The 144,179-nt window shown below is 42.1% G+C and overlaps 1 protein-coding gene across 1 annotated transcript; it reads right to left on the bottom strand.

Annotated features, from left to right (window-relative positions):
• Positions 1–44,722: 44,722 nt before the first annotated feature.
• On the bottom strand, positions 44,723–119,689 carry CHSY1 (chondroitin sulfate synthase 1). The gene is made up of 3 exons (XM_082842374.1): positions 119,330–119,689; positions 105,066–105,561; positions 44,723–47,716 (listed from the first exon to the last, which is right to left on the bottom strand). Exons 1-3 carry the CDS (start codon positions 119,650–119,652, stop codon positions 46,124–46,126), a joined length of 2,412 nt encoding a protein of 803 aa, XP_082698500.1. The 5' UTR covers positions 119,653–119,689; the 3' UTR covers positions 44,723–46,123.
• Positions 119,690–144,179: the final 24,490 nt, after the last annotated feature.

Below are 144,179 nucleotides of genomic sequence, written 5' to 3'. Positions count from 1 at the left end.
TTCACCACCTATACTTTCTGTTCCCCTAATGCTTTGTAGTTTTTATTTTAGTCAGTTCTCAGGAGAATCTTATGAAGTTAGAGACTATAATGCTTATTTTACAAATGAGGAAAGCAGCCCAGAGAGGTGAGTGGCTTGTCAAAGGGCTAGTCAGAGGGGACAGAGCCTAAAAGCCAGGTCTGCTAGACCCCAGTTCTCAGCTACTTTGGTTCAGGGCCCAGCTCCCCACCCATGGGACTTCATCCACACTGGCCTCTCTTAATAGTGCCATGGGTCGACCCCCTACCATCTTCCTGCTGACAGGTTCACCCCAGCCATGCTCCCAGGAAACTGTCCTCAGCCCAGTGTCTACTGTCAGCCTAGAAAAAACCTGGAAATTCATGTACACTAAGGTGCCCAGAGCTGACACAGGTCCCTTTCTCAAGAGGTATTTGCATCAGGGCTCCTCATTAGGCTGCCAGGATCATCTGTACATACCTCCCTCTTTCTCCACATCACCTCAGGAGTAGTTTGCTCCCCAAAGATGAATTCTGCCTAAGGGTGAATCAAGAGAGAGACCCCAAAGTCAGATCAGCCTCAAAGTGCATTTAGAGTAACAATTAAATTACTCATTCTCTTGACTTGTGTCTGGTTATAAGAAGCTAAGAAAATCTAGCTTGTCCCCAAGTGGTACTGCATCCAACAGCTTAGCCTCTGCCTCAGGAGTGCAGACAGCCTCAGCAGGGCTTGGGAGAAGATGCTGTGAGAGGGCAGAATCTCACAAACTCTAGAAGTGGGTCTTGTCCTTCTCAGTGTATTCAGATGCTTCCCTCCAGAGTTATTGGATTTACCAAGCTTAATAAGGGTCAATGTAATCATTTTTGCCCTCCAGGACCTCACAACTCATTAAAATCCTTCTGCACAGACAGATTAGGGAACAGGCCTGAGAAAAATGTATATCTGCTTTAAGAAAAAAATGGTTTGGATTCCAATTTATATCAGCCAGGATTTAGTTACAGGAAACAGAAACCACTCTAACAATTTTAAGCAAAAAGGGGTTTAGACAGGAAATTAGGAGCGTTCAATTTTACTGAGAGGACTAGAGGAGAAGACATGGACAAGGCCTATTGGACTGATGCCCAGGACAATTTCTGGGGATCAGCTGCCTCAGCCCCACCAGCCAGGTGGAGGTCAGGGGATCACTGCTGCTGCCGCTACACCTGTCTCTCAACTACACAAAGAAACTGAACGGACACTGGAATGCCACTGCAAGAGAAACAATTACCACAACTTTGCTTGCCTGCAGGAACAGCCAAATGCAGCAGAAGGATGCTCTTGACCTCAAATCATAGTGGCATGCAACTAACTGGCAGAACTGGGCATGTGCTGGAGCCAGCTCACCCCAGCTCCACATTCAGTGACATCATGTAAATAGCCTGAAATTGACCATGGTGTGAGTACTTATACCAGGGAAATCAGTAGACACTACAAGCCAGGGTGCACAGTTTTTTTCAGTTGTAGAGCTGGTTGTTAAATATTTACCAGCACAACACTGGGCAGAACCCAGTTCACATCTAGAACTCTAGCTGCAAGGGAAGCAGGAAATTTATTTGTTCACTTTCCAGTCTTTGAAGGAACACTAAAAGGAAGGTGAAAAGGATGCTAGATGCCAAACCACCAACAATTACACACACTTCTGGGAATGTATCCTACAGTAAATTTACATTTGTGTGAAATGATGTATGATTGATGATGTTGTAGGGTTATTAGTAATTGTGTTGAAGCAAAATTTCTTAACACAAGTTTCTCTTGAGCTTATGTTGAAGTTTATTAACTCTCCAGCAAGAGAACTGGCAAGGTGACAAAATAGTTTATTGGTTCAAAGAGGGTTTGGAAGTTGTTGATGTGTATCTACAGCAGGGAAAGAATGCTTGCATAAGCAGCTCATTAAAAAAAGAGGCTGATAATAAGGTCAAGATTACGGTTTCATTTACCATGATCATTAAAACATCATTTCTGTTTCCGTCGCAACAAATGAGTTTTTAGGCACAAAAGTCTTGGAGGACAACTGTTCCACAGAAATAACAAGAAACACATCCAAGACACGCTAAATCTGTGGCTATTAATTAGACATACAAAATTACACTGTTTGATGTCCCAGCAGAGCTGGACAAGGGCCAGTGAGCCCCAAGGCAGCAAGTGTGTCAAGTGAAGTTCAGATCAGAGAGCCAAGCAACCAGGTCCTGCTTTGTCTCCATAGCCAGAATGAACTTCTGGTTGAAAGGTGTTAAATCCTTGATCACCAAATCCTTCACTTTGTTTTTTATTTAACAATAGGCAAAAATGGAAATGAGGTGTTACATAATGAATTGTGTTCCCCCCAAAATTCGTATGTTAAAATTCTAACCCCCATTGTGACTGTATGAGGAGATGGGGCCTTTAAGGGAGTAATTATGGTTAAACGAGGTCATAAGGGTGAGACCCTCATCATAGGACTAGTGTCCTTTTAAGAAGAGAAAGACAAACTCATTCTATGAGGCCACAATCACTCTGATACCAAAACCAAACAAAATGTCACAGAGAAATAAAACTACAGGCCAATATCACTGATGAACATAGATGCAAAAATCCTCAATAAAATACTAGCAAACAGAATCCAACAGCACAATTAAAAGGATCATACATTATGATCAGGTGAGGTTTATCTCAGGAATGCAAGGATTTTCAATATATGCAAATCAATCAACGTGATACACCATATTAACAAACTGAAGGAGAAAAACCATATGATCATCTCAGTAGATGCAGAGAAACTTGCGACAAAATTCAACACCCATTTACGATAAAAACCCTGCAGAAAGTAGGCATAGAGGGAACTTTCCTCAACATAATAAAGGCCATATATGACAAAACCACAGCCAACATTGTCCTCAATGGTGAAAAACTGAAAGCATTTCCACTAAGATCAGGAACAAGACAAGGTTGCCCACTCTCACCACTATTATTCAACATAATTTTGGAAGTTTTAGCCACAGCAATCAGAGAAGAAAAAGAAATAAAAGGAATCCAAATTGGAAAAGAAGAAGTAAAGTTGTCACTGTTTGCAGATGACATGATACTATACATAGAGAATCCTAAAGATGCTACCAGAAAACTACTAGAGTTAATCAATGAATTTGGTAAAGTAGCAGGATACAAAATTAATGCACAGAAATCTCTTGCATTCCTATAGAGTAATGATGAAAAATCTGATAGTGAAATTAAGAAAACACTCCCATTTACCATCGCAACAGGAAGAATAAAATATCTAGGAATAAACCTACCTAAGGAGACAAAAGACCTGTATGCAGAAAATTATAAGACACTGATGAAAGAAATTAAAGATGATACAAATAGATGGAGAGATATATCATGTTCTTGGATTGGAAAATGTTGGAAATCAACATTGTGAAAATGATTCTACTAGCCAAAGAAATCTACAGATTCAATGCAATCCCTATCAAACTTCCACTGGCATTTTTCACAGAACAAAACAAAAAATTTCACAATTTGTATGGAAACACAAAAGACCCTGAATAGCCAAAGCAATCTTGAGAAAGAAAAACGGAGCTGGAGGATTCAGGCTCCCTGACTTCAGACTATACTACAAAGCTACAGTAATCAAGACATTATGGTACTGGCACATTAACAGAAAGATAGATCAATGGAACAGGATAGAAAGCCCAGAGATAAACCCACGCACACATGGTCACATTATCTTTGATAAAGGAGGCAAGAATATACAGTGGAGAAAGACACTCTCTTCAAAAAGTGGTGCTGGGTTCTTCATGACATTTTTTTTCTTAAATTCCATATATATGTGTTAGCATACGGTATTTGTCTTTTTCTTTCTGACTTACTTCACTCTGTATGACAGACTCTAGGTCTATCCACCTCATTACAAATAGCTCAATTTCGTTTCTTTTTATGGCTGAGTAATATTCCATTGTATATATGTGCCACATCGTCTTTATCCATTCATCCGATGACGGGCACTTAGGTTGTTTCCATCTCCGGGCTATTGTAAATAGAGCTGCAATGAACATTTTGGTACATGACTCTTTTTGAATTTTGGTTTTCTCAGGGTATATGCCCAGTAGTGGGATTGCTGGGTCATATGGTAGTTCTATTTGTAGTTTTTTAAGGAACCTCCATACTGTTCTCCATAGTGGCTGTACCAATTCACATTCCCACCAGCAGTGCAAGAGTGTTCCCTTTTCTCCACACCCTCTCCAGCATTTATTGTTTCTAGATTTTTTGATGCTGGCCATTCTGACTGGTGTGAGATGATATCTCATTGTAGTTTTGATTTGCATTTCTCTAATGATTAATGACATGAAGAACCTAGGGGTAAAGCAGGAATAAAGACGCAGACCTCCTAGAGAACGGACTTGAGGTTATGGGGAGGGGGAAGGGTGAGCTGTGACAGGGCGAGAGAGAGTCATGGGCATATACACACTAACAAACGTAGTAAGGTTGATAGCTAGTGGGAAGCAGCCACATGGCACAGAGATATTGGCTCGGTGCTTTGTGACAGCCTGGAGGGGTGGGATAGGGAGGGTGGGAGGGAGGGAGACGCAACAGGGAAGACATATGGGAACATATGTTTATGTATGACTGATTCACTTTGTTATAAAGCAGAAACTAACACACCATTGTAAAGCAATTATACCCCAATAAAGATGTTAAAAAAAAAAAAAGTGGTGCTGGGAAAACTGGAGAGCTACATGTAAAAGAACGAAATTAGAACACTCCCTAACATCACGCACAAGAATAAACTCAAAATGGATTAAAGACCTCAATGTAAGGCCAGACACCATCAAACTCTTCGAGGAAAACATAGGCAGAACACTCGATGACATAAATGACAGCAAGATCATTTTTGACCCACCTCCTAGAGAAATAGCAATAAAAACAAAAATAAACAAATGGGACCTAATGGAACTTAAAAGCTTTTGCACAGCAAAGGAAACCATAAACAAGACAAAAGACAATGCTCAGAATGGGAGAAAATATTTGCAAATGAAGCAACTGACAAAGGATTAATGTCCAAAATTTACAAGCAACTTATGCAGCTCAATATCAGAAAAACATACAACCCAATCCAAAAATGGGCAGAAGACCTAAATAGACATTTCTCCAAAGAAGATATACATATCGCCAACAAACACATGAAAGAATGCTCAACATCATTAATCATTAGAGAAATGCAAATCAAAACTACAATGAGATATCATCTCATACCGGTCAGAATGGCCAACATCAAAAAATCTACAAACAATAAATGCTGGAGGGGGTGTGGAGGAAAGGGAACCCTCTTGCACTGTTGGTGGGAATGTAAATTGATACAGCCACTATGGAGAACAGTATGGAGGTTCCTTACAACTAAAAATAGAACTACCATACGACCCAGCAATCCCACTACTGGGCATATGCCCTGAGAAAACCATAATTCAAAAAGAGTCATGTACCACAATGTTCATTGCAGCTCTATTTACAATAGCCAGGACATGGAAGCAAACTAAGTGTCCATCGACAGATGAAAGGATAAAGAAGATGTGACACATATATACAATGGATTATTACTCAGCCATAAAAAGGAATGAAACTGAGTTATTTGTAGTGAGGTGGATGGACCTAGAGACTGTCATACAGAGTGAAGTAAGTCAGAAAGAGAAAAACAAATACCGTATGCTAACACAGATATATGGAATCTAAAAAAAAAGAAAGAAAGAAAATGGTCAGAAGAACCTAGTGGCAAGACGGGAATAAAGATGCAGACCTACTAGAGAATGGACTTGAGGATACGGGGAGGGAGAAGGGTAAACTGGGACAAAGTGAGAGAGTGGCATGAACATATATACACTATCAAACATAAAATAGATAGTGGGAAGGAGCCGCATAGCACAGGGAGATCAACTCGGTGTTTTGTGACCACGTAGAGGGGTGGGATAGGGAGGGTGGGAGGGAGGGAGATGCAAGAGGGAAGAGATGTGGGGACATATGTATATGTATAACTGATTCACTTTGTTATAAAGCAGAAACTGACACACCATTGTAAAACAATTATACTCTAATAAAGATGTTAAAAAAAAAAAAGAGAAAGAGATTTAGAGCTTGCTTACTCTTTCTGCCATGTGAAGAAGACCCAGCAAGAAGGCAGCTGTCTGTAAGCCAGGAAGATAGCTCTCATAAGAAACCAACCCTGAGGGCACCTTGATCTCAGGCTTTTAGCCTCCAGAACTGTGAGAAAATAAGTGTCTGTTGTTTAAGCCACCCAGTCTGTGGCATTTTGTTACGGCAGCCTGAGCTGACTGCACAAGCTACATGTCCCTTAATAGTGTTAACTGGTTAAATAAATTATAGTGTAACTATTCAGGGCCACATCAAATACCACATGAGAGGTACCCCGGAGTTATGTAAACAGCAATGCGGACTCCTACCACGAAATGCAGTGCAACCATTAAAACGAAAGAGGTAGCTCAAATAAGCACAAGGAATAACCTCCATAGTATGTTAAATGAAAAAAAAGAAGGTACAAATCTCTATATATAGTATGCTGCTCTTCAGGCTAAAAATGATCAAAGGAATCTTTATAGATGTATTTGCTCAACTAAATAAAGCTATCTCTAGAAAGATAGTAGTCTTCAGAGAAGAGTAGCTGGAAGCAGGGGTGGGAAAGATTTTTACCATATGCCTTTTTGCACATTCTGAATTTTGTACCAGTGTGTGACTAGTGGCAATTTTAAAATGTTTAATTTAAAAAAATGTTTGCAGGAATAATACTACACTGTTCATGGGAATGTGGTGCTTGGCCCTGGAAAAGTAAGGATTGGGCTGGAGGAATCAGAACACCGCCTTAAGTGCCTGCTTTCCGGCAGGAGCTAACCCTGGACTTCAGGGCACACAGGGGGTTGGGGCCCTGGTCTGACCTTGGGCATGTCACTCACCCCTGTGGCCTCAGTGTCTTCTTAAAAGACCGCCCTTCCTGGGAGACAGACATCACCTATGCTTGTCTACACAAACCAGGTGTGAGGTGAGTTCTTTTCCTATGTGGGGCAGGGGTTCATTCAGGGATTCATTGCTATCTAGCCCAGATCAGACCCCAAACCAGACACATCTGTTAAACCCTGACCCCAGGCATCCACAAGAAGGCCACTTCCATGCTCAATGTGAAGGAGGACAATCGGGCCAGTGGTACCAGTGGTCAATAAGAATGGTGGCAAATGTGGGCTCTGGAACCACTGCCTGGCCTGCGTCCTGGCCCATCCCTCATTACCCTGCCCACATCTAACCTTGACCTGAGAGACAGGCCTGGTCCACTCTGAGTGGTGCTGTGGGGACTGGAGGGGACATGGCCTGTGGTGTGAGTGGCATGGGCTACACAGAGAGACTTGTAAATGCTGCCCAGGGCTATTTCCTCAGGTCGAGCTCTGGCCGGGAGAGGCTATCACAGCTGCTTCCTGTGATTAAAACATGCAAACCTGAAGATTTGTTCAAAGAAATAGGTGGCTTAACAACGAGGGGTGGGCAGGTTCTCTTTGAAGTGTGTATGTACATGCCCTTGGCTGGCCCTCCTGGGCCCAATTATGGAAGCAGGCCAGGCCAGCCCACCCCTGCCTGTCCCTCCCCAGCACCAGGGCAAGCCGTGGTTGGCCAGCAGCAATTCTTCATTTATTCATGAAACGGTCTCCATTTACTCTTGAAAAAGTCTCTGTGCTCATTGACATTTCTCTCCCTGACCTCTGACCCTCCTCTTCCCCAGTCCCAAGCTCCTGCATTAGGGTTCAGAGCTTGGCAGGACCCCAGCATCCCAGGGCCTGTATCTGACCCAGCCACAGCTGCTGGCCACCTCTGACACCCCCGCTTTCTGCCAGGGCCCCTCAGCTGTGTGTTTCTAATTCCCTGATGCTCAGGCTGAGAGGTGGGAGAGGGCAGCTCATGCTGGGCAAACTAGGATCCCAGGCAGCCTTGATGGGCATGGGGAGGGGCTGCCCACTCAGGCCTGGCCTTCCCTGGGACCTCCAGATGCCAAGGTGTCAGAGACGCACAGAGAGCAGGGAGTTGCCAGGGGGGCCAGGCTGAAAGGGGATGCTCTAGCCTGGATGTTTCTGGAATCTGGCCTTGAAGGTCCCGACAGAATTTTTCCTCAGAGATGGACTTTCTTGGGGTTCCTTTAAGCAAATCAAGATGACAAGGTAATTTCCCAGGAGCCTGGGAGGTAGAACCAGGCCCAGGGGCTCAGCATTTAACCTGGGCTCCTTGGTGAGTGTAATTCTTTCCTTCCTTGCTCTCACCTGTGGCCTCCTCAATCCGCGGTATCTGTACAAAAGATGGTTATCGACTGGCACAGCCTGACAGGTGATCAAATGGCAAGCTGTGCCCTTCAGGTTGAATTATTTCTTAATCGATTTATTGAGGTAAAGTCACCTGTTCACCTCTTCCAGGAAGAGCTCACTCTCACTCTCATTCCTCTGAACCCCTAGGGCCAACATCTCCTGAACAGTGACTGTGGGCAATGATTGTGAGGGCAGAGACCAAGGCCTGGGCATCTGGAGAGCAGGGAGCAGCTGTCTTGGCTGGCAGCAGGCAGAGAGAATAGGAATGCTCTCAGGAGAAAGGAGATGGAGTGGGAAGGGCTGCGCTGCCCGGACGACCTGAGTTCACACTGGGCCAGTGGAGAGGCGTTGAAGTTCAAGAGCGAGAGGTGATGTGATCAGGGATCTGGGCAGCAGTGCAGGGGCTGGGCAAAGGGATCAAGGTGTGGAAGGAATGTGGGTTCAGGAGAAGTGGCTCTCGGCCATTGTACCTTAGACCAGTGCCCAGGGCTCTCTGAGCCTCATTTTTCTCCTCTGTGAGTTGAGCTGATAATAAGAAGCCTGCCTGCGACTGAGGAGAGCTGGGGGTCAAGTGGCCCAGGGGTATGAGGGGCTGTGTAAACCACATCATCACAATTGCACTAGTGGGTGTGGTAGGGGACACAGCAGCACCGAGCCAGCTCCATGGCTTCCTGAATGGGAATGTGATGGGGCCTGATCAGGACAGACATCTGACATCCTGGTGTCTTCATATGCCTCCCCACCTGCCACACCAGACGGCCAGACCTCCCTTTTTATGTTTCTAATTTGACAAGTAACATAGGAGCACAGACCAAAACAGGCAAGCACACACACACACAACCACCACCACCACCACCACCACACCACCAACCCCTGCTCCCTCCCCACCAGCAGTAGCTGAGTAGGCTTCATCCTTCCGGTTCTTCTATGCTTAGCATACAAATGCTTAGCACCCAGAGTGGGGTGTGTGTTTGTGTGTGTGTGTGAATAGTTTCTTAGCACATGTGCTTATCCAACTTGTTTTTGTCACTTAGCACCAGGACTTGGGGGGACCTCAGTCCCACCGGCCATCATAAAGTCTTCCGTGGGCAGTGCTGAATGTCACAGAGCCACCAGCTGCTAAGCGGTGTTTGGGTTGTCTTGGACCTCACTCAAGACAAAGAAATGCTGGGGAACAATAGAGACAGATTTCTGAAGTGTGTTTCCTTCATAACCTCTCCAGAGTTGACAGGGATGTTGTTCCAGGTGAGGAGACCGAGAGGCCCAGAGGCTGCCCCAAGGCCACCCCCCAACCCGACCCCAAGGACAGAGTCAGACTGCCAGGGACCTGCCCGGTGCCCTCAAGAGAAGCGTCTCTGCTCAGAGGAAGGTGTCTCTCAGGGATCCGGTCCCAATGACCTGGATTGTTCCTGTCCCCCACCCACCCCCAGCCACATGAGTGACCAGACTCACTGCCCTCCACTCCTGAGACCAAGAGAGGGGCCTGGAAGGCTGGGGCAGAAAGAGTGCTAGATCTCTCCCCAAAGGGCTTTTGTAACTCTTGCAATTGCCAAGTTATCCGAAGGGTGATGCTTCATGCCCTGTGAATATCCCAGTCCCCAGCAACCTGGGGTTTTATCCTCCATGATGGTCCTGGCCTGAATCAGTCCCTCACTGAGGGCTGCAGATCAGTGGCTTCTGATTCTCTCCTTCTTTCCACATTGACATTCTTCTGTGAAGAAGAACTTCCCTCACCCCCTGGGATGAACAAGTACTTCTAAAAAGGTGTCATGCTTACCTACAATGGTGGGAAATGGGCTTCTCTCTCTCTCCTTCTCTTTCTTTCTTCCTTTCTTTCCTTTTTTTCATTCTTTGTCTTTTTGTTTTCTTTTTTTGATGATCACAATGAGCCATGGATTTGTATGTATTGTTCTTTGCACTCAATTATAGTCATTATACTCTTTCTTTTTTTTTTTTTTTTTTTTTTGCAATACGCAGGCCCCTCACTGTTGTGGCCTCTCCCGTTGTGGAGCACAGGCTCCGGACACGCAGGCTTAGTGGCCATGGCTCACGGGCCCAGCCGCTCCGCAGTATGTGGGGTCTTCCTGGACCGGGGCACGAACCCGTGTCTCCTGCACTGGCAAGCAGACTCTCAACCACTGCGCCACCAGGGAAGCCCATCATTACGCTCTTTAATGCTCCAGTTGTCCCAGAAATCTTTGAGCACTTCTTTCTTTCTGGCACAAGATGTCCCAGGCCCACCTTATTCTGTTCCTGCCCCAGACCTAGGACCAGTCAGTCTCCCAGAAAACCATGGGTCCTTGGCATGGGAATGGGATTTAGAACTCAGGATCTGGCTCTCAGGGTGTTTACTGCCACAGAGGTGATCCACTACATTGTGGAGAAGAAAGATCTGACCAGAGAGTGGCTGGGGATCAGTCAGGTCCCCTAGGCACCTGTGGCAGAATGGAGACTGAACTCCAAGACTCCCAGCTCTCTGCTTAGGCTCTTTGGAGTGGGGGAGGTTTCCACGTAGGTCATTTCTAGGTGTATGTCCTGAAGCCCATGGTTTGTCCAAGGGAGGCCTTGTCAGCGTCCTTAGCTGCCCACCCACTAGTGATGCCTAAAATTCCACCATTCATTCCAATATGTCAAGATTTAGATCTCTTAGATAGCTAAGAACTATTTCCCTGAGGAGTTCACTTAAAGGGTTCAGGTGTTCCCAAGACAGATTCCACTAACAGACATAGCCCTGAAGTGCCTGGACCCTGAGGTTGGAGGGAGGGGCCACTCTGAATGAGGAAGGATCTACACAGACTTTGGGGACTGTCTAGGTCTGGGCACTACCTCACAAATGTGTGTCACAGTCTGGCAACCCCAGCCCCCTGCATATCCACTGCTCTAGGGAAAAAATACATCACTCCCTGCACCCTCCAAGACCTCCAGGGGGCTCCTGCAGCTACATACAGAACCCCAGCTTTTATGGCCACAATACATTGAACTCATGATGGTCAATTAAGAAATCTATGTGTTCCCCTTTCTCTTGTAACTCCCATAGCCTCCAGGGCCCAACAAGGGACAAATGGAAATGTTATTCTTTGACAGAGTTGAAAGGGAGTGAGTGAAAACATCAAGCCAACCAAGAATGGCAGTAGGTGGAGAGTGCATGGGGGTGGGAGTGGGGGCCTGGCTCAAGCTGGCTTCTGTTTTGAGGAGTAGACCCTAAAAGACATCAAAGGGACTACCACCTTTGAGTTGTGTTCACCTCACTGCTCCCTCTGCCCTTCCCACCTGTGCCCCATGGGATCCAAATATCTTTTGACCAAGAAGTTTCTACCTCATTAACAAAATAAGGAAAAGGGTTGTTTTCAATACACAGGGAGCTATTTCTGTTTGTAGCAGAATAGTACTTCAACATATTGAGGTATTTCTGTCTGGGTTTTTTTTTTTGTACTTTTTGCAGTCCCATCACGTAGTCCATTCAGACAGGGGGTTATTTTAGAATGGCTGACCTCAGGGTGGGGTCACCCAGCAGGGAACAGAGCACACACATGCAGGATTTTGACTTCCAATGCAGGCTGCTGAGACTCAGGGAAGAGAAGGATGGTAGGAACAAAGGCTTCACATTGCAAGAGCCAGGTTCTTCAAAAGAGAAAGTTTTGGTTTTGTGTTTTGGTTTTGGTCCTCAAAGGCCCAGAGGACAATAGACAGCAGGGTAAAAAAAACGATGTGTGTAGAACCAGTGCTCCACTCGAGGAAATGGAGGGTGTTCCGGACGGTGAGCGGTGGGGAGAGGGAGTGGGGCGTGGCCTCAGCCCTGACCAAGACCGTGCAAGCATGGAAGAACACCAGAGCCTGATGGAGTCCAGGAGAGGACAGAGTTATGTAAGCCTCTTTCACCAGGGTTTCTCACCATGGCAGGTGAGATAGTTATGCTTAAACGTGGTGCCCAGGCCACCTCCAGCTTTCCCCTCCACTGTCCCTGGGGTGTTCTTGGTCCTCAGGACTAGAGATGAAGCTTTAGCCATCATATCCATGCTTCATGCAGCAGGATGGAGGAAGGGGGAAGGAGGGCAAAGGCCGTCCCGCAGACCTGTCTTCAAGTTATTTCCCATTTGCTGCATTTCTGCCCTTTGGTCAGAACAAATAACAGCTGGCCCAGCCTGCCAGAGCAGTGCTGCTCCAAACAGTCATCCAATACTCATCTGTGGCTGTTGAAATATAAATTTAAATTAATAAAATTATTATTTGGTGCTTAACATCACTAATCATCAGGGAAATGCAAGTCAAAACCTCAATGAGATATCATCTCATGGTTCTGTTTTGGCTATCATCAAAAAAGAAAGAGATAGGGCTTCCCTGGTGGCGCAGTGGTTGAGAGTCCGCCTGCCGAAGCAGGGGACATGGGTTTGTGCCCCAGTCCGGGAAGATCCCACATGCCACGGAGCGGCTGGGCCCGTGAGCCATGGCCTCTGAGCCTGCGCATCCAGAGCCTGTGCTCTGCAACAGGGGAGGCTGTGACAGTGAGAGGCCCGTGTACCGCAAAAAAAGAATTAAAAAATAGAACTACCATATGTTCCAACAATTCCACTTCTGAGTATATATCTGTGTGTGTGTGTGTGTGTGTGTGTGTGTATACTGACTTGAAAAGTTATCTGCACACCCCGCCATGTTCACTTCAGGATTATTTACAATGGCCAAGACATGGAAGCAACCTAAGTGTCCACTGATGAATGAATGTATTTTTTAAAAATGTGGTGTATATATACAATGGATATTAAGGAAATCTTGTCATTTGCAACAATATTGATGGAACATAAGGGCATTATGCTAAGTGAAATAAGTCAGAGAAAGAAAGACAAATATTATATGATCTTATATGTGGAATCTAAAAAACAAAACAAAATATTAAACTCATAGAACAGAACAGATTGGTGCTTGCCAGAGGGGAGGGGATTGGGTGTGGGCAAAAAGGATGAAGGCGGTCAAAAGGTACAAACCCACAGCTATAAAATAAATAAGTCCTGGGGCTGTAATGTACAGCATGGTGACTATAGTTCATAATACTGTGCTGTATATACTTGAAAGTCGCTAGGAGAATAGATCTTAGAAGTTCTCATCGCAAGAAAACAAAATGTGTAACTATATGTAGTAAAGGATGTTAACTACACTTATTGTGGTGATCGTTTCACAATATATACAAATATCGAATCATTACTTTGTACACCCAAAGTTAACAGTTATGTGTCAATTATATCTCAATAAAAATAAATAACAACAAAAAGGTAAAAGTCAGCTCCTCTGTCACACTAGCATTTTAACATTTTAAGTGTTTGATAGCCACATTGGAGCTAGTGCCTACCATACTGGACAGCACAGACATAGAACAGTCATGGAAGAAAGTTCTCTTGGCAACACTGCCCAGAGGGGTGAAGGACTAGAGTCTACAAACTTCCACTTGTGGGTCCCTTTCAGTGCTCCTGCTTCTTCCCTCACCACAATCCCTACCTCTGGTGACCAGTGCCACATACTGGCCCCATCACACCAACCAATGCCTGATGCCAGGGCCCAAAGTCTAGCCAAGTCAAGTGGCCTCAGTATGGGAGGAGAGACCAAAAGGGACGAAAAGGAAGATGAGGAACTTAGGGCGAGGAGGACTGGGGTGCTGTCAGCCCATGTGGCAGCTGACTGGGCAAATGGAGGCAAAACTCCTCCCTCAACTTTCTCATCCATCCACTCATCCATCTACCCATCCACCATCTATCCACCCACCCACCCACTCATCCACCTATCCATCCATCCATCCATCTACCCATCTATCCATCTATTCTGCACTCCTGCTTTCCAGGAATTGTGGGTACAAAACAAATGAGCCACAATCTCCCACCTCAATAGGAAAACAACTAGCATAGTAATAATAATAATATCAGCAACAGCAGCAGCAATACCAATCAGCATAGCGGTGTGATAGATGCACTGACATATGTGGAGGGATGCCTGCTGGAGACACAGTTAACGGTAAATACTGACTAAATGCTGAGGAGCTGTCCAAGCCTCCTCCCCCTCTAAGGAGCCTGTGCTTTCCAAGGTGGGCTAAGGCTGTCAGTCCACATGCCGGGACCTACCCAACCTCCTTGAGGGAGGATTATGGGGTGTTGAGTGACCCCCCCCAGGACTTGTTATGGCCAGACCACTCAGCCAAAGTGGGGTCCAGGCCAGCCCCCCACCTGCCTGCCCTGTGACCCCACATTCCTAGGCTGCCAAGTCTCTGCTCGTACAAGATGAACAAACCCAGGAACCCCCAAAGTGTGACCTTGCCTGCAGAGGATCCTGGCTGAAGCTGCCTTTGCGACTTTGGCTTCCTTTCAGAAGAGTTGGAAAATGTGCTCTCAGAGCCTGGCCATGGTCTCAGCTCTTCTGTCCTGGAGCTGTGTGGCTGCTCAGAGCTTTGGAGGCCCTGTCTGTAACACGCAGACCCATTCATCTTGCAGAGTTGTATGAGGATTGGAGACAATGTGAATAAAGGCTTAGCTGGGGGCTGGCATACAGCTGGTGCCTAATAAATGTTACACATGGTTACAAGGTGAGGAGGGTTCCCTTCCCACTCTCACAAACTCTAATGCTATAAACTAGAGATTTCAGGCACACAGCATTATTCCTATAAGTTCACAAGCCTGAACAAAACCATCCTGTGCATGGGCTCTGGTTTGTACTCAAAGGGCAAGGGCAACAGGCCATAAATCAAAACACTTTGACCTGTCTGGGGAATCTGCTCCCCCGCACACTTCACCTGAGTCTTTGGAGAATTTTCACCACATATGTCAACATGCCGGTCAGCCAGGAGGTCTGAGGCCTCCAGGGAACTACATTTTACAAGCATGCACAGGGCCACAGAGCCTGGATTCATGGCAGGTGGTCAACAGGGCGTTGCATACCTGAAAGTGAGCTGGTTGGCTGCATTTCACTGCTGGTTATGAAAAAGTTCAAGACCAGATCAATTAGTTATAAACGCAGCTTTAGAACTGAGTGGGCCATGGGTTTACAAAACTATTTCTCCCCCACAGGAACATATCCTACAGGCAATATTTGCCTGAGTGTTCAAGAGAGATGAAGCAACAAAGATTTCTGGAACACGAGGTGTTGGGGTATGTTTGAGGGAGAGACAGATAAGTCATTCAAACAACATTTATTTATTTAGTGCCTATTCTTCAGGTACTCTGCTAGTCAGTGAATAAGACAAGGTGGTCCCTGCCTTCATGGGCCCGGTATTCAAGGTGAGGAGCAGATAAGGAAATAGTCAAACAAAATGATTACAAGTGTTCAAGTGATGTGAAGAAAATAAAGGACTGAGATAATAATAACAATGGATGATCAGAGGCCTCCTTGATAGCATGACATTTAAACTGAGATCAGAAGGATGGAGAATGAGCCAGTCATGGGGAGAGTGCAAGGAAAAACATTACAGACAGGGAGTAGTATGTGCAAATGCCCTGGGGCAGGAAAGACGTTGCCATGCTCAACCCCCTGAAAGACTGAAGCAAAATCAGAGAGTTAGGAACAGAATGACATGGACCACATAAGCCATAATAGAGAGCATGAATTTTATTTTTTTAGTTAAATGAAGAGCTATTGGAAATTGCCCCAGAGGAGCTATGTGCTTAAGAAATACCACTCTTCTGTTGCTGCATGGAGAGCAGACTAGAAGAAACTAAAAGTGGAGGCAGAGAGATCTATTAGCAGGCCTTGGAGCAATCCAGGTGAAAACTGATGATTACTTGAATGAGAGTAATGGTAGTAGGATAGGGAAAAGTGGGGAGAATTCAAAATATATTTTGGATATCGAACCTGTTGCAACTTGCTGCTAGGTTGGATTTCAGGTTGGAAGGAAAGAAGCAGAATCAAGGGTATCTCATGTATTCCTGGCTTTAAAATGCTGGTACCAGATGCTGATATTAGTACACTGATTGAGGGTGGGTGGATATATTAAAAAGGGAAATCAGGAGTTCTGTGTTGGACCTATGATGTTTGAGATGCCTGTGGAACAACCAAATACAAGTGATCTAAGGGCATTAGGAACTCAGAGGAGAGATCTGACCTAGAGATAGAAATGCGAGGCCATCAATTCACAGATGAAATCACCTAGGTGGAGCAGGACCCCTCAGACTTAGAAGCTTGGAGAAGGAGGAAGAGTAAGCTGAGAAGACACAGAAGGGGCACAGGAGGAGGAGGAGGAAACCTAGGAGAAAGTGGGGCTGTGGAAAGCAAGAGAGAAGTGTTTTAAGAAGAAGGAGGTCAACATGTCATCTGCTGAAAAGTTAGATGAGCACCAAGACCTGCCTGGGGATGGCTGGGGAAGCCACTGGGGACTGACCAGAGCAGATCCATTGTGGCTGTAGGACAGGAGGCAGTGGGTGTGGAATGAAAAATGAAGGAGAGATGAGAAAGTGGAAATAGCAGGTGGGGTTACACATGTCATGTTTGCTGGCTTCCCCACAGCTTGAGAACACTCTGGCTCTGTTTGGGGGCCCTTCCCACCTTGAGAGTCCTGTGTCCCTGAATATAATGGAGAAAACTCTCTTCCTGGTCTCCTTTGAAACCAGGGCTCAGGCATGTGACCTGGGATCCTCCAATCAGATTCAACCTCATGAGACATCAAAATCCCTTCCCAGACTCCTTTGCAGCCAAGGCACAAGCATGTGATCTGGCTCCACCAATCAGATTCAATCTCATGAGATGTCAACTTCTTTTTTTTTTTCCCCAACTTCTTTTGCAGCCAGGGCTTAGGCATATGACCTGACCCCACCAATCAGATTTGCCTCATAAGGCATCTATCCAGGGGGAAGCTTCAGAGGGTAGGAGTGGTCGAGCTCCAAGCACTAGAGGGATACTGGTGGTGGCAGCAGTGCAATGGCAGTGAGGTCAAGCTCCAGGCAACAGACCCACTGTAGCATCTGGTGCTCCATGGGGCAATGGCAGTGGTTTCCACTCTGGCTAGTCCTGTGATGTTATAGTGCGGGAAGTTGATCCTTGGGACTTAGTTTCCAGCTTGCTACTTCAGCCTTCCCCAAAATTCCTTTTAATAAATTCGTCTTTTGTTTACTCTTCTTGACACAACTTCTGTTGCACAAATGAAGAACTGTGCCTGATTTAGTACGACAGAAAAAACAGAAAGAGCAGAACAGGAAACAAGGAAGAGCCTGAGTGCCCTGAAACCCCTGGATGCTGGACCAGCCCAGGACTACCTCAGACTTCCTGTTGTATGAGACCAATAACTCCCTCCCCATTATTCAGATTTTCTTGCAGCCAAGTGCACTCCTAACTGAGCCAAAATCTAGTGGCTGGCAGGGGAGCACTGCAGGAATGGGCTGAGGGAGGAGGAAGGGGCAGATAATGAGAACCTCAACTTTGCAGGACAGCCATGCAGTGGCAAAACATTTGGCCAAATGGTCCCCTGCTGCATGGTGGGATATAGATCATACACTAACTGAGGCTGTAGAGTTGGGGAAATGTTAGGAAAAATCCAGAGCAGAGCTGTTATTGGCTACTTTGGGCAATGTTCTACAAGAGAGGAATGGATTGAGACCAGAGACAACCAGATGTCAGGCAGTGACAGGAGGGAATGTGATGGTTCTGAGCGAAGCTCCCTCTCTCAGTGGCCTGCAAGCTGAATGGAGTGAAATTTCCAGAAAGTTCCAGAAAAGTCTTGCAGGATTTTGCACACACACACACACACACACACACACACGGTTTCTTTACCCCAGACTGAAATTCTTGCTTGCAAATGACAGCCATAGTAGGAGATAAAATTGGGACACAAGGTCTTTCTCCAGAATCTTCTCTTAAGAATTCCATCTAACAGAGATGCCTCCAGGAAAGAGTGTATGAAGGGGCATCTCCCGCGAGGCCATTGTTTTGAATACAGTAACAAATCCGTTAGGATGAGGGCAAATAGGTAAATCACTGGAACTGTTGTGTAAGACAGGCTAGGGGAGATCTCTGGCTACAGTTCCTTTCAAACGGAACGAGCCCCCCACACACACACACAAAAGACCAAAAGCCTACCAAGTTTTTGAGTAAAATTATTACCTGAAATAATTCAATGGGTGACTGCCAATCCCCGGCCCTTAGGACCCCAAATTCACTCCAACCGGAAGTTGTGTGGCCCCAGGGATGGCATGCCCCCTACAGCCTGCTTCATGTGTGGCCATGGAGAGTAATGGACAGGGAGGACCCCTGCAGAGGGCAGAACCAAGTCCACAGGGGACAATGGCTACCGCAGTTGCTCCCAGAACCGAGCAGGGAGCCAGATGGCCACCCAATGAACAGGGTGTCCTCATAGGGCAGGACCTTTGCTGCATGTACCAGTGACTGCTGCCTATGTTGGAGCAGATAACTTGTCTTATAGTTTAAAGGTCTTAGGACCACAAGGAGCGTTATGGAGAAGACTGGCCTAGATGTAGAGATATGAGACTTCTGCTGTCTGCTGTGGGAGACAGTGACATTTCCTGCGTGTGGGGGAAGGGTGGGATGAGTGCTGAACAGCAGAGAGACAGACTGTGCACAGTTACTGCCTGCTGCCTCTTCAGTATCCACCCCTCCTTTCTTCTTTACTAACAGAGGCCTGGTTTGGGAGGGGGTATATAAGTGCCCTTCTAAAATGCTCATTTTCTCAGTCACGTGGGAACAGTGCCATCAGTGATATTCATTCTCCCAATCTATTTAAGTGGAGTCAAAAAATAAAACTGAAATCTAAATCAGCATTAAATTTTTATGGTATTAATAAATATTTCAGTCTTGCTTTGGCCAGTTGGCTGACTTTCCAATAGAATAGGGAGGTCAAGAAGAGTATGCTCTCAGACGGGCCTTGTTGGGATTCAGAGGTGAATATGGAAGGAGAATCTGATGACTGAATGGGGGCATGTGCCCCAGGCTTACAGACTGGCTAGTCCCCATGGGCCATCCGGTGGAAGGATGGAACAGAGAGCAGGACATCAGGCAGCTAAACCACAGATCCTTCTGGTTGTCAGGAAAGTGTTGGGAAAGCGTGATTTTCTCCCATAGTTTCACAACTTCTTAGAGGCCATCCACAGAGCGTAGCCTTGTGTGGTGAAGTCTTACATTGCATACATTTGTCTCTTCCTTGAGCTCCGTGTGGCAGGATGCATAGACTCATTACCGAGTATAGATGCTGCCCCTGCGCCCAGGACATTTAGGGGACCTTTGGAGACCATATAAAAAGGAAGAGAGGGCTTCCCTGGTGGCGCAGTGGTTGAGAATCTGCCTGCCAATGCAGGGGACATGGGTTCGAGCCCTGGTCTGGGAAGATCCCACATGCCGCGGAGCAACTGGGCCCGTGAGCCACAACGACTGAGCCTGCACATCTGGAGCCTGTGCTCCACAACAAGAGAGGCCACCATAGTGAGAGGCCCGCACACCGCGATGAAGAGTGGCCCCCGCTCACCGCAACTAGAGAAAGCCCTCTCACAGAAACGAAGACCCAACACAGCCAAAACTAAATAAATAAATAAATAAATTTATAAAAAAAAAAAAAAGGAAGAGAACTTGGCCAGGAGCCCACATTTCCTAGGTATCTACCAAGGCTATGGTGCTGTACACATACAGAGATGTGATCTCATTTTAATCCTCACAGCCCCCCTGTGAAGTAGGGATTATACCCTCATTTTACAGATAAAGTAACTGAGGATAAGAGAAATTGAGTAATTAGCCAAAGTTACCTAGTTGGAAGCCACGGTGCTGGAGTGCAGCCCAGGTCAGTGCTTGGAGTTGTAGCTCTGCCCCCAGATCCAGCTGCTGGCAGTTTCCTTAGGTGTGTGAGCATTTGTTATCTTGCAACACTGAAGAGCCATACAGTGCAGTGAGTAAACTCACAGGCTCCACAGCCAGACAGCCTTGATTTGATTCCCAATTCCCCTACTCACTAGCTGTGTGACCCGGGGCAAGTTTCCTAAACATTCTGTGCTTCAGTTTCTGCATCTGTAAAATGGGAATAATGAGAGCAGCATCTACCACATAGTTAGACCGTGTAAAACCCTTAGAATAGTAGCTGGCACATGAGAAGCCCCGAGTAAGTATCAGCTATCATTATTTTATTGTTACTGATGATGACACTGGCATGGGTGAAGGAGCCTGTGAAACTATATGGCTGAAGTAGTAGTGGGGGAAGGAGTCCCGAACTCCACCGATGCTGAAAGCCCCAAAAGTCCACTTCAGCAGTGGCAGGCGTGGAGGATGGGCTCCAACTCCCTGGCACTGCCCCCACCAAGAAGTGGTTTTGGTTTTGTCTGTTTGGTCTGAGTGTTCAGACTCAGGTCTCCTTGGATTTCTGTCCCCACAGAGCCTCCCACCCTACTGTCCGAATAAACATGCCCATGGTCATGTCCTGGGCAGGCCCCTTCCAAGGACTTGGCCTCCCTCAGGGGTAGTCAGAAGAGCGGGCTTGCATTCCCAACAGGCACCTGTGGAAAGGTCAGACACTTCTGCTGGAGGATGCATGCAAGTCTGTGGCCCAGCCAGTGTGGGGACACTTGCCCATCATTTCTGAGCCATGGGTCCTTGTCTGCCCCTGGGAAGGCCCAGCGACCAGAGAGAAAAGCTTTGGCTGGAGGGCAGGGGCATCCCTGCACCACTTATCTGCTCTCTGGGCATTAATGCTGCCTGGACCCTTCTACTGGATCCCAGGGAGCCCTACTCTGCCTGAACTGAGCCCAGCACAGCTCTAACCCTCAGGGCCCAGCCACCCTACCTGAGCCACTGGCCTGAGGACCCAGACTCTCTCAGGGTACTCTGGGTCTGGCCAAAATCACCCAGGCCTTTACCTTCTTGAGAGGGCAACGCAAGAGCACTGGGTAAGCAAGTCTGCCTGACCCTGTTTGGCAATCCCCTCAGATGTGTCACTCCCCACCTAAAGTGCGAGCTTTGAAAGGGTGAGAATGGAGTCTCTACAAACAGAGCCTGTCACCCCTCACCAGGTTCCCCAGACTGGAACCCTACACAGCAGGCACTTAAACTGGCAGCAAACAGTCCCCAAATACCCTTATCAGTCCAGATAGCCATAAAGCTTCCTGAGTGCTGCAACCTGATCTCACAAAAATAGAGCTGCTGATTGGAACCTTACGGAAACACTAAAGCCAGAGTCCTTCAAGGTACTGGAGGAACATTCTGGTGAGCTTTTCCTGCCCCATTTTACCTTTGAAAAATTGCAAGAAATTTATTTTCGGTTTTACAACATCTTTGAAAAGAAACCTACCACTATCTTTAAAAAGCAATAAAAATATCCATCCCCTTTTACCCAGAAATCTCATTTCTGAGAACGTAGCTTAAGGAAATAATTGAAAGGAAGAAAAGAGAAATAATGGTCAAAGCTTCCCACTACAGGTTTGACTAAAACATCTAAGCTGACTCTGGAAATGGCCTCATGTCTGTCCAACACCAGAAGGATGGCTATGTTCGTGCACGTCTATCAACTCAATGGTGTCCTGTACGGCTGTTTAAAATTATGTCTGTTTCACAAGGACAAACATATAAGTGACAAAGGAATAGTAAGTTCACCAACTGACATGTGCCTGCATGTGACCCAGAAGGAAGTGTGTGGGGGGCATTGAGATTGTGGATGACCCTCCCTTCCTCCTTCCTTCCTTCCTTTCTTCTTTTCTTTCACACTTTCTTTCTTCCTTTAACTGAGGCCATGGGGTTTACTCTTCAAGACACAAGGATGAGAGCCCCCAGGAGAGAGGAAGAAGTGCCCTCAGACTGCTTCCCAGCTTTCCCTGTTGAATACAAATATTTGTTCTTCCTCTCAGGCCCTGTGGAATCCAAATAGCAACAAAATAGCATCATTATCACCATTGCCATTGTCATCAAAGGGAGAGTCACGCCAAACACCCTCCCTGATGAATCCACATTTCCCCCAAAGTCCCTGCCTTGACACTCCAGCTCCAGAGAGATCTGCCCTGGAAGGCACCAGGTGGCAGTCACTTCATAGATGCGTCCTGGAGCCCTAATGTCCTGAGGACAAGTCATACGCAAGCATTCCAGCCAGTCCTGTTATGGGGAAGCACGTTAGGTAGAATAATAAAATTCCAGGCCTGAAGGAGGAGCTGATGGCAGTGTGTGAGGGTGGTTAGCAGGCTGGACCTGAGGGATCCTGGGCAACATCAGAGCCCAGGTGTCTTTGGGCTCACTCTGGCCTTGGGAGGCCAAACTTGTGTGGGCAAATCCTTAAGAGGAGCAGACTAGGCTGGAACCTGGGCATCAGGTTACCAAAGCATCTGAAGCACTGTCTGCTCCCATGTAGAGCAGGGATGGAGACCTCAGCCTAAGAAGGCTTCTCAAGCAAGAAACAAAAAAGTACCAACCATATGGGAAAAATTGATTCATTAGACCTTTATGTTGCATTATGAATCATTATCAAAAGACATAATGAGGAAAGTAAAGACAAGTCACACACGGACAGTATTCGCAACATTTGTAACCAACAAAGAGTTATTATTCAAAGTATGAAAGAACGCTTCCAATCTGACATGGGAAAGATAAGCAGTCCAATGGAAAAATGAGCGAAAGACACACAGAGGCATTTGTAAACAAGGAATCTCAAATTATAAAGAAAGGAAATGTTGCTTAACCTCAAAGGCACAAGAAAGCCAAGGTAAAAATGTGTAGCCATGGGAACCCTTTGCTTATGCGAGTGTGATTCAGCACAACCGCTCTGGGAGCATCTAATGAGGGATCTGGCAGCACTTAATGAGGGGATATGTACCTGCCCTATAACAGAGCAAATCCACTGTTTGTTAGGTGTAAGTCAGAGAGGAAACTCGTGCACAGGCAGTCTAGGGGCCAGGCAATAGTCACACCCCATCCTCCAAAACACAGAACCCTGACAACAGTGCAAATAACCCTCAAAAGTAGACTACTTACTATTTAAATATGGTCTATTCATTTATTAACCACATAAATCTCAAAATCATTGTTTTGAGCAAAAATTGGGAGAGTCACAGAATTTAAAAATATCTTTGATCTTATTTCTAGAAAGTACAAAAATAAGGAAAACTATCAAATACATTAATTTGAGATGCACACATACAAAGGTGCTAATGTTACTGAACCAAGCTCAGGTCTGCTCACCTGTGTGCGGTAAAGATAATCTATTGACACCTGGCTGTAGCGAAGGAAAAGCACAGTGTTTATTGCAGGCACCAAGGAAGGAGTCCAGGCAGCTAGTGCTCAAAAGGCCTGAACCCTTCAAAGGCTTTCAGGGAAAGGTTTCTAAAGACAGGCTGAGGGAGGGGGGTTGTGGGGTGTGTGATCAGCTCATGGACTTTCTCTTGATTGGTTGGTGGTGAGGTAATTGGGAGTCAACATCATCAACCTTCTGGTTCCAACCAGTCTGGGGTCTTCATGCTGTGGACAGCATACAGTTAAGTTCTTCCACCAGGTGGGGGTTTCAGTATCTGCAAAACAGCTCAAAGGACCTGGCTCCGAATATTCTCTATAGCCCTTGAGGAGGAACTAAAGTTTCTTGACTTTGTTTAATGGCTAAACTATCAAATATTATTACTTTGTCTTGTTTGACTGTTTTCATTTCTTCTGTATTTTCTCACTACTCTGATTAAATTTATTCTTTGACTAAAGTTTTTCTACAGACAAAAGGCAGGTGGAGGACACTGTTGGGGGCGGTTCTGTTCTGGGAAGGCCCCATAAGGTCCTGCTTGGTTACACTAAGAGCCTAAGACTTCATTTAACTACTGCTATCTATTTAAGATGTACCTAAAATGACATTTGTACAATATGATTCATTGCTCTGTTGTTTGTAACAGCAAAAGATTGAAACAACTCGTGTCCATCAGTAGGGACTAGTTCAATAGATTAAGGTTCACCAATTGTCACTGTGCAAAAAAACACCTAAAGCAGGCTGTCTGTATAACCAGATCACTGTGATATATTGCTAAGTGGGAGAAATAAAGCCAAGGTGTAGAACAGGCTGTGGGCATGCTTTCCTTTTGTGTAGAAAATGAAAAAAAAATAAGAAAACATTTTTGTTTGTTTGTCTTTGCCTGCTCTTGCTCACAAAAACCAGGTGACCAACTGTCCCCATCCTAGTTTGTGCCTGCTGTCCTGGCATAATTTAATCACACCTTTCCCTCTTGGTAACGCCCTGGTTGGACCAAGAAGTTACCTGTGTCACCCTAATCCAAATTCGTTGCTTCTTTTTCCTGAGAACAAAGCTAGACTACATTTCTCAGTCTCTCCCACCATTAGGTTTGGCCATGAGAGTGAGTTCTAGGAAGTGGAATTTAAGTGGAATTGTCATGACTTTCAGGCCTGGCCTGTAAAACTGCCATGTGAGATCCTTTCCCTTCCAGCTAGCTGGGTGTCAATGTCAAGGGCAACCTCAGAACCCTGAGTTGAAGCTAGAGCAGCCCCTGGCAGCCTGGATCCCTGAGTGACCATGTGGAGAACAGCTGCCCACCCTCCTCTCCCTGCCTCTTTTGCCTTGCTTTGGTGAGTAGAAAGAAACTTCCATGGGTTTTAGTCATTAGGCATTTGAGGGTTTATTTGTTACAGCAGTCACCCTAACTCAGGCAATTAATTTCTTATTAAAAAATAAAATAAGTGTACAAATATACATTACATGCTTCTTTATTTGTAGGATATATTTTACAGGGAAACGTATTTAAAATAGAGTTCCTTAACCTACAGGATTACTATGAAGATTAAAAAAATAATGTATATAAAGCCTTCCTCAGTGACTAAACCAGAGTTGGTGCTCTAAAATGTGTAACATCCATTAATTATCTATTTACCAATTGTTAAATTGAGGCCTTTGTCAGGGCTGAACACTGTCCCATCACCAAGGCTGTTCCCTCTCTCTTTTCTGGATGAAGAGGCCCCACCCTGCTGGTGGCACCTCCAGCAGGTACCTGAGCTTACTTAGCTCTGCAGGAAGCGTTGGCAAACCCTTCTGGGTCAGGACTGGAAGGTCAGTGAGAGCCTTCCCTGTTCCTGGGAGAACAACTGCCCCTCACCTCCATCCACCCAGGCCCTGGGTGGGAAGAGGAGGACTCTGGGCAATTAACTCCATACTCCCTCACTTTTTATCTTCTTTTAAATTCTTAAAGTTCCCTTCTCTCCCATTCCAATCATTAAAGTAATAAGTGTTCTTTGTAGAGAATTGGGAAAACATATTAAGGCTCAAGGAAGAACATTAAGATGTCCATAGTCCCACTCACCAGAAATAATCTGGGGGCTTCCTGGTGAGGTGAAGCACTGAGGAGCAGGGCCAAGCTCAAAGTGTGTGTGTGTGTCTGTGTGTGTGTGTGTGTGTGTGTGTATGAAACTATACTTAAACAAAACTTATCATCATTTTCAAGTGCACAGTTCAGTGGAATAAATACATTCACATTATTGTACAACCATTACCACCCTTCATCTCCAGAACTTTGAAACTCTATACCTATTAAACAATAACTCCCCATTCTCCCCGCCCCCAAGCCCCTGGCAACCACCATTCTAATTTCTGTCTCTATGAATTTGACTTCACTCATGTAAGTGGGATCATACAAGATTTGTCCTTTTTGTGACTGGCTTATTTCACTCAGCGTAATGTCCTCAATGTTCATCCCTGTTGTACCATGTGTCAGAATATCCTTCCTTTTTAAGGCTGAATAATATTACATTGTATGGATAGACCACATTTGTTTATCCATTTGCCCAAATGCCGAGGTCTCGTCTGAGTGTTCTGTGAACTCTCCTCCCCTCTAATACTTACTGGGACCCGGAGGGCCGTTTTTCCCTCTCGTTCACAACAAAGTCTCAAAGAAGGTGCAAGAGCAGATTCAGGTTATGGGCCTGGAGGGCCAGGAAGGCAGAGACTCTGAGACCAGGAGAAGGGAGAGGCGAAGGTCAGCTAGAATCATTGGGGGACAGGATAGTGGTGGACAGGACACTCTCCTGTGACCTGGGCCTGCTGCCCAACAGTCCTGGACACTTAGGGGCCTGGGGCTAAGGAAAAGACCTTGTCCCTAACAAGGGGACAGGAGCTGAACCAGGGAATGTCTCAGGAATCTTCCTAAGAAAGACAGTGGTGGACACGTGACCTCTCTTCAATTTGCACAGATCTACAGCCAAAAACCCTCCTACCAGCTGTGGGTGGGTTAATTGAAAAAGACAGTTAATGTGGGCAGTCATGAAGTAAAACCACTCACAATTTAAAGCTTCTAACCGAAAACATACTTAATAACTACACTTTTTTTTTTTTTTTTTTTTTTTTTGCTGTATGCGGGCCTCTCACTGTTGTGGCCTCTCCCGTTGCGGAGCACTGGCTCCGGACTCACAGGCTCAGCAGCCATGGCGCACGGGCCCAGCCGCTCCGCGGCATGTGGGATCCTCCCGGACCGGGGCACGAACCCGTGTCCCCTGCATTGGCAGGCGGACTCTCAACCACTGCACCACCAGGGAAGCCCTACACTTTTTTTTTTAATATAAATTTATTTATTTATTTATGGCTGCATTGGGTTTTCTTTGCTGTGCACAGGCTTTCTCTATTTGCAGCGAGCGGGAGCTACTCTTTGTTGCGGTGCATGGGCTTCTCACTGCAGTGGCTTCTCTTGTTGCGGAGCACAGGCTCTAGGCTCGCGGGCTTCAGTAGTTGCAGCAGCAGGCTCAGTAGTTGTGGCTCGTGGTCTCTAGAGCTCAGGCTCAGTAGTTGTGGTGCCCGGGCTTGGTTGCTCGGCGGCATGTGGGATCTTTCCAGACCAGGGCTCAAACCTGTGTCCCCTGCCCTAGCAGGTGGATTCTTAACCACTGCGCCACCAGGGGAGTCCGGCTTCACCACTTTTGAGTATTTCTCACCAGCTGTGAGCAACTCACGCAGCAGAAGCAGGACTCTAAGAGTACAACTGGGGAAATGAACTTGGTGTGAGCATAAAACAAGCCTTCCAAACAGCACTAGCAAAAATAATGCAAGGCACACGTGATCCATGGACATAATAATGTATAGCACAGAATTTGCTCCACAATACCTGGGTTCAAGAAACATTTCTTTATTTTTCAAATAAAAATTTCAAAACAAACAAAAAAAAGTTGTCTTTGAGCAAGTCGCCCCAGAACACATTCCAGAGGTGCAAGCCCAGCACCAGGCACCAGCTTCTACCCCAGTCCCTCCAAGGTCCAGCTCTGGGCCCCAGGACTGAACCATAAGACCAGAGGCTCCTTGTGGAGACGGCCCAGCCATTTCCAACACCTGGGGGCAATTTCCGCTTCCTGGTCTGGTGGGTGGGAAACCCTCTAGGGAGAACACAGCTGCAAAAAGAAAAAGCCACATGCTCAAAACCCACAACAAGGAGACACATGGTCATGTTTTCAGCAATTACTCACCTTTCACACACTCCCTCCCTAAGTCCCTGCAGACCCTGTGTTCCTCTGTTCCTAGGCTGGGGCTGAACTTCTGCCCAAGGCTGCCCCAAGGTGTGGGTGGGTGAGGTGGGGATGCTGGATGTTTCCCTCGCAAGTCCACACCAGCCACCACAAGGATTATTTTTCTCATAAAGACTCACCCTGTTACACAAGGTACAGACAGTGATTGTATAATGAGAAGGTCTTAAGGCACAGGGCAGGCAGAGGGTTGGAAATCAGAACACTTGGAAAGCTGTCTCCCCACTCACTGACTACTGGAGATCCCTAGAGGGAACAGCCCTTCCGGCCAGGCATAAAGGGCAGAAGAGTGGGTAGATGGATGCATGGAGGGACAGATAAAAGAACTGGGAAGTGGGGGGGCGGGGTTACATTAGTTAGAACTTCTTCTGTTATGAGTGACAGAAACTGAATTCAGGCCAGCTTAGGCAAAAGCAAATCTATTGGCTTATGTACCTGAAATATCCAGTGGGGGATCTACTTTTAGATATGGATGGATCTAGGGACTCAAACAATAATATTAGTCTCTCTTCACTTTCCTTGTCTTGACTCATTTTACATTTGTGTGTTGACATTTTCTTTCTCCCTGCAGATGGGCTATGCTGTCAAGGAAGAAGCCAGTAGCCCAGGCTTATATCATCCCAGCTTGGCAAGCCAACCAGAAAGAGACATTCTCTAATAGCCACATAGATTGGCTTGGATCGCATGTCCACCCCTGAGCCAATCCCTGATACCATGGTGATGGGAGCACTAGGATTGGGCAGGCCTGGGTCATGTGCAGTCAATGTGTCCAGGACAGGGTGGGGACACTATGACCCATAGTCTCACCAGAACTATTTTGATAGAAGATGGAGGAGGGTAGTCCTTGTATAGATAAGAAAAAGCCTTTCTGCTACAGCTGTGTATGTTGTTGGAAGTGTATAAATAAAGGCCTGAACATGGGAACATAGAGCTAGAAAAAATCATTGTGAGAGAAGCAGAAAATGAGATGGAAGGTGGGTCAGGGCCCCCTCACAGAGGACCCTTGAAACCCCATGAAGGGCTCGTCTTCTCAATCCATTTTGCCATCTATCAAAACCACCTGTGGATACAACTCAACAAAAAAAACCCACAATTTAAAAATGAGCAAAGGACTTGAACAGACATTCGAAGAAGTTATATGAATGGCCAATAAGCACATGAAAAGTTGTTCAGCATCACTCATTAGAGAAATACAAATCAAAACCATAATCACCTCACACCCATTAGGATGGCTATTACTGGGGAAAAAAAAAATACCAATTGTTGGTGAGGATATGGAGAAACTGGAACCCTTGTGCACTGTTGGTAGGAATGTAAAATGGCACAGTCACTGTGGAAAACAATATGGCAGCTCCTGAAAAAACTAAAAATAGAATTACCAAATGATCCAGCAATTCCATTTCTGGGTATATACCCAAAAGAATTGCAAGCAAGGTCTCAAAGAGATCTCTGTAAGTTCATAGTAGCATGATTCATAATAGACAAAATGTGTCCACTGACAGATGAATGGATAAATAAAATGTGGCCTATATATATATATATATATACAATGGAATATTATTCCATTAAAAAGGAAAGAGATTCTGACACATGCTACAACACAGATGAATCTTGAAGACATTATGTTGAATGAAATAAGCCAAACACAAAAGGACAAATAGTATATGATTGCCCTTACATGACATACCTAGAATAGTCAAGTTCAGAGAGACAGAAAGTAGAATGGCAGTTTCCAGGGGCTGGGGAAGGGGGGATGGGGAGTTAGTGTTTAATGGATGCATAGTTTGACTTTAGGAAGATGAAGAGCTCTGTGGATGGATGGTGGTGATGCCTGCAAAATAATGTGAGTGTACCTGTCTTAGTTGGCTCAGGCTACTATAACAGAATACCACAGGCTTGGTGGTTTAAACAACAGACATTTATTTTCTCACAGTTCTGGAGGCTGGAAGCCCAAGATCATGGTGTCAGCCTGGTCACGTTCTAATGAGAGCCCTCTTCCTTGCTGCGTACTCATATATCCTTTACTCAGAGGGTGGTCATGGGGAGAGAGAGGGATCTCTCTTCCTCTTCTTATAAGGGCACAAATTCCATCATGAGATTCCCCACCCTTATGACCTTATCTAAACCTGATCACCTCTCAAAGACCCACCTCTATATATCATCAAAATAGAGATTGGGGCTTCAACATATGGACTTGGGTGGGGGGACACAAAAATTCAGTCCATAATAGTACTTAGTGCCACTGAACTGTATACTTAAAAATGGTTAAAATGGTAAATTTTATGTTATATGTATTTTACTACAATATATTTTTAAAGTTATACAAGTAAAAAATCTTGTGTAGTAAGTTAAAGACTCTGGTCCTTGGGCACCACCACGGATGATCTGATTGCTGGAGCTGCGATGGGACCCGGGAAGCACTGATCCTTTATGAGCTACAGGCACATCTGAAGCACACCACAGTTTGAGGAGCACCAATCTAGGTGATAGGGAGCCATGAAAAATTTCAGAGCAGGGTTGGGCAGAATGCAAGTGGAAGGTTAGGTCGCAGTGTGCAGAAAGAAGTTCCAGAGCCATCCTGCACTTATGGCTAAGGGGGGAAGTGGGAAGGGAGGGAGAGGAGCAAAGCTGTGAGGAGACAAGATGAATAATCTCCAGAACAGGGTGAATGATCTCCAAAGTACTGAACATACTGAACAGAAAACACTGACCACATGGCCATTTCCAGCCTGGCCAGTAGCCCCTCTCAAAGGAAGGGTAAATTCCACTCCCTGCAGCTCCCTCTCCCAGAGCCGCCTGACCGAGGTGGCTTGCAATGGGACCGTCGGCAGACACAGAAAGAGCAGCTTCTTCCACTGGAAGAAACCAGCCAGCATCTCTGGGGCCTCGCCAAGGGACAGAATCCAAGCTTCGGAGCAACCAGCAGGGACAAAGGCATCTGTGCTGTCCTGGCCAACACCTGCCAGGAGAGAAATGCAAAACCCTCACTGGGAGCCCAGAGGCTCAGCTTCGACTTGATGCTTTGGCCACAGATGACCGCTTATCGTTCAAGGAGACAATCCCGGCATGGAGACAGTCCTGAGGCCAACCTTGCACTGGCCATTTCCGCTGCCACTGGAGCAGAGAGGCCCTTCTTGTTTGGAGACACTGCAGCAGCTGGAGGAGGATGGCTGAGATGGGGTCTTTGCCAGGAAAGATCAGAAATGCACTGCTCACAGTGCCTCTTTCTGCTCTCCCAGGGCTTTTCAAGGCTCAAACAGCTCTACCCAGAATAACAGAGAGGTGTGGGAACCCCGAGCCCCAGGCATTGGTTCCTTCCTTTCCCTCCAAGGGCAGTCCAGCCACGTGGCCATGGGATTTCACCAGAGAAAGGTCAAGCAGGAAGGGGACAAGGTGGGGGTCTTCCTCTGTCCCACAAAAGAAGACCCCTTGGTAGTGCAAGGAGCAAATGGGTTTTTTATGTTAGTTCTTAGATCCTGCTGCTAACAAAGTGATCCCTTGGAAGAATATTTTCAGAAGGTCACCGTCCCTGCACTTGGTGCTGATTTTTGGCCTCAGACGTGCTCCCCTGGGTCACAGCCTCCAGAAGGCCTTTCCCAGCACAGCACATTGTCAAAGTCGCTATGACTTATCTGCAGAGAATCTCAGATTTCCTTCCACCCCATACCGCCCACCCCCACCAATTATACATGGTTTTTGTGTGTGAAAACTTGAACAATAATGTATGGGTTGAATGATATCCCCTCCCCTAAAATTCATTTGATGGGAGTCCTAACCCCCAGTACCTCAGAAAGTGACCATATTTGGAAATGGGTCACTGCAGGTTTAAGTTAGAATGAGCTTATACTGGAGTAGGGTGGCCACTAATCCAGTATGACTAATGTCCTTTATAAAAGGGGAAATTTGGACACAGAGATACATACACAGAGGGAAGCCCACATGAAGACCACAGAGAGAAAGCTACCTACAAGCCAAGGAGAGAGGCCTGGAACAGATCTTTCCCGCCTAGCCCTCAGAAGGAACTGACCCTTCTGTTGCCTTGATCTTGCCTCCAGAGTTACGAAACAATGTATTTCTGTTGTTTAAACCACCCAGCCTATAGTATTTTGCTACCGCAGCCCGAGAATTAAATACAGAAGGGTGTAAAGTACAAAGGGAAAGCTGACTCTCACAGGCACCTCCCTTCCAATCCCCCTCCAGAGTAACCCCCATGGGTGGTGTGCTGCGGCCACAACGTTCTTAATTCCATTCACCAGATTTTGTACACCTGGGTTCTGCACATGAATTAGTTTCACCAGTGAGAGACATTCATGTGTAATTTGGAAAGTGGGATTGAGGGAGAAGCCAGCCTGTGGCTGCTCCTCCAGCTGGCATGGGGCTGTGGCTGTCTGTGGCCCACGTCAACATATCACAGCATCTCAAGATGTTTCACAGGTGTGAGAGGTGTGTATGGCAGTGGCAGCTGGGGCAGCAATGACCTCTGAATCAAAGCTACATGGTATGCCCTCCCACAAATCAGCCTCTGGCTCCCCTAGCCTTCCAACAGCACAGCAGGCACCTATTCCCCTCTCTTAAATGCCTTTCCTGGAAATGCCTTGAGAGGCTCCCATTTCCCACAATGGATCCTGATAGACAGAAATGATTTGATAAGTCTTATTCCAGACTTTTCTGCAGAGAATTTTATAACATTTATTGATGTCCTAATTAAAACTAGAAAATTAACATCTATTCATTAAAACTTTGGAATTACTTGAGTATACAAAAGAATCACTTTTAACATTTTTGAAGTTTTTCCATTCAATCTTTTCACTGTGAATATGTCCGTTCCCCTCTAACCTGGGCGTATAATGTGCATACAGTTTTGTAACTTGCTTTTTCTTTTTTTTTTTTAAATTTTAGCTATTGCATAAAAATGCTTTTAATACAGAAGACATTAGCTCATTAGATGGGGCCAAAAAATGAAACATGGATAAAGTTAAATATCATACAATTCACATAATATCTTACGTTTTAATTAAAAAAACAAAAACAAAAAAACCCGGTCGCTAAACAGCCAGTGAGGGCCATCTCCTCCAGGAAGCTGATTAAGTGAACTACAATTGTTTATTCTCCATGCAATGAACAAAACAATAAAAACAACTTTAAAAACTGAGTCCAATAAAACTCTTAAATACCACAGAATGGGGAGGGTGGAGGAGGACTTCTTATCTCTAATTTCACACTACTAGAGAGGGGGCATCTTAAGGTTTTCAGGACCATACCTGGCATAGAGAAGAAATTAACTAAAAGTCACAAAGATAATAATCTCGGATTTTTATCAGATCGAAGGACCTAGTGAATATCATGGGACCTTCTTCTTTTCACATTCTTCTATCTCCTAAGTCATCTGAAAGTGAACATGCCTTCTCAGAGTCAGAGGGAATAATAATTTTAAACACCAGATTTTATCACTGTATTCCTCCTTCCTCAGTGATATAACCTGCTTTTTATTCTTATTAATATGTGGACAATTTCCCATGTTGCACAGTTGTCATCAGGAAGATGAGTTTTAATGGAAATATAGGGCCATTTTTTGTTTTAACTCACTTCTCTTGTGAGATAACTACTAAATATAACAGAGTCCATTAACATATACAGTTTAAATTAATTATAACATGAACACTCAGGTAAGGAAACAGAACATTTACTGTACTCCAGAAACCCTTCCCCTACCACTATCCTGACTTTATGATAATTTTTTCCCTGCTTTCTTTTTTTTTTTTTTTTTTTTTTTTTGCAGTACACAGGCCTCTCACTGTTGTGGCCTCTGATTTTGAGGAGCACAGGCTCTGGACACGCAGGCTCAGCGGCCATGGCTCACGGGCCCAGCCGCTCCGCAGCATGTGGGATCTTTCCGGACCTAGGCACGAACCCGTCCCCTGCATCGGCAGGCGGACTCTCAACCACTGCGCCACCAGGGAAGCCCCTTCCCTGCTTTCTTAGTAGTAGTTTTCTGTTTTTGGATTCCTCTCTGGACAACATTGTTTAGTTTGGCTGTTTTTTAATGGAAACTTACAATGTCTTCTGCTGGCTTCTTTGTCTGTAGATTCATCTATTGTTGCATGTAACAATAATTTGTTATTTTTCATTGCTATATAGTATTTCTTGTATAAATATATGCTTACCTTTATTCATCCACTTATGTTGTTGTGGACCTTTGGGTTGTTTCCAATGTTTTATTATGAACAATGTTATTATGAACATACTTTTATATGAATCCTAGTGCTCATGCCATGCATTTCTGCTGGGTAAACACTTATGAGTGGAATTGCTCCTAAGACAAACTATACGTGGCATCAACCTGATTAGGTAATGATGAACTTGTTTCCAACGTGTCTACACCAGTACACACTTCCATCAACAGTGGATGAGTTCTCATTTCTCTACAACCTCAGCAACACAAGGGACCATCAGACTTTAACATTTTTACTGGTCAAGTGGTATGTGAGCGTATTTCATTGTGGTTTTTCCCTCTATTCCTAGTTTGCTGAGTTGATATCATGGATGAGTGTTGAATTTTATCAAGTACTTTTTCTGCATATATGAGATGATTATATGATTTTCTACTTTATTCTATAATATGATCAATTCTAGTGACTGATCTTTGAATGCTGTAACAGCCCTACATTCCCTACACAACCACCACACATTGCTAGACTCAGTTTGCTAATAAATATTTTGTAAAGGATCTTTGTGTTGATAAGAGATATTGGTCTTTTCCTGTGATATCTTTGTCAGGTTTTGTACTGGGGTTATGCTGGCCTTAAAAATGAAATTGAGATGTGTTCCCTCCTCCTCCATTTCATAACAGAGTTTCTATGAAATTGATATCATTTATTCATTAAATATTGATATAATTAACCAGTGAAGCCATCTGGGCGTGGAGTTTTTTTCTCTGGCCATGTTTCTCTTTACAAATTTAATTTTTTATTATATGTAGGGCTATTCAGATTACCTGTTTCACCTTGCATCAATTTTAAGTTGTGTTTTTAAATGTGCCCATTTCATCTTTGTTATTGAAGTCATTGGCTTAAAGTTATCTTATTACTCTTTTAATAGCTTCAAGATCTATAGTGATATCCTCTTTTTAAATTCTGATATTCATAATTTGTGTTTTGTCTTTTATTCCCCTTGATCAATCTTTGCAGGGTTTTGCTAATTTCTTTCATCTTTAAGGAAAAAAAAAAGACTTTTTGAACTTTTCAATATGCCATTAAGTCCATCTAGTGAATTCTTCATTTCAGATATTGTATTTTTCAGAATACAAATGAAGTCCTTTTTATTATTTTCAATTTCTCCTAAAGATTCCCCATATAGTCACTTCTTGGCTATTTTATAATAGCTATTTCAAATACCTTGCCTGAAAATTTGAACTCCTGACTCATCTAAAGATCTGTTTCTATTGCCTGAATTTTCTCTTGACTATAGGTCAATTTCCCTGTATCTTCACATGTCTACTAATCAAAAATTACTAGTCTGGTGTGGCAGCCAATCACAGTTCTTGACAAGAAGCCCCCATCTAAGCACTAGAATTTAACAGGGCATAGTGCAAAGAGGGTCCAGGATCAGAATGGGGAGTCAGGAGTAAAACTGCTCAAAGCACTAAGAAAGGCTTGGCTAAGGAGGAAATGCTGGATATCTGTTTTACAAACTCTGGATTCTATCATCTTCCTCTGAAAGGTGTTGATTTTTGTGAAATTCCTGACTTAAATTCCTGGCTGAACATCTCAATTTTGTGAAGACTTATTTTTCACACTTATTAGGGGAAGTCTGTTTGGATTTTGCCATTGGTTTTAGGATAAATTTGAGACATAGTCTTTTCTCCTAATATGTAGCCCATTTGGAGTTTCAATGGACATCCCAAGGTGTTTGGGAAGCTCCTCTAACCTAGTAGTATTCTAAACTCCAAACTCTGGCTTCCCTGCAATGGGAAGCAGCTGAAATTTTGGACTAGCTTTTTCAGTTATTTCTTTCCACTATGTTGCTTTGAGTCTCCCCCATGCAACCACAGTTCAGGAGTAACTGAAGTAGGAAGGGAGTTGATATGCAGATTTTGAAGTTCCCCCCTCCATGTCTCCCTGCTTCCTAGGATTTCCCTTTTTCATTTCCAGCTCAGCTCTAAACTCCATCCTCAGATGCCTCAAGCCAATAATAATGGGACTTTCTTAGTCCTAATCCCCCAGTGCTCTGTGGCCTGGAGAGTGGCCTCCAGGAAAGAGCTAGGTAACTAATATGCATGATTATAATAATATGCAGTTCTCTTTTTCAAGGGTCAAATCTCCCCCAGCATCTGCCTGATTTTGGTCACTCTCCAGTGTTTCAAATAATTTTTTTCTTTTGGTGTTTTTTTTTTGGCTACTTTGTCCATTAAAGTTTATTGTCGCTATTTGTGGGAGGGTTAGTCTGATACAAGATACTCCACTGTTACAGGAACTAAAACTCTGCTCAATACTGTATGTTTTACTACATCTACATTGAATTGCATGTTTTGGAATCTTAAAAAAATATTCCACCTTTAAAAAGGCAGAAAAAATTTTAATGATAAAGTATTTATGTGTTCTGCCATTCTCCTATGGTTATGAAAACATCCCGTTCAGTGGGCTCCCATTTCCTGGTAATCTGTGAGCGCTTTAAAATTGAGCACCTAAATCTCCCTGACAAGTAGATGTACCGTTTCCCCCCACCACCCTGCCCCAACATGAGTTTTGGAAAAAGGCTGATCTGGTGTGAATTTTGGATTTGCCATTTATTAGCTCTGTGACCTTAGCCATGTCACCTAAGCTCTCTGAGTTTCCATTCCTCCCCTGTAAACTGAGGTCAAGCATACTGATCCCACAGGGATTAAGTAAATGAAGTAACTTATATAAAGTGTCTGGCACTTAATAACTGTTCCATAAATGTTAGTTTCATGTTTCTAGAGAGAAAGCATTTCATGTCTCTGAAGTAAGATTCTTGTTCTTACACAGAAAACAATTTGATTGTTTTCAACTAAAAACTGGATGTCCCAGGCTATGTGTATAGAAATATTTTATCTTAGTTGTTATTTTCCCCTGGCACATAACCCACCAAGACCCTAGAATAGAAGTAAAGAGAAACTAACATTGGCTGCACACCATGACCTGCCAGGTCTCTAGTGGCTGACAAAGGTGAGTGAGCCTTAGTCAGGGCCAGTCTGGTATAGTGGCCAGGGACCCAGCAAATAAAGGCAAGAAACCCCCAGTGAGGAGCTGAAACTTACAAGGGCGAGTGGAAAGGGGCCTGGTTGGGGTGAGAAGGCTTGACAAAACTCCATCTAAGTGCCCAGGAAGGCCAGAGCGAAGGGGTAATATGCCATAGAATCTGCATGTTTGCTCAGGGAGAGAGGAGGTGGGCATTCCAGGGCCAGGATGCTATGTGGACCAAAGCTTGGAGTTTTAAGAGAGATTTCCTGTCTCTTAGTGGGGAGGTGTGGTGATGGGGGCAGGGGTTAGAGCTCAGAGTCTGGAAAAGGCAGGTGGAGGTGGGGCCAAGCAGAGCCTTAGGGCAGTCAGGCCATGATTTCTGGGCTTGAAAGGTGTCCTGTCCAAGCAGAAGAGTCCAGATAATGTTTGCTTCTTTAGGAAGAAGAGTGTGAAGACCCAGAAGAGGCTGACCTGGAGGAGCAGGAAATGGGCAGGATATGTCCTGTACATCAGCTTTGTGGGGAGACGCTGGGGTGAGAGGAGGGGCCATCCTGGTGACTGTATCCAGGAGGGGTTTGAGAGATTTGATGACTCAATGGATATGAGTCTGGAAGGAGTCTTGAGCAACTGAGATGTCTAGGTGGGGAGGTGGTGTGGGGGTGACACATTAACTGAAACAGTGACAGGAGGCACACCAGGTCCTATGAATTCTCTCATCAGTCTTGGGAGGTAATCATAACTGTGCCCACTTCAGTGGAGGAAGTCGAGCTCTGCTGCAGGTAACTCATCCGAGGTCACACAGCTGGACTGGCACAGGGCCTGTCCCATCGTCTGTGGAGTTGATCCAAACCAGTGCAAACCAGTGCTGTGCTGGTAAATCCAATCCCCTCTCCCCCAAAAAAAGCCTGATTTGAAGCATTTGCCATTTCCTGTGGTGTAAATATTCCTCCCACCTCGGCCAATTTCAGGCCACCAGCATGATGTCACTGAACATGGAGTTTGGAAGGGCTGTGCACAAGCCATCATGAGTGGGTACTAGCCAGTACTAACCGGTACTAGCCAGCTCACCACTGACACAACCCAGGTCTGCCTGGTACTTGAGGCCCCTTCTCCCTCCACAGTGACAAACCAAACACCTCACAGCTAACTCAGATCTTTGTATTTTCAGTCACTGTCCTTCACCCTGAACTCTCCTGGGTTTATCTCCCCACAGCTTGGTGTAGCGAATGGGTTATAGGGAAATACCTATCACTGAGGTAGGTCACTCTCCCCCATTCTGTGCCCAGCCCCTTGGCCCTGCAGTTTCAGAATGTCCAGTGTAGTGAATTCTCCTGGAGTTGTATTCCAGCGGCAAATCTCACGCAGGGCCTTTCTGCTGAGTGAGCACAGGAAGCATTCCAGCTGGCACACGGCTTGTATCTGGAAGACATGGAGGAACCAGGCAGCACTCCTGGACCAGCAGGATCAGATATCTGATCACCATTCAGAACTCAACAGAGCGGTTTCCTGTCCCAAGTAGGAATGGTGTTTCTGGTGTCACAATCTGAAAGTGGATACAATTTGCACAGCAACTGTCTTCAGAGTTGACAATGCTACATCCTCATGGACAATTCACTTTAAAAGAATCTGCAGCATTTTAGTACCAAACCTATGAAGATCCTCTTGTGTCACATTTTCTCTCCAATCTTGTGGTTTGTGGATATTTTCCTTCTAACTTGGGACTGACTGCTATGCAGGCCGAAGAAAGGAAAACACGCCAAGCAAGGAATTAGGGCAAGTGGAACCCCACTGACTGTGCACCTCTGTGGGTGAAGAAGGCATGGGGATTTAGGTGAAACAACGTGATTCTGTGACGGACTCATCTCCCAAAGCAACTTGGGGGCAGCAGGCTGTTGGAGTAGCCACTCTGAGAGAAAGGGCAGTGTTAAGCCCTCAGCCGGGAGGCGAAGGTAATGACACTGCAAGGCCTGAGCTAACTGGAGGTCCCCAGGGGACGAAGTGGAGTCACGTGTCCTCCCAGCTTGGGGGACACCTGGCAGCCAAGCCCCAGGCCCTGGGTAGGCACAGTGGCCAGGCTGCCCCCTGACTCCCTGCAGAGCCGCGGGCCCCTGGCTGGGGCTGGACAGGGCTTCCTATCCCTCTGAGCTGGCCAGCTCAAGCATCACATCCTCCCGGGTACACAGCTCATGGGGGACTGCACTGACAATCCGCCTCAGAGAGACTGGGCCTGGTGAGCTTTTGCTGGAAGACACGTCCTTTCAGAAGAAGGAAAGGCCCTTGCCCAAATCTAATTTTAAAGGTCTGTGAATCATAACCCAAACTGCTCATTACCCAGGGACTGCATGGTGACTGACTTGGACCTTCAGCTCCAGCACAGAAGTTGGGAAGGCACACGTTAACCATGGTTCTCCTGATCCCAAGACTCTCTCAGAGACCTCCAGCTCATCAAGGCCCAAAAAGGGTCTCTAGACGCCCTTTTCTAGCACAAGACGCCCTGTATCTTCCTGTCACAGCTGCTCCTATTGAAAAAGGATCATTCCCAGAGGCCCCAAAGCCCCAGGCTCCAAACACTGCCTTGAAATCTAGTCATGGGCTTTAGCTCCCAGGTAGTGCAGAAGCCAAGTAACAGTAAATTGTTTATTAATATATATTTTATATGATGTTATCTAAGATATAGAATGAAACCTCAAAACCTGCCTACAATATAGGTAAGGGGTCAGTGGTTTCATCTTTGAAGACTGAAACTAATTCCCATTTGTGTTCAAATGTACACTTTTCTCTCTGGAAAATGCACTCGCTTCTGGTTGCATGGAGCCTGGTGTCTCTGGGCATGTCCACACCCTCCCAGACATCCACCGCCTCTCAAAGTCTGGAAACGCCCCTCTTATCTTGAGCTGCCACTTCCGTACGTCGCCTGTGCTTTGATCTCCTGGGACAAATATCTGTGACCTGGGAGTGGAGAAATGTACCTCGTTCCCAAACAGGCCATCTGTCTGCAACTTGCCTCTCCTCAACCCTCGAGTCATCAGTAAATCTTTCTGCCTTTTTTCTCACTTTGCAGTGACTCAAGTTTTGCAGCAACAGAGTTGGCTTTGTGGTTTCCGTTTCCACATGATGATGTAACCAAGACACTGGGTGCAATATTCCCATAGTATTTCTTGAAGGTCATTTAGTTGTTCAGGTTTATTTTTAAAAGGTTTTATTAGAGTGGCTAGTAGGTACAAAATGCCAGCGTTGACCGAGTAAAATACCAAATGACTTAACGTTAGGTCAGAAACGGCCAAACACTAAGGTCCCTAGAAGTGAATGACCTACTTCTGGAAATCTATCCAATGATCCAAAGTATGAAGAGGGCTTTGTACAAAAGACTTCATCTGTGCTGTTATCCAAGATGGAACAGGACACTCAAGGTGGCCAACCAAGAGCAGGGAAATTCTCAATTCTAAGAGAGACGAGGGCCTTTAAAGATAAGTTTAGAGAATTAATGTATTTTAAGTGGGGGAGGGGGAGCAAGATGCCAAATTGTATGTACGCGTACATCAAACTATAAAGACGTTACAAAAACCCCAGAGGAAGTTACCAAAGTGGGAACAGGGTGGTGCAAGAGGAAGGTATTGTAGGTCATTCCTTTTCGTTCTCTACTTCCCAATAAATCTATGTTTGCATTGTGATGACAATGTTATTTACAATGGAAGAGACAGGCTTCATCTAAAAATCCGAAGTGTTTCCTTCACAACACGAATGTGATCACTTGAATGTGCAGTTTTAGAAACAGTACATTTCTAGTTTGCAGAGGGCATTTTGAGCACATGAATGAGATCTCTCCTTTAGTTATGTAACAGAAGTGTTTGCCCAAAGAAAAACCTAAACTTAATTCAGAATTAATCAATTTGAAGGTCATTCTGAGTTTGACTAGAAGTGTTTTCTTTTCTGCAGTGGGAATGTGTACTGAGCTAGGCATGCGGGGGGCTGGGGCCTGACATGGGGTAATGGGTTGAGGCAAATGAGTAAAAGGAAAGAGGAGGTGGCAGCCCAGAGGCATCACTGACTTAATTAACTGTGGTAGACTGCTTAATGGAGAGAAATTCAATACAGATGCATCAGCTTTAGGCAGATTCCAGATATGGCCTAATTTGCACTATTAAAAGATTTAATCAATTTATTATATTTTCTCATTAGAAATCAGGCACGTATAATGGATAACTCTTACCATTTTAAAGGAAATGTAGTTAGAATATTCATAAAGAAAAAAAATTTGTTTTTGTCTACAATAATAAAAAAAGAAGACCCTCATAACTGGAATATAATGAATAGTAAATGGAATGCATTAAAAAAATATCTGACAACAGGGCCTTAAGTGGTTTAACTGCACTGATGACAAGCCAGCCCCAAATCTGGTTGGTCCTGTGGTTTCCTGTGAACATCTTACACCCATCCCCTCTTCCACACATACATCCCTGTAGAAAAAACAAACAAAACCCTGAAGCATAGCAACACTAACATAAGTTTTTGTTTTTTTCCTACTGAAAGTCACACAAAATGAGTTGCTATTATTTGATCCATTGCGTTGTAACATTTACATCTTCATTGTATTTATAACAAGACTAAGCAGATTTGGTGTGAGCTGCCTTTTCCTTCAAGCAGAACAGGGACATCCTTCGAGGGCTGGGAAAGCACAGTGGGACCCATCGAGGCATGTACAGCCACGTACAGCCACTTCAACAGACAGATCCCTCGCTGGCCCCCAGTCACTGTGGCAAGAAGCTCCTTTGCAGCTGAGATTACATGCAGTAATGTAGCCTAACCCCCTCAGGGAGGGCCGGCACCTGCTTCCTTCCATGACAAGGAAGCACCAGGGGAGACCTTGGAGGTCTGGAGCCAGGGCGTAGCCCCTCAGCCACCGGCAAGCCGTCCAGTGGGTAGGCAGCCCCAAAGGTGTGTCATCTTCCTGAAGAAGAGGAAGTTTCTATAAGGCAAGAAAAGCTTCTGTAAATCCACTGTTCTCTTAACCTGACCACTATCCTTGGGAGGTAGTGTGGAGACTGTGGCTCAACTGGCACCCCACGGCACATATCCTACCCCATGGACACACTGAGTAGTGAACGGAGATGACTGCAGATAACACCTGAACCTCCAGGTGACCCTTCAAAGCCCAAGAATTGAGGCAAAACATGACTGTCACTTAGCCTGGTCACACATCATGATAAATGGTGTGAGCATTAGGGGGTGAAGGTGTGTGTTAGCCATGCCCCTGAGTCTGCTGTCTGCACAGCAAGTTCCTCTTTGCTCCAGCTGTATCAGGCTGAGGCTGGGCTTTGTGAAATAGGTGTGGTCAGAGAGCTGGGCAGCAAGGAGGCAAGGACAGACTCACCTGTGGAGATCAAGAATTTGACTGTCTGAACTGATGGTGTTTGGGGCAGTGGGACAATGACCAGCTGGGAGGGTCAGAGCTTCTTCTGTGTCTGGGCTCAGGAAGGGCCCCGCCGAGAGTTCACCAGCACCACCCAGCCTTTCTGCTCTCAAGACTCTGAAACGGATGGCACCACCCTCACACCAAGAGGACCATCACATGACCTACATTGTGTGACACGTGGCCTGTCTCCAACCATCAAAGTCCCACACGCTCGGGTCTGTGTGTCTGTTCTCATCCTGGCCCAGAGTAAGTGTTGGGAAAGCGATGCCACCTTCCAGAAGTGAGGTGCCTGCGCTGTCTGCCCTGCGATACAAGGCTCTCCAGCCTCCACTTGGGCAGGGCTCCCACACATGCAACCACAATGCCTAGGAAGCCCACCCAGCCTGCTCTCAGAACCCAAGTCCGTAAGTCCGTCCTGTGGCAACAAAGGCTGGCACAGATCCATGTGCCCAAGCAAGCATGTACCCCCTCATCTGTGTAAATGAATTTTTAAAATGCTACTTATGCTAGCCTATATACAATTCATCCCACCCTCCACACCAGAACCCCACAAACCTGGTGGTTCTTTGCGGGAAGGGCCTGAGGGCTGGATGGTTGGAGGAGGGAGAGGCCATTCACACCTTTGTGCATTGTGATTCCCACCCCCCTTCACCACCTTCACATATTATCCTTAATTTTTAATTATTAACAGGAGTTATCTGGCTTGGGGGTTATGGGCCATTTCATTTTCTTAATACTTTTCTGTAAAGTAATGAAAGCTAAGAGAAAGTCTAAAGTAACAAACGAAGCAAAGAGGTCTAACTAGAAAGTGTTCCAAGTTTAAGGGAAGAAGGAATCATCTTAGGTCAGGAGCGTGGGGCCCACAGGGTCACAGGCCATGCAGTTCCAGGTGGGAGCAGTGGGCAGGCAGGACGGAGGGCATTCTGCTGGGAGGAGTGCACGGCGGGGAATGGAGCACTGATGGAGGGGCTGGGGTAGCGTGGGGCACTGCTGGCCGTTCCAGACACGAGGGCCCAGCATGCTGGATCACCACCTAGAAAAGAGACTCAGGTCTGCAGTCCAATGAGACTGTCCACTTGTGTCACATCCACACTGGAAGGGTCTGAAATGACACCAGAGTGGACCATGGGGGAGTTTCAACGGGCTCCTGGAAGATGAGCCCAGGTGGCCAGTGGAGTAAGGTGGTGAGAGAGCTCCAGACAGAGGGAAAGCACAGGCAGGAGAGAGACTGATGTCCTCACAAACGAAGAGCCCAGTTCGGCTGGTAGCAGTACCCTGAAGGGTGTCCTACAGAATCCACTCTCTGGGCAGTGGAGGAGGGCACCAGAGCTGCTGATTTGGAGGGGTGCTTTAGGAAGAGGGAGTGGCCAGGTGGAGAATGAGCCCACAGGCCAGTGGGCACAGAATCCAGGCACGGCACTACGAGGGAAGAGGACCAGAGTGAAGGGGTCCAACGGCATTTCTGGAGATGGAGTCTTGATGAAGGGAGGTCAGCACCTCCATCGACATTAACGGTGATGTCAGGGAAAAGGAACAGACGTGGGCAAGAGTGGGATTAGGGAAGGAAACAGCCAGTGTTAACAAAGTGTCACCAGGACATCTGATGGACATTGAAGCTCAATAAAGTAATTGCTCACACCCTGTCCTACAGTTCCTTATTATGGTAAAGAGAGACAATTTAAGTGACTTTGTCATCAAGATGTATATTATGTTCTTCCTTACTGAGGAATAAATATGTCTTTGCTTTTTTCCAAGGAAAAACTAAACACTCCCACAAAGCAAATGGCAATTAGGATGAATGACAGCAATTCGTACTGTGAGCACAGTGTCATTATACTGGATCTTCACTGTCATTACATGGTAAATACCTGTCCTGGGAGTGTAATTTGCATCCACAAAGCTTGCTACCTTGGCATCAAAGATCTTACTGTTTTGATTCTTGGATTATATGCCAACTGCAGGTAATTTATCCTGTAGCTAGATCCATCCTAAAACCCTGAGCACATTCATGCACACAGGATCACGTGGGCACTTGTTAAAATGCAGATTTTAACTGTCCTGGCAGGTGCACTAAGGAGGCCTGGAAGGTACATTTGTACCAAGAAGCCAGATGGGGCTTGGACCTGGTTTGAAGAACTTTGTTCTATAAAACACAAGATTCAGCAAGTTCTTTAAGAGGAACAAACAAAAGGTGACAAGTACATTCTAAGGAAAAAATAAAGGAAGAGGCACTTGAAAGTTTCATTTCATTCCTGAACTGCAGTGCATACAAATATTCCCCTCAAATAACTTGAAAAACCTTATGAATCAGTGTTTAAGTTTTTTACTCTCCAAATGTAATACAATTCTTCAGCTAAAACAAGAGTAATGAGACAAAATGGTTCTGAAAAGTACAATAGAAAAATATTGTCCACTGGTTTATTTTTCCAAATGAGCAACAGGCTATTTACAAATAAGCAGATCTCCAATGATGTATATTAAAATGGCAAATCTATTACTGTTTGAAATCTAAATGAAAAACAAATTTAAGGCACATTTGTTCTGTGAATTTAAAACAAACTTTCTGGTTTAATGACAGATTCATTTCACTTTTGTCCCCAAAACACGTGAGCACCAAGATTATCAAAGAACACTTAATATTTAGTAAAACAGTAAGGAATGTAAAAATTAAGGAGGGGGAGAAGAGTTTTCAAAAGGAAATCTTTGGAGATCAGTTTACTGCAAATAAAATATACTAAACATTCCTAATACACATAAATACTAATAACTAACAGGTACTTGGGAAATGGCAGAGTTCTAAACGATGGATATTAAATAAATTAAAGGTATTTCAGATATAAAGGATAAAACAAAACAGTAATTAAAGAATGAGACACCCATCTCCATCAACATAACACGGACAGGATGAAGTGATCAAAATCTGATACATTTCCCCCCAATGCTTTCATTAGGGTTGGGTCTTTTTTTTTGTCTTTGTTTTAGCTTGCATACATTAGATTTATGACAATAATTCTTATTTGCCATTCTAAATATTAATATTTTACCCTTTAAAAAGAAGGGTCTGGAGAAGAGAAAATGCCAGACCCTTCTTGAAATGTAATGCCAGGTCCATTAGGCCACACTAATTACAACAAGAACAGCCATCTATCTTTTACTGTGCTTTCCCTTCTCCCTTTGCTTTGAAAAACCTTCAAAAATGAGACAAGATTGGGGGAAACAATCACCTTTGGAAAGCTTTCTTGAAGATGATGATACAGCTACTATCACATTTCTTTATTTGACAACTGCAACATAAAATGGCTTAAAAAAATTGCTGTAAAAAAAGACAAAAGGTAGAATCTGTGCAAAGTTAACAGTTACAACAAAACGTTTACCAGAGTTACAGTGTTTTGTTACAATAATACTTTGCAGGAACGTTCATGTTTTCTGCCATAGGACTATAGCAAAGAGGTCTGAAAAAGAAATATTAAAAAAAAAGTTTTGTTCATCAGGTACATTTCAAGTCATAATTAAGCAGGTCTGCTACATAATGTTCAGCAAGAAAATGTGTTCAAAAGGCAAACATGATCACATTTTTGTTCAAAAAACTCAATCTTCAAGGAGTCCTCTGTAAGAAAATCATGTGTAAAATATATCCTTGTATGGACTTCAAAAACTGATCATACAAAAAAATTTTGAAAAATAAATTAGGTAATTAAAAATGTCTTTTCCAGCAAAGCTGGACATTAGGCTGTCCTCACTGAGCCATTATTATTGCTGCTTTTACTGTAATTTGGGTCATTTTTTTCTAGCCACATTTCAGCCAACTGCTGTGTGGACCCATATGTTGATGCTTTGGACCCCAAGCACATTTTGTACTGTTTGGGATCAAGGTTGGGATCACAAAAGACAGGATGGTGGACGTGGACTACTCCTACTTCTTGGCTCCTAAATGTCTTCAAACCTGCCTGGACAACCTTGTTGAAAAGGTCGACATCCTCGAGCCCCCAGCCTTGGATAGAAACATCAAAGCCACCTACTTGGACGAGATCTCCCTTATAAATACAAGTAATGCCAAACCCATAGTTTCTCCAGAAGCCAGTTTTTTGAGTAAAGGCAAAATGGTTGTCACTGGGAACCTTCCCACTATAAACAATCTTAGGATCGTACTGGCTAAAGATGATTGGAAAATATATTTGTTGGCCCAGAACTGTATTTGCTCGACACCGCTGAAGAAATTCTGTAGTAAATACAAGGTCAACGTCACAGAAGAAGAGCAAAGATTCATTATTAAATTGGGAAGATCCCACTTCTAGGGCCAGAGCTCTTGAAAATTCTCCAGACACAGGCAAAATCTGCATGTCGGCTTTCGGGTACTTAATGCGGTAATCTCTCATGAGTTCAACTTGCTTGGCCTTGTCGGGGTTGGAGTCAGAATTAAAGAGTAGAACAACGAGCCTGACATTCTGATTCGGAATGAGACATGTCTTCTCAAAGTTCCCCATGAATCTCACAAACATGTCAAAACGTCCAGACAAAGGAATCAATATATTGATCTTTTTCTCTTTGGGTTCTTTGTGCTCATCCTTGGACCCAGGGAGCTGAAAGGGAACAAGCTTCTTCAGGGAATTCGAGAGAAAGGACAAGGATCCGGATTCTTGATTGATTTTGTTGGCCAGTTCCTTTGCATCCAGCTCCTCGTGTTCCACAAACTGGATCTTGCTGAAGGTCTGCTGTAAATACGCATGCCTCCGCACAGGCACCGTCATTTTCTTTCCTTTGTGTTTTTTGTACAGAAGCAGCAGGTCCAGAATGTACTCGGCCCCGTACATGGGATTCACTCGGCGATAGCCGTACTGTATCTCCTTAAAATCAATAACGCGCCCTCTGGTCTTGGCGTTGGCATTGATCATCTCCATGACCTGCATGACAATGTCATCCAAGGCCTCCCTCTGCGCGGAGTCCATCCCTCTTCGAGGGGGTTGGCTGTCAGCAGCCGAATACAAATATTTCCCAGTCAGAAACTCCCACTCCAGAATCTCCTCTCGCTGGCGGGGCTGAAACCTCATGAAGGAAGGAGGAATTCCCAGCTGGAGGTCTTCTTTATGAATCTCGGTGTTGCTATATTTGCTCATCAGGACAATCTCTCGGTGCAGCTGGATGGTGCGGTGTCGAAGCTCAGCAATCTTGCGGCTGAGCATGTAGCTGTGGAGCCTGTACTGGTAGGGTGGGTTTTTGTTAGGGTGCAGTGTGATGGCTCGGTGAATTTTACTGTTATGGAGATCTCTAATGTACCCCTTCTTGTTCTGTTCATAATTCTCATAAAAAAGCTGCTGCATCTGTTAAGAAACAAAAAAAAGATTGCTATTAGTATTACATGACTGAGTGTCCCTCTATTCTTATATTTCCTTATAGACCTGCATACTCTAAAAAAAAAATATATAAATATTAGAAATCTTTCTAAATGAGTCAGAGCATATCTAAGATCCCAGGTAAAGCCCGATCTACAGCAGTCCAATGAGAGCAGAAGAATTATAAACCACTTAAAGAAACAAGACTTCATCAATAACCAGAGTTAGCCAATACAATTCTGTAGGCAAACAGAATTATGAAAAGGTTTTCCCATGAAGTAAAAGTGTAATCCTGAGCTCACAGCACACCAACTCAACATACCTGGAAGAGAATGCCACTGCTGGTCCCCACCAAGCCCGTGAAGGGGACCTAGGAGCCAAGGTCCCCTCCCTGAAGACTGGCACCCAAAAGGAGCTGCCATCTGAACAGGAATAAACTGCATCGGTGGAGTGAAAAGGAGAACTCCAGGAGGATGACCCGAGCGCAGGATTAATGCTGCTTCCAGGGAGCTGAGCAGAAGGAAAGCCATCCAGCCACATGCAGGAAGAGGCCTGCAACTGGGAAGGGCATGCTGTAGGTAAAACCAAGGGTCTGCGAGGTTACTGGGAGCACACTTGGAGAATCCTTTAAACATCTCTGTGTTCCTGTGCAGGCAGGAAAGGGCCTGCTTGCTAAGCGCCACGTCTCGAGCACCAGCAGAGACAGCACATGGGGGCTCAGAGTGTGGAGTTGAAGGACAGGAAAGGCAAGGGGACTCATTATCCCACCCCACTCTCCCTCTGTTCTAGGACACTGACTGGGAGAAACAAAAGTTTGAGATCCATCAGCCAAAACTGGGTCTGTTCCCTCAAGCTAGATAGGGAATATACTTAATTCTCCAGTACATTCAAGCAACAGGATGGTGAGCTCTACAAAGCCTTCTAGAGTAAAGAACAAAAATTTCCAAAAAATTTTAGTAAAAATAACACTTGTGGGACTTCCCTGGCAGTCCAGTGGTTGGGACTTTGCCTTCCAATGCAGGGGGTGCAGGTTCGATCCCTGGTAGGGGAGCTGGGATCCCACATGCCTAGCTGCCAAAAACCCAAAACATAAAACAGAAGCAATATTGTAACAAATTCAATAAAGACTTTAAAAATGGTCCAAGTCAAAAAAAATCTCAAAAAACAAAAACATTTGTGGTCGGTATCTGATAAACTAGTCCTATTTTATTTGTGGCTCAACTTTGTTTTTCTTGATCATATTATTAAATACTAACTCTTGATAAGCGTGCATGGATTTGGATCAAGTAGGCCTTTGGACAGTCGTATTTTTGATTTTTTTTCCTTGAGCCACTAAAGTTATAATAAAAGAAAAATACAGATTAGCATTTTTACACCCCATTTTCTTTTTCTATACAATTACTACAAGCTACCAATAAATGAAGCCAATAAGAGCAAAAAGAAGGGAAAGGCTTCTGAAGAATGGCTTAAAAGAAAAAAAAAGAGCACACAAGTAACGCTGCCGGTGCTGAGCAGGGGCTGCACACGCACCCACTCACTCACTCAATTCCCTGGAGCCATGAGTCTGCTGAACGCTGACCACCTGTGTCTTGTCCTCAGCGGAGCAACTAGCCTGGAACTGCAACACCTCCTCGCAAGTGCCCTTACCATTTCTGACTTTGCTTTCCAACATCATCTACAATCAACAAACGAGGTATGTGCATACACGGAATTACCCGCTGAAATGATTTCCAAACGTTACATTACTTAGATAAGACAGTCAAGTAAAAAAAAAAGGAAAGAAAAAAAAGAAAAGGAAAGGAAAGGAAGCAGAGTGTCTCTCACCTCTGAGAGAGAGCACCACCTTTCTCAAGTGTGCAGCGGGCACCCCCACAAGCGTGCAAGTGTCCACTCACTGTTTCTCTCAGCACATGCAGCACTTAGCTACTCAAATTCTTGACTTAATACATGGACCAAAATAAAGCAGTTTGGGATTTGCTGAAAGAGGGCTTGAAGAAACTGATGTCCGAACTCCTCCAACCCTGGATAGACAGGCCACAGAATGATGACCAAGAAAAATGACAAGGTAATCAAATCATAAGGACCATAAGAATTTATCTTTCTTTTAATTTCACTCCTCAGATGGGTCACAACAAAAGAGGTTTAATGAAAATCCTGTCGAAAGTGTTTTCACTGTTCATTTTCTAGCTGGGCTGATTCCTGGGTACAAACTGCATGGCTGCAAGGTGACAAGTGAGTGTCATCTGAGGATTCAAAACCATGAAGAAACACTGAGGAAAATTCTTTGCAGGTGCTAAAACAAATGCTGTCGTTTCCTTCCTCTGACCCTCACCCCTGTATGCCCCAACAACTTGAGGCCATTTTTCCAGTTTTAACAAAGTTAGCCTTTACAACATGCATCAAATAGCTGGGCAAGCCACCTGACTCCATGACTCCACCTGAGGACACCACTGTGTGAGGAGAGGCACTCAAAGGTTGGCAACATGCCCACCACAGCAAAGAACTCAGCAACAACCCAATGCTCCATGGTCGGGGACTACTACAGTCACTACCGTAAGCTATATGGTGGAAGGCTTCCTAACAATTTTGGCAGAGATTTTAAATATTTGTTATAATTATATATTACTTCCATTTTATCTGCTTATAATTTCAAAATTTTTAACAATGAGCATGAAGAACCACGTCTTTTTTTGAAAGGTCCCTTTATGTTTCCAAGAATGCAGGCACACTGAGCCATCAGTCTGGCCTTATAAGCTGCTTTCCAAAACTAAGAATACTCTGAAGCAGGTGGTGCTCCTTCCTCTCCCCGTGCTGCCAATCCCATCTCCCCGGGTATTTCAGACCCTGCTCTGCTCCTGCCCTGCTGGGTGATGTCTCAGTCTCCCAATGGGTCTTCTTGCAGAACTGTTCCTTCCTCAATTCTGCATGGTAGCAAAACCAATCTTCTTAAGAATATGAGTGGTAGAACCCACATGATTCTCTCTTCCCAAATACTCTTAAAAGAGAATAAAGAATGCAAAAGGAATAAACCCATAAGGACCAAGAGAATGGGGTAGGAGACACAGACACAGTAGAGAAGAGATGTCCCAAAATTCTAAGAAAATGGAGAGTGAAAGGAAGATGAAACCCAACAGACTGCTCTGAAGAGTAAGCCAATTTATTTAATCCTGAGAACCCTGCGGAAAGATACCAGTGTTGCAAGGCGGGTGGAGGCTGGGGCTGAACACAGGGAGATTGGAGGAACTGGATATATGGAGCAGTGAGAGCCCCACAGTTCCTCCCCACATACCACCATGGCGGGTGGTGGGAGATGCCCAGCAACTTCAAAAACACGCTCCCAGTTATTCCGGCATTTAGATGATGGGTCTGTTGCCAGAATTCATGCAGGGTTGCATATCAATTGTTGCAACTAAACTAGGACTGGTGAGTAGTAAATATTGGCGGTTTCTTGACACATTCATCTTTTTTAAAAAATAATTAATTAATTTGGGGCTGTGTTGAGTCTTCACTGCTGTGTGTGGGGCCTCTCTAGCTGCGGCGAGCGGGGGCCACTCCTTGCTGCGGTGCGCGGGCTTCCCATTGCGGTGGCTTCTCCCGTTGCAAAGCACAGGCTCTAGGCGCACGGGCTTCAGCAGTTGCAGCATGCAGGCTCAGTAGTTGTGGCTCACAGGCTCCAGAGCACAGGCTCAGTAGTTGTGGCATGCAGGCTCACTTGCTCTGTAGCATGTGGGATCTTCCCGGACCAGGGCTAGAACCCATGTCCCCTGCATTGGCAGGCAGATTCTTAACCACTGTGCCACCAAGGAAGCCCTAACACATTCATCATTTACAGTAGTTATTCCTGAATGTCACTGTCTATAGGTTATTTTCCCTTACTCCTCTGGGTTTACTTCATTGATAAGCACATAAGCCTGAAGTTCAATCTGTCCGCAAATGAAATCTGAACACCTAGAGAGGGATGCGTTCAAGGCTGACAGTAGAGGGGAAATGAAAGTCTAAACAGTAGGACCCCCCAGTCCTCTTCTCCCAAATGGCTCTCAGAACACTGGTCCCCCACTTCTCATTCCAAGTAGGAGGCTGGAAGCATTTTTTCTGTATCAACTAAATAGCCCCATAGATATCTACAGTCCTCCAACAAAAAACATCACCCAAAAGTTGATCACTACAGCCAGGATACTAGTTTAAAAAAATCTTGCCTATAGAGCTTCTAGTTAGTTTTTCAATGCTTCAGCCTCAAATGACAATTGACAGCCAAGGACCATCAGGCAGTTGAATGAGGGTTCCAATGGGAAAGATGGAGACAAAACAAGGAAACAAAAAGCTTGGTGGAAATAGAAACAATGCAGTGACTAGAAGAAAAACTCAACAACAAAAAAAACAAAAATTATAAGGTATTCAAAGAGAAGCTACTGTATCTGCACAACAAAAATGGAATACTATAAAAAAGATAATCAGAAAACAAAAAAGCTCTTGAAATTAAACATAAAATAGCAAAACAAAAAGAGTAGAGATTGAAGATAAAGTTGAAGAATATTCCAGAAAATAGAAAAACAAAACAAAAAAAAAACAGGAGGGAAAAGTATTCACTCTAGAAAGAGAAAGCACATGGGGAAGAAAACACAAAACATGGGTCCAAAATTACTCAGGTGCCTGGATTGAACCCTAAGTGCCCAGAACAAAGAGTACAAATTGGGAACACTACAGATAAAACTATTAAAAACTTGCATAGAGGAGAAAAAAGGCCATATACAAATAATTCAGAAACTGGAGTGGCACTAAACACAGACAAAACTAAAGAACAATACCTTCAAAAGTGGGAGGAGTGAAAATTATTCTCCACATAGAATTCTCTTCCCAACCAAACTATCCATCAAGTAAAAGGGGAGAACAAACAGCTTCAGAAATTGAAGGACTCAAATTCTACCTTGCATTCATTCTTTCCCAGGAAGCTATTAGAGGATGTGCCCATCTAGAATGAGGGGTTAAATCTGGAAAGATGACATAGGATCCCAGAAACAAGGAGTACAACACAGAAGGAAGAAAAGAGAGACCCAGAATGACAGTGCAAGGAAATCCTACAAGAACAGTACTATGGACTGCATGTTTGTGTCTCCCCAAATTCATGTGTTGAAACTCTAATCCCCAATGTGGCACTATTAGGAGGTGGGGCCTTTGGGAGGTGACTGAGTTTAGATAAGGCGTGAGTGTGGGGCCCCCATGATGAGATCGGGGCCCTTATAAGGGGATGAAGCACCAGAGCACTGTCTCCCCACTATGAGGACACAGCAGGAAAGCAACCATCTGTAAACCAGGCAGAGCCCTACCCGAACCCAACCATGCTGACACTTTGATCTTGGACTTCCAGCCTCCTGAGTGTTTAAGCCACTCAGTCTACAGTATTTTTGTTCTAGCAGCTGGAACAGACTACGACAAAGAGCTTTGCAGCAGGGAACCAGTGCACACGGTAAAAGGCACAGATGTTCACTGCTTGCATCTCCAGAATCCAGATCAGTGCCTGACACGCTGCAAGATACTCAACAGAGAGCTGATGAATTAATGATTAACAGCAGTCTTAATGCATACGAAGTATCAAGAAACTGGAAGATCTCAGTGCAGAAGAACACAGCTGATGTGGATAGACACAATACAATATACTTGTGTTCCTGTGACCAGGATACATGTTAAAATGTAAAAATCAGCAGCACATTTTGAAAAAGAATACACACCCTTCCACCAAAGGATATAGCTGTCATTTGTTTTTTACTCCCCAGAACACCAGTATATAAGTGTACATTTTATTCTTAGCTATCAAAACCCTGCACAAGGGGAGCGAGGTCCATCGGGAGTCCTCTATGAAAGCAGGTCTTCCGTGCATGACTGATTATTTCTTACAGACTCGATAGGACAACATGTCCCCAAACATTTTCAGGAAAACATTTCTCAAAACATTTTAGAAGCTGTCTGTGGTCATTACTTTCATAGTGACTGAAGTCTAGGTAAGCTTTATCTGAAATACAGAGTGTGTGTGCTAAAGGCATAAATACAGAGAAGAGAAAAATATTGACTGGCAGGCTTCTGAAAGGCTTAAAATCCCCTGGAACCACTGTAGACTGAAAATTTTAAGCTACAGTAAAGTTGTTGTAGGAACCTTCTGGCTGAAGTCTGGCTGAAAGGAATGTTGTGTTACATTCTTTTTCTCTTTTTATGAAGAAGAAATCTGTTGCAAGACAAAAGTGTGTGTGCGTGTGTGTGTGTGTGTTTGGGGGAGGCAGCACTTATTTTATTAAAAATAAGGTCAACTCTATGCCCAGATTAGCTGGTGCCCCCCCATGTCACCCCAAAAGATTTAGTCTACTAATATTGCTATAAAATAAATGTTTTAGACAAAGAAGCCACTCACTTGGCAGACTAGATGGAGTACATACCTGCAATGATCTTTAGAAAATCTAAATAAATGCCAGTGAAATAGCTCCCTTTCTAAAAGGACAAATAAGAGTATAAGTACTTCACAGATGATTAGATAGAATGTAACAGGTGAGGACATGCACTTCCACATAAGGATATTAATGGTAATACTCAGACCCTGCCCAAATCGGCTTCCAGTGGCACCTTTTGGTCCTTTAGCACATTTAGCAATCTCCCTCAACTTCTATACAAAGTCTTATTACAAATGACTTTGGTGTAGAGGTAAGGAACCATTTTCGTTTCACCCTCAATGTGGTGCAACAGGAGAGGAAGAGGAAAAATTCAGATTTCAGGGAAACTTTTTTGGAGAAGAGAAATACATGTCACAAATCAACTTCAAAATTAAGAACAGGAATATAAAGTATAATTCAAAGTAAAAATTTCAATGAGATATTAAGGCTAAGTTAAGGAAGAACGATCCAGAAATCATCTGTGATCCTGAAAAGGAGCCGGGCGGCTGGAGGGAAGTACTGGAGAAGCAACCCAGTGCTTAGACTCTGCCCTCTCCCAACCCCACCTGACCAGACCTCCAGGGCCAGCCCCCGGCTGAGTGCATAGCGCCCTACCTACTGTCATCTACCCCCTTAGCACTTTTATCCCAGGTCACACTATCCACAGTTCACATGAAGCCATCTTAGTACTCTCGGGTCTCATTTTTGCCTTTGTAGTATTTCTGGCATTTGCATTTGATTTTGGAATCCCTGGCAAAGTTCTCAAGTTATCTTTGTTTTCACCTTGACTAGTTTCTCTGCTGTTATTTGGGTTTTTCCTACCTTTTGTTTTTCTTTGAAGGTGCCTGGTTGCATTTAAGAAGGCATGCTGTGGGTGGGATGAAATTGAACCACTTCGTTCTTAGGCACTTGAATGAGAAATAGTTGGATCGTTAAGCTGAACATCTATACCTTCTATCCATTGTCCCTCTTTCCCTCATGTTATAGCTAATTCCACTGCTTACTACAATATTCCCCATTAAGCAGTCTCTAAGAGGAATAATCATATGACTAAGGGAAGTGGTTAGCAATTTTCTAGTAACAGAAATGAAACTATTATTTATCTGGAAGAAAGTTTAGAATATAACAATTTAAAGAATAAAGGTTAAGAAATAAGGCTACATAGAGACATTTACTGCTTTTATACTACCAATAAGTTGTAAGACTTGGACAAGTCATTTGAATTTGTTGGGTTTCAAGTTTTCTCATTTATAAAATGACGGTATAGAGGTTCCTTCAAGGTGAAGAATTCTAAGATCTTATGTGCTAATTTTAGAACCAGTCTCATATAATTCTAAAGTCATGTCCTGATGTTCTTCAACCCATCCATCCTGATATGGTTGAAGGTGTAACATCAGAATGTTACAGGATTCTAGGTTCACCGAATCAAACTGTATTAAACGGTTAAAAACACATCCCAATGAACTGTTTCCATCCCATAAAAACAAACCTCCAATTCTGTTACAAATGAAAATAGTTAAGAATATGAGATTCATAACAGTTCATTTTAGTAACTCTAGGGGTAACAAATATGTAATTTTTTGGTAATAAAGAACATGTATTTTGAATAGTACCAAATTTAGAACAAGGACTTTGTTATTAAAAAGTACTTCAATAATCTATTACTTGGCACAGTCTTTGGAAGAATATTATAAAATGGAAAGTTAAAAAGTACTGCAGAAGACAAATCAATGCACATAGGTTATTTAATAATCACAAGGAATACCTTATTTAAAACACACTAAAGAAGCCTTTTTAAGATGCATGGAATACCACTGATGGTTTAAAGTTAATTTCCAGTGTCCATAAAACAGCCCTTAATCTTTGTTCTAAAAAGTACCCTCATAGGGCTTCCCTGGTGGCGCAGTGGTTGAGAGTCCGCCTGCCGATGCAGGGGATACGGGTTCGTGCCCTGGTCCGGGAAGATCCCACATGCCACGGAGCGGCTGGGCCCGTGAGCCATGGCTGCTGAGCCTGCGCGTCCGGAGCCTGTGCTCCATGACGGGAGAGGCCCGCGTACTGCAAAAAAAAAAAAAAAAGTACCCCCATAATCTTGGATTCCAGCAAAGCCATCTCCCTTACTGTGAGGTGTTTCAGGACTCTGAGTCAGTCTACAGTAAATCCGAAAGGGGCTAATAAATATCAAGGTCACGCGATTCCCAGGAACTTCTAGCCAGCTGGGAATAACCATTAACTACCCATGCCTAATCTTCAGTTAACAAATACCTCTAGGGTCTTCATTAGCAAATGTCCTTCTCCTCTGCAATGAAGGCCAACATTCTCATTAAGTTAAGGCTCTTCCCATTAACTGTTTACATTAATGTCATCATAAAGTACATACTTCAGCCATATCAACAGACTGTCACTGCTCCAGATGGACAGCTATTTCTAATTCTGATTTATACAGTGTTTTAATTCACTGCAGAGAATTTGTTTTCTTACCCTTTTGTTCTGAGAACTGATTCAAAGAAAATATGGGTTGTCTAAATGTCAGGAGACCATAACTGGTGGTAGTTTCAAAATAACCATATTCACAAGTTTTAAATATTTAAATTAACAATGTCATACACCTGCAGGTAGGGTTTCCAGATAATTTATTGTCTGAAGCAGGATCTTCTGAGATGAAAGAGGAAATCTGTTAATAATTAGGCCAAGATCACTGGTATAAACTGGGCCTGTCCCCAGCTCTCAAGACATATGTTACCCTACATGTCCCTATTAGGTCTCCTCTAATTAGTTTTGTGTAGGCTTTGCCAATTTTCAACCAATTAAGTTCAAGTATTAGGTGCTTAGTATTTTTTTTTTTTTTTTTTTTTGCAGTACGCGGGCTTCTCACTGTTGTAGCCTCTCCCGTTGTGGAGCACAGGCTCCAGACGCGCAGGCTCAGCGGCCATGGCTCACAGGCCCAGCCGCTCCGTGGCATGTGGGATCTTCCCAGACCGGGGCACGAACCCGTGTCCCCTGCATCGGCAGGCAGACTCTCAACCACTGCGCCACCAAGGAAGCCCAGGTGCTTAGTATTTTAAAGACTCTATTCAAGAAAGTAAGTTTTTCATGGGAATTAAGCTGGGTCTCTAATGGTAAAAAACGAGAACTATGTGTGTATGTGTGTGGGTGTGTCTTGAATGGTTACTGTCAAATTCTGAAATCCAAATACCTTTTAAAGAAGCCTGACACATTTCAAAATAGTTGAGAATTAACCTTGGCAAAGTAAACAAAAACTGTTGGTAGTAATTTAAGACTTCTACTGATACATAAGACAATATAAGTGATCAAGACCTGAAATCAATAGAGTTTGCAAGTGAACATTCCATGGTCTGAATAGTCAGCAGGGACAGTGGACAGGGGAGAGAGCCCTTATCTGCAGTCAGAACACTGTATCTAAACTTCCAGCTCAGGTCTTTACTCAGGTCTGACCTAGTGGGAGTCACTTAAAGCTTTTCAAGCATCACCTTTTTTTTTCGCATAAAGCAGCAAACTTGGCAGGATTATGCAGAATGAATGTATGCAGAACTATCTTTAAATGACCAAATTCTTACGCAAATGCAGCACCAAATACTTAACTAAACATTCACATTAAAGGCACTGTACCAGGCAAGGAAAACTTCACAAGGCCACATACAAAGAAAGGATAAATGTGCGCGTACACATACACATACACACACGTGCGCGCACACGTGTGTGTGCATGGCACAGAGCATGGCACTGGACAGACTGACACGGGACATAAACGAAGGGCTCTCTCTAAAACTCGACTCACAGCTGGCACTTGGGTCTAGTCCCCACTGGCCTCCGCTGACACATCACTCACAAGGCTGTTCACTAACTCCAGTCAACATGTGACACACCAGCTCTCTCATTTGACCAAAAGTCTATATGATAAACTGAGTTAACTAAGCTGTGATCTAGGGGATCACCAAAAAACAAACCAAACCAAAGTAAAACTAAAGACACACAGGGGCAACATGAGAGAAGTGCACCAGGTTGGGGAGTCAGGAGAGCAGGACATACAGAATACAGCCCAGTGAGGTCCGATTTTTAGAGAGAAGCTAGAAATCTGGCTATTTTGTGTAGAGCCTCCTAACATTTAAGTCAGTAACCAGAGCTCTATACACCACCAGTCCTTCCCATCAAGCTTCTTAGATAGCCAAATCCACCAGAGGGCAGACAGCAGAAGCAAGAAGAACTACAATCCTGCAGCCAGTGGAATGATAACCACATTCACAGATAGATTAAATGAAAAGGCAGAGGACTATGTACCAGATGAAGGAACAAGATAAAACCCCAGAAAAACAACTAAATGAAGTGGAGATAGGCAACCTTCCAGAAAAAGAATTCAGAATAATGACAGTGAAGATGATCCAGGACCTCAGAAAAAGAATGGAGGCAAAGATCCATAAGATGCAAGAAATGTTTAACAAAGACCTAGAAGAATTAAAGAACAAACAAACAGAGATGAACAATATAATAAATGAAATGAAACTACACTAGAAGGAATCAATAGCAGAATAACTGAGGCAGAAGAACGGATAAGTGACCTGGAAGACAGAATGGTGGAATTCACTGCTGCGCTGCAGAACAGACAAAAGAAAAAAGAATGAAAAGAAATAAAAACAGTCTAAGAGACCTCTGGGACAACATTAAATGCAACAACATTCGCATTATAGGGGTGCCAGAAGGAGAAGAGAGAAAGGACCAGAGAAAATACTTTAAGAGTTTATAGTCGAAAATTTCCCTAACATGGCAAAGGAAACAGCTACCCAAGTCCAGGAAGTGCAGCGAGTCCCATACAGGATAAACCCAAGGAGAAACATGCCAAGACACATGGTAATCAAATTGGCAAAAATTAAAGACAAAGAAAAATTATTGAAAGCAGCAAGGGAAAAACGACAAATAACATACAAGGGAACTCCCATTACGTTAACAGCTGATTTCTCAGCAGAAACTCTACAAGCCAGAAGGGAGTGGCACGATATACTTAAAGTGATGAAAGGGAAGAACATACAACCAAGATTACTCTACCCGGCAAGGATCTCATTCAGATTTGATGGAGAAATCAAAAGTTTTACAGACAAGCAAAAGCTAAGAAAATTCAGCACCACCAAACCAGCTCTACTACAAATGCTAAAGGAACTTATCTAAGTGGGAAACAAAAAAGGACCTACAAAAACAAACCCAAAACAATTCAGAAAATGTTAATAGGAACACAGATATTGATAATTACCTTAAACACGAATGGATTAAATGTTCCAAACAATAGACACAGGCTTGCTGAATGGATACAAAAACAAGACCCATATATATGCTGTCTACAAGAGACCCACTCCAGACCTGGGGACACATACAGACTGAAAGTGAGGGGATGGAAAAAGATATTCCATGCAAATGGAAATCAAAAGAAACCTGGAGTAGCAATACTCATATCAGATAAAATAGACTTTAAAATGAAGAATGTTACAAGAGACAAGGAAGGACACTACATAATGATCAAGGGATCAATCCAAGAAGAAGATATAACAATTGTAAATATTTATGCACCCAACATAGGAGCACCTCAATATATAAGGCAACTGCTAACAGCTATAAAAGAGGAAACTGACAGTAACACAATAATAGTGGGGGACTTTTAACACCTCACTTACACCAATGGAAAGATCATCCAAAATCAAAATAAATAAGGAAACAGAAGCTTTAAATGACACAATAGACCAGATAGATTTCATTGATATTTGTAGGACATTCCATCCAAAAACAGCAGATTACACTTTCTTCTCAAGTGCGCAAGGAACATTCTCCAGGATAGATCACATCTTGAGTCACAAATTACCTCAGTAAATTTAAGAAAACTGAAATCATATCAAGTATCTTTTCTGACCACAACGCTATGAGATTAGAAATGAATGACAGGGAAAACACCATAAAAAACACAAACACGTGGAGGCTAAACAATACGTCACTAAATAACCAAGAGATCACTGAAGAAATCAAAGAGGAAATCAAAACATACCTAGAGACAAATGACAATGAAAACACGACGATCCAAAACCTATGGGATGCAGCAAAAGCAGTTTTAAGAGGGAAGTTTATAGCTATACAAGCCTACCTCAAGAAACAAGAAAAATCTCAAATAATCTAACCTTACACCTGAAGTAACTAGAGAAAGAAGAACAAACAAAACCCAAAGTTAGCATAAGGAAAGAAATCATAAAGATCAGAGGAGAAATAAATGAAATAGAAACAAAGAAAACAATAGCAAAGATCAATAAAACTAAAAGTTGGTTCTTTGAGAAGATAAACAAGATTGATAAACCATTAGCCAGACTCATAAAGAAAAAGAGGGAGAGGACTCAAATCAACAAAATTAGAAATGAAAAAGAAGTTACAACAGACACCACAGAAATACAAAGCATCCTAAGAGACTACTACAGGCAACTCTATGCCAATAAAACGGACAACCTGGAAGAAATGGAAAAATTCTTAGAAAGGTATAACCTTCCAAGACTGAACCAGGAAGAAACAGAAAATATGAACAGACCAATCACAAGTAACGAAATTGAAACTGTGATTAAAAATCTTCCAACAAACAAAAGTCCAGGACCAGATGGCTTCACAGGTGAATTCTACCAAACATTTAGAGAAGAGCCAACACCCATCCTTCTCAAACTCTTCCAAAAAATTGCAGAGGAAGGAACACTCCCAAACTCATTCTATGAGGCCACCATCACCCTGATACCAAAACCAGACAAAGATACTACAAAAAAAGAAAATTACAGACCAATATCACTGATGAATATAGATGCAAAAACCCTCAACAAAATACTAGCAAACAGAATCCAACAACACATTAAAAGGATCATACACCACGACCAAGTGGGATTTATCCCAGGGATGCAAGGATTCGTCAATATACGCAAATCAATCAATGTGATACACCATATTAACAAATTGAAGAATAAAACCCATATGATCATCTCAATAGATGCAGAAAAAGCTTTTGACAAAATTCAACACCCATTTATGATAAAAACTCTCCAGAAAGTGGGCATAGACGGAACCTACCTCAACATAATAAAGGCCATATACGACAAACCCACAGCAAACACCATTCTCAATAGTGAGAAACTGAAAGCATTTCCTCTAACATCAGGAACGAAACAAGGATGTCCACTCTCACCCCTATTATTCAACATAGTTTTGGAAGTCCTAGCCATGGCAATCAGAGAAGAAATAAAAGGAATACAAATTGGAAAAGAAGAAGTAAAACTGTCACTGTTTGCAGATGACATGATACTATACATAGAGAATCCTAAAAATGCCATCAGAAAACTACTAGAGCTAATCAATGAATCTGGTAAAGTTGCAGGACACAAAATTAATGCACAGAAATCTCTTCCATTTCTATACACTAATGATGAAAAATCTGAAAGAGAAACTATGGAAACACTCCCATTTACCACTGCAACAAAAAGAATAAAATACCTAGGAATAAACCTACCTAGGGAGACAAAAGACCTGTATGCAGAAAACTATAAGACACTGATGAAAGAAATTAAAGATGATACCAACAGATGGAGAGATATACCGTGTTCTTGTATTGGAAGAATCAATATTGTGAAAATGACTAGACTACCCAAAGCAATCTACAGATTCAATGCAATCCCTATCAAATTACCAATGGCATTTTTTACGGAACTAGATCAAATCATCTTAAAATTTGTATGGAGACACAAAAGACCCCGAATAGCCAAAGCAGTCTTGAAGGAAAAAAACAGAGCTGGAGGAATCAGACTCTCTGACTTCAGACTATACTACAAAGCTACAGTAATCGAGACAATATGGTACTGGCACAAAAACAGAAACATAGATCAGTGGAACAAGATTGAAAGCCCAGAGATAAACCCATGCACCTATGGTCAACTAATCTATGACAAAGGAGGCAAAGACATACAATGGAGAAAAGACAGTCTCTTCAATAAGTGGTGCTGGAAAAACTGGACAGCTACATGTAAAAGAATGAAATTAGAACACTCCTTAACACCATACACAAAAATAAACTCAAAATGGATTTGAGACCTAAGTGTAAGACCGGACACTATAAAACTCTTAGAGGAAAACATAGGAAGAACACTCTTTGACATAAATCACAGCAAGATCTTTTTTGATCCACCTCCTAGAGTAATGGAAATAAAAACAAAAATAAACAAATGGGAACTAATGAAACTTCAAAGCTTTTACACTGCAAAGGAAACCATAAACAAGACGAAAAGACCTCAGAATGGGAGAAAATATTTGCAAATGAATCAACGGACAAAGGATTAATCTCCAAAATATATAAACAGCTCATGCAGCTCAATATTAAAGAAACAAAAACCCAATCCAAAAATGGGCAGAAGACCTAAATAGACATTTATCCAAAGATATACAGATGGCCAAGAAGCACATGAAAAGCTGCTGAACATCACTAATTATTAGAGAAATGCAAATCAAAACTACAATGAGGTATCACATCACACCAGTTAGAATGGGCATCATCAGAAAATCTACAAACAACAAATGCTGGAGAGGGTGTGGAGAAAAGGGAACCCTCTTGCAATGTTGGTGGGAATGTAAATTGATACTGCCACTATGGACAACAGTATGGAGGTTCCTTAAAAAACTAAAAATAGAATTACCATATGATCCAGCAATCCCACTACTGGGCATATACCCAGAGAAAACCATAATTCAAAAAGACACATGCACCCTAATGTTCATTGTAGCACTATTTACAATAGCCAGGTCATGGAAGTAACCTAAATGCCCATCGACAGACAAATGGATAAAGAAGTTGTGGTACATATATACAACGGAATATTACTCAGCCATAAAAAGGAACGAAATTGAGTCATTTGTTGAGACGCGGATGGATCTAAAGACTGTCATACAGAGTGAAGTAAGTCAGAAAGAGAAAAACAAATATCATATATTAATGCATGTATGTGGAACCTAGAAAAACGGTACAGCAGGGCAGAAGCTGAGACACAGATGTAGAGAACAAACGTATGGACACCAAGGGGGGAAAACCATGGTGGGGTGGGGATGGTGGTGTGCTGAATTGGGCTATTGGGATTGACAAGTATACAATGATCTGTATAAAACTGATGACTAATAAGAAACTGCAGTATATTAAAAAGAAAAAAAAGTCAGCAACCAGTTTAAACTAGAAAAAGACAGAGAGAGAAACACAAAATAAGTCTGTGGGTCAAATATGGCCTACAAGTTCATTTCCTTCTAGGATTTTAAAAAAATCTCTTCCTGATTTGTTCTGGAATCTCACTCTATCTAAAGACATTTTGTATCATTTTAACTTACCATATTTATCAAGTAATATCTTACCGAAACCCCCCTAAAGATTCAAGCAGCCTTTAAATGATGAAAGCCTAATCAGTGACGGGAGTTGCTGTCACAAGACAAGGCCACCAGGAGAAGGCAGCAAGCAAACTGGGGGTGGGGGGGGTGGGGAGAAGAGCACAGCTCAACTACCCTGCACTCAAGTCTCGTAAAGCACAGCTACCACTTTAGAACCCAGTGGTGTGTATCACAGCTTTGTTTCACACATTAAAGTCAGTAGTTCAGCCAGGTACACAGCGCTGAGGAATCTACAGTGGGGTTGGGGGATAAACAGCGGGTTTGGGATGTCCAGGCTTAATGAACTCTGTGGGGTTAAGGCAACCTGTGTAAATCTGAGAAGGGATTCTCACTACACAACAATCACACAAAGCTTTGAGTTCTTGAAGTTTTCTTTCACAAAAGATCATAAGAAAACTTTTCTGGAGAGAAGAATGAGAAGGAAAGGGAGTGTTTCTGTGGGAGAGAGAAAGGCTATTAAAGCTTTAAATCCCACAGTGTCAAATTTCTAGAGAAGTGATACAAATAAACATTTTCAAAACACAGGCAACCAACAAAGGAGCAAAAAGGCAATACAATGGAGCAAACATAAGTCTTTTCAAAAAACGGTGCTGGAACAGCTGGACATCCACATGCAAAAAAAAATATATCAACCTGGACACAGACTTTAAACTCTTCATAAAAATTAACTCCAAGTAGATCACAGACCTAAATGTAAAACACAAAACTATAAAACTTCTGGAAAATAATAAGAGAAAACCCAGATGACCTTGGGTATGGAGACACCTTTTTAGGTATAACACCAAAGGCACAATCCATGAAAGAGATAACTGATAAGCTGAACTACATTAAAATTAAAAACTTCTACTCTATGAAAGACAATGTCAAGAAAATGAGAAGATAAACCACAGAGAGGGAGAAAATATCTCTAAAAGACACATTTAATAAAGGTCTATTGAAACTCAACTATAAGAAAATGAACAACCTGATTTTAAAAAGGTCAAAGACCTTATATACCTCACCAAAGAAATACAGGTGGCAAATAAGCACATGAAAAGACATCCAACATCATATGACATTAGAGAAATGTAAATTAAAACAATGAGATACCACTACTCACATATTAAAATGTCCAAAATACAAAATACTGAAAACACCAATCACTGGTGAGGATGTAGAGTAATAGGAACTCTCGTTTGTTGCTGGTAGGAATGCAAAATGGTACAGACACTTTGGAAGACATTCTGGCAATTTCTTACAAAATTAAATACATTCTTACTGTAAGATCTAACAATTGCATTTCTTGGTATTTACCAAACTGAACTGAAAACTTGTGTCTACACAAAAACCTGCATAAATGATTATAACAGTTTTATTGATAATTGCCAAAACCTGGAATCAGTAAGTGAATGGATAGACTGTGGTACATCCAGAAAATGGAATATTACTCAGAACTAAAAAGAAATGAGCAGGACTTCCCTGGTGGTCCAGTGGTTAAGAACCCACATTCCAATGCAGGGGACGTGGGTTTGATCCCTGGTGGGGGAACTAAGATCCCACATGCCACAGGGCAACTAAGCCCATGCACCACAACTACTGAGGCTGTGCGCCACAACTAGAGACCTGATGTGCCGGAGCCTGCACACTGCAACTAGAGTGAAGCCCTCATGATGCACTAAGACCTGACACAGCCATACATACATAAATATTTTTTGGAAAAAAAAGAAAAAAAAGAAATGAGCTATCAAGCCATGAAAAAACATGGAGGAACTTTAAATGTATATTATTAAGTGAAAGAAGCCAACCTGAAAAAGCTACATACTATATATATAATCCCAACTATATCATATTCTGGGAAAGGCAAAACTATGGAGACAATAAAAAGATCAGTGGTTGCTAGGGGTAGGAGAGAAGGATGAACAGGTAAAGCACTGAGGATTTTAGGGCAGTGAAACTACTCTGAATGATACTACAATGGTAGATACATGACATTACACACTTGTCAAAACCCAGGGCATGTTCCCAAGAGGGAACCCTAATGTGAACTATGGACTTTGGGTAATTATGATGTGTTAATGTAGGTTCATAGATTGTAATAAATGTACCACTTTGTGAGGGATGTTGATAGTGGGGGTGGTTTTGTGTGGCAGGTTGGGTGGAGAGGGCTGGGGTATATGGGAACTCTGCACATTTTGCTTTGAAGCTGAAACTACAAAAACACAGAGTTTATTAATTTAAAAAAAAACACACAGGCCACCCATTAGGAAAAAAATCCTCGAAATATTTATGTTAATTAGATTCTAGGAAAACAGTAAATCTTTTTCTCTGGTTTGTTATTTATAATCAAGTCTTTCATTCTTTCCTTCATTCATCCATCCACTCACTGCTCTAGGCAAAACAAAACCTTTAGATAAATATATAAAATACTCTAAACTTCAGATCCTTTGTGGAAAGAGGTAGGTGAAAATAAAATGCAAGTGATTATACACACTGAGTACAATCTTTTGTTCTTGAAGACAGTAATTTAAACTAAAAAGACTTTACAGAAGGAGAACTATTTTTTGAGTGAGAAGCCAAGCTTTTCTCCCTGACTGTCTCCACAAACGCACACATTCTTCACAACGCACAACCCCTTGAGAGAAAAACCTATTTTTATTCATAAGTCATTGCCCAATCAATACTTGATGAATAAATGAACAGGATTATTTCTCCCGTTTTACAAAAGAGGACAGAAAGATTGATCACTGAACAATAAGTGGCTCCAGGCAATATTTAAGCATAACAAGGAAAGAGCAGGACCAAGCTCTTCAACAGAGGGGCTAACTCTTAGAAAAGAAAACCACACCTGCCTGCCTCCCCTCCCCTCACAGACCCCAGACAGCCTGTGGAAGGCAGGCAGACCCCAGTCAAAGGCAAGACACTGGCACCCTGTCGACCTCCATTCCCTCCCCAACTCCCAACAGATATGGCAACAAGAGCTGAGAGGACAGGACTTTAAAATATGGATAATCTGTGTCATCAGCAAAATGCCAGAGGAACTGAAAAGCATCCTTAAAAGAGGATCAGTTAGAATTCTCACAAATTACACTAACTATCCCTACTTGTTCCACTGAAGTTCCTTGAAGGCAGGCCTCAACTGTTATTTCTGTGCCCCAGCATGTCACTGAGCCTGGCACATAACAGATTCCCTTAAGAAACATTTACCCAAAGGATAAAATGCTAATAACTGAGAGTTTCAGTGCACTAAGCAGAGCATGATCTGCTCAATATCCCTAATTATCAGAGAAATGCAAATCAAAACTACAATGAGGTATCACCTCACACCAGTCAGATAAATGCTGGAGAGGGTGTGGAGAAAAGGGAATCCTCCTACACTGTTGGTGGGAATGTAAAATGGTGCAGCCACTATGTAGAATAGTATGGAGGTTCCTTAAAAAACTAAAAATAGAGTTACCATATGACCCAGCAATCCCACTCCTGAGCATATATCTAGGGAATACTCTAACTTGAAAAGATACATGCACCCTAATGTTCACAGTAGCACTATTTACAATAGCCAGGACATGGAAGCAACCTAAATGTCCATCAACAGAGGAGCAGATAAAGATGTGGTGTGTGTGTATACACACACACACACACACACACACAGTGGGGTATTACTCAGCCACCAAAAAGAATAAAATAATGCCATCTGGAGCAACATGGATGGACCTAGAGATTATCATACTAAGTGAAGTCCAAGAAAGACAAATATCATATGATATCACTTATATGTGCAATCTAAAATATGATACAAATGAACTTATTTACAAAACAGAAACAGACTCACAGAGAACAAACTTACGGTTACCGAAGGGGAAAGTGGGGGGGGGGGGATGGATAAATTAGGAGTTTGGGATTAACAGATACAAACTATTATATATAAAATAAACAACAAGGACCTGCTGTGTAAGCGCAGGAAACTACATTTAATATCTTGTAATAACCTATAATGGAAAATTAAGATGAGAAAGAATATATATACACATATATAAATAACTGAATCTCTTTGCTGTACACTAAAAACTAACACAACATTGTAAATCAACTATACTTCAATGAAATAAATTTTTTAAAAACAACAAAAAAAACCCAGCATCATCCTACACTTCCAGAACAACCTACCTCCCTCATACAACCATCCAACAGAACCCTCTCTTAGTTACATGTGAGAACACAGGGCTTTTCCTTTGAAAAGTTCTTCAGAGGCACTGGACTTTATAACAAAGGCTTATTTACCCGCAGTCCGTAATAGAAGGTAAGCATTAATAAGCGGCATCTCTGGGAGGCTCTGCGAAGCACTCAGCATGGGCTCACTCATGGAAGGCTATGACAGGTCCTGCTGCTCTGCACATCTCACACACCAGGGGCTGGAGCTGGCGATCAGCAGCTGCCCCGGGCTCCCAGGGCGGGGCGGCCCCTGCTCTCAGGGAGCTCACCCTCCAGGGTCAGGACAGGCAGTTTACAAAGACCAGGTGAAACAGGAGACAGAGAAACAGAAAGCAGGGAGACCGGAGAGAGGGGAGCTTCGCAGACTCAGGAAGGGAAGGGGGAAATCTGAGCCAAGACCTGACAGAAGCAACTGGGGAGGGAAGTGTTCCAGAGGGCACCACAGGTCAGACTAGAGAAGATGCTATACTCCCAAGAACTGTCTGTCATCTCTTCTACGAATCCACTCACCTACTCTGTGCCAGGAGCAGGCCTGAGGCTGGGCCCCCTGAGCACCATGGCCAAAGCGGCCATCCTCCTTCCAGCCCACACGTCCTACTACAGTCCCTCCAGGCCAGCTCATGGTGAGGCTCGTTCACGTGTGCAGTGGGGCCAATGATGAGCTGGGGTTAGATAATGGAGTGTGTGTGTGTGTGTTTCTGTGTAGGGAGAGACAGAATTTTAACAGCATAATCAATATGAAAGGTTTAAAAACTGGAAATGACTTCCTCAAACTTTCTGAATAAGTGTATATATGTATAAACCGTGGGACCAAATTTTGGTCAGACACAGCATAAGAAGTGGAGAAGCCCATTTTTAATGTGTGCACAACACAAACATTCCTGGCACCGAGGAAGAAGATGTGGGGCCAGCACCAATCTCCCACACTGCGGGAATTGGAACCATCACCCTCTCGGCGATGGGGAGCACAGTGGGATCATTCTCACTGGTGAGCTGGTGGGGGCACTGAGTCTCAACAATGGGGTGGGGGTGTTGGGAGAGGAAGGGCCACTCTAGGGACAGTGCCACTTGCACCCAGCATAGATCCTCACACCTCCCTCTCCACCCACTTCTTTCTTCCTCACAATTGCTTTACAGGCAGCAACAACCGCCAGCCCTGGCCCAACACCAGAACCAAGTGGGATCCAAGGGCCAACCCAGTTGTCTTAAAGTAGAAGTGCCTCAAGAGTATTGAGCAACTTTCCCTCAGTGCCCTCTGGATGGAGTGACTGAGTCTTGGGCAGAAAGCCATTACTAGTAATAGTAGTTAAGTAATCTTTAAATTAGAAATGTGAAAAGAAGACTGATCATAAAAATAAGAATGGGTAACTTCTATTTTATCACTAACATTTATTTACACATGGGCCTCGAGTACTCTAAACTGAAAGGAAACAGAATGAAAAAGTTCATTCCTGGTAAAGTTATCTCCACTAATTAAAAGGGCCTACCCTCCTGTTTCTTAGCCCGTTCACGCACCAACACATTTTACATGGGGACTTCAGCTGAGAAACAGTTAAGCAGGCTAGGTAACACTTTAAAGTATTTCAAAATGATGTGTTTTAATGACTGCATTTTAAATGATAACTTGTACATTAATTTTCCTCTGAATTCTGCAGCCAATGCAACTCTCTAGCCATCAATTTTGCCCTCATGTCCCTGTTTCCTAATTAATATTCTGCACCTTTAAATACAACTAATAATCAAGCACTAGAAAAAGAATGGGAGAACTGCTTCTAAACACCAAATGCAGTAGTATTTAATCACACCCAGAACTTTCTGCTCCTACAATAGAACCACTGCACATACATGGTCTCCAAGTCCCTGCACACCCCACTTTCTAATCTTGCCTCTATTTCTAAATTACATCACAACCTCCGACAGCATGTGTGCATGTGTTTGGTTGAGGGAAAGGGGAGACAGTGAGAGCCATGAAGCGAGGGCTGGGAGGATAACCACTGGGGTCTTTAAAAAGTCAAAATTCAATTTCAAGAGTATACTTCTGAAAAGAGGCCAAAAAAATACATCATCTACTTCTTTGCCCAAAGTTTTGAACAGATTCCACAATGTGTGTCTTATTAAAGACCGACTACAATGAAATAAAGGGAGATTTCATGAATGAAGTGTAGTCTTAACCAGCATTTCAAAAACCTGCACTGTAAGCCAGGTGATTCTTAAAATGCTATCTTGTAGAAATACTTAACTCACTTATGATTACTGACTATTTCTAAACCTTTTTTAATTATTATAAAGTAATATACGTCCATTACAAAATACAGAAAACCACTTATCCTACTCCACTGACATTTGAAATATATTCGTTCTAATACACACATATGAATATCTTTATTCACGTATAAGGTAATGATACCGAGCAGCGGGGGCTCCTGGGCACCAAAGTCTTTCTGTGTCCCCCATTTCTTTAATTACAGGAAACAGGCTTCACTCAGCCTCCGTGACCTGCCCTGAGTTCCAACAGGCAGATTCAAGCAGTTGTTAATTAGGGAATGGAGGGGATGTAAGACAAGGGAGAAACAGTCAAGAAAAGCAATAGTGCAACCTTGGGGCAAGGTCCTGGTTCCCCATCAAGGGATACACACAACAATATCTTTGAGCTGTTTTGCAGATACTGAAACCCCCACCAGATGGGAGAAGTTAACAGTTAACCATGGTATGCTGCCACAAGCATGCAGACCTCAGACGGTGGGAATCAGAAGGTCGATGATGCTGACTCCCACTTACCTCACCACCAGCCAATCATAAGAATGTCCCTGAACTGATCACGCCCTCTTTGAACCATTACTATAAAACTTCTCACTACCCCCTCCAAGGTGGGGGTGGGGTGCGGGTGGGAGGCGGGGAGACACACAGTTTTGAGGGCATAAATAAGCCTGCTATGGCCCCCTTTGCCTGGCAAAGCAATAAAGCTATTCTTTCCTACTTCACCCAAAACTCTGTCTCCGAGATTTAATTTGGTGTCAGGTACAGAGGCCGAATTCGGCTTCAGTAACGAAACCAAATTATACTTGGTAAACTATACAGTGCGTATATAAGTACACCATACCTGTGTAAAAATTCTACTTTTGACCATCTTATTTTCCTGAAATAGTTAACAACACTGACTGCTAAATAAAATCAAGCTACCAGGACTTTAACTAAAGAAAGAGATACTAAAATTATAAGCTACAAGAAGAGCAAAAATTTCATAGAAGTGAGAAAGCTTAAAGGCTAAAAGTAAAGGAATAAGTCATATGTCAACCAAAGGCTAGAAGTACAAATTTCTTTCATAAAAAGAACTTTGAGGCGGGGGCGGGGGGGGGAGGGGGAGGGGGGAGTACCAAGAGAAGAGAATTTCATATAGATTTAGAATCAAATTCAAGTTACATATTACCTTGACCCAAGTTAGTCAACACAAATTATATATAAATATACAAAGTAGATGTATATGTAAAATAAGCATACTCTAACTAAACAATGTAATACCCATAAAACTCATAAATATGAGTTTTACTAGAAGAAATGAAAACCTCTTTCCCAGTCTCTTGGCCAGGCATTTTCTTGAGTCCCATTCTGATGTTAAGTCCAAGTGTCAGATGGTACTGTGTCATTGCAAAAAAAAAAAAAAAAAAAAAAAAAAAGGAGAGAGGAGAGTTTATTATACAAAACCCATGTTTCCAGGGAGAAACCAAGAAAACTCAGAGAGGTAAAAAGAAACATGAGCTCTATTCTTACTACCCAGCAATAACCAATGTTACTATCTTAACAGTCCAACTAATATCAACATAACTGAGAAAAGCCACAATACCAAAATGTTACCAAGTAGTATTACATGCTGAGATCCATGACTATGACTGTAAACTATAGAACAATTAGCCAATGTCAGCAGTAAAAGCCGTAATTTAAATGTGACTACTCTGGTTTCTTTTCAAATGCATTAGTGTAAAGTGCTAAAATGTTACACTGAGTGTATGTGAGCCTAGCAATTCACAATGAACTACAGGCATATTCCTAGAATACAAAGAAGCAATGCATATTTAGTTTTAATTACTTTAGTCTTTGTTTTACCTTACTCACAAGTACAATATACCTACGCAAATACTTAAGAATCACAGACTTTGCTTTATTTCTCCCCAAAGGTGGTGTTAATTCAATTTATTTTCCCTCAATTATTGATAAATTTGACTGAAAGCCCATTAATTATATTTTCTTTAAACATCAGATTAAGCTTTGATAATAATAATAAAGCATTTCCATGCTCCCCAAATGCAAGTTTAATCACAAATGCATTCATTCCCAGTCTCACTGCTATGGTAGGGGTAAAGTTAAAAGCCACATAATATAAATTTAAAAGGAGACACCCTAAGGGAAACTTTCTCATCTGGACTGATTTGCTAGTTTCATACTATGTTTTGAGAATATTCCTAAGTCTTTATATTATACCCTACTATTACAGCCAGAATGTTTTTCCATGACAGAAAACTTTGGGTGAAGTATCTAAGGACACCCTAAATTATGGCATTTATATAAAGTTAAATTTTAAGTAGATCATACAATACAGCAAACATAAAACCAAAACTACAAATGAAACCGAGTCCCCCTAGAACCTAGTTCCCCTACCAAGTTTATGATTAACGTTTCTATCCGAAACTGTATTCCCTTTCCTGTCCCTCCCGTTCCCCTCAGGACTGAGGAGTATCAAAGAAAAGGGGGTACTGAAACCAAGCAGGACCCTGCCAAGCCCTCTCTGGTACAAAAGCCCCTCCATGTCCCCTGTTTCTTGTTTGTAGAAAAAAGTCTTTAGTCTCCTAAGGCCTTCCCTGAGTTACAGAGAGCAGACTCAATCAGTAACTAGTTAGGAAAGTGAGAAACTGCAGAAAACAAAGGAAAAGCAGTCAAGCAAGAAAAGTAATGATAGCTTAAACAATAGTTAGTGATAACACAGAGTCCTCAAGGGATATACAGAACAATATGATGCAAATCTTTGAATTGTTCTGCAGAAACTAAGACCCCCCACCCACCCAGGTGGACAATGGTGACTACACCTTACCACAAAAGCACATAGACCCCAGACTGGTTGGAACCAGAAGCTTCATGATTAAGATTCCCGAAACACCACCCTGTTACCTCACCACCAACCCATCAGAAGAAATTCATGCCCCCTGCACCTCCCACTCCAAATGCTGCCTTTAAAAGCCCTTCCCTGGGCTTCCCTGGTGGCGCAGTGGTTGAGAGTCCGCCTGCTGATGCAGGGGACACGGGTTTGTGCCCCGGTCCGGGAAGATCCCACATGCCGCGGAGCAACTGGGCCTGTGAGCCATGGCCGCTGAGCCTGCGCATCCGGAGCCTGTGCTCTGCAACAGGAGAGGTCACAACAGTGAGAGGCCCGCGTACCGCAAAAAAAAAAAAAAAAAAAAAAAAAAAGCCCTTCCCTGAAAGCCATCAGGGAGTTTGGGTCTTTTCAGTATGAGCTGCCTGTTCTCCTTGCTTGGCACCCTGCAAATAAATGCTGCACTTTTCTTCATCACAACCTGGTGTCAGTAGATTGGGTTTGCCACTCATGGACCCAAGTTTGGTTCAGTAACAGAACTACAATATACTGATGATGAGTTCCTAACAGGCAATGATTCTTGCCAATGGGAAATGCTTGATAGAAACCTATTTCCTATTTGGATTTCATATTAGGAGCTTTTTAAACTTTTAAAGTAAATTAAATGGCATTGTGCTATTGTATTTCTTAAACATCTGACCTTGGTACACTGCCATGATTTCCAAAAGTGATACCCAGATGCCTTACACTTGCAACTGAGAAACAAAAATCCAATCCCCCAAGGAGAGGAAACGCTGCTCTGGATTCACTACAGGATGTAACGATTTCTTTGGGTCATGTGACACAGACCTGAGGTCCAAGAATCTGTCCTCCTTTCCTCTGTGGTGAGACTGGGCCTGGCTCTGGCTGCCTGCCCCCCATTCAATTAGCTGTGACCACACACGCCAAGTTCTCCCCAGCGAGCTGGGAGTGGAAGTGATGTGCTCCCCTGCCAGCCGGTGTCTCCTCAAGGCCTGGCTCTGTTTCCCCAGGCTCTGATCACCTCCTATGGCTGTAGCCAGAGCACCATAACCACGCGGCTGAGGACGAGGCCACAGACAATGCAGAGAAACAAAACTACATTTAGTCTAACTACATTTAGAAATTAACATCCATCTCCACTGCATTCCTCAGGTGGCTGGTATGGCGTTTAGCCCTCTTCTAAGTCACATATATTATATATTTGCCTACTATACTAAACATGTGAGGCAATGAATAAATTACAATTTAAATGCAACTTTGAGGATGACACCTCACAAAGATTACAGTAGCAACTATTTTCTGAGCAGCATTTTACATATTTCATATAATCTCATGCCAGCCCTAGGGACTATTCCCATTTAATAGAAGAGGACAAAATGAGCTTCGGGAAACTGGCTAAGTTGACAAGGAAACAGTGAGTAATGGCAGAGTCAAGATCTAAACCACTCATGTCTTTAACTAGAGCAGACGCCAGCAAACTGTGGCCCACGGGCTGAAATCCGAAATCGGCCTGCTGTCTGTGAAAAGTTCTGCTGGAACACAGCCATGCTCGTTTGTTTAGCTGTTGTCTATGGCTGTTTTTGTTGGGACACAGACGTTATGGCCCACAAAGCCTAAAATATTTACTGTCTGGCCCTTGACAGAAAAAGCCCACTGATCCCTGATCTAGAGCCACACACCATCACAGTGCCTCTGTTCACCAGACGCAAGTGAGGCACGTACAGACTGTGCCCAATGTGGTGTTCTCCCCACATGGCTCACCTTCCCATCTACAGCCCACGTCTTCTTGCTCTCTGTTCCTGCCCCTGAACCCACCTCTACTGACCAGTGCCAAGTTGCGCCTCCCTCACTCAAGACACCCTGTTACATCCATGGAAGTCACACCTCTGGCTTCCTACCTTCTCAATGCTACATAGCTCCTTCAAAAAGGATTCAGGCTAAATTAAAAACCTGAGAGCAATAACACCAGAAGCAGAAAACACAATGCATCAAATTCTGCATAACTTATACTTTGTGGTATACATTTATTCTACTTTGGTTTTGTGCATAAAAGGCAGTTTCAAGACACAAAAAACTAACATAACACTCCCCGAAATAGAACCCTCAAAGACCACAAACAGCCGAGTTATGTTCATTTTATCCCTGTTTCTAACCAGCATTAGAGCTGCATGAGCAACTGGATATGAATGAGTCACAAAAGTTCTCAGAAGAATCATTCTGAATAAGGTACAAGAAAAAAGGCCTTCCCTTACAGAATTCATTTCACAACAAATGAAAATATTTGTTTTCCACAACAAATATTTTCTGAATACCCAATATATGCCAGGCACAGCTGTACACGCACCCAATACTCTACAGCATGAAGTAAATATTTTTTAATTCCAAGTACTCATCATCTAGGTGACAATCTAGATTGAATAAGACAACATCCAATCACGATCTGTAGTCATTTCATGAGCCAGTTTACTTCTAAAATTTTATTTTCATTTTTATGAGTTTCAAGGTAAAAAATAAGAGTTTTTACCCCCCTACCCCACCCCAAATTACCAGCTATGAACAAAATTATTATGGGCTGTAACATCTAATATGACTGGTACATATGCTGCAAAGAGGAGGCTGAGATGCCAGAGCCTGTTTTGCTTCTCATAGGCTATGTGTCCTCAAACAAGTCTCAGTTTAACTGTGAAATAAGGGGGCTAAACGTGAAAGTCCCTTCCAGGGTTACAATTCAGGGCAAATTAATATAGTATGAACAAGATTAGGGGGATCATTCGAAGACTGCTCTCCAGGACAATAAAAACAGGCACTGACAAGGATGGCTGGCTGCCCCCTGCCTCCCACCTGCACCCCCTAAATTGGTCAGTCACCAAACTGGGCAATACAGTCCAAGTCTTTCCAACATGTCCCCTCTTCTGCATGCAGCCCACCAGCAAGGGTCCCGGTTAGCTCTGACCCTCGGCATTTCTCAGCTGGCTGCAGCAGAAACCTCTTCTGTCTTCCCTGCCCTCAGCCTTACCTTCCTCTAAACCTGTCAGGGTGATCTTTCAAATATGTAACTGGTCATGCTGCTGGCTTGCTGGGAATACTCAAATCTGCCCAAAAGAACTACTCCACATAATCCCGAGGTCCCCTCACATTCCAGCCACCTCCACCAAGCCCAATTCTGAGGCAGCTCTGTGGCTGGGCTGGCAGCCTCCGCCTCTCCATATGTGCCAATCTCCTGGCTTGGTGGGACTCCTGGGTAAACCCTGTCCACTTGGGACTCAGTCCTTTCCTGAGCCACAATCTGTGGGTCCAGTGGACCTGGGCACTTTCTGTCACAGGACATCTCACTGCCTGTTTCTCAGCTCTCCCTTACAGGATCTCCCAGGGTGTGCCCACAGGTGTGTGAGTGTGTGTATGTGGGGTCGGAGGGGTGGTTTGAGGAGAGACAGAAGGTAAATCTCCTTTAATTCTTCTTACAGAGCAGTGATTCTCCATAAGAAGCACATGGCAGAATCATCTGAGATTCTGATGCATGTCTTTGGCAAAACTCACTCTGTAAAGAATATAACGAGGCTGGTGTTTAAAGAAAGGAACCCCAGAAAGGGTTGGCTATTACCCCACATGCGCTCCTTTCATGAATATCAACATGAAGGCACTCTGGCAAGAAGGATCATCTCTCAAATCCTATGGAACAAGCTGAGGGACAAATGAGTAAGCTAGAAAAGATTTCATAAGAAAGATGCCAAAAAACGGGTAGGATGTTGGTTAGCAATCCCCATCTCACTCCTCTGTGCCTTTATGGTTGCACTTAATGGGTGGAGTTGTGGGCTCTTCTTCCAGGATGCTGGGCAGGCAGGCAGAAGGCACCAAGTCAAAGGAGCTAAATCTTAAATAAGGACTGCAGCTGTGAGTCACTGAATGGAGAGGTGACAAGAAGTTAGAAGTGGCAGGGAAGAAATGCAGATAGGCGTTCCCTGGCAGCTCTGGTGGCCCTGGGCTGGTAGGGGCTGCCCTCCTATTTTTATTCCAGGGATGTGTTCTCAGGGAGACCAGGCTAACCAGAAGGAAGGAAAGATTGTCACCTTCCACCTTTCCTGAATTAAGCCCAAGAGAGCACTGGAGGCTGCCTTCATGCCCTCCCAGCAGTGACAGGATAGGTTAGAAGTGATCTCCAGTCAGCAGCACATGAGCCAGGGCCATCACCATAGCTGGAGACAACCCTCAGCCCTCTGCACCATAGCTTTCAACCTGAGCTAATGTGATGGGTCACTGCATTCCATGAGCTTTAGCAACTTCAGAGGCTGCTGTGACAAGCTCTCATCCTACCCAGACTGCCAGGGAGGGAGATGGGGGCAGGCCTGGAAGGGGATCTGGGGCTTAGGAACAAAGTACAGTGGAGGACCAGGGCATTTGTGACAGCTGGCAGCACTCACTGGTAGGACAAGGTGACCCCAATTTAGGGTGTTGGTTTTTATCTTTTTCTTCACTTTAAAAAGGCTGACTTATAAATAGTAGTTTGCATGTTTAGAAATTTTGGAAAGGTGGTTAAGACTGAAGGATAAAGATCATAAAATGAGAACCAATAATTAAAAGAGATCTATTTAATGGAAAATACACAAGGAAAAAAAAGCCCCAAATATTGGTGAGATAAATTGTTTTTGTGTTTTACATGGCTTTTTCCCTACCAGCCTGAACCAGCTATAATCTGGGGGGAAACGCCATGATCTTTGGGCTTATATCGTATGTAGACCCAGATTCCTTTTTTTTTTTTTTTCCAAATCGATTTTGCCCTGCTATAGAAAGGTCACTTGTTTCTAGAAGAAAACATTAATAGCATCAGTTAACATATAATTTTTTTAATGCGATAACAGGATTCAGTAACAGCTATCTCCAATTAAATGAAACAAGACCACCACAGATCATTTTTATTAAGAATTGTTTACACCTAAAACCAAGCTTTAAAGTGGAATATGCTGGGTTCCAGAAGCCACAATCCTCTGAAAGGTGAAGTGAGGAGATGTAGAATACATAAGACAGAGCAGGCCCCCAGGAAGCACTCAATAGGTCCTGTCCACAATCCTCGCAGGCCACATACTTTCTCCCTTTGGGTCACCCACTGCACAAGTCAAGGCTAACATCCAAGAGTACAAGATGACAGAGGACACTATTTAACTTCAACACAAAGACTTCACATATTTAGTCACTCAAACTACTTCTAAGAAAGTAAACAACTACCAAAAAGCCCTGTTATAAAGTTGCCAGGCATAAAAATCAGCATCTGGTAGAGTTAAGAATATCATCATTTGACAAACATCAGAGTAATTAATTAATTCAGATAAGAATCATGAACGGATGCTAAAATTAGTAAATGGCAGTAGGGGAGGAACAGGATAGCTCATGGTCTCAAAACATCTCCGTATAAAATAAGTTTGTATTACAAAGGGAAAAACAGTAATTTTACAGTGGAGACTTGGCAACCAATCAGAATTAATCCTGCCCGTTGGGGGTCACACCGACATCATGTGCCCCCATTATGTCCTTGTTCTTAGAAAATACATTTGGGGCGAAAAAGAATATTACGTCTGCAACTTACTCTCAAATGGTTCAGGAAAAAATATATACATATAGAGAATGATAAAGGTGATGTGGTAAACATTAACCACCAGGGAATCTGGATGAAGGCGATATGGGAGTTCCTTTGCACTATTCTTGAAATTGTTCTAAGTCTAAAATTACTTCAAAATTTTAAAAATTTACCAAAAAGAAAGGTTAAAAACGACAGTGATTTTTTTTTGTAATACTCCATTCACCAACAAAGAAATAATAAATGATAGGTAATATCTTTCTAAAAGGTTCTTCAGCTGTTCAAAGAGCTTTTCAGAAGTATAAGACGCTTTTGATCTGTAATTGGTTTTATTAAACCTAAGGTTTCAATATTTTATCTTTTGGATCTTTTTTTCCCTTTTTCTTTTCTTTTTTCTTTTTTTTTTAAATAATCAACATGGCAATACCTCCTTATATTCTTTGTGGTTTCCTGGACAAAAACCTGTTACTATTTCTGTCTCTAATTCATCCTTTTTGCCTGCTGTACTGTGGGCATGACATCAATTTATTATAACCAATAATTTACAGTGCCTCCTAGTTACTAAATTACCACCATACACACTGATGAGTCAGAGAACCAGCATACTCATCAGTTAAGAAAAAGCTTGGTCTTTATATTCCCTTAACATAAACAAAGTAGCCATCAATCTGTATAGATTCTACAGAACTTGCTGATAACTAGAGAAGATATGCAGCTCTACCAGATTTTTACAGCGACTTGCTGAAAGATACATACTCAAACCGAAATGGTATTATAACAAAACTATTATGAATCCAACATTTCAACTGATGACTATTAGTACTAGCCATTCTGACATTTAGACACACAAACCCACACACACTTATACTGCTCAAAGTGGAAAACATTGATTTTGAAGATGGTTTAATAATTTGCTCTACCTCCCATGCTCCTGGTATGGTATGGTTTTCTATTTCAAGTGTCTATAGTTAGTGAAACATTCCATCCTTAAAATAATAGGATTTAAGGGGATCTGAGTTTTGATGAATGTTACATAGTGTTTGTATGACTAAATGAGAAGTTTAATTCAAACCCAAACCCAAGCCTGCACTCCTTTCTCTTCCTGCCAGAGCAGTCTGAGCAAAGAGGTAGGATCTAGGAAACTGACTGAGGCCACATGGGCACGATCAGGCTCTCGAGCTAGGTGTGAGGTTACACAAAGCAGCAGGAGAACCAATTCCCAAGTGTTCGTTTTTAACGAGTCATATATGATCCATTAAAGAAAGCAACTAAGCCTCTGAGACAGGGTTGGGGACAGGGAGAAGCAGCTCATCAGCTGGTTTATGAATTCAAGGGGCTCTGAAGATGGCACTATGCTACGGGTCACAATCGAGATTTGTTTCTTGTGAAAGTGGTTTGGAACAGAAGCATTTATGTGGGCTAACTTCATACAAGTTAACACTTGAGAAAATAAACGAACAGACATCAAATTATTCATTGAAAGAATACGGTGATCTATAGAAAGTTAGTAAACTGGGGAAGCTAGAAAAGAGAGCTCTGTTAGACAACAATAAATTGGCTACAGAAAAGAAAAAAGGGGTAAAGAGACTATATAACTTATGAGAAAACAATTTTTTTGTTTGTTTTTTTGCACACAGAAGTATCTTAATGGCAGAGGAGAATGGATGAGTATTAATGCATTTGGGGGGCATAGCCTAAAGCAGTCCTCCAATAAATATTAAATTTCTTTTCTCACTTTCAATCTTAAACATTCACACAAATTTGCTTTGTACTCTATGATATCTATGTTTGTATCATGGTAAAAATGTCTCTCCCTCTCCCAAACCTGATATAAAATTAACGTTCTGGGAACTTAAGCCATGGTTATCCTCTGGCTACTCAGTACCCCCCCCCCCAACATATCACCACACACCTGGAAACCCTTTTGGAGAAACCCAGCTCTAAAACTAACATTTTATTTAAGAGAAACAAGACCAGACAAAAGAAAACAAAACCAACAGCAAAGAAGTAAAACTTAAAGGGGGAAAATCCTAGTGGGATATCTGAAACATATCTTGTTTAGTCAGAAATAGTCTGCTCATGACAAATGTTTTTTATATTAACATAGCATTTACAGTCAAAAAAAGAAAAAAGAAAGAAAAGAAAAAGAAACCACTCAGTACCTAAAATGGGAATAAAAAGGCTTTTCTTCTATACCTCATTTTTGGAAACAAAAAATTTTTGGCTACGAGGAAAGAGTTACACCCATATAAAACTTCAGCATGGGAAGAATTAGTATCACCAAGTGCTTCTCAACTTTGCCAACTAACAAACGTATTTTAAAAATTATTCATTCCAATTTTCAGAGTACAACTCATGATGCTGGCTGGCTGTCAACAGCTGTATACTGTAGTACTTTATATAGTATTTTATTTCAATGTTAACAAACCATTTTTCTTAAATCTCAAGGTACCTTTATCATATTCCCTATATATGCTAATTTATCAAACACATAAAGTGCCTCATATGTTAGCCTCTAAGAGGAATACATAAATAGTTAAGACAATGCCCAATTTACCAGGAAAAAAAACAAAGTCAGAAACTTGATGCAGTCACACCCTGAGAAAGTAGATCAAAAGAACATGCTATCAAAACAAATACTGTTTTGCTGAATTTACCAATAGGATCTTAAGAGGAGGGCTATGTTGCTATGTGACGTGGTCAGGTATTACCTAGAATCAAGTAACTAAAATTACAAAAGCCGATTTCAAGATGGATTTAGGCTTCCTGTTCACACTACACCTTTTTCCTGAAGTAAAGCCACCAATGAGGTCAAGCAAGGTATGGTCCCTAACAGGAGACAGACAGCACCCAGGGTGGGGTGTCAGAGCCTGAACAGAGTAAGAAAGGTATCTATACAATGGTGTTGCAGCAATAGGAGATTAATTACATACAATGGAAATTTACCCAGTAAATAAGTATATGTGAGGATAATGGGAGCTAGATTTCTCAACTGTCAGAGAAAGGAGATACAAATATGGAAAGGGAAAAAATGAGAATGAATCCTTTAGTGTTGAAATGGGATTCTGGGTACCAATGTAAACTCATGGATACAAACCCACATACACACACACACACACACACACACACACACACACACACACACACACACACACACACACACACACACACACACACACACACACACGGTGGTTCAGTTCACTGAACGGGCCTGAGAGTAGCAATACCCCAATAACAATGAGCACATCTAGAGCCTTGATCTTGGCTTCTAAATATTTCTCATTAAAATGAACCAGTGTCTCTTTGAGATATGGCAGATTGCAGAGCTGCAGCAGGGAAAAAAAATAAGAGCCTGGAACATCTTGTGCCAGAAAACAAGAAACTACTCCAAGAATGACAGACACAAGTCAAAAAGACACAGAAGCCAGCAAGAAAGGGCTGCCACTGGACAAATCTGGGATGATTTAAACACAGAAAAATATAATAGTAAAAGATTAGGGACTTCCCTCGTGGCGCAGTGGATAAGAATCCGCCTGCCAATGCAGGCGACACAGGTTCAAGCCCTGGTCCAGGAAGATCCCACATGCCGCAAAATAACTAAGCCCGTGTGCCACAACTACTGCGTCTCCACTCTAGAGCCATAAGCCACAACTACTGAGCCTGCGTGCCACAACTACTGAAGCCCGCACACCTAGAGCCTGTGCTCCGCAACAAGAGAAGCCACCGCAATGAGAAGCCCACACACCACAATGAAGAGCAGTCCCCGCTCGCCACACTGGAGAAAGCCTACGTGCAGCAACGAACACCCAATGCAGCCAAAAATAAATAAAATTAAATTAAAAAAAGATTATCACCCACTGAATAAAACACGAATAGAAGAGTCCATCCTCATACAATCACATACATGAATAAACAGATGGGAAAAACAAGCTTCACCCTATTTTTAACTAATCAAGGTAGAACGAATGATTGGAATTAGAAAAACACCATTTGGCAATAATCTGTAATAATTTATTCAGCCAAAAAACATCGATGGCTGCTAAAACTAGTGGATATGAGTTTCATAAGGAACAGGATATTTACAGAGCCCGAAACAACCTCTCCACAATGATACTTATTAATTATAAAGAGTCATGCACCCCAATGTTCATAGTGGCACTATTTACAGTAACCAAGACATGGATGCAACCTATGTATCCATCAACAGATGAATGGATAAAGATGTGGTGTATATATAAATATTTATATATACACACAATGGAATATTACTCAGCCATAAAAAATGAAATAATGCCATTTGCCACAACAAGGATAGACCTAGAGATTATGATACTGAATGAAGTCAGACAGAGAAAGACAAATATATGATATCACTTATATGTGTAATCTAAAAAATAATACAAACGAACTTATTTACAAAACAGAAACAGACTTACAGGCAGAGAAAACAAACTTATGGTTACCAAAGGGGAAAGGCGTCAGTGGGGGGATAAATTAGGAGTATGGGATTAACAGATACATACACACTACTATATATAAAATAAACAACAAGGATTTACTGTGTAGCACAGGAAATTATATTCAATATCTTGTAATAACCTATAATGGAAAAGAATCTGAAAAAGAATGTCTATGTATCTATATATAACTGAATCACTTTGCTATGCACCTGAAACTAACACAATATTGTAAAGCAACTATGCTTCAATAAAAAAAAATTTTTTTTAATTAAAAAAAGAGAGTAACTTTACAGTGGAGAACAACAACTTGATCAAGTGATCAATGTTAATACCTCCAATAACAGAACAAATCAAAACCATGCACTATTAGAATACAAGAACACAGCATGGATTCTGTCATATTCCTGCCCCAAATGCAAAACTTTAATCTAATCAGGAGGAAACAGTTAGCAAGTCCAAACTGATGGACATTTCACCAGCCTATAATCTCCAAAAGCCTCAAGGTCTAAAAATTAAGGAAAGACTGAGGACCTATTTCAGACTGAAGGGACACAACACTCAGAGCATTTAAAATGCTACCCACTTTAGGACTTGAGGACACAGGGAGGGGGAAGGGTAAGCTGGGATGAAGTGAGAGAATGGCATGGACATGTATACACTACTAAACGTAAAACAGATAGCTGGTGGGAAGCAGCCGCATAGCACAGGGAGATCAGCTAGGTGCTTTGTGACCACCTAGAGAGGTGGGATAGGGAGGCTGGGAGGGAGACACAAGGGGGAGGTGATATGGGGATATATGTATATGTATAGCTGATTCACTCTGTTATAAAGCAGACACTAACACACCATTGTAAAGCAATTACACTCCAATAAAAATGTTAAAAAAATGCTACCCATTTTAATAAAATTTCAATTTATACAGATTTACAGAAAAATGACAAAGAGATGTATACCTGTATGCCATGAACTTTTTCTGTTTTAAGGAAAAAGAGTTAAGTGAAAACCTTTATCACTGATACTTAAGAGTGGAAACTGTTATACAAATTCAAAGTTCCATAGGAAAAAAACCCTGCTAAACAAAAATCACAAAGTCAGTTGCTATGCAGCAATAATGAGGTATGTTTGCATGAAGTCAACAAAGGAGGAGAAAAGGCAGTAAAAATGAATCTTTCTGTATTTTCTATGTTAAATTTCCAGGATAGGATACACAAACAGTCAAGTCAGAAACTGTTCCCATAGAGGTATTCGCTTAGGCATGCTTCAGTTTATTGGAAGGGAGTGGCTATAACAGTATGTTAAAGAAAAGTCTACTGGCATGTGATCGACCTATATTAAAAGATAATTTAAATAGTAAGTTCAATATAGAAAGTATAAAAACTGCCTCCAACTTTGTAATTTAGACCCTTTAAGATCATTACAGAGTACTGTTAAAATACTGATCAAATTTCTCAAAGTCCTTGTCTTTGACTTTCAGTCCAGTATCTCTCTTACCACCTACTCACTAACCCTGGTAAAACTTTCCGAATGCTTCAAGTAAAATGCATGGAAAGGAAAAAAATAAAGCTCAAAAGATCTCTTTTTAACCTTGGTACAAGATTTGATTGTAATTTACTCATTACACAGTTTGAGATTAGACAGTACCTTAAAATTGGTCAGGTTTTTTACACACTTGGCCACAGGAAGTTAAGGTTAAGAGGTAAAGTTTATGGTCCTCCTGTCTTGGAGCAGAAGCAGCTCAGTAAACATCTTCAATAAGACAACACAGCTTCTCAACTACACTAAAACACACTTTATTCTGCACTGACTTCACCCACAAAGTTTTGTAACTGTCAGGATCATGAGGAAAATTTAGAGTCCTTCCTTCTGTCACACTGTGGGATGATATGATTTGCACAAGTTCCCTTGGATGAATCAGGCAATGTAAACTCGGCATGTACAGCTCCCTTTGAATAAATAAACTGTGGAAATCTTTAATCTCTTCATTGTAATTACTTTATTTGTTACACAAAGCTCAGCTTTTCCATACAAAGGTCTGTTAGTTTACTTGTTAGCTAATCAGGTAAAAGATTTTTTTGTTGAAATATCAAGGCAGTCCGCAAAGAACAGGCTGCATGTTGGATACCCTTATCCCCTAAAATAAAATCTAACCGCTTTAGCTCATCCATCTTTCCAGTCTAATTTCCTACCACTCCAATGATACTAAGCCACATGTAGTTTTCACAGCAGGTCAGACTATCCCATATCCCTGTGACTTCATACTTACTGCTCCCCTTGACAGGGTGCCCCACCCTTGTGACTGGGTAACAGTTCTGTCCATGTGAACTTCTCCCTGCCACCCAACACCTCCACCCCGAACAGTCACTCTCTGGTTTCCTAGAACACCCCATTCCTAGCTCTGTCAGCACTCCCCACTGAGATGTGTGATTATATGATCTCTCCCCTGCGGGACCACAGGCTCCTTGAAAGCAGGGTTCTGTCTTACTCATCTTTAAACCTCCGCCTGGCTAAAATGAAGGATGATCCTTATATCAGTCTGTACTGTTTCTATCAGACAGCAAAAATATCATCTAAAAAAATCCAGTCTCTACAAGACGTGCATTCAGTTATATCACTCGTACTTTATTTGCCTTTGAGGGGAAGGGAATGGGATGTGAAGCATAAAAACCATCTCTGTTGGGGGAAAACATCAAAAAGAGAGTTGATTCATGTACATTCCCTGGCTCTATCACCTGACTACCCTCAACCTGGCCACCTTCCAATTGGTTACACGGCTCACCTCACCCCCTCCCCACCTAAATCTGGGGAACTTGTACTCACTCTTTAGACACCTCTCCCAGAGCCCCATCAGGTATGCCTGCCCCACATGCACACAGCTCTCTCTCTGTACTGTCTGCATAGTGGCACCATCATTGCAGTTAATCAAATAGTGCCCTCGCAAAGATGCATACTCCAGAGGACAGGGCCTCCAGATATCACAGGGGTAACTGTGCCTCACTGAGTGCCAGGAACATAGCAAACACACAAATATTTTAAAGTGTCAATTTTGCTGAGTATTGAATGAATCACAGAAGTTTATGTATCATCTGTCTCTACCATTAGAAAAATTCCACAACAACAAGGATGGGCACATATTTACTCCCCTCAGAACCCCTGCCAGTCATACAGCACCACTATCTCTTGGTTGGCATTTAATGATTACTGCTGAATGAACAAATAATGAACAACTCCTGTATGTCTCTTCAAAATCGCTCTCACCTTATTAACAGTTACCCAGGTATGAAACATGGAATGTGATTATCTTCTGTAAGTTGCTCAAACTTGTTCTAAAAACTTTTGCCCATTACCATTAAGGTTAAGTGCTCTGTATTAATATTCTAAATGCCTAAGGCACATGAACAGTGAAAAAAGGCGGGGGAAATCAAACCCAACCTCAGAGATCAATTCAACAATTTTCCATATCCTCATTATAGTCATGCATAAACCTGTCCAACCTTAATATTATAAAAGTACAAAAATGGAACGAGCTACTTGCCCAAATTAGAAACAGAAATACAGTACCAAACAAAAGCACATCAGCCTGGACTAATCCATAAATAGGGTACTAAAAATTTCTTCTGAAACAATGGTGAGACATTGTGACACACCTAAAATCCAAATCACTGACAATACCAACTGCTGGAGAGGAAGAGAGCAACAGGAACTCTCCTTCATTGTTGGTGAGAATGAAAAATGGGCCAGCCACTTTGGAAGACAGTTTGGCAGTTTCTTAGAAAGCTAAACATATCCTTACCATAGAATCCAGCAGTCACACTTCTAGATATTTACCCAACTGATTTTAGAACTTATGTCTACACAAAGTCATGCACACAAAAGTTTTACAGCCACTTTGTTCATAATCGTCCAAACTAAAAGCAATCAAAACGTCCTTCAATAGATGGCTAGATTAACTATGGTACATCCAGACAATGAAATATTACTCAGCAATAAAAAGAAATGAAAAAATAAAAAGAAATGAGCTATCAAGCCACAAAAAGACATGGATGAACCTTAAATACATACTCCTAAGTGAAGAAGCCAGTGTGAAAAAGCTACACTAAAGTATATGATTCCAATTACATGACATTCTGGAAAAAGTAAAACTATACAGTTGGTAAAAAGATCAGTGGTTGCCAAGGGCTTAGAGGGTGCAGGGAGGGAGGGAGGAGCATTGGACAGGTGAAGCACAGGGATTTTTGAGGGCAGGGAAATTACTCTATATGATAATATGATACTGTAATGATGGATACATGACACTACGTATCTGTCAAAACCCATGGCACTTTACAGCATTTAAAGTCATTTAAGAGGTCAGGGGAGGGAACTGAGCAATTAAGCAAAGGGATGGTGGATGGTGAGAGCCAGGTTTCTCACTGCTGTAGTGGGAAGGTTACAGTTAAGCAGAGGGAGGAGGCTAGAGTGATCCATGTGGTACTGATTCCAGCTGAAGACATCAGTATCAACTCATGTTTAGTTTAATATAGATACAGGTGGTTACTTACAGAAATATTTATAGACTTATGGGTCAGTATATACACATAGATGTCCTTGCTCTGTCAGTATGAAGGGAGGGCCTAGGAGCAAATGATACCCCAAGAGCAACAAGCATACCCAGCATCCAGATCTTGGTTTCTGACACCATTCCCCAATAGAAGGAGCCTAGACTCCCTGAAGAAATGGTTGATTCTAAGGCTGGGACAGAAAATTTACAAGACGAGCCTGCAGCATCTTCTAGTGCCAGAAAGTAAGAAAGTACTTGGGAGATAGGCAGGGAATCCAACTGAAAGAACTCCCAATGGCCAAACCTGAAACAATTTTAGCAACCAAATCAAGTAGTATATAACCCAAAATATAAATATCCATGAGTCCTTAGGGGATAAAAAAAATAATTGAATAAATAAATGGGAGAGAAGAGACAAATCTGTGCAGAATTCTAAATAATATACGTAGATACTCCAAGCTCAAGGCGGGGGGAGCATAACCCCTCACTCCTTAAGAATGGGGCTGTGCTGACTGACTTCCTTCCAAAGAGCACAGTGTGGAAATGGGAGAAAAGAATTTTTACAGTGGAAAAACCTAACACTCTTGTCAGCCAGGTGATCAAGGTCAACATCAAGCGTGATAAATCATGTGATGATATGTGATGAGAATGGCACTTTACCTCCATGGTCTTCTTTTAAAAAACTCTTAACTCCAGGACTTCCCTGGTGACTCAGTGGTTAAGAATCCGACTGCCAATGCAGGGGATACATGTTCGAGCCCTGGTCTTTGAAGATCCCACATGCCGCAAAACAACTAAGCCCGTGTGCCACAACTACTCAGCCTCCACTCTAGAGCCCACAAACCACAACTACTGAGCCCATGTGCCACAACTACTGAAGTCCGCGTGCCTAGAGCCCGTGCTCCGCAACAAGAGAAGCCACTGCAATGAGAAGTCCGCACACCACAACAAAGAGTAGCCCCTGCTCGCCACAACTAGAGAAACCCCGCACACAGCAACGAAGACCCAATGCAGCCAAAAATAAAATATAAAATAAATTAATTTAAAAATAAAAACAAAAAAGCAAAACTCTAACTTCAGCCTAATCATGAGAAAAACATCAGATATATTCTAATAGAGGGGCATTTTCAAAATACCTGACTCAAAACTGTCAAGATCAAAAAGGAAGGCTTGAGAAACTGCCACAGAGCAGAGGAGCATAAGGAGAGATGACAATAGAAAAAAGACAATAAGTAAAAAACTAGGACATCTGAATAAAGTATGGCATTTTCTCTGTAATATTCCTGTAAATCCAAAACTGTCCTAAAGTCAAAAACTTATTTTAAAACAAAATGAAACAAACCAACAAAAATCTTTCTACTCACCACCAAACCTTACACCAGTGGTTGTCAAAGTGTGGTCCCTGGACCAGCAGCATCAGAATCACCTGGAAACTTGTTAGAAATGTGAATTCTCCGGCCACACCCTAGCTAGGCCTGCTGATTCAGGTCAGGGGATAGGGTTCAGCAGTTTAAAATAGCCCCTCAGGTGACTCTGATACACACTAAAGTTTGCACAGTGGCTCTGATTTCTGATACAGGAAGTGGGTGGGACTTGAGAACCAGGTGATGCTCAGGCTGCTGGTCTGGGGACCACATTTTTGAAAATCTCTGCTTTACAAAAACCAAGCAATACGAGTGGCCATTACTGTGTGCAAGTACTTACCACAACACACCTGTGAGAAAGGTTTCATCACACTCACATTAGAGAAAGAGAGTGCTTCTCCTTGGCCACACAGTCACATGATGGGACTGTGGAGCCTTTGTCCTGCCCTCTCCAGGGGCAGCATTTCTGGGCAACACACTGTATTGGTCTCCCAGGCTGCTGTAACAAATGACCACAGACTGGGTAGCTTAACACAACAAGAACAGTTCTGGAGGCTCGAAGTCCAAATTTAGCAGGGCTGTGCACCCTCTGGGAAAGACTCTGCCCTTACCTCTTCTGGCTTCTGGTGGCTGTTGGAATTCTGGGCTCCTGGCCACACGGTTCCAATCTCTGCCTGTCTTCTCTATGTGTCTGTGTTATTTCCCTTTGCTTCTTTCCTATAAAAACACTTGTGATGGCATTTAGGACCCACCTGGATAATCCAGGGTAATCTCCTTATCTCAAAATCCTTAGCTTAAATATATCTGCAAAGACCCTTTTTCCAAATAAGGTAATATTTACCAATTTGAGGGATTGGGACTTGATGCCTTTGGGTGGCCTACTATACATATTGTAAATCAGGATGCTAATCTAATGGATTCTTCTACAAAATTATAGCAGAGAATTTTTTATAGCAGAAGATTTCTTACCAAGGATCTGTCATCTTTTTTCTTTCTATAGGGATGACCACAGAATACCATACAAATTCAACTGCAAATGTGAAATACTGCCATCTTTTAAACTTTCTAAAATTCAACTTACAGTTAATAAACACCTTCATCAAGGCCACAGAATTCAGAGGACTTGTTTTGGAAGATCCTGACCAGCATCTTTAAAGAGACTTTTGAGAAATCTTAGGACTAGCTTAAAGATTTCTCAAGGAACTGATCCAGGAATGTTCGCTCTGCTGCTTTTACATTGAAAATTTCCTAAGAATAAATCTAGGGATTGGAAATCAAACTCCTCTTTAGTTTGTTCTTAGGTTGAGGTCCACCACTTTAAACCCATTACACCACTGCTTTAAACCATTTACAATGGCTTGGCAAGAGTCTCAAAGAAAAGTAACAGAGTACTCTGAGGTCTAACTGCTATCCATTAAACACTGTTTTAGTATTACATGAGTATACTAAAAATATCCTGCCAAATAAAGAAATGTAAGAACCACAAAAAGTTTCCCCTTGTCTAAGACACCTGACAACTGAACTTTATTGGTTCTTTTCAAACGAATACTGGCAATACTTACAATAAAAAGGTAAGAGTGCAGTGCATTATACAGAAAAAGAAAACGTAATTCCATCAGAGTTAGAAATGCAGGATCTGCAGTTAGACTGCCTAGATTCAAATTCTGAATCAAGCACTTTACCATCTGTATGACCCTGGATGAGTTAACTAACCTTGTTTCACAGACGAGGAAACAGTCTTGGAGACCAGAGTTTAAAGCATAAAATATCCTTTAAACCTCACTCCCCTCCAAAACCAAATTATTTATTACAGTGGCTTAACTAAATCAATGTTCAATTAAAACTCTCTCCTGAAATTAATAGTGATTTCTGCCTTCTAAGTTAAGTGCCCACTAGGAAACATTACTGATCTACCATAACTATTACCACTTAGATCACTTGGTGATCAGCCAGCTTTCCACTGATTAGGAAATTTTATTAGCCAAAACTTATAACGGAAAGGCTGAGCCCCTAATTGATTTCTCTATCAATTAGCAAAGGCTGTGCAGCGATTCCCTGATGATGCATGCAATACTATGGAGTGGGTTATCTTTTTAAAAATAAGCAAAACCATGCAGTTTTAAAATCAATGTAAGTGAATGTCAAATTTCATGATAAATAAAACCTCTGTAATATAGGGACACAAGCCCCAGAGCTTACTACTCCAAGCAAACAATGCTCTGGCTTCTGTCCGGGTGTTGACCACCAGCCAGCCATCTGTGATCCACTGGTTCTCAGGCTGCCCCTGAGGTTTACTAGTTTCAAGTAGTATTCCCACACATCAGTCACCAGCTGATAAAAAAGTTCCTCATCGTTATGCCAGCACACCTCCCATATCAGGAAGTGCTCTTTTTAAAGAAGACAATGTTCACTTTTGATAAAAACCTCCCATATCACTACCTTTCAAGCCAGCTATAACAAGTACCTAAATGGTGGGTGTTCAAACATTGCAGGTTCAAACTAAGCAAACATCAATCAAAGGTAAGATTTTCCTCTTATTTCACTGGCCTCCCCTGCTCAGTCTCCTTTTCTGGATCCTCTCCATCTCTGACTGCTAACCCCTGGCAACCCCAGGGCTCAGCCCTAGGGCTCTTCTTCTATCTCCACTAACTCCCTAGGAGATGTCATTTGTCCTCTGGCTTTAAATAATGTCTAGATGCAAATGACTCACATTTGTATTTCTAGCTTGAACTTCTCCAGTCTTTGCCATCACCTTAACTCTATCCCTCCACCTGCTCAGGCAACTTTTCTCTCTCCCCACATCTCATCCCTCAGCAAGTCCCATCAGCACTACCTTCAAAAATTCATCCACAATCTAACCACTTCTCTCCACTCCTACTGCTACCACCCTGGGCCAAGCTAACCTTCCCTCTTCTCTGGGTTGCCAGACATGCCTGCTCACCAATCTCCCTTCTCCCACTCGTGCTGCCCACAAACCAGGAGTTCTTTCAAAACATTAACTCCCTGCACTCCTCTGCCCCCACCCCTCAGTGCCTTCCCAGATCACTCAGTATGGAACCCAGAGCCCTAAACATGGACAGGCCTTAGAGGATCTGGCCCCTCTCACTCATGCACTCCAGCCACCTGGCCCCCTTGTCCTAATCACGCACACATTCTCTGCCTCAGGGCTTTGCATGACTCATTCTTTTGCACGCCCCATTCCTTCTACTGAAGATGACCCTTCCTGGATATAACAAGGTTCGCTTCTTACGTTCTCAGATGGACTAGCATTCTCCTGCCCCTCCATCACTCTATCCCCTTATCGTGCTTGTATTTCCTCAGAGGGCTTAGCAAGACCTGACAGTATACATCTGTCTCCTTATTCTCTGATGTCCCCATAGAGAAGTAAATGTGTCACGACAGCATGCTTTGCTGTACTCATTGCTGCATCCCCAGCGTCTAGAACAGGGCCTGCGACATAGAAGGCATGTAGATACGTTTTTCAAAGAATTAACCATTAAGAAAAATTTAAGTATGCTTGCATCATCTGTGATCTCATACCCACCTGACCCTAATAAAACAACCAGAATTCTAAATTATTACAGAATCAATTTATAAAAACCTAAAAAGCAAACAAGTGTTCCTTCCGTGGTAAAAAAGAGTTAAGAATGGACTCATCTTTCTGCCTTAAATAAACCACATCGTTGTAAATAAAAATAGCCTCATGTCTTTAAATGAGTGTTCCTATTGAAGAGAAATGCACAGATATTAACATATAAAAAAGGAAAAGTACCTACAGTATTTTTCAGAAGAAAAATTCTTTGAAAATAAATGCCAGACATCAAAGAAAATAACTCTGTACTGATTTATCCCTGCAAGGGTTCACAAAGCAAAAACACAGAAACAGAACACTACAGGGTTAACCATGATGATGTTAGCAAGGGTGCTAGCATTAAATTGCTGAGTGAATGCTGAAAGATTCTTTTTAGCCAGGGAAAATTTTTGCTGTAATGGTATCATTACAAATTTCTTACAGTAATAACACGGTACATTATAAGCTTGCTCAAATGATAAGCTCTTTATGAGGGTTAAAAGTCTGCAGCCCTCTCAAACAAAGGCCTTTCTGTCTTGGATTTCCTAGAAGTCAATAAGCTAAAAATCACATCCTGCACGATATCCACTTAGACTCACAGAAGATCTAGTCTTCTATGGCTTCACCCTGTTCCCCAGGGCACTGAGCAGTCAATGTGATACAGTGGCAGAGACAGCAACCTCACTTCTGTGTCCAATTAGATCATCTCTGGGTTCAAACTGCTTTTAATTTTGAAATAATTTCAGAATTACAGCAGAGTTGTAAAAGCAGTAGAGAGAGTTCCCATCTCTTCACCCTGCTTCCCCTAATGTTAGCATCCTATGTAACTATGCAACACATATCAAAACGAAGAAAGTAACATTAATACAACCCTATTAACTAAACTACAGGCCTTATTCAGATTTCATTCGTTTTTCCACCAATGTGGAAGAGAAAAGGTCTTCCAAGACCTTCCTTCCTTTCCCTTCCAACCCAGGACCCCATACTGCATTCAGTTATCATGTCTCCTTGGTCCCTGCCATTTTGGGACAGTTCTTCAGTCTTTCCTTGCTTTTTACGACCATGGCACTTTTGAAGATATTTTTACAGGTATTTTACAGTATGTCCCTCAACTTGGTCTGTCTGATGGTTTCTCCTGACTAGACTGGAGGTATGGCTTTTGGGGAGGACTAAGGCCTTCTCATCCCATCCCATCCCTGGTGCCTGCCAGGTTTTTCTACTATAAAGTTACTCTTTTTCCCATTCCCCTACTCCATTCATTTAAAAATGAGTCACCAAGTCCAGCCCACATTCAAGGGGAGGGAAATTAAGCTCCACCACCAGGAGGGAAGATTATCATATAATTTGTGACTGTTAAAACCACCACAGTGATTAATAAATACTTTGCAACTACTTTTTTTCAAACTGAAATTTGTCTGATAAACAAATCTCAAGTTATGGTTCATGGAAACTAACAAAAGCTGCGGCTTAAAATAGAAAAAAAAAAAAGAAGAAGAAAAAAGAAAGCTGAGGCTTGAGAAAGATTTGTAACCAGAACACATAAACAGACATTTGTGAAATCATTAACTGCATAGACAAAAAAATGATATTTTAAAATATCATTTACTTTTAGCTTTAAAGTGTTTGTCAGTTTAATCTCTGGCCAAAAGTTCTGTTTTCATCATTGTATCTAATAGAGCTTCCTTCCCTTTCCTTACTCAGGATTTACTGCTGACCAGCACTCATCATCATTGACTTTTATCTGGCTACACAAATTGCAATTAACATGGCTTAGAGAGGGGAAGAAGGGAAAAATATACATAAAGCATTAGCCTGCCAAACATAAATGATGAGGGGATACTCTGTGCCAAGTTTGGCTTCCCTACCAACTGGACTCTAAGTTCCTTACCAGTAAGACAAAGGTCTAAACTCCTTTTCTGTGTTCTCCACTACCCAGGATGAAGCTCTGCACAGGACAGGGGCTAAATGTGATGATGCCAATTAACTAAAACAACTGTGGTCTCTACTTATTTCCAAAACATGGATCATGAGAAATGTTTTAAGGGTAAATAAATGGCACTGATGGTTCTTAAACATGAGCAAGGAGAAGAATCACCAGAGAAGCCTGTAAACAGTGCAGATCATTAGGCCACACCAGCAAGAGGCTGCTTCTGGGTTTGGGCCTGGAAATGTGCTTTGTAACAAACACCTCAAGTGATTCTCTTGTAGATGGCTTCTCTTTTAAGAAAGAGCAACCTGATATAAGAACTACACGCAATGCTACTGCTTGAAGCACACACACAGACACACACATAACACACACACATGCACACACACACATGCACACAGACTCACGTGTGCGCGCGCAGACACACAGACACACATATGAACATAAACATGCACAGATCCAGAATTTTCCCACTGAAAAAAGGTCCCACATCACTCAAGTTTTAGAAAGACTGATTTACAACATAGTCTTAAACCTTAGCGGCTTCACCTCTGACATCAGGCTCATTCTTGCCTTTGTTCCTCACTTGTCACTTTTTGGAGACCAGAAAGTCTCATCAGTTTGAAAAGATAATACTGGAATTAAAAACTTTAAAAAGCTTTGCTGTTGCCATCCTAAGACCTCATACAAATGTGACAGGACACCATCCTGATTGTTCATAACAGTCTAGAAACCCAGCAACATTTAGAGAAGTGGGTGACCCAGACAACACAAGCCTCCTCCACACTGACCCCCAATTCATCCTGCCCCGCTCTAACTGTTCCACAGGTCCTCCACACTTTCCTGTATAGCTTATATTATTTTGCCCTGGTTTATTGTTGGTTTACTATTATTAGGTAGTGAGGTATTTTTCATATAGATTAGTCCATTTTCACATAGTGATAGTAAGTTTTAGAGCTCATTTTATTCCTGTTATCTCAAAATGGCTTGTACAGCACTTTGAATACTTAGATACGACTTAGAAGGTAGATTGTCGGTTTATTACAGAATTGGGGTGATGACATCTGTGATCTCAATCTTCTCAACTATACAGGAAATGTTCTTCTGCTATATTTTAAGATAAAGATATATGGATCCCATCTTCTGATAATGTGGCTAAGAGCCCTTTTCTGTCAACTAAACATAAGTTAAATATGCCTCATTATGAGCTTCCAGTAAGAAAGGTGGTTAATATATAAAGCCTAGAATATCTTTAAGATATTCCTACCAAACTTGAACATAATGAAGACGTATCTATCTGCCTTTAGATCCACACCTCACAACCACAAGACTGATATATTAAACAGTGAAACCGTTTCAGAGGTGTTTATGTACCTATGGAAGGTTTTGTCTTGCCACTAAAATAATTACAGGTCCAAAGCAACTGATTTCTCCATTTCAGGTAAACTTTGATTTGTTCTGTCAGAATAGTCTTCTCAGAACTGTAAAAGCAAACAGAGATTCCAAGACCACACTGTTAATACAAATCATATTCAAGTATTTGTTGATATAGGTCAAAATCTATGCAAAGTGCTCAGGGAATGAGTTCTGAAAGGCTAAATTTTTCAGACACTTGAGGATATCCCCCAATAGCATTTCCCGAGCCTTCCCTCTGTGCCAAAGCACTACCTATGATAATATGCATCATCTCAATTAATCCTTGAAACTATCTTACATGGTAGACAATTTCTTATACCATTTTTAAAGGAAATTAAGGTCCAGTGAAGGCAGGTAACCTGCTGTCTGAGATCATGCACCTGGCGAAGAATGAAGCCAAATCAATTGTGATTCAAACCTAGGCCTCTTGTGCCCTAAAGAATGTCCTCAACACTCACTACCTTGTTTCCCCCAGCACTTGAGGGGGAAACCTCACCTCATCCTTCACCTCTTTCCTCTTGCTTACGCCATTCGGGCAACAGCGGTCCCCTTGCTGCATCTTAAACACGCCATGCACAAGCTGGCCCTCACCGTCTCTCTCTCTACACCTGGCACAGCCCACTAGAACGGAAGAGAGCAGGGCCTTCGCCTTCTGCATTGCTGCCTCCATCAAGAACAGTCTCTTGGTCATAGAAGACGTTCAAACTTAATCTGAAAAATGAATGTGTGTGAATACTGTAACTGATGGGTTGCAAGTCTTTCTAATTTTTAGGATACAATTTCCTGACTTCTTCAGTGAGGGTAAGAGGCTACTCAGTGATTTATCTGATTGTGAACAAGCAAAATTTAAGCTGTGAAGCTAAGGCCCCATAATGAATGGTCTTAGGTGACATCAATAAAAGTGGTAGAGTAAAGAACTCCAAAACTTCTCTCCTTTACAAAAGCAAAGACATCATGGGCAAAAATAGTTTCAGGCAACCTTTTCAGGACTCTGGATATTAGTCAAAGGTAATCCAGGAAGCATTTATGCAAGAATAACAGCGAAATTTTGGTAAGAACAGTGAGTTTTGTGACATTTTAACTTGCCCTATTTCCATTCCCAGATCCCTAGCAATGTGGTAAGTTTGAAAATCAACAGTCCACAGTCACGGTGGAAACCAGCAATCTGGCAGCCATGGAAGGGAGCAGAATGGGGCTGGTGATCCTTCAAAACCCCAGTCCCAGAGAACTGTCATTATCTGACCTGTCTAGTGGTTCCCTAAAAGACCTCACTTGCAAGGCTGTCTTTATTTGACCTGACCCACAGTCCTCCCATTGCAAACAGCCTCTTGGTAGGGAAGGGGGGAGATATTTATTAAAAACAATCACAGGTAATTGTTGAACATCATGCTGCCTGAGCAAGTGGCTAACAGGACAAAACAGGCTAACCAAAAAGCTTAAAGAGAAAAGCTGGGGTATGAGATGTCCATAAGGGGCTTTGAAAAGCTTTAACGTATTCCTGGGAATCCAGAAGGCCATGCACATGCATGGGTCTGTGTGCATGCCCAGGGAAGACCTGAGAAGGCCCTAAGCACTCATCTCTGGTTGACCTTGAGGTTCTGCACAAGCAGGAAGCAGCTAAGGAAGAGCTGAAAACTGTCAGGTGAGTGTTGAAGGCAAACATGAACAGATACACAGAACCCCTGAGCAAAGACTGGAAAACTTATTCGTTCCAGTGCTTAAGGAAATCTCCATGCAATCAGTAGCTGACCACTAAGCAAACCAAGCAGAGATTTTAGTGGCCAAAAACACGAAAAGAATACAGACCTTACAGAATAAGTTCTAAAAAGTCACTAAACAAACAACAGCAACATCATCAAACCATGGAGAGAGGGCAGAATCTGATTTCCAAAGTGGTTTATATTATTTAAAAGGTCCAATTTCCAACTAGAAATTATGAGACATGCAAAGAAACAAGGAAGTATTGCTCAAAAAAAGGGGGAAAAGGCAGTCAATAAAGAGAGAGAAATTATAAAAAAGAGTCAAACAGAAATTCTGTAGTTGGAAAGTATAACAACTGGAATGAAAAATTCACAACAGATTTGAACAGGTAAAAGAAGGAATCAGCAAACTTGAAGGTAAATCAACTGAGATTATCCAATCTGAGGAGTAGAAAGAAAAAAGAATAAAGAAAAATAAACAGAGCCTGAGCATATGCATAATGGCAGTCCCAGAGAAGAGTAGGAAAGAGAAAGGGGCAGAAAGATTACTGGAAGAAATAATGGCTGAAAACGTCCCAAATTTGATGAAAAACAATTCACACACCCAAGAAACTCAATAAACTCCAAGTATGGTAAACTCATAAAGAGCCACACCCAGACAAATAATCAAACTCCTGAAAGCCAGAGGGAATCTCAAAGCGACTTATGACATAGGAAGGATCCTCAGTAAGATTAACAACTGATTTCTCAACAGAAACCATGGATACCAGAAAGCCTCCATTCAAAATGTTGAGAAAGACTGTCAACCAAGAATTCTGTATCAACAGAAGCATCCTTCAAACGTGAAGGAGAAATTAGGACATTCCCAGACAAACAAAAACTGAAAGAATTTGTCACTAGCAAACCTGCCACATGAGAAATACTGAAGTCTTTCAAACTAAAATGAAAAGACACTAGGCAGTAACTCAAATACACAGGAATAAAAAGTCCAATAAGGGTAACTACACAGGTAAATACAAAAGACAATATAAATGTATTTTTAAAATCTGTATTGATAAGTCTTTTTTTCTCTAATCTGGTTTAAAAGACAACTTCATAAAGTTGTCTTTTAAAAATTATATAAATATAATTATAATTTTATAATTTTTATAAATTATAAAATTATAATTATAAATCACTAATTATAAATCTACGTTGATGGGCATACAATGTAGAAAGATATAATCTGTATGACAATAACAGCATTAAGGACTGAGGGGAGAATTAGCTATACAGGAGCAAAGATTTTGTATACTATTGTTATTAAGTTGGTATTAATTTGAACTAGGTTGTTATCAGTTAATGTTAATTGTAATACTCAGGGTGACCTCTAAGAAAATAACAAAAAATAAAGTAAAAGAAATGACAAGAGAGTGAAAATGTATAGAAAATATGTACTTAACACAAAAGAAAGCAGCATGGAGGAACAAAAAAGACATGACATAGAAAACACATAGCAAAATGAGAGACATAAATCCTATCCTATCAGTAATATTAAATGTAAATAGATTAAACATTCCAATTAAAAGGCAGAACTGGCAGAATGGATTAAAAAGTGATCCAACTGTATGCTTTCTACAAGAGACACACTTTAGATTCAAAGACACAAATAGGCTGAAAGTGAAAGGATGGAAAAAGATATGCCATGCAAACAGTAACCAAAAGAGAACTGGAGTGGTTGTACTAATATCAGGCAAAATTGACTTTAAGACAAAAATTGTTACTAAAGATGAAAGAAGAAATTTTATAATGATAAAAGGAGTCATCCATCAGGAAGATCTAACAGTTATAAGCATATATGCACCTAACAACAGAGCCCCAAAATATATGAAGCAAAACCAGACATAATAAAAGGGAAAAATAGAGAATTCAACAATATTGGAGATTTCAATATCCAATTTTTAATAATGGATAGAACTAGCCAGACAAACAAGGAAAGAGAAGACTTGATCAACATAAAAATCAACTAGACTTAGACAACAGTCCACACAACAAGAGCACAATACACACTCTTCTCTAGTACATATGGAACATTCTCCATATGTGAATCACCATATGTGATTCTCCATATGTGAATTCTCCATATGTGAATCACCATATGTGATTCCATAAAAAAGACTCAATACATTTTTAAAAATTGGAAATAATACAAAGTATGTTCTCCAACCATATGGAACGAAATTAGATAGAAATCAATAACACAGTGATTGGTCTTAGACTGCTGTGCTTTTCACAGCCGCCTTACTTTCTCTTATTTTTCACTTCCCTTCATGTCTTTCCCACTCACTGCTGACACAGTCCTTACATAATATCCCCCTTTTGGGGGTGCTAATTTGCCCTTCTAATCTATCAGGGGCTTGGAAATTGAACCACCAAACTGCCAGAACAAAAGAATAAGGCTCAGTATAAGACCATGAAGGGCTCTGCCTCGAAGAAACAGGCTGCATTAGTGCTCAGTATTTGAGCATCTATTCTAGCCATTTAGAGGCCTGCCTGGTTCTTGGCCACGTAAGTTAATGGGCAGCCTATAGGAATGAGGAAGGCACCCCTATAACACAAAGCAGGTCTAAGACAACTAGCAGTTAAGAAACATTATTTCTTCTATGATTAAAGAAAAAAATCTCAGGCTTCTGATGTAAGGATGTTCAATACTCCTTTAAAAGCCAGTCAGACTAATAAAGAAGAACTTCTCTTTTCACATATTTTGCTCTAAACTCCAATTCCCCTTGGTGATATGCCTTCCTATAAAAAGAACATCATGGGGACATCCCTGGTGGCGCAGTGGTTAGGAATCCGCCTGCCAGTGCAGGGGAAGATCCCACATGCCGCGGAGCAACTAAGCCTGTGCACCACAACTACTGAGCCTGTTCTCTAGAGCCTGTGAGCCACAACTACTGAGCCCACGCACCACAACTACTGAAGCCTGTGCACCTTAGAGCCCATGCTCTGCAACAAGAGAAACCACTGCAATGAGAAGCCCGCGCACAGCAACAAAGAGTAGCCCCCACAACTAGAGAAAGCCCGTGTGCACAAAAAAGACCCAATGCAGCTAAAAAATAAATTAATTTTTAAAAAAAAGAACATCATAGATCTTACCCTTCTATTTTATATTTAAAATCAGCATCACAAGGTTTTACACTTTTAAGTTTTTTTTCAACTATTTCATGAACATATATGTTTTTGTCTCCTCAACTAGACTAAAGTCTTTGAGGGAGAAAAAGGCCATTCATCTTTCATTCTTCTTTTGCAATTTCCTACCAGTTCGGAGGGCAGTACTTGGGTCATTAATGATCCCTTAATAAATATTAACTGGTTAACTCAGACATCACAACTGGTGTGGCTTGGTGTACTGGTGTATCCCAAACAGTTCTAGATGCGCCAAATAACAATCCCTTTGGGTCTGCAGAGAGCGGGTAGAGTGGTTAGGGGATGGGGTAGCAGAAGCCCTCTCGAGGCAGTTGCCTTAACATGTGTGCCATGATGTAAAAAAGACTGGGAAACATTAGGATAAATGACTGGTTAGAAACACTGCTGAATAGAACTGGAAATAGCCTGAATATCCATTAAAAAAAGATGAAGCTCTTTATGTACCGAAAGGAAAATCTTCCAAGACATGTAAGTGAAAACCAGCAAGATGTGCATAGTATGTAAAACATGCTAACATTCATATAAAAGGGGGAAGATATACAAACTTAATTGCTTATATACACGTAGGTTGTATCTGTAAAGGTGCACTATGGTGGCTGACTCATGAGGGGAACCCAGTGGCTGGAGATAGAGGTGGCAGGACTTATCCTAGTAAACCCTTTGCACTTTCGAATTCTGAACCATATGACAGCATTAGCTATTAAAAAGATAAACTTTTTTTTAAGTTGCCAAATCTATCTATGCTTGTTGCTAACTTTCATTAGTAATGATCATTTTCTACCTAGTCAAACATTGAGTTAAAATAATAAAAGCAAGATCTGGATGCTGGTTACATAGCTATGTCCAGTTTGTGAAAATCCACTGAGCTCTATACTTATTTATGATCTGTGCACTTTTCCAAAGGTATGATATATATATACTTCAGTAAGAAATGAAAAATAAAATGAATAGATTACTTAGGTCAACTTTCTTTTTGTCCCCTCCTATTAAAAGAGTAGTATAATATTTCATAGATTTGCCTAAATAAAATAAATTACTGTGTCAAATTGTTCAATAATGTTCATCAAAAAAAGAAAAAAACTGGTATAACTTGAGTTAGTGATGCTGACCCCATGTGACAAGGGGGAGTCAGGCCTGCCAGCTCCTTCTACCTCTTTTCCACCAGCATTAACAGTCTCAAGGTCCACACTCTCTCTGCTGCTGGGTCCTCACAGTAGATTTTAATAAGCCTTGAAAAGCATTACTAAAAACCGCCTAATGGGTTACCATATTGCAGTCACATTTTTTCATTATGAAAATGAAATTTTTAAAGTCACTTAACAAAAATGCCAAGGTCATAAAAGACAAAGAAAGAGGCTGTGCAAACATCCTAGATTAAAGAGACATGACAATCAAATGCAAGACCCCAGGCTGGAGCCTGTAATGGAGAAGGAAGAGCTGTTACCAGGACTTTACTGAGTCTACAGACAACATTATGTTAAATTTACTTAAGCTGTACTGTAGTGGTATAAGAGAATTTCTCTATTTGTACTCAAAATACATTGACATTATTTAAAGTAAAGGGCCACAAAGAAAGCTACCCATAAATGGTGGTTGGGTAAGTCTATGTCTCTGTACTGGAAGAGGGTGGAGGGGCAGTCAAGCAAATGATAGCACAAATGGAGTAAAACGATAACAGGTTACTCTGGGTATAGGTATATGGATGTTCCTTGCACTTTTTTTTTCTGTAATGTTCCTGTGAAATTAAAATGATTTCCAAATAAAGTTTTTAAAGTCATGTATTAATAATTAGCCACCAATAATAGTCAAAACAGGGACTTCCCTGGTGGTCCAGTGGTTAAGACTGTGCTTCAAATGCAGGGGGCATAGGTTTAATCCTTGGTCGAGGAACTAGGATCCCACATGATGTGTGGTGCGGCCAAAAAAAAAAAAAGTAAATAGTCAAAACAAGCTTAGAAATGAATCTGGATTTTGATTATGACAGTTGCTCCTGAGGAGCCACTTTAATTATGTAAGTGTAATCCCAAGACATTATCTGGGACTTGCAAAAAAAAAATTACACCTTCTGGCTAGGTTTATAATAGAGCTAAAAAAGTACCTTCCAAGACCCAAAGCTTAACATAATTGTCTTTAACATAAGATTCCACCTCAATAATTTCTCATAATGTGAGCCTTAATGGAGAAACTAGATTTACAGAAAGTTTAATAAAAGTTCCTCATCCACATGAGGGTATTAATCTTGCCTGAGTGGTGAACACAATGATAAATCCTAATGACGACTTAGGTTAGAACCTCTTAAGCATTTTCTGTTAGAATAAAAAAGGAAACCGAAAAGAAATCAAAGGTCTAATAAAATGGTAAATGTCCCAACAGAATTCTTAAAAATGATATGAACTCCATGTGAAAGGCAAAACTATATTTATAGAAAAATGTATAGAAAGTTCCTGTGACCCAAGGAAGGGAAGAATTTCTTAAGACATGAAAAACACAAACCACACAGGAAAAGAATGATAAACTAGACTACACTTAAACTCACAATTTGCATATAATAAAAATACCACATTTGCAAGCCACACTCTGGGAGAAGATATTCTCCCACAAAAGGAGAGTCATCTGGTACAAGCCCTGTGGAGACCAAGCCAGCAGTATCTAGAAAAAAATGTGTCATCAGGCATTTAGGGAAATGCAAAGCAGTAGACAGCATCTGAAGCTGACTCAGGAGATCCTGGGCAAGGACAGGGAGTGACCCAGGGAAGGAGCTTCCTCCCCCACCAGATCCTTTTAGCTAATAAGGTCATTTACCAGATGCGTCAAGTCTAACCGGCAGTTCCAAGTGTACAGACAGGATGATTCCCAGCACCCTCACTTCAGGCCTTAGAAAACTTTGGCGATTACATCATAATAAAGGGAAATAGCCCCAAAACTGTCTCCCAACCCCTACACCCCCAAGACAATACCTTCTCACTCTATCTTGGCTCTAATGTTAGGTCAGAGCTCTTGATAAACTCAAGGTACTGACTCTGTTGGTGTCTATCTATCAGCGTGTAAGATCTAACAGTATGACAACACTAAGAGATTTTTTAAAATTCTCTCTCAAAGGTAGACCTATCCTCTGCAGTTCTAGCAGGAAGGCTAGCTTCTCAGAGATCAGGGGCAGCATAAAGCACTCCAAAATACACAAGGCATTACACATTTTAAGAATAATGAAACTTGTTAAGGTTATAACTACTTAATTAAGGATGGGGAAAATGCAGGAATACTGCCAGCTGTATCGTGCTTAAAATTGCACGAAATCTCCAAACGGCTTTCCTAGCAGCAAAAATCCATGAAAACAGAATCCCCCCTAGATCCAGTGAGCAATGGCCCATGCATGGGGAGGCGGGGGAAGTACACAAAGAGATTAGAGTGTTCACTCAGATCACATTTGGGATTTACAATGCTTCTTTTATAACTGGAAACTATACAAAGACTACTTCCTGTATACTCGAAAATGTCCACTTCCCTAAAAGTTCAAACTAAAGAAATAGTGTGATTAGGAGACATTTAAAAAGAAGTCTAGGAGAAAGGCAAGTACAGGCCAGAATACCATTTCTTCACACAAGCACTTTAGAAAATTAACTCAGAAGACAAGCTAACACTTTACATCTGAAAATGCATTTCTTTTTCTTGGGCAAAGGTCTAGCAATTCCCTTTGCTCCTCACAACTATCAGTAGTGTATCAATCTAAACAACACAACCTAAATCATTTTTTCCATTCTGACTAATATCACATCCTGCAACTGTAGGCAAGAGGTGCACATCTGCCAATAAAAACAAAGAGAAATCAAAAGCTAACTCATATTCTCCACAACTATTAAAGAGAAAACATCCCCAAGTAGGTTTCCTTCAAAAAATTGCACCGATGTATCAATATGTTGGAAACTGCCTATTCTGAAAGGAACAACTATATTGCAAACTTACAGATCATAACAACTGTTAAAAAATCAAGGTTTAATATATATGCAAAGCCAAATACTATTGGCTGTTTTACATCATTACTCATTTTATGAATTCAAACATTTAAGTTTCTAAACTGTGTCGGTCAACGTGACCAGATGAGAGAAGTCAGACCTTTGGGAGAAAAGGGACACTCTTATAATCACATCTGCAAAATCAGAAGTCAGATTAGATAAATCTTCTGGAAAATCATGAAAGTATCACTGTGACCTGTATTAATCCTTTTCTTTGGGTCCCAAATGCCATTATTAACTAAGATTTTAGGACAAAAGTACATAAGGTATGTTCTAAAAACCAAGAGAAAAAGTAATGAGAGAATTCAAATTAAAAGAACCAAGGTAAAAATGTATAACTTAATATGAATTTTTAAGCCTTAAAGAGGACATTATCACTAATAGTTTCCTATGACTGGTCCAGACCTAGTAACAAAATCAACAGATTTTCTTCTGTTCTTACCTCATAAGACCAGACGCACTGCACCCCTGCAAACCTCCGGACACACCTTCCCACCTCAACATCCTCGTGGGTTGTGTACATTTCCCGGAGGCACTTGCCGATGTGTGGTACCATTCTCCGGAGAACTTCCCGGCTCATGATCACACCAGGGCCCCCCATGCAGAAGTTCTCACCAGGTTCCAGAGCAAGTTTCCCCATTTCTTCCGTGGTGCCCAGTCCTGTCTGCCCAAGAAAGAGGGGCTCACTACTATTCAAACTCCTCAGAAAATTCTCCAGACGGTCTCCTTTGATGTAAACATCATCATCTGCTCTCATAAACCATTCATACTTGTCCAAGTAGTGGTCATGCATGTACTTGAGCATCATAAAAGACTTCTTCTGGGGTGGGTAGGAGTCGTCCACTCCCCGTAGTGGCACTATTGGAATTGGGATCGATGTGTCTGAACCCTCACTAGAGAAGAATTCGACTTTCCCAGGAATTGTCTTGGACCATGTTCTGGAATTAAAATAAACATCAGTGAGGGAACAGTTTATTCCAGGCTTCCCATTTCCATAAATTCCCATATCTTGATTCATGTTGAATCACTTTGAATGTACATTCAAAAGGATGATAAAAAGCTTCCCCTTAACGGAAGCCCACACTACCGGTATTGCAAAGTCCTAACTCATTTTCAAAAGAATCCCAATGAAAAAGAATGATGAAGTATTAAAATATTTCCCAGATAACTATGTTTTAGCTATGGCTGAAAACCAAATTGCCAAGGCACCAAGTCTAGATATTCAGGTTAATTCTCTGATACTACCAACTCCCTACCTACAAACTCCTCCGCTCTCTAAAACAAAAAAATTTTTTTTAAAAAATTGTTCATTCAATACATTTTCTTGGAATGCTCATCAAGTGCCAAGTATGCATTAGGCCACGGGGATGCAGCGGTGAGCAAAACACAGACCCTGCAGCTGATGTGGAGTCGACACGAGGCCAGTCATACACTTATCCAAGAAAGGTGAGCAAACAAAGGACACCAACCAGACAGGGAGCGGGGAATGCTTCCCTGAGGCGGGTGAACATCAAGGATAAGAAGCAGACCCAGAGTGTGTGTGTGGGGTGGCTGTCTTGATGGGGGAAAACTGCAAGGCCTAGCAGCCCTCCAGAGATGGGGGCCTTTATGCTTTAAAGCAGCAGGAAGCCACTGCAGGAGCAAGTCTATCGGCACCATTTTTCCAACAGCATTTGCTCACTTCATGTCTCTGTCGCAATTTTAACTGTCACAATATTTCAAACTTTTCATTACTACTATGTTTGTTATGGCGATCCTTGATGGTACTACTGCAAAAAGAGGCTGATGGTTGGCTCTGTAGGCTCAGATAATGGTTAGCATTTTTAGAAATAAAGGGTTTTTTTGTTTTTTTTTTTTGGTGGCTCGCTTCTCCCTGTTCTCTGGATACTAACCGAGCCGGAGTCCCCCCAACCCCACAACCCGCCAGGATCAGGCGACCACGAGGGTCCCAGCTTCTCTTCGGGAGGGGGAGCCACGTTCTCCATACCCAGCTGGGAGTGCCTCGCTGCCTTCCCATTGGCCCAGCCGATACTAGTGCCTTCTGCCATTGGTTGCTGGTTCCTTGATCCCCATTGGCCAGTGCTCATTGTGACCTCACGGACCCATGTGGGAGCGCCACAGCCAGATTGGCTGCTGCACCCAGCCAACTACCACGGAGAAAGGAATTTCCAGAATAGCTGGGGCAGTGAAGCTGATTTAAGGTGGTCTGAGCAATCCCAGGTCCCAGGGCTGCTTCTCAGCTTTTTCCTGGTTTCAGGACTTAATGAAGCTCAGGTTCTTGACATCTCATCGCAGAAAGAATTCAGTGAGAGACAAAGTGATAGGTAAGAAGTGGATTTATTTAGAGAAAACACACTCCACAGAGTGTGGGCCATCTCAGAAAGTGAGAAAGGCCTAGAAATAAAGTATTTTAAAATTAACATATGTACATTGCTTTTTAAACATAATGCTACTGCACCTTAACAGACCAGTCTGATAAGCATAAACATAATTTTAATATACACTGGGAAGCCAAAAAAAATTATGACTCGCTTTATTGGGATATTTGCTTTATTGCAGCAGTCTGGAACTTCCACAGTTATCTCCGAGGTATGCCTGTATAGCCAATCATAATCACATGATGAGAGCAACTGTAAAACGCATCCTCACTTCAGAGATGTTAAAATGTGAAAAAAAAAAGTGCATCTTAGAATGGATGTAATATAGTAGTTGTAATGTTTTTCCCTTAATGCCTATGGATTTAAAATGGACCTACAGGTCTTATACCATTTACAGAACCCTTAACTAAGAATTCGGCATAAATGAAACCTGATGGGACTACAGATGCTATACTAGGTACTGTACTTCATTTTCACAAAGGATTTGCTCCTGAAAAAAAGCATGTAAACATAGTAGGAACGAGGCAATTAATTTAAAGAGAAATCAACCCCTCCTGCAAAGAGAAAAGTCCATTTTAAAAGGGGAATGAACACCAACCTACATAAAATATAACTTAAATGCACTCTTCTGACATAGCACCATCATCAGGAGGGAGACAATTTCCCAGTCTGGGCAAGTCAGTGATAACGAAGTTATACCAAGAAGATCCCCCATCCAAGTCAAGAAGCCCCTTATTTCTCCATTCATGTAGAAATGATTTTTGTTTGGCAGAACAATTCTTCAAAAACATAAATAATTTCAGTCCTTGGCAAGTAATAGAGTTCAATAAATACTGCTCACTCGTGTGAAATAAGGGACTTAAATATGCCGTGCATATGTATGAGCGTGCGCACGCAAAAGGACAAGAAACGAGCTGGCTCTTATCTTTGAGAAATTTCCAGGTGAGGCACACTAACATTCCTACATGCAGAAAAAAAGCAACTTAATCAAAATACAACCAGAATATAATTATTAAGAGGTAAAATCCACAGACATGCTGGAGTTGAAATATACTACAGTTCATGGTACTTCTGAAATAATTTTAAACAAAATAGTCTGTAGTATCTCACAACTGATTTTAAAAGGGTAGTGAATAAAATCAACTTAGCTTTAGCTTCTACCCAACTGGTTCTGTGATTAATAATACAGACCACGGGCTTCCCTGGTGGCGCAGTAGTTGGGAGTCCGCCTGCCGATGCAGGGGACAAGGGTTCGGGCCCCAGTCCGGGAGGATCCCACGTGCCACGGAGCGGCTTGGCCCGTGCACCATGGCCGCTGAGCCTGGGCGTCCGGAGCCTGTGCTCCGCAACGGGAGAGGCCACAGCAGTGAGAGGCCCGCACACCGTAAAAAAATAAATAAATAAATAATACAGACCACATTCAAAGTAGTACTAAAGTAAGTCAACTCCAGAAGCCATTAAAATCCTAAAGCATCATGGGGTTATTTGGAATACAGGGTCGGTAAGACAGCGCTTACATTCAGAGGAAAAACCTGCTCTTGAGACATAATACAGTGTGTGATGGTTAAGAGCATGGACTCTGGAATCAGGCTATTGGGGTGAAAATCCTGGCTTCACTTTGGGCAAGTTACTCTGTGACTCACTTTCCTTATCTGTAAACTGGGGATAATAATAGTACCTGCCTTATAGGGTTGTGGTGAGGGTTAAATGGATTATTACATCTAAAAGAGCTTAGAAGGCAGCCTGGCATGAGGTAAGCATTACTAAGTGTGACTTATTAGGGAATACAAGAGTTTGCAAATAAAATAAGGTACTGAAAGAAAAATGGGGGAGACAGGAAAGTGTGGGCTGAACTTGGAATAGTCAGTCTCAAGATTACACACCAGAGTGAAGGCATTGTGAAAAATGCTGCTTCTCTTATTTCTGGCTAAAAACCTGACACTCAAGCTATATAACAGAGTTCTATCATACTATCAATCTCAAGACAATGTCAGGGTAGAAGTCTAAAAAGACTTTAAACTTTAAAAGTGTTCTCACTTAAAACACCAGAATCTTTCATTATCAGACTGAGGATCAAAATTCATTTTGTCTGGCTCTGCCTCCTATGTGCCACCCCAGATAGAATATAGTGATGGAAGCACTAGCAGTACAACCATCAGTGATGTGATTAATACTTGAACTATAACCTGAAATGGTGTAATTTGTCCAGGAAGAGCAACCAGTTAATTTTAAAAACAGACAATCTAACCTCAAACCATCTTTAAAAGCCTCTCTGCAGTTTTAAGGTAACTCCACTGATTATTATCTTTTCCTTTTCAGGTAACCCAAGGAAAAACCTCACATTGCCCTTTTCTGTTCTTAAATGACTGGTAATTTGAGGGAAATCTCTTAATATTGAGCTTTTGTAAATCCTTCAATCTTGGCAAATTATGATCTTTTTACTTAGGGTCCCTTTAGCTTAAATAGCTCCATAAAGAGTTCTGGAACATAAATCATGATTCACCACCCTGGGGAAGGCAGGGGGAGGGCATCAATAATTTCAAAGAAATGAAGGAACTGGTACTGAAGAAGCAAACTGGCCCCCCTTCTGAGACAGAAACAGGTCAGCTTCCTTAATTTTCATAAGCAAATGTCAACTTTGCCATCAACACGTTTGTAACCAGGAGCAAAGAGCTCTCACTTAATTGAAACCACAGAACATTTGCAAGGGCCCCTGCCGGAAAGCTCACTTTTCAATGGACTGATAACCAACTCTTGCTAAAGCACAGATAAAACAACTGAAATCTGAGAGTGCCAAGCTAATAACCTTCCTTTCCTCCAGGCTTCTAAACACTGACCCTATATCAAGTTAAATCACAGTTAAGTCATGCAGCTGGACATTAGCTTCGCTGAGGAATGCCTTTGCTGAGTTAGGATTTAATAACAGTCTCCATTTCTATTCATGTCATTTTAAGAAAAACTACATAAAATACATTTCTGTATGAAACCACATCTACAGCATGACTGTTGTCCTGGGTACACATTCATAATATACAGGTAAATTTTAAAAGCAGACAACAGAATACTTGTGATATGGATTAATAAGGGAACAAAAGTACACATACAAAATAAAATAAAGTACAACTCTACACCAAAATGTTTACTATGGTTATTTTTGGATAGAGGATCAGAAGGGATTTACTTTTCTTCATGTTTTCTACAACAAATAGAGTTAGGGAAAAAAAAAAAATTTTAATCCAGGAGAAAGCTTTAAACTAAAAAGCATCCAAAGAAATAAAAATATTTAACAGATAATTTTACTTGTGTAATAAAAATATTTTTTTACTCTAATCAATGGAAAAACTAAAAGAAAACTGGAGTAAGATTGAGTACTTTCTTTCACATTTTCTAAACTTTAATAGTTACAGTAAGTTTTATAAATAAGAACGGGAGATTTTCTGTGAGTCCCCCCAGATCACTATTACATATGTGGTCTGATAGTTACAGTGGTAAGTTTGAAAAGACTCATATGATCAAATCACCTCAGAATTTGGAGTCAAGGAAGGAAGGGAGAATATAGTTTTCCCCTGCAGAACTGATAGATAACAGAAATTAAATGTATACATTTATATTCTTCCCTATTACAGAAAGGATTTAAGACAACTTAAACAAAATGCACACAGGATGAAAAGAATAAGCAAGAAAATTAAGAAAGAAAAACAAAAGTAGGAAAGTTGGAGCAAGGCATGAAGGTGGTGCCTGTAGCAGGGAGGGCAAAATCAGGGTAGTAAGCCTTCCGGCAGACAACCAAGAGAAGTCACAAGACTGTGTCTCACTGTTCAGGGTTAAGTGACATAATGATTCCAGATACTAAGACCTCAGGGAAGTTTCTCCCCTGCATCTATGGTAGAGAAACAGAGCAAATGTACTGAGTACCCTTACAGGAGGCACCATGTGATGGAGCAGCAATCTTAGCTCATCCTCCCAAAAAAGTACATGGAGGACAGTTCTATACTGCCAGTCAGAGTGCCACGGGCCTGGGAGAACTGAGGTCTTCCCAGACAGTCTACCCAATGAGGACTCAAGGCCTTTCCTGGAACTGAAGGAATGCCCCCGGCAGGATATACAAGCCTTATTCAGCCCAGGAGCACTGCACTTAGCAGCAGGTTCCCCCTTCCGTGTATGTGGTTTCCGGATATGTGGCTTCCTCTTTTAAAATTTTTAACTGTCTCACTGGATATGACCTTATGATATGAGCAATCTCAAATTCTTTTTAGAAGTAGGTGGGGAAATATATAACGGGGATCATAAATGTTGGGGAAAATTTTTAAAGGAAAAATCAAATTAGACTCCTTACCATTAATCCTGAAAACTAGACTTAAGGTAAAAGCAAGCATTAAAGAGCCTTCCTGGCCCCTTCCCCCAGTAAAGATGCTGGAGGGTGGATTACAGCTTCCCACCTCAACAACGGCCTGGGCACTAGCCCAGGAGGCAGTTCCAAGGTATTAACAGCTCAGTGCAACCTGCCCTTTGAGCCTAGGTTCACAGCAAACAATAGAAATACTCATCAACAAACAGACCACAAATACGCTCTCTTTGAAACACAAGAATTAAAATTTGGAGTGTTAATGGCAGAAGGCAAATTCTGATCTTGTGGTCCATTTCCAAAGCTTCAAGTCTTAGAGAGCCACTTTGCATACATTGACAGTTTATATTTTGCTGCTGTACACTTAGAAGCGTAAATACACAACTAATTCTTAATCATGCATAAACAAAATGTTTTCAAATATAATTCTAAGAAAAAAAAAATCAGTGTTGTTTAATGTAAACAATAAAACCACCCTGAACCACAGCCAACTCCTGTGCAAGCCAGTCTTCTTCCTCTGTTGAGGTGTTCCCTGGCATCAAGACCGCTTCCCAATCACCAACACCCAAAAGGAGTCACGGCGTGCAGGGCAGTGGGTTGAGGGCATCAGACTCTCAACCTATGACAACTTCACAAGGTGTGAGAGGCACCAATACCCACGTTTTACAGATGAAAAGACTGAGTCTCAGAGCCAGGTAAGTAATTTGCCCGAGATCACAAAGCTAAAAGATGTGGAAACCATGACACAAGTGGGGTCTGATTCCAACACCTCCACTGGCCAGCCTACTGGCTTGTTCATCCCCACACCTGTCTGCCACATTTGTTCTGCAGTCCCACCTCTACTGCTAAGGCTGAGAGAACAGTCATCAGAGATAATGAGAGAAGGCTTACACCCACTTCAGCCACCTCCTCCCACTGTCTGCCTGGCTGAGACCTGCCTGTCAAGGACACCTTTAGAGTTTGGTCTGGTTTCGAAGGCCAGAAGACTTCATTCAAACGTTACTTTCTGAAACCCTCATTCCATGTTTGGGTCCCTCTGCCACTCTAAATCCTGCCCAATTATTTTCTGGTATTAGGTTGGAAACACACAGAACAAAGTTTAACAGAAAATCAGCACCTAGGTTCAATTTACAAGACAATCATTTTAATGGCATTAGTATCTACATTTTCAATAATTCTCAGGTTTTGCAAGCCCAGAGTTCACATCAAATGAGAGCAGTCTACACCTTATTTTTAATCATTCACATTAAAATGTACTCAAGTACAGAAAAAATATAGCAGCCCTGAACGCTTCAGGAAATGACACTGAATTAAGGTGAGATGAACAGTTTCACTACTTTTACACTGTAACTTAGTTTCAGTAACACCTTCCTCCAATTCTATCCAGAACCAGAAGCCAAAAAGACACTGACAATAAAAGATGAAGGCACTGGGGCTTCCCTGGTGGCGCAGTGGTTGAGAGTCCGCCTGCCGATGCAGGCAACATGGCTTCCTGCCCCAGTCTGAGAAGATCCCACATGCCACGCAGCGGCTGGGCCCGTGAGCCATGGCCGCTGAGCCTGCGCGTCTGGAGCCTGTGCGCCGCAACGGGAGAGGCCACAACAGTGAGAGGCCCGCGTACGGCAAAAAAAAAAAAAAAAAAAAAGATGAAGGCACTGAATACTTATATGAATATACAAAAATCCTCACATTAAAAACGCTGTCACCTGATTCTCCCAAGTATCGCCTGGAAGGGTGAAGTTACAGTAACTGAGGAAATACAGTTACAATAACCAAATACATGTGTTAACCCTACATTTTGGGGCAGGATTAACTGTCATTTACTGAAACAAGAATGACCCTGACTTGAAACCCTAGGGAACCCAGGGCCAACATGCCATCTGTGCTCAGCAGTCTTGCAGGTACTTACAATTTAACACACTCAAAACGTCACTCACATTTCCTCCCAAGAGCTGTCACCTCCTTTTTCTTTTTTAACTGTAGTTATGTAGCTTTATTACAAAGTGTTCACTGTAGAAAAACTCAAAAATACAAGAATGTGCCAACATGAAAAATCATTCAGCATCGTGGTATGTATATTCTTTTACATTTTCTTTTCTATGTCACATAAACACAAACATTTATTTAGTTAGATTTTTAAAATGGTCTCATGTGGGCATACAATTTTAAAACCTACTCTCACTAAGATATATTATGAACCTCTCCTCATTCCAATAAACACATTTCAGCCACATCTTTTTTTTTTTTCTCTCTTTTTTTTTATATTGGAGTATAGCTGCTTTACAGTGTTGTGGTCACATCATTTTTTAAGGTTAGAGAAGTAGATCACAGCATGGACAAATTAGTGAAATCAATTATGATCCATAGCTCCTAATACAGGACACCAAAGATACTTGCAATTTCCACTTCATAACATACATCCTTGAACACATCTTTAAATTCCTTTGGAAAAATTTCTAATGGAATTACTAGCTCTCAGATCCCAGCCCTTTCTCATCATCCCCCACTACTTCCTGCTATTCCACATTTCCAGGAACCTGTTGTCATCTCTGCCTCAAAAACTCCTGCTCATCTTTCAAGACTATGCAAGGGAAGAGGGGTAAGAATGTGAGTGAGACCCACCTCGATCCCCTTCTCAAGTCAATGCAGGCCTCTTTCTTCTGTACCCTCACAGTAATTAGTCCAGGCACCCTGTGAGCCCTATCACTCAATAGTATTGCTTGTTTCCTTCCCTAGATGATGAACTCTGCAGGAATGGAATTATTAATCCATTTTCAAAAACTACAGCTTAATTAATGGATGGGGAAAAGTGAAATTGCCAATGCAATAAAAACACAATCATGTATACTCTTCTACTGACAACTACAACTATCCTTGGAATATTCTGTTTGAGAGCATCAAGATCTGGAACCATGACACAATACTAAAGTCATTTTCAGGACCACAATTTTCACCAGTTTTCTTATACAGGTAATTTATAACGTGAAATGGGTTGTGCCCCAAAAGTTCACTTACAGGTTGATTATTTGGATTATAGAAGTCTTTCAGTAATTTTTTTGCCAAACTGAATTCTACCTGAGAAAGCAAGCCTTGCTCTAAACTGTTTCAAGATAAACATGGTTTACTGAGTTCAAGAAAGAAGGAACTCTGAGATCTGCTCATTAAGGTTGGTAAAAGGAACAGTCTGCCTTCATTTAAAGCATTAGGAAGAGGCCATTAACTGATAAAACAACATTTTGCAATAAGATTCCTATATCTAAAGCTAGTGTTTCTCAAACTTTCTTACCACAATTCCCTATAGACTGATGCTAATCTTTAATAGTGCCCTTTATCACTCCTGGGGCAAAGAAGGGGAACCACCACCTCTTTCTTCTGAGAAAGAACAAAACAGTTCCCCGTCTTCAGCGCAAGGGAAGCAAGAATCAAGATAAATAAAAGGTGTTGAATTAGCTTAGTGTTCTGGGCACAAAAATGGACTAAAGAGCTAAATATGAATGCTTTCTCTTTTTTATCAAACCATTAATTAAAAAAAAAAAATCTAGCACCAAAACTCTCCCAGCAAGAACAGGTAAGTATAGCCAAGAAATGTTTGAAACAGAAAAGTAACAAAGTAGAACTTGTGTACTGGATATTAAAATATTATTCAACCTCCAATAACTTCAACAGGTAGTACTGGCACAAGAAAAGACAGAAAGATCAATGAAACAAAAGAGCAGGTCCAAAAACATACCCAGGAATTTTGAGTATGATGAAGATGGCATTTCAAATTGGTAGGGAAATGGGAGCTTATTCAACACATGGTGCTGAGACAATGTATCATTTGGGGTAAAAATGAGGTTGAGGTGATTTGTACCCCTTCTAGAATCAGAAACATGTTACTTTAAAAAAAAAAAAAAACCTCTCCAGGGCAATAAACTTCCTCAGCTTATGGGGAGAACAACCCTAAAACCAGAAAGGAAAAGACTGGACTACATGGACATCTAACTTCTGTATATCAAATGATGTAACTAAGAAAAAAGAAAAAATATGGAAAAAATACAAATTGCAGCTAATAACAAAGGAACCCAGCCAGGGATTCTGATGAACTGTCATTAACCAGCATAATAACTTTGGAGGAACCACTGTACCATTTTAAAGTGAAATTACCTAGAACACAAATACTTTGTGGATGAGTTAAAAAATAAAAAAAATCTTATATGTTGATTTGTAGAACACCACCCTACCCAGAACCCTAAGGGAATTTTAGTTTAAGACAATCTCAGAGCTCCCACACTGCAATCACTTCAGATATAAATCTTTTCTCAATTCTTTTTAAAATTCATTACATTTATAAAGCTAAGGATACATCCACCTATTCCTGTGCAAAACCAGATCTCTGCTGACTTACCTCCTTCCCCCTAAATCTATTCCTCCTCTAGTTTTTCCCACCTCAATAAATGACACCACCACCCACCCTTTCTTTCAAGGCAAAATCCTAGAAGTCATCCTTGATTCCTCTCTGCCTCACTCCTCACAAGCATTCTGTCAACACATCTTCAACTCTGGCTCCAGCATATATCCTGGAACCATCCTCTTCTCTCCATCCCCATTAATATCACTCCAGTCCCAACCATGCTCATCTCCACCTGGACCATCTCCTAACATCTCCTTACTCCCCTACAATCTATTCTCCACACAATAGCAAGAACTAACTTTCAGAATATAACGCAAGCCCTCCCTTTCCCATCTAAACCCTCCAAAGCGTTTCTAATTCACTTAGAGTAAAATTCCATAAGACCAGACACTATCAGCCTCATCCTCTTTCTTTTATTGACCTTCTTCAAGTTCCTTTGCAAACTGGTTCCTGCCTTGTAATTTACCAACTCTTCCCTCTGCCTAGCACGCTCATCAATGACATTCCCACAAAGGCTCCTCATTATCAGATCTTGGCCCAAACACCACACTCTCGGAGGCCTTCCCCAACAACCTAACAGAGAGAGACACCACCCCACCCTGTCCCTACCCTGCTCTACTTTCTTCACAGCACCCATCACTAGCTGAAACCCTCTTTTTGGTGTCAGCCCCTCCCACTAGAACAGAAGCTCCATGAGAACAAGCATCTTCACTCTTGTGTTCCCCAACACTCAGAATCCAGACCCAAGGGACTATGCATGTATTTGCTGAACAAAGGGACAAACCCTAAGTGTATGGGAACATTCTGATGAACCAGGATCACTCCTGTCAACTTAACAGCTATGGTATCTGCTCAGTGCCTATGAGGGAGTTACCCTTGCCCTGTCTCTGATGGGCTACACTTTGAGTTTTGTTTTGCCTGCTTGTTAAAATCTGTTTCTTGCCTGCTTTCAGCTGTCACTGCACTGCTAACATCTCTTGGTGATCCCTCTCCCCCACTGTAAGCATATGGCAGGTCTGAAAAGTAAAAGTCAGTAATGATGGGCTCTTCCATCATTAAAGTGCACCAACTTTAGTGCAGACAAGTGTATCTCCTTGAATTTTTCGAAGGCTTTAGCTCCTTTCTGGGTCTCAGACAGTTTCTAGTCCCTAGATCTGAATTCTGACATTTTCAATATCATAGCATAAAAGTACATTATAGTACCATCTTACTAAAAACACTGCCATCCCCTTCAACCCACAAGCCAAACAATAATTTTATTTTAATAAACAAAAACAAAAAACACTGAGGTTTTTTCCTAAGCTAAAGAGTGAATCTGCCTTTCAAGGGAGATGTAAAACTCAGTGCCAAACTAGAGTTCTACCTTGTGCTAGAAGATTTAATCCAACTTGTATACTGCATGAAATTTCCAATTTAAGAGCTGAATGTGGACTTTTTGGCCCAGGCTGCAAAGCACAGCAAAGCCATAAGCATAAGTTACATCCTATAACCTCCATCCCAATTCTGGCCTTCCCCCAAAGTTCCTTAAGTCTAAAATTGTCTTGTGCCATCTCCTGCAGCCAGTCTAAACACAGAGTTGACAGGCTGAGAAGCAGAGGACCTTAACCAGCAAAGCAGGTCCACCCCCAGGCTCCAACTAATATGACTCCTTAAGATCAGAGAGATACAAGAAAAGGTATGCAGGAAAGCTGACAGAATTACTAAATAGTATACACCATTTCCTGGTAAGGGTTTTATCAAAAAGGCAGAGTTGCCACAAAGAAGGGTCAGAGGGCAAATTGTGTTTCTACTTTTCCCTAACTGCCTTAAAGAAAATAAACAATGAGATAAAATCCTACATCCAAAAAAGATGAGGTAGGAGATTTGGAAAGGAGGCCAAGAGTAGAGCCTCAAGCATGGGCTTTGGGAAAAGATCATCTCCAAGTGTTAAATAGTAGGTCCAGTTTGCCATACATTTTCTGAGTATTGCTGGTGTACCAAGACCCCTACTAGTCTGTATATATTGACTTGGTATCTATGAAAATGTACTTGTTTGGGGGGCAGGGAATCACACCGTTTACTATTTGAACAAACTACTTTGGTAACTGTCCCAAAGTTGTGATTTCAAAGGACTTGTCACCAAACTGGAGTCATGTAGATTTACTTTCAAAATCATGCTGTAAACAGCTCATCCTCATTTTCTGATGCAGACATTTCTTTTTTCAAAAAGCACATGTACACCTGAAACACTGTAAAACAACTATAATTCAATGCAAAAAAAAACAACAAAAAGCACAATTCGTATAAAATTCCAGATAATTCATGATAGATCTGGGAGAAAACCTTGATCTGCGGGTTCCCAAATCACGATCTTGGTCAAATTTATGCTACCTTTTCTAACCTTTTCAGGCACTCAGGACCCTTGCTGGCAGAACCTGGGCTCTGGACTTAAACAAGATCCCAATGGAAACACACAGGAATGAGGAATCAATGCACTGAAAGGGCAGACATTCTCTACTGCTCTTTCATCTTCCTTTTCAGTCCTTTACTTCCCCCCATAAAGGAAGGGAGATCCATATATGTTCTTCCCCTCACAACATTTAATGCCTGAAAATTCAGACCAGAACTAGAGTTAAAAGCTGAAGTTATAAAGATACTGGTTATAAATTAAGAACCAACAGCAACCAGCTTGGTCTTGCTCAGCAATGACTGCTCTAAGAGTCCATTCCCAGATGACCTCTCGCGCATTGGTTTGCTCTGTGGCTGGATGAATCCCAAATCTTATCTGTAGAGTAAGCATTTCTGTACTTCACACATATAAGGTTTCCATTATATCCCTTTATTGAATCTACATCCCTCTTCTACCTCAAATTCATTCCAATACAAATCTGCCATTCCAAAATCATCTCTCTTTCTCGCTTCTAAAGATTACTTTGGCTAATCCCTTTGTTAATCCTGAACATGATTCCAGCCACTTTTCTAACTCATATGGCCAACCAGGGCCCAGACACCGAATAACACACACATCACTCAATTGGGTTAGTTAACACCAAATCTACCATGGGCCAGGAACTGCTTTTCCCAAAGGTTCTCTTTCCAATTACTCAACAGACTGGCGGGGCTGAGTATGCAGTGGGTACCCGCTTCCATTTACCGAAATGATTCCAACAGTGAAACCTACAAGTGTAAGGACTCTAACTAGATTAACTTACATGGGCTCTAGTTCTACAAAGGTAAAGGTGAAGATTTCAGAGACTCAAATAGTAATCCCCACTGCCATCACTATCACAAGTACTGTTCTAAGTTTTCCCAACAACCTTACGAGGGAAATGTTCATTAGGGCTCATTTAACAAAGGCGAGGACTCGGACGAGAAAAGATGAAGTCCCTTACGTCAGGGTGAGGACCACACCCAGAGGGGCCACCCTGGTCCATCTGACCCCAAAGTCCTTCCTTCTGAACGTTGCGCTCACCATCCCGCCTCTGACCTCTGCTGCCAATGTCCGACATCGCCCGCGGGGCATCCCGATCCCACGGGCCACGGGTAGACCCGCTGGGCAGTCCGCTTGGATGCTGGATGCAGGAGGCGGTGCCCGGAGACCAGGGTCTCACCTGTAGGCAGCCACCGCGCGGGTCTGCAGGTATTTCTGGGCGGTCATGACTCCCACAAAGAGAAAGTTGCTGTCGTGCGGGCCGCCATCCTGGGCCCTGCCGTGCGGCCAGAGCTGCTCCCCGCGCGCATCCCCGCGCGCCCCTCCGGCATGGGAAGCCGCGGCCGCCTGCCCAGGCCGGCAGCCCTCGGGACTGGCGCGGAGCCGTGGGCCCGCTCGCTTCAACTCGGAGGCGCGGGGCAGGACGAGCCGCGAGGCCAGCACGAAACCCAGCACGAGCCCGAGCAGCACGCTGAGCCAGGCGCGCCGGCCGCGCACTGCCATACCAGCGCCGCTCCGCCCGCCGGGCCGCCGCCGCCGCCGCCGCAGGCTCCGCGCGCCCTCAGCCCGCCGCCCCCGCCCGCGGAGGCCAGCCCGCCCTAGCGCCTCGAGGCCCGGCCCGGGCAGCGCCGAGGCCGCCGCGGGCCCGCCGTGCCCATCGCAGCCCTCGAGCCGCCCGCAGGCCCCGCGCCGGCGCTTTGTTCCGCACGCCCACCCCCACAGCCGCGGCCTGTGCCTTTAAGAAGGGACCATGCCCGGCGCGCGCCGGCGGCGGCTCGGGCGCAAGGCGGCAGCGGCTCCTCCCGCTCGCGCTCGGGGGCAAGTGGCCAGCGCGACGGCGACGGCAGTGGCAGCCGAGTCCGGGCCCCCGTCCCGCCCAGCCCGCGTCCCCCAGCTGGCTCGGCTCCGCTGGCGCTGCGCCCGCCCCGGTCCTCTTCGTGGCCGGCGCCTCCGCAGCACATCCTCCGGCTTAGCTCGCCATTGCAACAGGAGTGCCTCACGTCACGCACGGCGCATTATGAAGCGGCCCCGGCGGCGGCGGAGCCTGGCCCCTCTCGGGATCCGTCCGCGTCGCCCGATTGGCGCAAAAGTGAATGGGGGGCGGTTCACGTGGCCAAAGTTTGACCAAAAAAAAAAAAAAAACCAGCCCTTCGGGCGGGCGCGGAGCCCGCCCCGCCCCGCCCCGCCCGGCCGCGCCCGCGCGGTCTGCGGCCAGGCCGCCTGGGCTGAGGGGGCGTGGGGCCGGGTTCGGCGCCGGCGGGGGCTTGGACCGCGGCGCCCGGCAGCCCGTTAGCCTCTCGGCGACCACAAAGCCGCCGGCCAGCGCTCGGACTCCCAGCAGCGGCGCCCAGCACCGGCCCGAGGGTATCCCCTCGGAGGGGCCGTGCCTGCCGGCCGTCCAGTTCTCCAAGATGCATTGGTAGCGTGAATCTGAGGAGGGATTTTTAAGAAGGGACTTCTTGGTCCGCCAACTCTCCACGAACCACTCGTTCCTCCTGCATAGACTGTCTTCAGATAAACCCCCACTCCCCATGCCCAGCCCCTCAGCCAGGCGGACCTCACCGGCTACCTTGCCTGCGTCTGCCCATTTCACACTGTATCTTTGTTCGCGCCGCTGTGTGGGTAGGAGCGAGCACGTATAGAATAAACAGTTCAGGAGCCGTTTGAGACGTGCACGCTTGGAGAATGAACCGTGAATTCAGTTACCTTGTTCCCTGCCACTAGTTTCTAAGCTAAAAAAAAGCTATACTTAATGTCCAAGCTCCTAACACTACCCGCATTTAATAGATGTTGAAGAAATGGTAGGTAATGTATTTACAGTCTATGTGGACAGTCAGTATCTCTAATCTGAATCTTTGTCAATATTTTAACATAGTCCGTCCATAAAAGTGCCATGGATTTCTAAAGACAGGTTTTGAGAACCGGATTCTCTATGATGGATTTTAAATTTTACACATATCCTCTTATTTTTTAAAATACATTTATTTATTTTTGGCTGCGTTGGGTCTTCTTTGCTGCCGGGCGGGCTTTCTCTAGTTGCGGCGAGTGGGGGCTACTCTTCGATTGTGATGTGTGGGCGCTACTCTTCTTTGTGGTGTGCGGGCTTCTCAGTGCGATGGCTTCTCTTGTGGAGCACGGGCTCTAGGCTCTTGGGCTTCAGTAGTGTGGCCTGCCGGCTCAGTAGTTGTGGCTCGCGGGCTGTACAGCACAGGTTCAGGAGTTGTGGTGCATGGGCTTAGTTGCTCCCTGGCATGTGGGATCTTCCCAGGGCTTGAATCTGTGTCCCCTGCACTGGCAGGCGGATTCTTAACCACTGCGCCACCAGGGAAGCACCGCATTTTGTTTAAAAAACAAAAACAAACAAAACGCAGCTAAGGTAACAAAAGCTGATGAAGTGCCCATACAACAAATGTTTATGTAAATATTAGTGTTATTGCTTTGTCGTCAGTGTATTGGGGTTTTTTAAAGAAACTCCCAGAGAGCAAAGTATTTTCCTGGGCCTGACAGCTTCCCTTCATTTAATCAAATGAACCCATGAATTAGGGACAGAAAATAAGCATGCTTGGGGTAAACTTTGGATCTTTCTTCATTGCTAAGATGACCAAAAGATTGAAATATTACACAATTTAAAGTGCCACCTTGTGGGAGAGATATCATCTCTGCAATTGAATGGTGGTCACTCTTGTTTATTCTTTGGATATCAGCACTTTCTTTGGCTCTTGTGATTTATGTCAGAAATAGTTCATTACCCACGTTCCCACAGGCTCCCTCCCTAGGAGGTGATCCACATCTAAAAATAAAATACACATTATTCAGTGAACACAGGATTCCAACAGTGGTCTTGAGAAAAATACAGTACATGTAAACATGAATTAAAGACTTGAAAATCACCCGAAGGGGTTTCCAGTAAGACCATAAGCCACAAATGCCGAAGTCACCAGATCCCCCAAATTCAGCAGCAACCCCATAATTCAAAGTGATTTCTATACAGCACAAATCTAGCAAGATACAGATGTTCAATCTCATGACATAATGATTTCAATATTTGCTAACCTGCTTTAAACATCTCTATTTCCTCATCTAGACTAAAATCTAATAAAAAGTACATAAATATGTGATGGCAATTAAATGTTTTGTCCTCCTCCATTTCCTGGCTCCTTGGTGTCCCTCAGTTCCTAGGTCAGAAGCCTCACCTGCATACCTGCAGACTCAGTGGGAGTGTGTCTTTCATAATGTAGAGAGCATACCCTATTTTCCATAATGACTGGACCTGAAGGTTTAGAGCACCTGGGTCAAGGAGACTATGACACAGGTGAAGTCATCCCACGAAAAGTAGGGGATACCAGGCTAGGGGAGGGCAGGAGGAGAAGAGGGAGGGCAGGGTCCTGTAGAAGTTGGCCAGGGGCTCCAGGAGCCTTCACACTGGGGCTGGGGCAGCTTCCCAAGTACAGTCTGGGGAGATGGAGGGGAAATTCCTGCACAGCTGGATGGTCTGGCTGAGGCAGTTCTCCTAGAGAGGGATCCACAAGCATCCCAGCAAGGGCCCCCTCAGAGGCCTGGATCAGAAAGCAGAACTCTCCTACATGGGGGGATTTCACAGTTGGAGGCAAATGCCCAGAACAAAGGACTTCGGTGACAGCCAGAGGCCCAAAGGGCCAGACAAGAAAGCCCAGCGTGGAGGTCCATCCAGAGGCCGGCCCCACCTGCCCAGATACAGCTAACACCAGCAAGGATCTGGGAAGACGGCGTGCATCTGAGACCCCTGCCCCCAGTGCACACACATGCACCCTCCCCAGAACCCCCTCAAGGCCGAGGCAGGTCCTCACTCCCCATGTCTTCCTCTCCTTTATTTATTTGTAAAGGTGAGAAGTCCGGTTGATCAGATTCTATAGGCATTTCACCTGAGGAAACTGAGGAAAGAACTTTCCTCCATGGAGCCCTCTCCGTTAAGTTGAGGGAGTCATTAACCATCTTTCTCATTTAAAAAAGGAGTGGTGTTAACCATAATCAGATAGACAGAGTTATTCAATGAGGAAGACTCCTAAAGGCACACCCTTCCCCCCCCCACCCCGGGGGCCTGGGCTGGATCAGGGACTCCCACCAAGTGTGGGGTCTGGGCTTCCTTTTGCACTGAGGGAGTCCCCCCTGGACAAGCTTGCAGACCCCTCAGGGTCTTAGTTTCCTTGTCTCTAAATGGGTCTTTCCACTAGATCAGCGGTCCACAACATTTTTGGCACCAGGGACCAGTTTCGTGGAAGACAATTTTTCCACAGATGGCGGGGGGTGGGGGGGTTCAGACAGTAATGTGAGCGATGGGGAGCGGCAGATGAAGCTTCACTTGACCTCCGCTCACCTCCTGCTGTGTGGCCTGGTTCCTAACAGGCTGCAGACAGGTACCGGTCCGTGGCCCGGGGATTGGGGACCCCTGCACTAGATCATGCTAGAAGTTTCTCCTCAGTGATTCTAGACAGATGATGAGAAATTTGTCCAGACATGCCACATCATCTAACTTCCTTTCTGTTTTCATGCATGAACCTATGTTACTGAACACTTTCTCGCAAATTGCAATTCTGTTCCCACACGCGTTACATTTTTTTTTCCTGTTCTTAATATATTGAACGCCTGTTACAGGTATAACATTTCATATAATTTGCAGCAATTTCTTGGAAACCCTTGGTAAATACCTCAATTGTTTGTTGGCAGCAAGCCTTGAACAACTGACAGAGTTCCCTGTAAGGGCTTCTTTAAAGACACAGCTCCTGGACTCCTGCCTTAAACAAGGGGCCCTGCAAAAAATGTTCATAATTTTTTAAAACCTTTGGAAATGGCTCTTTTAAGAAACAGTGAATGTGGAGGAGGGAGTCATAATCCATGCTTTCAGAAGGCTCTGTTCATCGCCTGCGAAGAAGAAAATCTATAATGACCATTTTACTAATATTACCACTTAACCTCTATTAACCCAATAAAATTTTGCTTTATTATTAATGCTGCTATTAAACTGACATTTAAGGTCCTCATTAGCTAATGAATTTTGCTCAATGTTTCCTTCTATTTGCAGCATTTCCAGCCAGATGCAGGAAAGGGCAAGTGATATGGCTTATGTTCTGGCTTCCAGACACTAGTAGATGTGATGCTGGTTGTGCTAGAATGTTCTTCATGCTTCCTTGGTCTGCTTATCAGCTCTGTCCATTCTTTCTGTCAGATATTGAGTCAGTATGTGTGTGTTTCTGTGTATGGGAGAGAGACAGAGAGAAGAAATTTAGCACCACTCTGTGTGCTGGCCGGATGGGATGTAATCTTACTAACTAGAAAACGTTGGCTGCTGCCAGCACGGGCACTATTGGGAAACTGCCTGAATGTTCTCTGGGAGATAACCTCACTGCAGAGTCTGGGGACAGTTTGCTTCTAGTCTAACACTTAATCCTTGTGTAGCAGAGAAGTTTGCCTTTCCCATCCATTGCCAAGAAATGCCATTAATCCCTAAAACGGTGCCAGAGTTTCCACAGCTGGAGCATTTGCACAAAGACAAAGTTTCCATTTCTCAGGAGGGAAGGAGTGCCCCCACCACCACCACCAGGCGCTGGTCAGCTGGCCCGCAGCATTGCCGCCTGAGTGCTGCACACAGTGGTGGTCAGGCCTGGAGGCCTAGTGGAAATGCTCCAGATGTGCAACTCAAACTCTCTTTGTTTTACTCGCAGTCTAGTGAAGCATAAAATTGCATGGGGGGAAAATTCAAGCTGCAGAAGAAGGTTTAAGCTATAAACTGAGGCAGCAGAAATTCAGATCCATAAACACATAAAGTGCAATGCAAGGATCAGAAAACATTAACACCATAAAACCTGATAAATGACCCCACTACATTAATCATTCACACACCTTGTTATTACACTATCATGCCTGGGCTAGGGTCATAAACACTTCTATCACCAGTGATGGGTGATAAGGATTGTTATCAGACACGGCAGTGAGGCCTCTACAGGAGTTTAAAATAAACACAGTGGGATGAGACATTCTCCTGGGGAGTCTGGAGAAGGAGGCTCTGAAACAGGCTGGGAGGAGAGCCAAGTCCTGCAACCTGTTTAGAGGGCAATTTCATCACAATTGCAACTTACAAATGCATTTACTTTTGACCCAGCAACCCCACTTCTGAGAATTTTTCCTCCAGTCATACCAGTACAGAATGACACTTGTACTGGGTTATTCTCTGCCACATTGTTTGTGATAGTAAAAGATTAGACCTGTGTCCATTTAGAGGGAAGTGGAGAAGTAAACAACGCTGTATCCATCAGAAAATGAGATACTCTGCAGATGTAAAACAGGGTGAGGAAACCCTCTCCCTTCTGAGATGGAGAGAGTGCCACTAGGTGTAGGACAGAAAGCAGAGAGAATAAGGATTTTGCTAGTTTTTTTTTTTTAATAATAAAACACTAGAAGAATGCACAAGAAATAAAAGTGAAACCTGTGGGGTGGGGGTGGGGGCTGGTTGAAAGGAGAGACATGAGCCAGAGTTCCCAATGGACACTTTTGAATATCTATCTCATTTTTTATTATGTGACTGTATTATCTATCTAACCCTCCAAAAAAGCTACCAATTTCCCACAAGTTGAAGCCCTAAAATGCTATTAGCAGAGCATTAACCACTAAGACCATAGATTCTCCCTGACAGCTTATTTGGTGCAACTGCTCTTGTTTAATGGAAGTGGAAACTGGAGCCCATTAACCACATTGTGAGTGCTGCCACCAAGCCAATTAGCCAACATCCTGGCCCAGAATGTCTTGGACTGTAAGCAAGAATCCACCAACTATTTTCTTTCAACTGGTTAAAATGAAAATTTCCAAGGTCTAATTGAACTTTTACTTTCCGGTTTCCTTAGCATATCATTATAAGTGTTCTTCCAACATGGAAATATTAAGAGCCTTCTCAAAGCACCAAAATAGACATGCCTATACTCCTTTCAGAATCTCTTTCTCCACTTGTTTTGTACTGGCTCCTCCTTGAACTTAATTTTTGGATCTTCCATAATCTTAGGGCCTCGTGCCATGTCTTTCCCCCCACCCCAAACATGTTTTTTAAAAAATCAGTCTTTCAAAATTTTCTTAGGCTATTATAGCACCAAACAAGAAAGCCAAGAGCAGATCCAGAACTTTGTGACAATGGCGCCCTCTTGTGGTACAGAGTTATTTCTGTTACCTGAAAGTCTATAATCTTGGACTCGAAAGAGAATAATGGTCAGATATTTTATTTTATGGTAACACTTTTACCAGCATTTTCCAAAGTGATATCCTGGCCTTTGATTTGTGGCTAAATAGCTGGTGACACTGTAATATGATAGGAATTGAATTAAATGGTCAGCTAGAATCTGCCCCTTGTATTTTGAAACTGAGTGAGATACTCTGGGGGAATGTAGGTTTAGCCCCACTTTCCCCCTCATGATTCTGATACCCAAATAGTTTTGAGATCCATGGATATCTGCTTTCTTGTGGGAAATTGGTCAATTTCCCCAACAGATGAAAAGTATCAGCCAGTATAAATTGTATATGGGAGTAGATGTCCTCCTTCATCTCATCTTCCCAGGTTCACAGCTGCAGAGGGGTTCACACTGGAGAGGCTGTCTGCAGACCCTGGAGATCCAAATGTTTTCTTTGCAATTCTCTTCAAAAAGCCACCTTTAATCCTTTTGCACGCATATGAACTGTTGGTGGTGTGGTCATCTGCATACGTTTGCCTTGGTTGTGTCTCCCCAAGAAAGGTTCCCACCCACCCCTGAATTCAGAGGGTGCTCTGAAGGTGTGGCCTCCTGTCTAGCAAATGCAACAGAAATTTCATAGATAACGTTCTTTCATTACCAAAACTGAAAGTGACCCTCAGCTACAATTGGCCCTGCAGGACATTTCAATGATGTTGAAGTTAACAGAAGGAAATTAACTGAACTAGTATAATTTGTTTTCTGCTGTATATTTTCTGGGTTTTGTGATATGTTCCAGTCAGTGTTTCATTTGGTTTAATGAGAAACGAACATTTATGCCATTGTAAATACACTTTATTTCTATATATTTCATAGTAATGAAGCCAAGTTTCAAGAGGCTAAACATCAGAAGCAAGGATGAGAAGATCTGTTACTTAGGCTCAGACATGGGAGCTGTGCATGACACTTGCCTGGAATATACGTCAGGCCCAAACCACCTCTGCTTTACTCCTTTGTCAAATTTTGTGATGTCAAGAAAGCAAAACTGAAAGAGACTCAAAGATCCCACAGAGAGCTCTGATCCCTAACCAGAACTACCTGTGCCATCAGGGTCTAATCAGGGGACAGAAACCTTGCCAGTCATTTGAACAGAATTTTTTTTTAAGTTTTATTGAGATCTAACTGATATACAATACACTGCATGTGTTTCAAATGTACAATTTGTTAAGTTTTTATACACCTGTGAAAACACCACCACTGCTGTGATCTGAATGTTTGTGTACCCCGCCAAAACCTTATGGTGAAATCCTAACCTCCAAGGTGATGGTATTAGGAGGTAGGACTTTCGGGAGGTGATTCAGTCATGATGGTGGAGCCCTCGTGAATGGGGTTAGTGCCTTTATTAAAGGGACCCCATAGAACTCCCTAGCCCCTTCCACCAGGTGAGGACACAGTGAGAAGTCTGAGACTCAGAAGATGGCCCTCACCCAACCATGCTGACACCCTGATCTCAGATTTCCAGACTGCAGAGCTGTGAGAAATACATTTCTGTTGTTTATAAGCCACCTGTCTGTGGTGGTATTTTGTTATGGCAATCTGAACAGAGAAAACCATGATCAGGATAGTGAACTTATCTGTCATTCCCAAAAGCTACTCCTTCCCTGCCCCCAACCTCCATCTCAGGCAGCCACTGATCACTATAGATTAGTGTGCATTTTCTATAGTTTTGTATAAACGGAATCATACAGTATGTACTTTTTAAAATCTGGTTTATTTCATGCACATTAAATTATTTTGAAGTCCACCCATGTTGTTGCATGGATCAATAGTTCATTCTACTTTACTGCTGAGTAGCACTGCACTCTATGAACATACCAGCATTTATCCATTCACCTGCTGATGGACATTTGCACTGATTTTGACTTAGGCTGTTACATGCAAAGCTGCTATGAACATTCATGTGGAAGTCTTTATATAGACACGTGCTTTCATTACCCTTAGGCAAATACCTATGAGAGGAATAACTGGATCATACAGTAGTGTGATTTAACTTTTTAAGGAACTGCCAAACCTTTTCCCATTTTTTTCCTACTAGCAGTGTGTGAGAATTCCAGCTCTTTCACATCCTCACCAACAACTGGAATAGTGAGTCATTTTAGCCTTTTTAATAAGTATGTAGCAGAACCTCATGGCGGTTTTAATTTGCTTTTTCCTAATGACTAATGATGCTGAAGATCTTTTCATTGTGTACCCATCCACATGTCTTCCTGGTGAACTATCTGTTCAATGCCTTTGCCCACTTAAAAAAAATAGAACCATAATGGAAAAGAATATATATAGAAAAAGAATGTATATATGTATAACTGAGTCACTTTGCTGTACAGCAGGAATTAACACAGCATTATAAATCAACTATACTTCAATTTTTAAAGAAAGGTAGGAAATCCTGTCACAGGCTACAATACAGATGAACCTTGAGGACATTATGCTAAGTGAAATGAGCCAGTCACAAAAGGACAAAAACTGTGTGATTCCACTTATATGAGGTTCCTAGATTAGTCACATTCACAGAGGCAGAAAGTAGAAGGGTGGGTGCCAGCAGGTGGGAGAGAAGAATGGGAAATAGTTGTTGAATGGATAGAGTTTCTGTTTTGAAAGACAAAATAGTTCTAGAGATATGTTGTACAACAATGTGAATATACTTAACACTGCTGAATTGTACACTCAAAAATAAGGTGGTTAAAAAAAAGAAAAATATAAATCATGAAGTGTTAAGGTGTAAATAATTAAATATTTTTAAAAATTAAAAAATGGGTTGTTGTTTTTGTTTTTTGTTTTTTTGCGGTACGTGGGCCTCTCACTGTTGGGGCCTCTCCCGTTGCGGAGCACAGGCTCCGGACGTGCAGGCTCAGCAGCCATGGCTCACGGGCCCAGCCGCTCCGTGGCATGTGGGATCTTCCCGGACTGGGGCACGAACCCATGTCCCCTGCATCGGCAGGAGGACTCTCAACCACTGCGCCACCAGGGAAGCCCTGTTGTTTATATTCTTATTCTTGAATTTTGAGACTTCTTTATATAATCCGAATAAAAGTCCTTTACCATATATATGATTTGCAAATATAATCTCTCAAACTGTGGACTTTCCTTTTATCCACTTAAACAGTATCTTTCAAAGTGAAGAAATTTAGATTGTGCTTTTCGTGTTGCAGCTAAGAAAACTTTGCCTAACTCAAGATTTACAAAGATTTTTCTTTCCCATTTTCTTCCAGAAGTTTTATAGTTTTTTTGTTTTTGTTTTTCTTTTGTTTTTGTTTTACAACTTTATTGGAGTATAATTGCTTTACAATGGTGTGTTAGTTTCTGCTTTATAACAAAGTGAATCAGTTATACATATACATATGTTCCCATATCTCTTCCCTCTTGTGTCTCCCTCCCCCCCACCCTCCCTATCCCACCCCTCTAGGTGGTCACAAACCACTGAGCTGATCTCCCTGTGCTATGCAGCTGCTTCCCACTAGCTATCTATTTTACTTTTGGTAGTGTATATATGTCCATGCCACTCTTTCACTCTGTCACAGCTTACCCTTCCGCATCCCCATATCCTCAAGTCCATTCTCTAGTAGGTCTGTGCCTTTATTCCCGTCTTACCCCTAGGTTCTTCATGACATTTCTTTTTCTTAAATTCCATATATATGTGTTATCATACGGTATTTGTCTTTCTCTTTCTGACTTACTTCACTCTGTATGACACTCTAGGTCCATCAACCTCATTACAAATAGCTCAATTTCATTTCTTTTTATGGCTAAGTAATATTCCATTGTATATATGTGCCACATCTTCTTTATCCATTCATCTGTCGATGGACACTTAGTTTGCTTCCATGTCCTGGCTATTGTAAATAGAGCTGCAATAAACATTTTGGTACATGACTCTTTTTGAATTATGGTTTTCTCAGGGCATATGCCCAGTAGTGGGATTGCTGGGTCATATGGTAGTTCTAGTTGTAGTTTTTTAAGGAACCTCCATACTGTTCTCCATAGTGGCTGTACCAATTCACATTCCCACCAGCAGTACAAGAGGGTTCCCTTTTCTCCACACCCTCTCCAGCATTTATTGTTTCTAGATTTTATGATGATGGCCATTCTGACTGGTGTGAGATGATATCTCATTGTAGTTTTGATTTGCATTTCTCTAATGATTGATGTTGAGCATTCTTTCATGTGTTTGTTGGCAGGCTGTATATCTTCTTAGGAGAAATGTCTATTTAGGTCTTCTGCCCATTTTTGGATTGGGTTGTTTGGTTTTTTGTTATTGAGCTTCATGAGCTGCTTGTAAATTTTGGAGATTAATCCTTTGTCAGTTGCTTCATTGGCAAATATTTTCTCCCATTCTGAGGGTTGTCTTTTGGTCTTGTTTATGGTTTCCTTTGCTGTGTAAAAGTTTTGAAGTTTCATTAGGTCCCATTTGTTTATTTTTGTTTTTATTTCCATTTCTCTAAGAGGTGGGTCAAAAAGGATCTTGCTGTGATTTATGTTATAGAGTGTTCTGTCAATGTTTTCCTCTAAGAGTTTGATAGTTTCTGGCCTTACATTTAGGTCTTTAAGCCATTTTGAGTTTATTTTTGTGTATGGTATTAGGGAGTGATCTAATCACATACTTTTACATGTACCTGTCCAGTTTTCCCAGCACCACTTATTGAAGAGGGTGTCTTTTCTCCACTGTACATTCCTGCCTCCTTTATCAAAGATAAAGTGACCATATGTGTGTGGGTTTATCTCTGAGCTTTCTATCCTGTTCCATTGATCTATCTTTCTGTTTTTGTGACAGTACCAAACTGTGTTGATTACTGTAGCTTTGTAGTATAGTCTGAAGTCAGGGAGCCTGAATCCTCCAGCTCCGTTTTTCATTCTCAAGATTGCTTTGGCTATTCGGGGTCTTTTGTGTTTCCATACAAATTTTGAAATGTTTTGTTCTAGTTCTGTGAAAAATGCCAGTGGTAGTTTGATAGGGATTGCATTGAATCTGTAGATTGCTTTGGGTAGTACCGTCATTTTCACAATGTTGATTCTTCCACTCCAAGAACATGGTATATCTCTCCATCTACTTGTATCATCTTTAATTTTTTTCATCAGTGTCTTATAATTTTCTGCATAGAGGTCTTTTGTCTCCTTAGGTAGGTTTATTCCTAGATATTTTATTCTTTTTGTTGCAATGATAAATGGGAGTGTTTTCTTGATTGCACTTTCAGGTTTTTCATCATTAGCATATAGGAATGCCAGAGATTTCTGTGCATTAATTTTGTATCCTGCTACTTTACCAAATTCATTGATTAGCTCTAGTAGTTTTCTGGTAGTATCTTTAGGATTCTCTATGTATAGTATCATGTCATCTGCACACAGTGACAGCTTTACTTCTTCTTTTCCGATTTGGATTCCTTTTATTTCTTTTTCTTCTCTGATTTCTGTGGCTAAAACTTCCAAAACTATGTTGAATAAGAGTGGTGAGAGTGGGCAACTTTGTCTTGTTCCTGTCCTTAGTGGAAATGGTTTCAGTTTTTCACCATTGAGGACAATGTTGGCTGTGGGTTTGTCATGTATGGCCTTTATTATGTTGAGGAAAGTTCCCTCTATGCCTACTTTCTGCAGGGTTTTTATAATAAATGGGTGTTGAATTTTGTCAAAAGCTTTCTCTGCATCTATTGAGATGATCATATGGTTTTTATCCTTCAATTGGTTGATATGGTGTATCACATTGATTGATTTGTGTATATTGAAGAATCCTTGCATTCCTGGAATAAACCCCACTTGATCATGGTGTATGATACTTTTATTGTGCTGTTGGATACTGTTTGCTAGTATTTTGTTGAGGATTTTTGCCTCTATGTTCATCAGTGATATTGGCCTGTAGTTTTCTTTCTTTGTGACATCCTTGTCTGGTTTTGGTATCAAGGTGATGGTGGCCTCGTAGAATGAGTTTGGGAGTGTTCCTCTCTCTGCTATATTCTGGAAGAGTTTGAGAAGGATAGGTATTAGCTCTTCTCTAAATGTTTGATAGAATTCGCCTGTGAAGCCATCTGGTCCTGGGCTTTTCTTTGTTGGAAGATTTTTAATCACAGTTTCAATTTCAGTGCTTGTGATTTGTCTGTTTGTATTCTCTATTTCTTCCTGATTCAGTCTCAGGAGGCTGTGCATTTCTAAGAATTTTTCCATTTCTTCTAGGTAGTCCATATTATTGACATAGAGTTGCTTGTAGTAATCTCTCATGATCTTTCATATTTCTGCAGTGTCAGTTGTTACTTCTCCTTTTTCATTTCTAATTCTATTGATTTGAGTCTTCTCCCTTTTTTTCTTGATGAGTCTGCCTAATGGTTTATCAATTTTGTTTATCTTCTCAAAGAACCAGCTTTTAGTTTTATTGATCTTTGTTATCATTTCCTTCATTTCTTTTTCATTTATTTCTGATCTGATCTTTATGATTTCTTTCCTTCTGCTAACTTTGGGGTTTTATTGTTCTTCTTTCTCTAATTGCTTTAGGTGCAAGGTTAGGTTGTTTATTCGAGATGTTTCCTGTTTCTTAAGGTAGGATTGTATTGCTATAAAATTCCCTCTTAGAACTGCTATTGCTGCATACCATAGGTTTTGGGTCGTCGTGTCTCCATTGTCATTTGTTTCTAGGTATTTTTTGATCTCCTCTTTGATTTCTTCAGTAACCATTCGTTATTAAGTAGTGTATTGTTTAGCCTCCATGTGTTTGTATTTTTTACAGATCTTTTCCTGTAATTGATATCTAGTCTCATAGCATTGTGGTCAGAAAAGATACTTGATAAAATTTCAATTTTCTTAAATTTACCAAGCCTTGATTTGTGACCCAAGATATGATCTATCCTGGAGAATGTTCCACGAGCACTAGAGAAAAATGTGTATTCTGTTGTTTTTGGATGGAGTGTCCTATAAATATCAATTAAGTCCATCTTGTTTATTGTATCATTTAAAGCTTGTGTTTCCTTATTTATTTTCATTTTGGATGATCTGTCCATTGGTGAAAGTGGGGTGTTAAAGCTCCCTACTATGAATGTGTTACTGTCGATTTCCCCTTTTATGGCTGTTAGTATTTGCCTTATGTATTGAGGTGCTCCTATGTTGGGTGAATAAATATTTACAATTGTTATATCTTCTTCTTGGATCGATCCCTTGATCATTATGTAGTGTCCTTCTTTGTCTCTTGTAATAGTCTTTATTTTAAAGTCTATTTTTTCTGACATGAGAATTGCTACTCCAGCTTTCTTTTGGTTTCCATTTGCATGGAATATCTTTTTCCTTCCCCTCACTTTCAGTCTGTATGTATCTCTAGGTCTGAAGTGGGTCTCTTGTAGACAGCATATATATGAGCCTTGTTTTTGTATCCATTCAGCCAAGTCTATGTCTTTTGGCAGAAGCATTTAATCCATTTACATTTAAGGTAATTATCGATATGTATGTTCCTCTTCCCATTTTCTTAATTGTTTTGGGTTTGTTATTGTAGGTCTTTTCCTTCTCTTGTGTTTCTTGCTTAGAGAAGATCCTTTAGCATTTGTTGTAAAGCTGGTTTGGTGGTGCTGAACTCTCTCAGCTTTTGCTTGTCTGTAAAGTCTTTAATTTCTCCATCAAATCTGAATGAGATCCTTGCTGGGTAATCTTGGTTGTAGGTTTTTCTCCTTCATCACTTTAAATATGTCCTGCCAGTCCCTTCTGGCTTGCAGAGTTTCTGCTGAAAGATCAGCTCTTAACCTTATGGGGATTCCCTTGTGTGTTATTTTTCCCTTGCTGCTTTTTTTTTTTTTTAACATCTTTATTGGGGTATAATTGCTTTACAATGGTGTGTTAGTTTCTGCTTTATAACAAAGTGAATCAGTCATACATAAACATATGTTCCCATATGTCTTCCCTGTTGTGTCTCCCTCCCTCCCACCCTCCTTATCCCACCCCTCCAGGCTGTCACAAAGCACCGAGCCAATATCCCTGTGCCATGCGGCTGCTTCCCACTAGCTATCTACCTTACTACGTTTGTTAGTGTGTATATGCCCATGACTCTCTCTCGCCCTGTCACAGCTCACCCTTCCCCCTCCCCATAACCTCAAGTCCGTTCTCTAGGAGGTCTGCGTCTTTATTCCTGCTTTACCCCTAGGTTCTTCATGACATTTTTTTTCTTAAATTCCATATATATGTGTTAGCATACGGTATTTGTCTTTTTCTTTCTGACTTACTTCACTCTGTATGACAGACTCTAGGTCTATCCACCTCATTACAAATAGCTCAATTTCGTTTCTTTTTATGGCTGAGTAATATTCCATTGTATATATGTGCCACATCTTCTTTATCCATTCATCCGATGACGGGCACTTAGGTTGTTTCCATCTCCGGGTTATTGTAAATAGAGCTGCAATGAACATTTTGGTACATGACTCTTTTTGAATTTTGGTTTTCTCAGGGTATATGCCCAGTAGTGGGATTGCTGGGTCATATGGTAGTTCTATTTGTAGTTTTTTAAGGAACCTCCATACTGTTCTCCATAGTGGCTGAACCAATTCACATTCCCACCAGCAGTGCAAGAGTGTTCCCTTTTCTCCACACCCTCTCCAGCATTTATTGTTTCTAGATTTTTTGATGATGGCCATTCTGACTGGTGTGAGATGATATCTCATTGTAGTTTTGATTTGCATTTCTCTAATGATTAATGATGTTGAGCATTCTTTCATGTGTTTGTTGGCAGTCTGTATATCTTCTTTGGAGAAATGTCTATTTAGGTCTTCTGCCCATTTTTGGATTGGGTTGTTTGTTTTCTTGTTATTGAGCTGCATGAGCTGCTTGTAAATTTTGGAGATTAATCCTTTGTCGGTTGCTTCATTTGCAAATATTTTCTCCCATTCTGAGGGTTGTCTTTTGGTCCTGTTTATGGTTTCCTTTGCTGTGCAAAAGCTTTGAAGTTTCATTAGGTCCCATTTGTTTATTTTTGTTTTTATTTCCATTACTCTAGGAGGTGGGTCAGAAAGGATCTTGCTATGATTTATGTCATAGAGTGTTCTGCCTATGTTTTCCTCTAAGAGTTTGATAGTTTCTGGCCTTACATTTAGGTCTTTAATCCATTTTGAGCTTATTTTTGTGTATGGTGTTAGGGAGTGATCTAATCTCATACTTTTACATGTACCTGTCCAGTTTTCCCAGCACCACTTATTGAAGAGGCTGTCCTTTCTCCATTGTACATTACTGCCACCTTTATCAAAGATAAGGTGTCCATATGTGCATGGGTTTATCTCTGGGCTTTCTATCCTGTTCCATTGATCTATCTTTCTGTTTTTGTGCCAGTACCATACCGTCTTGATAACTGTAGCTTTGTAGTATAGTCTGAAGTCAGGGAGCCTGATTCCTCCAGTTCCTTCTTTCATTCTCAAGATTGCTTTGGCTATTCGGGGTCTTTTGTGTTTCCATACAAATTGTGAAATTTTTTGTTCTAGTTCTGTGAAAAATGCCAGTGGTAGTTTGATAGGGATTGCATTGAATCTATAGATTGCTTTGGGTAGTAGAGTCATTTTCACAATGTTGATTCTTCCAATCCAAGAACATGGTATATCTCTCCATCTATTTGTATCATCTTTAATTTCTTTCATCAGTGTCTTATAATTTTCTGCATACAGGTCTTTTGTCTCCTTAGGTAGGTTTATTCCTAGATATTTTATTCTTTTTGTTGCAATGGTAAATGGGAGTGTTTTCTTGATTTCACTTTCAGATTTTTCATCATTAGTATATAGGAATGCCAGAGATTTCTGTGCATTAATTTTGTATCCTGCCACTTTACCAAATTCATTGATTAGCTCTAGTAGTTTTCTGGTAGCATCTTTAGGGTTCTCTATGTATAGGATCATGTCATCTGCAAACAGTGACAGCTTTATTTCTTCTTTTCCGATTTGGATTCCTTTTATTTCCTTTTCTTCTCTGATTGCTGTGGCTAAAACTTCCAAAACAATGTTGAATAATAGTGGTGAGAGTGGGCAACCTTGTCTTGTTCCTGATCTTAGTGGAAATGCTTTCAGTTTTTCACCATTGAGGATGATGTTTGCTGTGGGCTTGTCATATATGGCCTTTATTATATTGAGGAAAGTTCCCTCTATGCCTACTTTCTGCAGGGTTTTTATCATAAATGGGTGTTGAATTTTGTCAAAAGCTTTCTCTGCATCTATTGAGATGATCATATGGTTTTTCTCCTTCAATTTGTTAATATGGTTTATCACATTGATAGATTTGCGTATATTGAAGAATCCTTGCATTCCTGGAATAAACCCCACTTGATCATGGTGTATGATCCTTTTAATGTGCTGTTGGATTCTGTTTGCTAGTATTTTGTTGAGGATTTTTGCATCTATGTTCATCAGTGATATTGGCCTGTAGTTTTCTTTCTTTGTGACATCCTTGTCTGGTTTTGGTATCAAGGTGATGGTGGCCTCGTAGAAGGAGTTTGGGAGTGGTCCTCCCTCTGCTATATTTTGGAAGAGTTTGAGAAGGATAGGTGTTAGCTCTTCTCTAAATGTTTGATAGAATTCGCCTGTAAAGCCATCTGGTCCTGGGCTTTTCTTTGTTGGAAGGTTTTTAATCACAGTTTCAATTTCAGTGCTTGTGATTGGTCTGTTCATATTTTCTATTTCTTCCTGATTCAGTCTTGGCAGGTTGTGCATTTCTAAGAATTTGTCCATTTCTTCCAGATTGTCCATTTTATTGGCATAGAGTTGCTTGTAGTAATCTCTCATGATCTCTTTTATCTCTGCAGTGTCAGTTGTTACCTCTCCTTTTTCATTTCTAATTCTATTGATTTGAGTCTTCTCCCTTTTTTTCTTGATGAGTCTGGCTAGTGGTTTATCTATTTTGTTTATCTTCTCAAAGAACCAGCTTTTAGTTTTATTGATCTTTGCTATTGTTTCCTTCATTTCTTTTTCATTTATTTCTGATCTGATTTTTATGATTTCTTTCCTTCTGCTAGCTTTGGGGTTTTTTTGTTCTTCTTTCTCTAATTGCTTGAGGTGCAAGGTTAGGTTGTTTATTCGAGATGTTTCCTGCTTCTTAAGGTGGGCTTGTATTGCTATAAACTTCCCCCTTAGAACTGCTTTTGCTGCATCCCACAGGTTTTGGGTCGTTGTGTCTCCATTGTCATTTGTTTCTAGGTATTTTTTGATTTCCTCTTTGATTTCTTCAGTGATATCTTCATTATTAAATAGTGTATTGTTTAGCCTCCATGTGTTTGTATTTTTTACAGATCTTTTCCTGTAATTGATATCTAGTCTCATGGCGTTGTGGTCAGAAAAGATACTTGATACAATTTCAATTTTCTTAAATTTACCAAGGCTTGATTTGTGACCTAAGATATGATCTATCCTGGAGAATGTTCCATGAGCACTTGAGAAAAATGTGTATTCTGTTGTTTTTGGATGGAGTGTCCTATAAATATCAATTAAGTCCATCTTGTTTAATGTATCATTTAAAGCTTGTGTTTCCTTATTTATTTTCATTTTGGGTGATCTGTCCATTGGTGAAAGTGGGGTGTTTAAGTCCCCTACTATGAATGTGTTACTGTCGATTTCCCCTTTTATGGCTGTTAGTATTTGCCTTATGTATTGAGGTGCTCCTATGTTGGGTGCATAAATATTTACAATTGTTATATCTTCTTCTTGGATCGATCCCTTGATCATTATGTAGTGTCCTTCTTTGTCTCTTGTAATAGTCTTTATTTTAAAGTCTATTTTTTCTGATATGAGAATTGCTACTCCAGCTTTCTTTTGGTTTCCATTTGCATGGAATATCTTTTTCCTTCCCCTCACTTTCAGTCTGTATGTATCTCTAGGTCTGAAGTGGGTCTCTTGTAGACAGCATATATATGAGCCTTGTTTTTGTATCCATTCAGCCAAGTCTATGTCTTTTGGCGGAAGCATTTAATCCATTTACATTTAAGGTAATTATCGATATGTATGTTCCTCTTCCCATTTTCTTAATTGTTTTGGGTTTGTTATTGTAGGTCTTTTCCTTCTCTTGTGTTTCTTGCTTAGAGAAGATCCTTTAGCATTTGTTGTAAAGCTGGTTTGGTGGTGCTGAACTCTCTCAGCTTTTGCTTGTCTGTAAAGTCTTTAATTTCTCCATCAAATCTGAATGAGATCCTTGCTGGGTAATCTTGGTTGTAGGTTTTTCTCCTTCATCACTTTAAATATGTCCTGCCAGTCCCTTCTGGCTTGCAGAGTTTCTGCTGAAAGATCAGCTCTTAACCTTATGGGGATTCCCTTGTGTGTTATTTTTCCCTTGCTGCTTTTAATATGTTTTCTTTGTATTTAATTTTTGATAGTTTGCTTAATATGTGTCTTGGCATGTTTCTCCTTGGATTTATCCTGTATGGGACTCTCTGTGCTTCCTGGACTTGATTAAGTATTTCCTTTCCCATATTAGGGAAGTTTTCAACTATAATCTCTTCAAATATTTTCTCAGTTCCTTTCTTTTTCTCTTCTTCTACTGGAACCCCTATAATTCCAATGTTGGTGCATTTAATGTTGTCCCAGAGGTCTCTGAGACTGTCCTCAGTTCTTTTCATTCTTTTTTCTTTATTCTGCTCTGAAGTAGTTATTTCCACTATTTTATCTTCCAGGTCACTTATCCGTTCTCCTGCCTCAGTTATTCTGCTATTGATCCCTTCTAGAGTATTTTAATTTCATTTATTTTGTTGTTTATCATTGCTTGTTTCATCTTGAGTTCTTCTAGGTCCTTGTTAAATGTTTCTTGCATTTTCTCTATTCTATTTCCAAGATTTTGGATCATCTTTACTATCATTATTCTGAATTCTTTTTCAGGTAGACTGCCTATTTCTTCATTTGTTAGGTCTGGTGGGTTTTTATCTTGCTCCTTCATCTGCTGTGTGTTTTTCTGTCTTCTCATTTTGCTTATCTTACTGTGTTTGGCGTCTCCTTTTTGCAGGCTGCAGGTTCGTAGTTCCCGTTGTTTTTGGTGTCTGTCTCCAGTGGCTAAAGTTGGTTCAGTGGGTTGTGAGGGGTGGTTGTGGTGGAGGGGACTAGTGCCTGTGTTCTGGTGGATGAGGCTGGATCTTGTCTTTCTGGTGGGCAGGTCCACGTCTGGTGGTGTGTTTTGGGGTTACTGTGGACTTATGATTTTAGGCAGCCTCTCTGCTAATGCGTGGGATTGTGTTCCTGTCTTGCTAGTTGTTTGGCATAAGGTGTCCAGCACTGTAGTTTGCTGGTCGTTGAGTGAAGCTGGGTGTTGGTATTGAGATGGAGATCTCTGGGAGATTTTTGCCATTTTGTTATTACATGGAGCTGGGAGGTCTCTTGTGGACCAGTGTCCTGAAGTTGGCTCTCCCACCTCAGAGGCACAGCACTGACTCCTGGCTGCAGCACCAAGAGCCGTTCATCCATACGGCTCAGAATAAAAGGGAGAAAAAGTACAAAGAAAGAAAGAGGATAAAAGTAAATAAAATAAAGTAAGGTAAAATAAAATAAAGTTATTAAAATAAAAAAATAATTATTAAGAAAAAAATTTAAAAACAAAACAAAACAAAAACAGACGGATAGAACCCTAGGACAAATGGTGAAAGCAAAGCTATACAGACAAAATCTCACACAGAAGCATACACATACACACTCACAAGAAGAGGAAAGGGGGAAAAATAATAAATCTTGCTCTCAAAGTCCACTTCCTCAATTTGGGATGATTTGTTGTCTATTCAGGTATTCCACAGACGCAGGGTACATCAAGTTGATTGTGGAGATTTAATCCACTTCTCCTGAGGCTGCTGGGAGAGATTTCCCTTTCTCTTCTTTGTTCACACAGATCCCAGGGTTCAGTTTTGGATTTGGCCCCGCCTCTGCGTGTAGGTCGCTGGAGGGCGTCTGTTCTTCGCTCAGATAGGACGGGTTTAAAGGAGCTGCTGATTTGGGGGCTCTGGCTCACTCAGGGCAGGGGGATGGAGGGGTACGGAGTGCGGGGCAAGCCTGCAGCGGCAGAGGCCAGGGTGACACACCAGCCTGAGGTGAGCTGTGCATTCTCCCGGGAAAGTTGTCCCTGGATCCCAGGACCCTGGCAGTGGCGGCCTGCACAGACTCCCCGGAATGAAGGTGTGGAGAGTGACCTGTGCTCACACACAGCCTTCTTGGTGCAGCAGGAGGAGCCTTAGCGTCTCAGGCCTGTCTCTGGGGTCTACGCTGTTAACCGCGGCTTGCACCAGTTTCTGGAGCTCCTTTAAGCGGTGCTCTTAATCCCCTCTCCTCGCGCACCAGGAAACAAAGAGGGAAGAAAAAGTCTCTTGCCTCTTCGGCAGCTCCAGACCTTTCCCCGGACTCCCTCCTGGCTAGCCGTGGTGCACTAACCCCCTGCAGGCTGTGTTCACGCCGCCAGTCCTCTCCCTGCGCTCCGACTGAAGCCCGAGCCTCAGCTCCCAGCCTCTTCCGCCCCGGTGGGTGAGCAGACAAGCCTCTCGGGCCGGTGAGTGCCAGTCGGCACCGATCCTCTGTGCCGGAATCTCTCTGCTTTGCCCTCCGCACCCTGTGGCTGCGCTCTCCTCCTCGGGTCCAAAGCTTCCCCCTCGGCCACCCGCAGTCTCCGCCCACGAAGGGGCTTCGAGTGTGTGGAAACCTTTCCTACTTCACAGCTCCCTCCCACTGGTGCAGGTCCCGTCCCTATTCTTTTGTCTCTGTTTATTCTTTCTTCTTTTGCCCTATCCAGGTACGTGGGGAGTTTCTTGCCTTTTGGGAGGTCCGAGGTCTTCTGCCAGCGTTCAGTAGTTGTTCTGTAGAGTTGTTCCACATGTAGATGTATTTCTGATGTATCTGTAGGAAGGAAGGTGATCTCTGCATCTTACTCTTCCACCATCTTCCCCTAGATCCAGAAGTTTTATAGTTTTAAGGTTTGTATTTAAGTCTATGAACTATTTTGAGTTAATTTTTATATGAGATCTGGACCAAAGTTTATTTTTCTCCCATATAGATATCAAGTTTTCCCAGTACCATTTATTGAAAAAGGACCATCTTTTCTCCACTGAATTGCAGATTTTTTCTAGATTTTTTATTCTGTTCCATTGATCTGTTTATTCACCTTGAGACCAATTACACAGTCTTGGTTAATGTAGCTTTATAAGTCTTGAAATCAGGTAATGTTAGACCACCAACTTAGTTCTTTTTTGAAGTTGACTATTCTGAATACTTTACACATCCTATGTGAATTTTAGAATCACCTTGTCAAATTCTACGAAAATGCCTGCTGAAATTCTGATTGATACTGCATGGAATCTTTAGATCAATTTGGGAGAAAATGTTGTCTTAATATGAAATCTTCTGACCCATGAACATAATCTATCTATCTATTTATGTCTTGTTTAATTTCCCTCAGCAAAGTTTTATAGTTTTCAACATACAGATCTTTTTTTTTTTTTTTTTTGCGGTACCCGGGCCTCTCACCGTTGTGGCCTCTCCTGTTGCGGAGCACAGGCTCTGGATGTGCAGGCCCAGCGGCCATGGCTCACAGGCCCAGCCACTCCACGGCATGTGGGATCCTCTCGGACCGGGGCACAAACCCGTGTACCCTGCATCGGCAGGCAGACTCTCAACCACTGTGCCACCAGGGAAGCCCCAACATACAGATCTTTCACATATTTTTTCAAATTTAAATATTTCTTGGTTTTGGTGATAATATCGTTTTAAAATTTCAGTTTCCTGTTGTTTATAGCTAGTATATAGAAATACAATTGAAATCTGCATACTGATCAATCATGCAACCATGCTAAATTCAAAAATTCTAATAACATTTTATAAATTCCATCAGATTTTCTACATAGATGATCAGATCATCTGCACATAATGACAGTTTTACTTCTTCCTTCCCTATATGGATACAATTGATTTCCTATACTTGTTTCATTGCGCTGGTTAGAACCTCCAGTACAGCGTTGAGTGGGAATGTCTGATCTTGGAGGGAAAGCTTTCAGTCTTTTTCCATTGAGTATGGTGTTAGCTGTCAGGTTTTGGTAGATGCCTTTTATCAAGCTGAGGAAGTTCCTTTCTATTCCTAGTTTACCAAGTTTTATTAGGAACAGATGTTAAGTTTTGTTAAGTGCTTTTTCTGTGCCTATTGAGAAGATCATATGGTTTTTCTTTTTTAGTTTTTTAATGCAGTGAATTATACTGAATCATTTTCAATATGAAACAACGCACACTTGGTCATTATGTCATGGACTCTCTATTCTTTTTATAAATTATAGGACTTTGTAAAGCTCAACTTCATAAAATTTCATTTAGAATTTCTGCATCTATGTTCATGGGGGATATCTTGGGGAATGTTAATTTATAGTTTCTTTTTTTGTAACATGTTTGTGTGATTTTCTTATCAGGGTAATGCTATCCTTACACAATGAGTTGGAAAGTTCCCTCCTCTTCGATTTTCTGCGAGAGTTTGTGTAGAATTTGTATTATTTCTTTCTTACATGTTTGGTAGAATGTACTAGGGAAGCCATCTGAGACTGGAATTTTCCTTGTGGGAAAGTTTTAAACTATGGATTCAATTTACTTAATAGATGTAGGGCTATTCAGGTTATCTATTTCTTCTTGAATAATCTTTGGTAGTTTGTGTCTTTCAAGAAATTTATTCATTTCCTCTAAATTGTGAACTTTATTGGCATAAAGTTGTTTATAATGTTTCCCTTTATCCTTTTAATATCTACAGAATCTATAGTGATATTATCTTTCTCATTCCTGATATTGGTAATTAATTTCTTTTTTCCCCATATTAGTCTGGTTAGAGATTTTTCAATTTTATTGATATTTTTCAAAGAACCAGCTTTTGGTTTTATTGATTTTCTCTGTCGTTTTCTTTTTCAGTGATTTCTACTCTGATAATTATTAATGGGTTGGCCAAAAAGTTCGTTCAGGTTAATGGAAAAACTTGAACGAACTTTTTGGCCAACACAATATTCCTTTGTTCTGGTTACTTTGGTTTAATCTGCTCTTATTTTTCTAGTTTTTTGAGATAGGAGAAGAGGTAACTGATTTGAGACCTTTTTCTTTTCTGATATAGGTGTTTAATGCTATAAATTTTCCAACAAGTACTATGTTAGCAGTACCCCACAATTTGAATGTTGTATTTTTATATTCATTTAGTTGAAAATGCTAATTTCCCCTTTGGTTTATTTTTTGACTCATGGATTATTTAGATGTTTCCAAATATTTGAGAAATGGATTTTCCCAATATCTTTCTCTTATTGATTTCTAATTTAATTCCATGGCAGTCAGAAAATATGTTCTATGACTTGAATCTTTAAACATTTTCTGAGACTTATGGCCAGAATATTGTCTACCTTGGGAAATGTTCTATGTGCACTTGAGAAAAGAATGTATATTCTGCTGATTTAGGGTGGAGTGCTCTGTAAATGTCAGATCAAGTTGATTGATAGTGCTGTCTAAAATATCCTTTCTGATTTTACTTTTTCTATCAGTATTGAGAGAGGAGTATTGACAGCTATGATTACAGTTATGAATTTTTCCATTTCTCTTTGCAATTCTATCAGGTTCCAGTAAAATTTTGTTATTAGGTGCATAAACAATCATAAATGATTGTTGTGTCCTCTTGATGAACTGACCCCTTTACACTTTTGCTTTGTTTATGACAATAAACCTACTGTCGACCCTGATCTTCTGTATGTACTGTCTTTTTTTCCTCTGGCTGCTTTAAAGATTTTCCCTTTTTATTTTATCTTTATCACTGGCTTTCAGCAATTTGTTTATGATGTGTGTCTGTATAGTTTTCTTTATGTTTCTTGATAGATATGTGACTTTT

The sequence above is a fragment of the Leucopleurus acutus genome, assembly GCF_964270905.1.
Source record: "Leucopleurus acutus genome assembly, chromosome: 1".
Taxonomy (NCBI): domain Eukaryota; kingdom Metazoa; phylum Chordata; class Mammalia; order Artiodactyla; family Delphinidae; genus Leucopleurus; species Leucopleurus acutus.
The sequence above is the reverse complement of the archived record's forward strand: the minus strand, read 5'-3'. Positions and strand labels throughout refer to the sequence as shown.

Bases quoted from the DNA above. Each gene is read 5' to 3' on its own strand.
- CHSY1 (XM_082842374.1), bottom strand. From the start codon at position 119,652: ATGGCAGTGCGCGGCCGGCGCGCCTGGCTCAGCGTGCTGCTCGGGCTC. The intron at 105,562-119,329 runs GTGAGACCCTGG...TTTTAATTCCAG, and splicing joins CGCGCGGTGGCTGCCTACAG to AACATGGTCCAAGACAATTC. The intron at 47,717-105,065 runs GTAAGAACAGAA...GTTTCTTAACAG, and splicing joins AGTGCGTCTGGTCTTATGAG to ATGCAGCAGCTTTTTTATGA.